At 39.2% G+C, this 120,474-nt stretch overlaps 4 protein-coding genes across 16 annotated transcripts; all 4 read left to right on the top strand.

Annotated features, from left to right (window-relative positions):
- Nucleotides 1-4,424: 4,424 nt before the first annotated feature.
- On the top strand, nt 4,425-38,956 carry LOC116322915 (von Willebrand factor A domain-containing protein 5A-like). Of its 3 annotated transcripts, XM_031743129.2 has the most exons (30): nt 4,426-4,530; nt 11,232-11,279; nt 11,439-11,641; nt 12,830-13,052; nt 14,897-15,081; nt 15,165-15,279; nt 15,411-15,550; nt 15,640-15,728; nt 15,817-15,961; nt 16,713-16,792; nt 16,877-16,991; nt 17,125-17,283; nt 17,354-17,457; nt 17,650-17,870; nt 19,092-19,130; nt 25,014-25,034; nt 25,321-25,335; nt 25,605-25,628; nt 29,792-29,812; nt 30,098-30,112; nt 30,382-30,405; nt 31,623-31,643; nt 31,986-32,000; nt 32,245-32,268; nt 32,939-32,959; nt 34,404-34,433; nt 35,008-35,151; nt 35,546-35,691; nt 38,142-38,265; nt 38,372-38,956. In XM_031743129.2, exons 2-30 carry the CDS (start codon nt 11,237-11,239, stop codon nt 38,449-38,451), a joined length of 2,586 nt encoding a protein of 861 aa, XP_031598989.2. In that variant the 5' UTR covers nt 4,426-4,530; nt 11,232-11,236; the 3' UTR covers nt 38,452-38,956. The 3 variants fall into 3 exon arrangements, with proteins under 3 accessions (XP_031598990.1, XP_031598989.2, XP_039478718.1); XM_031743130.2 differs by lacking the exons at nt 35,546-35,691; nt 38,142-38,265; nt 38,372-38,956 and having other exon boundaries at nt 4,425-4,530; nt 34,623-35,145; XM_039622784.1 differs by lacking the exons at nt 32,939-32,959; nt 34,404-34,433; nt 35,008-35,151; ... (1 more) ...; nt 38,142-38,265; nt 38,372-38,956 and adding an exon at nt 32,425-32,453.
- A 697-nt stretch (nt 38,957-39,653) lies between these two features.
- LOC116322914 (von Willebrand factor A domain-containing protein 5A-like) lies at nt 39,654-90,244 on the top strand. 7 transcript variants are annotated; one of them, XM_039622780.1, is made up of 42 exons: nt 65,455-65,568; nt 65,831-65,886; nt 66,269-66,316; nt 67,358-67,560; nt 68,170-68,404; nt 69,826-69,992; nt 70,076-70,190; nt 70,285-70,460; nt 70,551-70,639; nt 70,738-70,882; nt 71,757-71,836; nt 71,927-72,041; nt 72,184-72,333; nt 72,419-72,522; nt 76,114-76,334; nt 76,551-76,583; nt 76,903-76,923; nt 77,239-77,286; nt 78,256-78,458; nt 78,554-78,776; nt 79,374-79,540; nt 79,615-79,729; nt 79,868-80,016; nt 80,098-80,186; nt 80,284-80,428; nt 81,753-81,832; nt 81,909-82,023; nt 82,132-82,290; nt 82,376-82,479; nt 83,227-83,447; nt 83,759-83,806; nt 84,357-84,386; nt 84,637-84,669; nt 84,746-84,793; nt 85,458-85,496; nt 85,748-85,780; nt 85,856-85,903; nt 86,595-86,633; nt 86,881-86,913; nt 87,833-87,978; nt 88,950-89,073; nt 89,191-90,244. In XM_039622780.1, the coding sequence occupies exons 3-42, from the start codon at nt 66,277-66,279 to the stop codon at nt 89,268-89,270; spliced, it is 4,413 nt and encodes a 1,470-aa protein (XP_039478714.1). In that variant the 5' UTR covers nt 65,455-65,568; nt 65,831-65,886; nt 66,269-66,276; the 3' UTR covers nt 89,271-90,244. The 7 variants fall into 7 exon arrangements, with proteins under 7 accessions (XP_039478716.1, XP_039478715.1, XP_039478713.1 ...); XM_039622782.1 differs by lacking the exons at nt 65,455-65,568; nt 65,831-65,886; nt 66,269-66,316; ... (8 more) ...; nt 71,927-72,041; nt 72,184-72,333 and adding exons at nt 39,654-39,760; nt 41,851-41,898; nt 41,995-42,197; ... (7 more) ...; nt 46,849-46,963; nt 47,106-47,264; XM_039622781.1 differs by lacking the exons at nt 65,455-65,568; nt 65,831-65,886; nt 66,269-66,316; ... (8 more) ...; nt 71,927-72,041; nt 72,184-72,333 and adding exons at nt 39,654-39,760; nt 41,851-41,898; nt 41,995-42,197; ... (7 more) ...; nt 46,831-46,963; nt 47,106-47,264.
- On the top strand, nt 55,151-64,511 carry LOC116322916 (von Willebrand factor A domain-containing protein 5A-like). Of its 3 annotated transcripts, none has more exons than XM_039622789.1 (7): nt 55,151-55,523; nt 58,188-58,217; nt 58,572-58,613; nt 59,616-59,747; nt 60,049-60,299; nt 62,567-62,690; nt 62,777-64,511. In XM_039622789.1, the coding sequence occupies exons 1-7, from the start codon at nt 55,460-55,462 to the stop codon at nt 62,854-62,856; spliced, it is 723 nt and encodes a 240-aa protein (XP_039478723.1). In that variant the 5' UTR covers nt 55,151-55,459; the 3' UTR covers nt 62,857-64,511. The 3 variants fall into 3 exon arrangements, with proteins under 3 accessions (XP_039478723.1, XP_039478722.1, XP_039478724.1); XM_039622788.1 differs by having other exon boundaries at nt 58,167-58,217; XM_039622790.1 differs by lacking the exon at nt 59,616-59,747.
- A 1,545-nt stretch (nt 90,245-91,789) lies between the features above and the next one.
- Nucleotides 91,790-112,933, top strand: LOC120443648 (von Willebrand factor A domain-containing protein 5A-like). Of its 3 annotated transcripts, XM_039622786.1 has the most exons (25): nt 91,790-91,925; nt 92,761-92,893; nt 93,000-93,059; nt 93,566-93,613; nt 95,429-95,631; nt 95,727-95,949; nt 96,670-96,836; nt 96,920-97,034; nt 97,155-97,330; nt 97,420-97,508; nt 97,608-97,752; nt 98,042-98,121; nt 99,861-99,975; nt 100,114-100,272; nt 100,358-100,461; nt 104,762-104,982; nt 107,019-107,057; nt 107,716-107,748; nt 108,282-108,317; nt 108,707-108,751; nt 110,601-110,639; nt 110,746-110,790; nt 111,673-111,818; nt 112,280-112,403; nt 112,509-112,933. In XM_039622786.1, exons 4-25 carry the CDS (start codon nt 93,571-93,573, stop codon nt 112,586-112,588), a joined length of 2,427 nt encoding a protein of 808 aa, XP_039478720.1. In that variant the 5' UTR covers nt 91,790-91,925; nt 92,761-92,893; nt 93,000-93,059; nt 93,566-93,570; the 3' UTR covers nt 112,589-112,933. The 3 variants fall into 3 exon arrangements, with proteins under 3 accessions (XP_039478720.1, XP_039478719.1, XP_039478721.1); XM_039622785.1 differs by lacking the exon at nt 92,761-92,893; XM_039622787.1 differs by lacking the exon at nt 92,761-92,893 and having other exon boundaries at nt 91,822-91,860.
- The last annotated feature ends 7,541 nt before the right edge of the window (nt 112,934-120,474 follow it).

The following is a 120,474-nucleotide window of genomic DNA, read 5'->3' as shown; positions in this document are numbered from 1 at the left end:
TATCACACTCTGTGTTCCTCACAAAACCAAAAAAAAAGCACTTTGCAAAGGCGTTGCAAAGAGGGGAATCAGTTGCTAGACAACTCCAAAGAGGGTGTTGAGCTTGCAGGACTGAACCGTGGTTAAGGTTATAAAGAATACAGGATGTCTCTGCTTTGTGTTTTTGTTGTTGTTTTCTTATGCTGTTTTGTTATACCCTTTTTGGCATTTTAATTATTACAATTAATTATTACAATTGAAAGAGAAACACAAGATGCAACGGTTGTTTTGTTGCTGTGTCTCACTCTCCTGCCCTGGCAAACCAAAACACACCCAAGAGGAAATTTTAGTGTGTTATAGAAAGTGATCAGTGGGAGGCTTTGCCAAGGAGCTGCAGTTCTAATGAAGGACAGGTGCATTGTACATGGTTCCATGAAGGCACTTATAGCAAGAAAGAGGCTAAACAATTCTGCTAACTTTTGCAATTTACCAGAAGAGTGCTGAGGTTGTTGAGGGTAAGGTTACTGTTTCCTGTTCACCTGCAGTAACATAATCTAGTTCACCACACTGACATTTCTGTCTGTCACCTAAAGCAAGTGTTACAAAAGCTTCTTTCTGTACTGAACAGTACAGTTTGTGTCTTATTATTTTTATAATTCATGTAACTGGAGAGTCTTCTTTCCAATAACAGAGTTCCAAAGGGTTCAGTACTAGGACCAATTCTGTTTACATTATACATGCTTCCTTAGGCAGTATCATAAGAAGGCATAGCATACATTTTCATTGCTATGCAGATGACACCCACTTTATCTATCCATGAATCCAGATAACACACACCAATAAGTTAAACTGCAGGAATGTCTTAAAGACATTTTTCAAATTACCTTTGCCTCCAGTAACACTGTGAGGAATCTTGGAGTCATTCTTGACCAGGATATATCCTTCAATGCGCACATTAAACAAATGTGTAGGACTGCTTTCGTCCATTTGCGCAGTATATCCCAAATTAGAAACATCTTGTCTCAGAACTAGTTCATGCATTTATTACTTCCAAGCTGGACTACTGTAATTCATTATCGTCAGGATGTCCTAAAAACTCCCTGAAAAGCCTTCAGTTAATCCGAAATGCTGCAGCAAGAGTACTGACAGGGACTAGAAAGAGAGAGCCTATTTCTCCTATACTGCCTTCCCTTCATTGGCTCCCTATTAAATCCAGAATTCAAAATCCTGCTTCTCACATACAAGGTCTTGAATAATCAGGCCCCATCTTATCTTAATGACCTTATAGTACCATATCACCCAATCAGAGCTCTTCACTCTCAGACTGCAGCTTACTTGCGGTTCCCAGAGTATTTAAAAGCAGAACAGGAGGCAGTCTTCTGTGTAACCAGCTTCCAGTTTGGATTCAGGAGACAGACATTATTTAGTCTTATTTGTGAAAAATCAAAGGCTTTCAGAATTGTTCTAAATGCTCTTTTTTTTTTTTTTTTTTTTTTAGCTTAATTCTAATTGTTTTACTTGTATGTATCTTTCTTTTGGCAGTAATTGAAAAATAAACTCAGTGCTTTGGATGAAATGAGCTCCATTCCTTTAATTATTGACTTTGCATGTCGTCTGTTCATAGTGTCGTGCAAACTATGTAACACATTTATGAACACTCTCTTCTAAATTTAAGAACTGACTACTTTAAAAAATGTTTATATCTCTAACCTAAAGTTTAACAATTTACTCTTTGTTTAGGTCTTGGCAGCCTGATTTCAAGAAAATGAACGATAGCTGTCTACTTTTTTTCATTCCATTTACTTTTTTTCAATAATACTTACAAAATATTACAACAAACTTGCAATTTAATATCTACAGCATCTACCTATACACTCCACTTCAGTACAATTCAGAACTTCTTTCAATTTCTGCTACCTATGCTATTGATATGGCTTAAGCCAATCACCTTGGACATGTGAATGGTTGAATTCAAAAGAGGCAAGTGAACAAAACAAAATAAATTCTGTCATAGAAACTGAGATCCCTACCTCTGAGCATAAAAAGAAGGTTTCTGGAGGGCTTAAACCGCTACATCCTGAAAGATTTTTCCTGGGGTGCAAAACTACATTCATAACATTGTAATCTATGGAGACTCTAAGAGGGCCCATGATCCACACATGAAGGCAGACCTCAAACGCCTCCAGATAAATGCAAAAGAAAACTATCTTCAACCAACCCAGCATTCCATTTCTGATAGATGTGATTTCCAGAGATAGCCTGTGTTCTAAGTTTTTGCCTGACTATACAACAATGATGAGGCATTCTGGGAAATAATACACAGACTGAAATGCAGTGGAATTTAATGGCAGAAGAAAGCTTCAGGGAGACTAAAACCTATCACAAGTATATATATATAATATATATAACATAGAAATAGAATAGATAAAATACAAATAGTAGAAATAAATAAATGAAGACAGAAAAGGAGACAAAATATTGAAGTGTGAACAGAGAGGTGTACAAAAGAGCTATAGCTTAATATCCTGGACGACCTGATGTGCAAAAAATTATTATTACTGTTCAAAAATATGTCAGCTGTTCAAGTGTCTGATGGCAGTGTGGAAGAAGGAGTTGTCGAGTCTGGATGTTCTGGATTTCACACTTCTGAACCTCCTTCCCGAGGGCAGAAGTGTGAACAGTCCGTGTTGCGGGTGTGTGAGGTCTTTGAGGATGGAGGCAGCTCTCCTCTGGACTCTGCGATGGTAGATGCTCTGCAGAGAGGGCAACGGAGTCCTGATGATCTTCTCCGCAGTTGTTATCACTCTCTGCAGGCGTTTGCGGTCCATGACAGTAGTGCTGCCGTACCATGCAGTGATGCAGCTGGTCAGTGCTAGGTTACTGGAAAACCTAGCACTTGTAATTTATGACCCTGGATTACATACCTTCGTTACCACAGATTTCTGACACTGAGAAACTATCCTAGCTCAGCTTCACAAAAACAACATTGAATGCGTAATTGCATTTGTATCCTGCATCCTGTCACCAATTGAAAGAAAATTCTCCATAACTGAAAAGTACAGATTGGCTTGTGTCTGGTGTGTGAAGCAGTGGAGAACCAGTGTATGGGGACCTAGATTTACAGAGATAAAGTTCAGGTAAGCAAACACATGGGAAAGGGAGAGCCTAGTTTCTCGACCACCACTTTGGTCCATCAGCAGACAGGGCCCAAGCACATTCATCCTCACTGACAAGAAACACTGGAAGATAGAAAGACTTTCTCCCTGTTTACAGTGGTCTAAAGGGTCACCGCAGAATGACTTTAAAGAGTGAGCAGGTAACAGAAAGAGAGTCACCTTCCTGTTTGGTGTAAAGATTGTGTGATAAAGTATCCCTCACATGGAGGATTAAAAAAATGTAAATGGTGTAGGTGGGTCTCTTCACTTAAAAATGAAAATAAATGAATAAAAAATGTATCAAGAAAAATAAGGCTAAAGTAAAGTTTTACCTTCATAACTTCAGCTGACTGCATTATATTTTGTTTTTAAACTTTCTATTATTTTGACATAGGCTTAATAAACCTGAGGTGTATTGCGTGAAAGAGATTTTTATCCAGAGTTTGCTGATTCCAAGTTCTTTGCAGAAACACAGACATGCTATTTAGCTGGTAAATAGTACAAGACCTTACACGTGTTCAGCTAAACCATTATGTGAGGAAGGCAAAAGTTAGCATTTATCGCTGCTGCAGATTTTTCATAAGGAGAAAATGTCTTCGGTAATGGAGATGTTGGCCACCAGGCGGCAGGCAAAATGAGTAGTGTGGAGACTTCATATTTATACCGATCTGATAAGGGAGACATGTGAGACACACAGAGAATTGGCAGGTATTATTACTCTCTCTCTCTCCCTATAGATATATATATATATATATATATATATATATATATATATATATATATATATATATATATATATATATATGTGTATATATATATATAGATGTGTATATATCTGTGTGTGTGTGTGTGTGTGTGTGTGTGTGTGTGTGTGTGTGTGCATATATTTATATAGATAGATAGATAGATAGATAGATAGATAGATAGATAGATAGATAGATAGATAGATAGATAGATAGATAGATAGATATTTAACCCAACAATATATTATATATATGTTGTTGGGTTAAAGCGCTGGCTGTTTACAAACTGCGTTTGAAGATGTATTAAGAACGCTGTATAAAAACTCTTTAAGAATTTAATCTTAAATGCAGATGTTTGTATTTCAAAATGCTTGTCTTGTATGGTGCTCTTTGGTCTTCAAATACCAGACCAGACTATTTTAACAACCGTGGTGGAAGCGCTATACATTCCTAGGGTAAGTGTTGTATAGTAGTAATAAAAAAAATTTAAGGTCCACCCACTCGACTCTGACAGGATCTCACTGAAGGGTTCCCACGGATACAGGAAAGTGTTTCAGTTTGGTATAGAAAACTGGCGTGGGGGCATTTAAGCCACATTTCACACACTGAAGAACGAAAGTACTTTGAGGAGACATCTATCTTTCTTTTCAAAGGTAGGCATTTCTCTGAAAACCATTCCTGCACACTGAAGGCGTTGCGTGTTTTGCGGAAACTTCTGTTATTTTTCTTTTCACAAAAAAAGGGCTGTAAAAAAACAAAAAACAAATAAAAACTGAAAAACAGCTTCGATCTGTGATCACCCTGCCTTCACATGACTTATTCTCAAATATTCATCTGCTCTGCTGTTTTGATCAGTCTGAGAGTGTGTGTTTTGATCACGTGGAGCATGAAGACATCATCTTGTCCAAATGATGTTTTTCCAACACATTTAAAAGAAAAAAGATTTTTAAGGTTATCGATACTGACATCTTAAGGATTTTTAACAGCAGTCTTAGTTCAGGTGTTGTGCCAGCCCGTTTCAAACATGCCTATACTTAAAAAAATCACCTCGATTCCTCTGTCCTCTCAAATTTCAGGCCTATTTCAAAGCTTCCTTTCCTGTCAAAATTTTTTGGAAAAGATTTTATTAGTTCAGCTGCAATCTCTTTTTAAATGTAGACGGTGTTCTTGAGAGGTTTCAGTCTGGTTTTAAAGCTCTTGGCAGCACTGAAACTGCAAAGTTTTTAACGATCTTTAGCCACTAACTCAGGAGACTTGGCTGTGCCTTTGGTTTTGGATCTGACAGCTGCCTTTAATACTGTTGACCACAGCATTTTGATCTCACATTGCGGCATTGCAGAATCAAGGGCATTCAATTAGAGTGGTTCAGGTCTGACAGGACTTTCTGTGTGAGCTTTGGAGATTTTATCTCTTCCTCAGCTCCCTGTAACCCACATAATTTCCTTAGGGATTAATAAAGTATTCTGATTCTCATTCTGATTACTTGTGGTGTTGCACAGGGATCTATATTGGGGCCAATTTTATTCTCTATTTATATGCTACCTCGAGGTCTAATTTGTTTTTTTTTTGTTTTTGTTTTTTTTTTTAGAAAATATAACATTTGTTTCCATTCATACGCCGATGACACTCAGATTTATCTAGGACTGAAGACAAGCTGCCCTGCCCCACTGCTATGGATAGTTACCCCACCATTACTTCAGTGTCTTGTGAAGTTAAAGCCTGGATGGCCTCTAACTTCCTTAACTTTAATGAGAACAAAACCAAAGTGACGATTTTTGGACCAAGTGGCAATCCCAGCACCTAGCTCTGATTTTAACCTGCACAGTCTGGAGCCTTTTATTAAATTATTAAGTTATTAATTTGGGGGTTATATTTGACAGCAATTTTAACTTTGAAAAACAGATTAGCTCAGTTGCACAGCGGTCTATTTTCAAACTGAGGCTTTTATCTAAGGTAAAATCATTTTTATCTTTTAAAAACTTTGAACGGGCGAGTCATGCTTTCATTACATCCTAGTTGGACTGCTGTTACTCCTTATACGTTGGAGTTATACATATCTGCTTTGTAAGACTGCAGTTGGTCCAAACTGCCGCAGTCTTCTGAACCAAAAGACGTGAACATATTTCCCTGGTGCTTGCCTCTCTTCACTGGCTCCCTGTTCACTTTGGAGTTGATTTTAAAATTTTATTGTTGACTTATAAAACCCTGAATGGAAAGGCTCCTGGGTATTTGTTTGACTTCTTGCAGCCTTATGCGCCCTCTAGATCTATTAGATCAAATGATCTTCTGCTTTTATCGATACCAAGGTCGAGGCTGGTTCACATGATCGAGCGTTTGGGGTCGTACTGCCTAAACTGTGGAATAATCTACCCCTACACATCAGACAGGCTCCTACTGTGAAACCTTTTAAATCTCATCTTAAAACACACCTGTATTCACTGGCTTTTAATACAGTATGAGAGTTATTTGGTATTTATTTGTTGTTTGGTACTAATATTATAAGTTATTTGGTATTAGTTATTTAGTATTTTTGTACAGCACTTTGGTCAACGTTGTTGTTGTAATTAAACGTGCAGTATATATAAATAAACGATAACGAAACTATTATGGTTTGATCGAGGAGGTGATCAGGGTGTCAGTGGGACAGTTTGAGCACATGAGGGGGTTTGGCGAGGTTCTCTCTTAAACACTACACGGGTATTTTTGAAAACGTACATTTTCCGATTTCGTTTAAAAAAAATCTCGTCCACACAAAAATATCTCCATGTAAACGCAAAAAACGAAGTCAAACCAGAACCCCTAACCCACTAAGAAATGATGGCCAATCAGAAGCCTAGAAACCTGGGCGAGAAAGAGTAAACAGGGTTTTGTGTCCTCACAAAACCTTATAAGTACTTCTGAAAAGTTTTTTTTTTGTTTTTTTTTTTGGGGGGCAGCTTGCGTTACTTTTCAAGTGCCTTCATCATTTTAAATGTTAAGAAATAAGACAGTATTTTCGCTGGTGTCACAACTTAGGAATGAACAAAATGCATACAGCATACATAAGTTTAATTTATTTATTTATTTATTTTTTAATTCAAAACCAACGTTGGGATTTGCGTCTGTGTTGAATGTAGAAACCACGTCCGAAGTTCACTCTGACACCTCTGTCTTTCTAAATGGAGGGCCAGCAACTGCGTGTGTATATGTAAGCGTGTAAAAACTAGAGATGGACCGATCCGATATTACGTATCGGTATCGGTCCGATACTGACCTAAATTACTGGATCGGATATCGGAGAGAAATAAAAAATGTACTCCGATCCATTAAGTATAAAAAAAAACACCTCACAAAACTTGCAACACGGCGTAACTCGGCTCATAACCGTAGCACGTTGCAGCAGTATGCCTCATGTGATAGAGAGGCTGTGTGTATTTGTAGCCTCGCTACCAAACCACCATTTCATCTCCGAGGAAGTTATCCCAGAGAGAATTAAAGCAAGTGTGTAAGTTCATCTCTGAATGTTTGTAAAGCGTTCCCATGTTAAGCTTAACAACCGATATATGGAGCGACTGCCTCTCTCTCTCTCTCCCTCTCCTGTCTCTACTTCAATCGTGAAACTGCTTAACGATCAGCTGATCGGCTTTTCTGTGGCGAGTCCGTCTCTCTTCTTTGTTTTTGGCCCACTTTGCACCAGAAAGAGGAAACCAGCGGCGGAACAACAGCAGCACCTTTAAGCTTGATAAGCTGTTGTTAGAATTTATTTAATATTACTTTCTACACCAGGATCCTTTTCTACGTAGCTGACGGCTGGTAACTGTGCAGGGGCGGATCTAGCAAAGTGCAGCCAGGGGGGCCGACAGGGAATGAACAGGGAAAAGGGGGAACAAAGACATACTTTTCTTTCTTATTCTCATTTAAAATATGTAGCTTTTGATAAATAATTATCTGAATCTTACACCCAAAGTTTTAATCTGATGTAAAATGTATAGAAGTCCATTACTATATATAGTAACTCTTAAGTCTAATATACCCTAGTAAGCTATAGTACTTTTTCCTTTGGGAAGGTACCATCTGTGCAGTCTGCAATTCTGTTGAAGAAAGATGTTGAATCTATTTAATTATTCTTGAAAAATAATTTGTTTCTGTGCATTTTTTTTCACCCTGCATCAAATTAAAGTTGATTACATCGATTAAGCATCATGAGGTGGAGGGTGGGTGGTTCCCTATTTTTTTTTTTTTTTTTTGGGAGTTTGCAACCCTATTAGTTAGGTTGCTTAATATTTCTGCTAAGTACTCTTTAAAATACCAGAATAGGGAGGATGGAGTAGGTTTAAGTTAGGTTTTAAGTTAGGTAAGGTTTATTAGATTGATCAGTGTTGCTGAACTATGAAATATTTTGGGTGCAGTGTATTTTTTACACAGGTATAACAGAATAGCTTTAGTGTTGTTGTTTATTTAAACTTGAGTATGAACTTATACAAAATGCAGCAAGATATTAAAAAAAAACAGTTTTATTGATTAAAAACACACTATATCGGATTCATATCGGTATCGGCAGATATCCAAATTTATGATATCGGTATCGGTATCGGACATAAAAAAGTGGTATCGTGCCATCTCTAGTAAAAACTGCAGATAGTAAGATTAAGAGCAACAGTATCCCCCATTTTAGAAATTCATCTCATGTAAACAATAACGTGGCGCACAGCGTGACGTCAAAAACGGCGCACACCTTTGACGTTGGGTGACAAATAAAAACCTAAACGCAAAAACGGAGGTTTTGAAAATCTCCACACTGGTAGGCGTTTTTAAAAATCTCAGTTTTCAATGATGAAAATTTGGACAAAAGGTGCAAACGCATAGGAAAAGCTGCGTTTTCAAAATTAATAAATAAATAAATAAATATCCGTGTGACTGCGGTCAAGTGAGCCCTCACATGAGAAGTTACAGTCAAGCTAGCCGCACCCCCAGCCGCACCTATAATCTTGTTGCACGTTTCTTATGCATATTGCTCAGTTCTTTGCACTGTGAGGCGGACGGAATAACAGTGAGGGTGACCCAGAGTAAGAGTCCAGTGAAATATTCGCGTCACCTTTAACAATTTTCTTGAAAAAAACAAAACACACACACACTATATCAAAAATACTGTACGGCAATTTTATGTCAATTTTAGGTCAGGTTGAACAGAAATGTACAATACAGTGAGAATACAATGCTTTGGAAATATATTGTCAACTCTTACAGAATATGTTAAAGTGTTTTTTATTTTCAATATATCAACTGAGTGGATTAAGAAGTAAAAAAAAAAATGGAAAAATGCCAGTATACAGAAGACTCGTGTTTCTAAGCCATTTGGCACCCATACCGTAATAGGCGTATAAGTGCAACAAGATTGTAGGTGCGGCTGGGGGTGCGGCTCGCTTGACTGTGACTTCACATGTGAGTGCTCACTTGACCGCGGTGTAAGAGTGGATGTAGCCTTATGCATGTGAGTGTAAAAACCGGGATACAAGTATAAAGCACCATTTACGTTGCAGTGACGATTGCAGTTCGACGTCAAGGGTGAGTAATGGATGGCACCTCCTTGGGCACAACGCCACAGGTGGCCTGTCTTTAGGCATATTAATTTTTTTGTTAAGCTGCTAGAGCAACATAGTGTCAGTGAATCTTGTTCTTTTAATTAGTGTCTGAAAAGTGTTTTAAATTCAGGTCTGGTAGTATTGTAAGTCCTGCCACGTAGTTTGCTGTTTTTTTCCCTGCTGCTCCTTAGTTTCAGTTATTTTATTAATAAAAATCCTTTAATTAGTTTTTCTAGGCCTTTGCCTTGTCAACAACCATATTTCCTGGGGTATAGCTCCACACCCAGGTAGCGTTGTCAGTTCCATGTGTCACGAGTTCAAAATATTGGGGATGGATACAGGAGGAAAACCAAAATAACAACACTGGTCCGGCCGGGTCAAGTCAAACGATGATTTTAATGCACACGTGTGGGAGATGGGACACTGTACGCAGACAGCACCAGATCTCTCTCCGAAAACCACACAACAATAGTTTTTATGAACATCAGGGTATTAGAACGCCCCCTCATGCATAAAGTAGGTACAATACAATCAATGTTGACAACTTTTAACACATTAAAAGAACATCTTCTTCTTCCCGAGGCCAGATCCTTCCCAGTAATCTTCTAACTCTGCTTATCCCCTGGAACAAACAGTCTCTCCTGCAAGCATAATCAAACAGCTACAAGGCCTTGCAAACTATTATTTAAATATTTGAACTCTCCCCTCTACATGAGTTTAACTGCTGCTTGTGTGTGTGCGTGTGTGACTCGACCTCAGCATTCACTCTGTCTATAAGGACAGAGGCCAACTCTGCATGTGTGCAATAACCTAACTGAAACCATACATGTAATCTGTTGAATAAATGTTCTAATCAAATGCCACTACTCAAAGCTTAATAAAAGAATATAAATGAATAAAGGATAATAATGAATAACATGATATATGTGTTTTGTAAGCATGTGCGGCCTTCTACGCTCTACGTCACTTCCCTCAATAGATCCGCCAGACATCCCGCTGACTGTAGCTTTTAACCCTTACTGACATGAGCACAACTCCATAATAAGCACCAAGCGGCAATATGTATAAAGATGATCATGGTTACACCTGTAATGAAAGATTATATGATTATACCAACACCTGTAAATAGAAGATTAACATGAGGTTATAACAATCACTGTAATACAAATGTTAATGTAATGTCAATAGCTTCAATAAATGCTTTAATGCAATGCTTATTATATGATTCTAATGTAATGATAAAATAACAGTAAAATATCTCTTCTCACATGTTTACAGACAGCTGTCTTTATTAAATTTTATTTTTAAACCTATTTTGGCCTAGCTGAAAAAGACTTCATAGTGTTCACCTTATCCAAGAATATGGTTGCTGTCCATGGTGCTGATCAAAAGCTGGAATGATGCTACTGATATTATTATTATTGTAATATATTATTTTTGCACTCAAACACTGTGTGCGTGTGTGTGGTGGTGGTGGGAGGGGGGTAGTGTGTTTAGATATGATGTATATATGATGTATCTGCTGCAGGATGTATTACAGAATCATTGACTTGTTAGTCTGTTTTGTTGTGACACTTGAAACATTAAGGATGTCTCAAACTCATTTCTCTCAAACAAACCATTTTCTGAGCTGGTAGAATAAATGTTTTTCAGTCTGGTGATGTGAAAATTCGCTTTGATTCTGTGCAGAAGAGACAGACTCCAAAAAAAGCTGATAAGTGTAGTATAATGTACTATGTAAACTGAAATGTTTTATTGAGGAAAACTGTCTGTGGTGTTTGTCTCTTATATAGGTACAATGGTGAGATCCTGTGGTCTGCTAACTGCCCAGAAGGAACCAGGTAAAAATCTGATAAACATTAAAATGGATTTTCACTTTATCATCAAAAATAAATAGAGTTGCATGGACAGATGGCTCAGCAGAAAAACAATCTAATTTTGACTTTAAAAAATAAATGCTACTATTAAGTGTGACTGTTAGAATTCTGTTTGTCTGTCAGTTCCTCTGAAGAGCATTGAGGTGGAGCTGGAGGTGAGGGACCATGTGGCTACAGTGGTCTCCACTCTGAACTATAAGAATAAGGAGAACAAGCCATTAGAGGCTGTTTTTGTCTTCCCTCTGCCTGGAGATGCTGCTGTCTGTCATTTCAGTGCTAAGATCGGACAGACACAGATTGTAGCTGAGGTGAAGGAGAAGCAGAAGGTGAGCTGGACAGTAAATATAACCTGATTATAAGTAAGATTGTCTATTCCATAGACAAAAAGCAATGTGTGGTAGGTTATCCATAGCCTTGAGAAAGGCATTTGACACTTTAGATCACGATATACTAACAAGAAAACTGGAACGTTATGGTGTTGCTATTGAAAGAGTCAGTGAACATAAATTTCTGGTGATAATAATAGATGAAAAACGTAACTGGAGAACTCACATAAGATACATTCATTCCAAAGTATCAAGACACATTGCAATCCTAAACAAGGCAAAGCAGGTATTAGATGGGACATCACTTCATATTCTCTACCGTTAACTGGTTTCACCATACTTAAGCTATTGTGCAGAGGCCTAGGGCAATAACTATGGAAGTACATTACATTCATTTTTTACTCTTAAAAAAAGCAGTTTGAATCATCCACAGTGCAGGTTATAGGGATCATACAAACTCACTATTCTTGCAGTCTGAAATATTGAAAATTGCTGATCTAGTGCAATTCCAAACAGGACAAATTCTATTCAAAGCAAAAAATAAGGAACTACCCAGCAATATTCAGAGTATGTTTTTTTTATTCAAAGAAGGAAGTTATGATTTAAGGGGTTTTTCTAACTTCAAAGTTGTGAAGATACGTACTACCAGAAAAAGCTTTTCCGTTTCTGTCCATGGAGTGAAGCTGTGGAGCAGTTTGAATATGGAGTTGCAGCAATGTCCAAACATAAAGCAGTTCAAAATGAGTTATAAAGATATAGTTATAATGATCTTCATGAATTAAAAAGAAAAGGAAAATGTTGAAATTCAGTGAATGTCTCTATTTAGAAAATGTCATGATGTGATGTATATACACTATTATATCTGAAATCTGTTTGCTATTTTTACTGCAGATTATATCAGTAAGAAAGCTGACTAAATATTGACAGTTAGCCTAAGGCAAAGGGATGGGATTAAATAAGTGTGTACTACTTTCCACTCCTTTTTGATATGTAACAGAAACGGAACAGTTGAAGCAATATTGAAATATATTAGCTTTATTTTGTATGGCATTATTTTCTCTTCTTTTCTTTGCTAAATGTACTTGTATATTGTTTACATGATTGAAATAAATTAACAAACAAACAAACAAGATTCAAATTAATAATAAACACAGTGAATGTCACTGACATGAGTCACCTGTCCTTCAGGCTCGTGAGGAGTATGATGATGCTCTGAGCTCCGGTCAGCAGGCCTTCCTATTGGAGGAAAGTGATCAGAGTCCAGATATATTCTCTCTGAGTGTGGGCAGTCTGCCTCCAGGAGAGAGCGCCTCCATCAGGTTGGAGTACGTGACTGAGCTGGCTGTGCAGGCTGATGATGGTCTGAGGTTCTGTCTGCCTGCTGTGCTCAACCCTCGATACCAGCCTCGGGGTAGGAAAAAACGTTGACACTAACAGAAAGCCTCAAACTCACACCTCTGTATAGAAAAAGGTTTCATAACTGCAACTATGGTGGTGGAGGAATTTCCAACCTCTTTCTTTCTCTCCGTCTCTCTTCCTGCATAAATAAAATATTTTTGAATTTGTTATGTACACATAAAAGATAAACTTATAAAGAATTAAGCGTAACATGGAAACATAAACATTGAAAACAACTGTCTTTGTCAACACTTTATTTTCAAGTCCAGAATCTATAACATGATTAGGGGATGGACTTTGGGTTATGGAGTATCTGTGTTGTGTTAGGATATCTCATTCTTTCTTTCTCATTCTGTATTTATTCTGTCTTTCAAACATATGAGATTATTTGATTACCCTTCCACCATTACTGTAACTGCAGTTTCTTTGCTCTTTGTGTCATTTCTAACCAGAATCTAAACACAGGGGTTACTGTGGCTCCTCTGAAAGAGAACACCTCAAATAAGAAGTACTTGACTCCCTGGTGTAACTTGCAAAGGTGCACCTTAAAGCAGATAAAGTAAGCTAGAAAGGAAACGGTGTCTCCCTAATTCAGAATATCATCATTTAGCTTAAAAAATAGTATTTTGCTTTATAAAAAAGCCTTCAGTAAAGAAGGTTACTATTCATCACTGATTGAAGGAAATAAGAGCAACCCGAGCTCTCCCTTCAGCACTGTCGCCAAGCTGACAAAAAGTCAGAGCTCTGCTGAGCCAACCATTCCTTTAATGTTGACTAGTAATGACTTCATGAATTTCTTCACAAATAAAATTTTATCTACTAGAGAAAAACCTCATAATCATCTCACAGACTTAACAATGTGTAGAGTTACTTTCGGCACAATTGATATTTATTTACTCTTTTTCTTCAATTGATCTTTCTGAGTTAACTTTAGTAATTACTTCCTCCAAATGATCAACATGTCTCTTAGACCTACAAGACTGTTCAAAGAAACTCTGCCAATAATTAATATTTCATTTTTAAATATGATCAACCTATTTCTATTAAGCGGCTATGTACCACAGGTCTTCAGACTGGCAGTAGTTCAACTGTTACTTTAAAAGCCATCTCTAGACCCAGCAGTCTTAGCTAATTACAGGCCAGCCTTCCTTTTACCTCAAAAATTAAACAAATGTGTAGGACTGCATGTTAATGACTGTAATTCATTAACATCAGGATGTCTTAAAAACTCCCTGAAAAGATTTCAACTGATATAAAATGCTGCAGCGAGTACTGACAGGGACTGGAGAGAGAATATATCTCTCATATTGGCTTCTTTGTTCAGTCCAGAACTGAATTCAAATTCATGCACAAGGTGTTGAATAATCAGGCCCCATCTTATCTCATTGACCTTATAGTACCATATCACCCCATTAAAGCAGTTTGCTCTCAGCCTGCGGGTTTACTTGTGGATGCTAGAGTATATAAAAGTAGAATGGGAGGGAGAACCTTCAGTTTTCAGGCCTCTCTTCTATGGAACCAGCTTCCAGTTTGGATTCAGGAGACAGACACTATTACTAGTTTTAAGATTAGGCTTAAAACTTTCCTTTTTGTTAAAGCACATAATTAGGACTGGATCAGGTGTCCCTGAAACTTCCCTTAGTTACACTGGTCAAGGTTCCCATGAAGCATTAAGTGTTTTTTCTTCACTCACTTTTTTTCACTCACTATACGTTTACACATACCTCTGCATTTAATTCAAGTTCTCTTCCACTTCATGTCTTTGTCCTGTTTTACTCCTCTCACCCTCAACCGGTCTTGGCAAATGGCTGCCCCTCCCTCAACCTGGTTCTGCTGGATGTTTCTTCCTGTAAATAGGGAGCTTTTCCCTCTCATTGTTGCCAAGGCACTTGCTCATAGGGGGTCTTTCGAGTGCGGGGTTAGTGCCCTACAGTCTGTCTTTTTCTGCCCGAGTGTCCTCTCCTCGTCCAATCTCTAAGGTAGAGTCCAACTGTTCCCTGGACCCTCTCCAGTACCTCAACACTGATCAAACCCAGGCCACGGTAGGTAGAGTGCTGATGTGTCTGCTGTGTGTGGTTGTTACTTATTACTGAGAATTAAATATGCATGTGTTTGTGGTGTGCAGGTTAACTTGGCTGCAGGACACAAGTTTGACAGAGATGTTGAACTGCTGATGTATTACAAAGATGCCCACCAGCCCACTGCTGTGGTGGAGGCAGGACAGGCCTCTGCTGAGCCGGGTGAGTGAAAATGAGTGAAGTAGTTGATTTGCAAATTTAAAAAAAAAAATTATCTACTTCTGCTTGGAAGTTCAATATGTTGACATAAACAAAAAGCAATTTCTCAGATTTTTCTGTCTGTTATTTTTCAGGCTCTCTGGTGGGTGATCCGGTGGTGATGGTGAGTCTGTACCCTGAGTTCCCCCAGTCTGTGATGTCTTCATGTGGAGAGTTTGTGTTCTTAATGGATCGATCTGGAAGTATGAGTAATACTCGCATTCGCAGTGCCAGGGTATCTGTAATATTTTAATCATAAACTCTTTAGTTTCAAATTGTTCCTCTCACACAGAGGCCTCACTATATTTTCCCTGTTCTCTTAAGGATACTCTGCTGCTCCTGTTGAAGAGCTTACCAATGGGCTGCTATTTCAACATTTACAGTTTTGGGTCCAGATATGAACACATCTTCCCGTGAGTCTCTCCCTCATATCAAAGGCCCTGCTGTCTTTGTTAAAATATCCTAATGGGTGTTTTGGTGCATGTGTTTATGTGATGGCAGTAAGAGTGTGGAGTACAGCCAGCAGACCATGAAGGAGTCTCTGAAGAAAGTTGAGCAGATGGAGGCTAATCTTGGAGGAACTGAGATCCTGGAGCCCCTCAAACATATTTACAGCCAGCCCTGCATTCCCAATCAGCCTCGACAGGTAACACACACTCACACGCTCTTCCGGTTTGCTGTCCTCGTGGGGACATCCCAATAACATAATGCTTTCCCTAGCTGCTTACCCTAAGCCTAACCCTTATCCGAAACCGAACCATAAACCAATTGTAACCCTAAAACCACAATTTAAGTGTGAAAAATGCCTTCAACAACGTGGGGACCTGGATTTTGGTCCCCACCAAGATAGTAAGAACGCGTACATGCACACACACACACACACACACACACACACACACACACACACACACACACACACAAACTGCTTTGCATTAATTTCTTGGAAATTTCCTATGAACTTAATCTTACTTTCTGCTTGCCTTGCTTTAGCCTTAGAACAACTTCATCTTAAAATATAATGATTTAGGATATTTTAACTTTTTTTTATATCACCATGAAGATGCTTTATAGGGATGTATCTACATAAAGCAGATTCAATTTCATAAAAACATTGGACAAAACTTGGACCACACACATTATGCTCTACAAATGTTTCTCAGCATTGGCATTAGTGTACAATCTAACTTTTAATATATCACATATTTTAACCCTGTGAATATAATCGTTGTTCATGTAACAGCTTTGTTCTTTAGTTTGGAGTTCATACTAACTGTGCATTGTTCGTTGCACATTACCATAAAAACATTTGTGTTTCTGAACCTTAACTCAGCTCTCAGAACAAGCTGTGTGTTTGTGGGTCTGATGTTATGTCCTTATGTGTCAACTCTCCTCTCTAGCTGTTTGTCTTTACTGATGGAGAGGTGGGGAACACCAAAGAAGTGATAGATCTGGTGAAGAACAACTCAGATTCTCACAGGTGAAACCACAAAAACACAACTATATCTACACAGTTTCCAGAATGTCCAACATGTCCTCTATGTAGAAAACTGCTGTATTGCAGGTGTTTCTCTTTTGGGATTGGGGAAGGGGCCAGCTCTGCTCTCATCAATGGGATGGCCAAAGAAGGAGGAGGTCATGCTCAGTTCATCACAGGGACTGACAGGATGCAACCAAAAGTAAGACATTAAACACAATTAGAAGTCAAGCTAAACATGGCAGCAGATACATATTTGAGATCAGACCTGCAGTGAGTAAAATGTCTGTTCCAGCTGTTTGTGTATATTTAGAGAGTTTTTCATTATTTTTCAGGTGATGCAGTCGCTGCGATTTGCTCTGCAGCCGGCTGTGGTCGACATCTCAGTCACATGGGATTTACCAAAGGAAGTGTCTGTCACTGTCCTCTCTCCACCAATCAAGACACTTTTCCAGGGTCAGAGGTCACTGATTTATGCCCAGCTCACTGGACAGGTAGGAGCAGCACCTTCTCATGTTGTTGTTTAACTATTTCATGACTTCTTACCCTGTGATTCTGTGTCAGTGCTCAGAGGCAGCAGAGGGCTGTGTGACGGTGAAGTACAGCCTGGCAGGTCATCCCTCTGAGAACCAGCTGCACTTCAGTCTCAGACCTGCAGAGGACACTGGGTAAAAAAGGGATTAAGAAACTCAGTACTTTTCATTGGTTCATGACTTTAGATATATTGGGTTGAAAATAGCAGTAGATTATAATGAATATGAACTGAAATATGTTGTGTTCAGATCTGAAATAAAGTATTTAAAAAAAACAAAGAAACAGTTAAGTCACCCATCTCTTGGTGTGTTCCTTCTTATCTGCAGATTAACAGTCCACAGGTTGGGTGCTCGGACTCTGATTCGCTCCCTGGAGATGGAGCAGAGAGAGCACAGAGGACAGCAAGATGGAGGTGTGAAGGAGAAGGTGGTGCATCTCAGTGTCCAATCAGGAGTTAGCAGTTCTTTCACTGCCTTCATTGCTGTCAACAAAGACAACAGCGAAGTGATTCAAGGACCTCTTGTGCGCAGAAATATTCCAACAGCCAGTGAGTTTTTCCCAAAAGCAAAACTAAAAGTCAGCCCCAGATCTCAAGCAAAGATGGTTCAGCACAAATAAAATCAGTAGAATGTTTGGTTTAATAAACAGTCAGACTCAAATGAAAGAAGTACTATATTTTCCACACTATCAGGCGCACTTAACGTCCTTTAATTTTCTCAAAACTCGACAGTGCGCCTCCGGTGTGCCTAATGTATGGATTCTGGTTGTGCTTACTGACCTTGAATGGATTTTATGTTGTGCACGGCGCTCAAAAATCCGTCAAATAATGTTTTAGTACGACTTTGGTAAGCTGCGAAGCCGCACTGCTTGATGGATTGTTGGATCATTACGGCTACTGTAGTCAGGAGCCTCGCAGAATAATATGAGTCCAAACTCAGCTACAGGTTAAACGAACACTGTGGCATCACTGAGAGTTAAAAACTGTCTACATTCTTTCATCTTTCATCTCCAGGCATTCATGAAAACAGAATTTATTAAATTTAATAGAGTTAGAAGTTAGCAGGAAGTTAGCTCGCTAGTTTCCACCTAAACATGATATACCATGTTTTGACAGAGATTTCTGAAAAAATTAAAACATGCAGCTCTGCTATCACTTCCAACATAAATGAAGACAGAAAACTAAACAGTAGTGACTTTTGTAGGGTCACTGAAGTTGGACTACCTGGTATATAATGATGTGCTAAATTATTGCTAGCAACACAGCTATGTTAGCATAACATTAGCACAGTGAAGCTGGAGGATGAACGCTAAGGCTTTTTTCCACTCGATAAAAGTTAACAAGGGTTCCCGATAGTTAGGGACAAATGCAATGGCATGGCAGGATGCTGTAAACAAACCAAACTTAAGTCAGGAGAATAACTGAGATAAACTATCCACAATTCGAGGATATACTGTAACAATATGGGAATAGAGCAGCTGCGAGAGACTTCAACATTAATGAATCAATGGTACGGAAGTAAAGGAAGCAAGAAGAATGAGTTGAGTAAAGTTTGACTTATCTGACTGTTTTGTTTCGCTTAATGCGCCTTATAATCCGGTGCGCCTTATGGTCCAAAAAATACAGTAGAAACAAGGTGGTAATGTATGGTAGAATGTAGGTACTCATAAGACAGCAGTATCAGAGAGAGGGATGCATGTGAGAAAGGTTTTTTTCACTGATTCTCAAATCTTGAACTCATTCTTTTTTCCTTTTTTTTTATCTTTAAAGTGATCCAGAGTCGTCCTGTGGTGAAGAGTGCTCTACGTAGTAAGTAAAAACCTGAATAAGTGTTATTGAAAGAAGCATCTGCAGGATCTTTCAAAATGTTGAAAGATCCTTTAACTACTCATATTAGGGTTTTTCTTTGTGTTTACTCTTTTTGCCTGTGTACAGTGAAAAACACTGAAGAGGTTAGTACTTTGAAATAAGTTAAAAATGACAACGGAAAATATTATTTAGATTTTACATTTAATTAGTTATACATTTGCACAATGAATGCATTATATTCTTCAGCGTGTGTTACTGTGTTACTCGCTTAAATGTCCACTTCATACCTGTAGCTCCTCTCTCACACTCAGAGCTCCCCACCAAATCCCATTCATCCACTTAAGACTATCACTGGATTGGCCGGAATACATACCAATTAAATTAAAGAAAATATTGATACTTCTAACATAAATAAAAAATGCTGACTAAGTAGTACACATTACATCCGTCACTTTTTCAGTTTACTAAAGACAAAAAATTTTTACCATCGATGTGCTAAAATCTAAAGAGGAGCGGATCCGACAGAGACTTACAATGCTTCTAGATAAGAATACTCTTGAAAAAGTGTTTTAATTAAGTGAGAAGGCTCGTCTAGCACAGCATGAAAAGTCTAAAACCAGACAACAAGGGACATTTCACTTTTGCTGTGGGAAACCACAGCAAAATATGGAGAGTGTCCTCAGCCGCCCTGGAGTCCTGCCCGGGGAGGTTGCCCGAGGGCGAGCATCTGGTGGCCGGGCCTAAGTCCATGGGGCCTGGCCAGGCACAGCCCGAAAAAGGGACATGGGCCCATTGTCCTGCAGGCCCAGCACCCACAGGAGGCTCCGTAGCAGTCGGGTGCATTGTGTGCCAGGCGGTGGCCAGGAGCAGTGGGCCTGGTGGACCGATCCACGGCTACCAAGACTGGCAATTGGGACATGGAATGTCACCTCTCTGGTGGGGAAGGAGCCTGAGTTAGTGCATGAGGTTAAGAGGTACCAGCTAGATATAGTCAGGCTCATCTCAACGCACAGCTTGGGCTCTGGAACCAGTCTCTTGGAGAGGAGCTGGACTGTCTCAGTCTGGAGTTGCCCCTGGTGAGAGGCGGGGGGCTAGGGTGGGTATCTTGGTATCCCCTCACCTTGCTGCCTGTATGTTGGGGTTCCTCCCAGTGGACGAGAGGGTTTGTTCCCTTCGCCTCTGCGTCAGGGAACGGGTCCTGACCGTTGTCAGGATTGGGGCTGCAGCTGCAGTGATGCGATGGAGAGGGAGCTGAGTGTAAAAGGGAAGCTCTGAATTTACCGGTCTATCTACGTCCCTACCCTCACCTATGGTCACGAGCTGTGGGTAGTGACCGAAAAACGAGGTCGCGGATACAAGCAGCAGAAATGGGCTTCCTCCGAAGGGTGGCTGGCCTCTCCCTTAGACATAGGTTGAGAAGTTCGGCCATCCGGGAGGGTCTCGCTGCTCCTTCACATCGAAAGGAGCCAGGCATCTGACAAGGATGGGCGCCTCCTGGGTGAGGTGTGTTGAGCATCCGGGAGGAGGCCCCGGGGCAAACCCAGCACATGCTGGAGAGATTATATCTCCTGGGAACGCCTTGGTGTTCCCCCGGACAAACTGGAGGAGGTGGCTGGGGAGAGGGAGGTCTGGACTTCTCTGCTTAGGCTGCTGCCTCTGTGACCCAGCCCCAGATAAGCAGAAGAGGATGGATGGATGGAAGGATGGATGGATGTCCACAGCAGTCAGAAAAGAGATGGATGCCACATCAAGGATTTGTCTGACAGACAACTCACCCAAGTAGAGAAAAACATCCTTGCAAAAGGGTTGACTTTGGTGTGACACCGAGACAAATCCCGCTAGTGAAACTGATCACATCCACAGAAACAGCAATCCGAAACAACAACATTGCAAATGTGGAAGCAGAGCAGCTATGGACAAGAGTTTCGGCCTGTCTCAGCAATGTATGATAACCTTGGTCACCTATAACCTCACAAATTTTCTGGCTTCAATCCTCAACCCGTTGGTAGGCAGGTCCGAACACCACATCTAGAACACCTTGGATTTGGTTGAGAAGGTAAAAGATGTCATTATGAAGGCAGATGAAACAATGGTCTCGTACGATGTCACATCTCTTTTCACTTGTGTTCCAGTCACTGAAGCAGTGGTTAGTAAGAGATTACAGGATAACCCTAACTTCAGCAACAGGACCAATCTCAGCATCTACCAAGTGTGTTTGCTCTGCCCTTCAGCCCTCTGGTTCCCACAATCCTTCTGGGAAAAACACAGAGGCAGCCGTCAGTAAACTCCAGACTGCGTCAAGCACACACTCACTGACTTGCTGGGAAACTAACAGGTAGTCATGCAACGATCCCAAATTGATGGGAGCTCAGCCACTCTATATAGTAGCTCCCTCCAGACGAGGCTGATTAACAGCAGGCGTGTGTCATCATCCACTTCAGGTGTGACCAGCCTCCCGGCGGGATACACCCACCAGGCCTGAGAGTGCCTGTAAGCCAGTTCTCCGGACACACACACACCCACACTCCTATACACACAAACATGGAATCGAGGGACAGGAGTACCAGACAAACACATGGCCCCAGACTAAGACAGAGCAGCACATAAAGACAAGTTCGTAAACTATTTTAGGACCCTGGGTCCTCAGACCCAGATCCCTGACTGATTCCCCAGTTTCACCCATTGTAGCCAACCATGCAAAAGAAGTGGAAAAGAATGCTTTGTTATCCTACCCTGGAACACCACTAAGTCATTGGTTAGGATGTGTAGATGAATGACACCTGGCTGAATTAGTTCACTGGAGCACAAACTTGGTGTCATCTGCAACACAGAGCAAACATCATCCCCACAGATACAGCGGCCAGGCAGAAGAACATCATATCAAGAAGGCCTGCCCTCTAAAAGAATAAATTAATGAACACAGAAGTTCGATTAAGGGAAATGATTTAACCAGTCCTGTTGCAACATTTTAATCAAAAACTTTAATTCAATTCAATTCAATTTTATTTATATAGCGCCAAATCACAACAAAAGTCGCCTCAAGGTGCTTCATAGGTACAGAGAAAAACCCAACAATCATATGACCCCCTATGAGCAAGCACTTTGGCGACAGTGGGAAGGAAAAACTCCCTTTTAACAGGAAGAAACCTCCGGGAGAACCAGGCTTAGGGAGGGGCGGCCATCTGCTGCGACCGGTTGGGGTGAGAGAAGGAAAACAGGATAAAGACATGCTGTGGAAGAGAGACAGAGATTAATAACAGATATGATTCGATGCAGAGAGGTCTATTAACACATACTGAGTGAGAAAGGTGACTGGAAAGGAAAAACTCAATGCATCATGGGAATCCCGGCAGCTCACGTCTATTGCAGCATAACTAAGGGAGGATTCAGGGTCACCTGGTCCAGCCCTAACTATATGCTTTAGCAAAAAGGAAAGTTTTAAGCCTAATCTTGAAAGTAGAGATAGTGTCTGTCTCCCGAATCCAAACTGGAAGCTGGTTCCATAGAAGTGGGCCTGAAAACTGAAGGCTCTCCCTCCCATTCTACTTTTAAATACTCTAGGAACAACAAGTAGGCCTGCAGAGCGAGAGCGAAGTGCTCTAATAGGGTGATATGGTACTGCAAGGTCATCAAGATAAGATGGGGCCTGATTATTTAAGATCTTGTATGTGAGGAGCAGGATTTTGAATTCAATTCTGGATTTAACAGGAAGCCAATGAAGGGAAGCCAAAACAGGAGAAATATGCTCTCTCTTTCTAGTCCCTGTCAGTACCCTTGCTGCAGCATTTTGGATTTTCAGTGAGTTTCTAGGACATCCTGATAATAATGAATTACAGTAGTCCAGCCTGGAAGTAATAAATGCATGAACTAGTTTTTCAGCATCACTCTGAGACAGGATATTTCTAACTTTAGAGATGTTGCGCAAATGGAAGAAAGCAGTCTTACATATTTGTTTAATATGTGCGTTGAAGGACATGTCCTGGTCAAAAATGACTCCAAGGTTCCTCACAGTGTTACTGGAGGCCAAGGTAATGCCATCCAGAGTAAGAATCTGGTTAGATACCATATTTCTAAGATTTTCAGGGCCGAGTACAATAACCTCAGTTTTATCTGAATTAAGAAGCAGAAAGTTAGCGGCCATCCAGGTCTTTATGTCTTTAAGACATTCCTGCAGTTTAACTAATTGGTGTGTGTTACCTGGCTTCATGGATAGATAGAGCTGCGTGTCATCTGCATAGCAGTGAAAATTTATGCTATGTCTTCTAATGATGCTGCCTAGGGGAAGCATGTATAATGTAAACAGAATTGGTCCTAGCACCGAACCCTTTGTAATTCACTTTTATTTTATATAGTCATTGAAGCCATTAAACCCAGTCAAAGAGAGGGTAATATTAATTTTATCTGATAAAAAAGAGAAGCATTCTGGATATTTTGTTTAAAGAGTTTCACTTTACAGGTATAAATGAGGATTTATCTATTAATGAGTTTCTGCGATTTTTACTTTTGTGTTTCTGTTTTTAAGAAGATTTTTGGACATATGGGGAATTTTTTCCCTCTTTTAATCTGTAGTGGTTCAGTTCAGAGCCTATGTGGGTTGTGGCTTAACCAATTAGCCAGTAACACCTCTTTAAATGTTAATTGGTCAGCTTGTTTATTTGTAAATGTATGATTGGTCCACTTGGATTTCTTCTGTCCTTTTTTTATTTAAAGAAAAACTGTTTGATATTTCGTAATGACCCTGATGAAGGCCACAAGCCAAAAAGCATTGGTCACTCAACAGAGTTGTTGTTCAATACTTTAAGTGTTGCTGGAGTCTTGACGTCATCTTACAGTAGTTTTGACCCAGAGGATTCTGCAACTCATGATAATATTGTTGTCAGTGTCAGCCAGCAACTTTTGGTGTGTAAGAGTTATGTTTGAAAGCTGTGTATTATTTAGTTATAAAATCAGTTCAGAGGCCACTGAACCCAAGTGACAATAAAATAAAGAGGCAAAGGTGAGATGGTTAGAATGTGTGCAGAGTAGAGACAGTGGGCTTAGTGGAGAAAAGATGTTTAGGATTGAGCTGAAAGCAGGGAGAAGAGAAATAGGAAAGCAAAAAATTAAAACAAAATGGATGCTAGAATAAAAAATCTCGCCTTAAGGTTCATGTTATATCTCTTTCCATTGTGAATTTTAACTTCCTAGGACCTGGCATCCACATATGTGGACATCACATTTTTGGTTATTTTGACCAAAATACTCAATTTTGCTCTACATGGGCCTGATATCCACTTACGAGGACATTATACTGCTACTGTTCTATCAAAATTTTAAATGAATATCCTCATTTGTGGCTCTCATTTTTCTTAAAAAAAAAAAAATAAAAAAAAAAAAAAATCTGGAAATTCTTTGTTTTTACATTCATCGGGCCCCAATATGCCCAAATATCAAAGAGAAATTAAAAATGCATGTCGTGGAAGAGTTCGGGTCTTAGGAGGTTAAATAATTCTGTAAAAACATTTGCTGACTGACCTGTTTTGGGAGGCTTCTATTTGAATAAGATCTTTGGTTGAATAAGATGGTTGAAAGTTTGGTGTAGAATGTGTTGGGCATACCCTGTTTGAACTCCCTTTGAAGGTTGGAGCTCTTAAGCTATTCGAGTTAGTAGAACTGTTTTAAAAAAATAAATGTTTACATGACTTAATTTAAGTAGTTTGAACATTTGAATTTACAGTGTGTGCACATTTCATCATGTGATAAAGTGTTTTGTGTGTACAAAATTTCATGTTGTGACATTATTCTAAGTACTTTTTGAACCCCTTGATTTGAATCATGATAAGATGTCAAGTTGATACATTTTGCCACTTATATTTAATCTTATTCTTGTCTCCTGTCTCACAGATGGCCGTGCACGCCCACCTGGTAGGTTAAAAGCCGTGTCTCTGTGTTGTATAAATGTAGTAAATGACAACAAACAGTGAACAAACCAGCACATTTCTGTGACACAGCTTCTTTTTAACTACATTTTTCATAGTTATTAACATGGTCCGTTGTCCAAAGCAGCAAGTGAATATGAATATTATTCTGCACAATGTTTCAATTGTTTTTGATGGGTCATGTATGAAGCTTAACAACCAAAAATTTTGTAAATTATGTTTGCTAACATGTTTTCACCTTTTTTCTTTCTTCCTGTTTTTTTCTTTCTCAGCATTCGAGACATATCGTAAGAAAAAAATGTTTTTATTTATATTTTGTGTTTTATAATTATTAACATAGGCTGTTGTCTAGAGCAACAAGTGATGAAGATTGAATTGTTACAACTTCTGTGATATTTCAAAGATTATTGAATAACTTTGTGGACTTTAAACAATGCTTTTAATGCGTAACTAATTATACCAACATCAGAAGCTAATCACTGAATCTGTTTTCTTATTTTGTGTGTGTGTGTGTGTGTGTGTGTTGACCTCATATATCTATTTTATCCCTGACCAGAGTGTCTTCTACCTAAAAGAGAAGGTCAGTTTAAAATATTTCTTTAAAAAAATTTTTTTACATTGTAACATTAAAAAAGAATAAGAAGAGAAAACATATAGAATAGAATAGAATAGAATAGAATAGAATAGAATAGAATAGAATAGAATAGAATAGCTTTTTATTGTCACTGTTACAAGAACAGTGAAAGGCAGTTTGGCATCTCTCCATGTGTGTGAAGTACACAATAGCGTAAGTATTTACACAATGACAAATTTACATTTACACAAGAAAGATATGTACAAGTTATACATACACCTGCAAACATACACGCACATACATACATATATGTATATATACATATTTGCATCCGTACATGCATACACACACATATTTCCACATACACACTTACATCTATATACATACACATACATGCCATCTAACTAGCAGGTGCATTGAGAGGTGCAGTGTGATCAGTGATATTGCACATTGAGTGGGGTGGGGGTGCTGTTGGAACTATACTAAATAATGTTATAATAAATACAGTTTAAAGAGGTAGGGGTGTTGTTTGCATTGAAGTATAAACAGAAATACGATTTATAAATAAGGTGTAATGTCCATGAGTGTTGGCAGTGCAGTTATCCTCCAATCAGGGTGGAGGTAGGGCATGTTTGACAGCCTGTGGGTAAAAACTTCTGTTGAGTCTGTTTGTCTTCGACCTGATGGACCTGTAGCGTTTACCAGAGGAAGGGGGAAAAAAGTGAGTGTCCAGGGTGTGAGGGGTCTTTAATGATGATGCTGGCTTTCTGCTGAAGTCTGCCAGTATAGATGTCTCTGAGGGGAGTTAGTGAGGTGCCGATTGCCCGCTCTGCTGCCCTCACCACCGCTGCAGTTTCCTCTTGTCCTCCGCAGTGCAGCAGTTGAACCAGAGTGTGCAGCAGTAAGTCAGAAGGCTCTCAATGGTGGAGCGGTAGAAGTTTACTAGCAGTCTTTGGGGTAATTGAGCCTGACGTAGTTTCCTGAGGAAGTACAGCCTTTGTTGTGCTTTCCCTACCTGGTGGGAGATGTTTGTGGACCAGGTAAGGTCGGCCGAGATGTGGACTCCGAGAAACTTGAAGCTTTCTACCCTTTCTACCTCCTCCCCATCAATGTAGAGGGTAGAGTGCTCAGATCGCTTTGTTCTTCTGAAGTCGATTACCATCTCCTTGGTCTTGGCTGTGTTCAGATGCAGGTTGTTGTCGTCACACCATTGCTTCAGATGCTGAACCTCCTCTCTGTACGCTGAATCATTGTTGTTGTCGATCAGTCCTATGACAGTGGTGTCATCAGCAAATTTTATAATGGTGTTACTGGTGTGGATAGGTGAACAGTCATGGGTGAAAAGTGAGTATAGGAGGGACTGAGGACACACCCTGTGGGACACCCACATTCAGAATGAGGGTGGAGGAGGTGTGCTCTCCCATTCTTACGTTCTGGGGTCTGTTGCTCAGGAAGTCCAGTATCCAGCTGCACAGTGAGCTGCTGAGTCCTAAGTTGCTTAGTTTATTAACCAGTTTGTGGGGTTGAACTGTATTGAAGGCAGAGCTGAAGTCCACAAACAGCATTCTCACATAGGTGTTACTACAGTCCAGGTGTGTGAGGGCTGTGTGAAGAGCTGTTATTATGGCGTCCTCTGTCGACCTGTTTGACCTGTATGCAAACTGGTGTGGATCGAGGTTTGCAGGGATGGCAGCTTTAATGTGTGACATGATGAGCTGTTCGAAACATTTGGCAATTATGGGTGTTAAAGCAACTGGACGATAGTCATTCAAGCAGCTCACTGTGTTCTTCTTGGGCACTGGAACGATGGTGGCTGACTTAAGGCAGGATGGTACTACAGACTGTAGCAGTGAGAGGTTGAAGATGGTGGTGAAAACCTCTGCTAGTTGGTCTGCACATGCTTTAAGCACTCTACCGGCTACACCGTCAGGACCAGCTGCTTTCCTCGCGTTGACTCTGCGCAGTGTGGCTCTGACCTGGTGCTGCTCCAGCTGGATGGGAGCGTCGTCCCTCTCTGTAATGGCAGGATGGGTGATGGTGTCCCTGTTTTCTTGGTCAAAGCGGGCGAAGAAATGGTTTAGGGTGTCAGGTAAGGTGATGTCTGGGGAGTTGGTTTGTGTGCAACTGTCTTTGTAGCCAGTGAGTGTCTTGATCCCCTGCCACATGTCTCTGGAGTTCTTTGTGTTAAAGTGTTCCTCGATGCGCTGTTTGTATTTGCGCTTGGCTTCTTTTATGCCTTTAACCAGAGATTGGCGTGCCTCTTTGTAGACTTGTTGGTCTCCTGATTTGAAGGCGCTGTCACGTGCTCTTATAAAACAAGAAGTATTCAGACAGCACACACCTCTGTGATGGCAGCTCAGTCTTTACTTAAGACTAAGCTGGGCAGTATTTTTGTGAATAGTGTTATATTTTTTCTTCATTTTATTTTGTGTGTTCTTTTTAAATGTTCTTTAAGATGTTTTTAGTACAGTAAAAACAAGTCCAAAGTACAAGCTCTTGCTATTTGCTCTCCTATAACCCATTTAGACATACTTGACAGAACTTTGAGTATAAAAATTAGTTTTTTAATTGTGGGATTGTAGTATATGTGTGGCATTCATTTTATTGTTTAGTAAAATTCATCTGTGGGGTTAAAAATCTGTTATCTGAGTGTGTTTTACTAGGTAAATAATAGTCTCATAGTCATATTTATTCTGTGCCTTAACACAAGGCCTTCTATCTACGGCGGATTAGTAAGAATAGATGAAGTCTCTTTTACAAATGTATTGTATGTAGGAGGCTTTGACATATTGAATGTCCTCATTATTTTATTTATATTTTTTAAACTCCTTTGTGTGAATCATGGTAAGAGGTCTAACAGATACTGGCTGCTATTTGCTGCTGACTTGTTAAGTTAACTGGTGGAAGTTTCCTGCCTTCCTAATGCGTTTGAAATCATCATTTCTGTTGTGCTCAGGCAAAATGTTTTATACACGCACCAGTTCATTGTGCCCATTTCATAGGACATGCATGCAGAAGTTGCAATAAGCTGCATTACCAGTAGAGGAAGAGATTTAATTTTAAACCAATGTGAAAATAATCACAGGAAAGCCTTTAAAGAGAGATTACTAAGACATTTACTTAAATGCATCATCTCCCTCTGCTGGTACTACAATTTCTGCATGCAGTACTGCAACTTCTGCTGTAATGACTATGAGTGCAGAAAAAAACAGCACATTTCTGTGGCACAACTACTGTTTTCCATTTTGCACATTTTAAAACAGTTTATAGAGTACAAGTTGTTTTATTTTCAGGTTTGCTTTGGTAGTCATTAACACAGACTGTTGACTAAAACACAAAGTGAAGAAGGCTGAATTGCTATAATCTTTGTGATATATTGAGTATTATTGAATAACTTGTACACCTGAAACAGTTTGCAGTGAGTTGTCATGACATTACAAGCCAAACGTTGAGTTTGTCTTTTATTAAGTCTTGCGTGTTGACATTTGGTGTGTAAGAGTTGTGTTTGAAGGGTATGTGTTTTTTTAGTTATAAAATCAGTTCTGAGGCCACTGAACCCAAGTGACAATAAAATAAAGAGGCAAAGGTGAGATGGTTAGAATGTGTGCAGAGTAGAGACAGTGGGCTTGGTGAAGAAAAGATGTTTAGGATTGAGCTAAAAGCAGGGAGAAGAGAAATAGGAAAGCAAAAAATTAAAAAAAATGGATGCTAGAATGAAAAATCTTGCTTTAAGGTTCACGTTATATCTCTTTCTATTGTGAATTTTTTTTAATTTCTGTAAATACATTTGCTGACTGACCTGTTTTGGGAGCCTTTTATTTGAATAAGATCTTTGGTTGAATAAGATGGTTGAAAGTTTGGTGTAGAATGTGTTGGGCATACCCTGTTTGAACCCCCTTTGAAGGTTGGAGCTCTTAAGCTATTCGAGTTAGTAGAACTGTTTTAAAAAAAATAAGTGTTTACATGACTTAATTTAAGTAGTTTGAACATTTGAATTTACAGTGTGTGCACATTTCTTCATGTGATAAAGTGTTTTGTGTGTACAAAATTTCATGTTGTGATATTATTCTAAGTACCTTTTGAACCACTTGATTTGAATCATGATAAGAAGTCCAGTTGATACATTTTGCCACTTATATTTAATCTTATTCTTGTCTCCTGTCTCACAGATGGCCGTGCTCGCCCACCTGGTAGGTTAAAAGCCGTGTCTCTGTGTTGTATAAATGTAGTAAATGACAACAAACAGTGAACAAACCAGCACATTTCTGTGACACAGCTGCTTTTTAACTACATTTTTCATAGTTATTAACATGGTCCGTTGTCCAAAGCAGCAAGTGAATATGAATATTATTCTGCACAATGTTTCAATTGTTTTTGATGGGTCATGTATGAAGCTTAACAACCAAAAATTTTGTAAATTATGTTTGCTAACATGTTTTCACCTTTTTTCTTTCGTCCTTTTTTTTCATTCTCAGCATTCGAGACATATCGTAAGAAAAATGTTTTTTTCATATTTTATGTTTTACAATTATTAACATAGGCTATTGTCTAGAGCAACACATGATGAAGATTGAGTTGTTACAACTTCTGTGATATTTCAAAGATTATTGAATAACTTTGTAGACTTTAAACAATGCTTTTAATGCGTAACTAATTATGCTAATGTCAGAAGCCAATCACTGAATCTGTTTTCTTATTTTTGTGTGTGTGTGTGTGTGTGTGTGTGTTGACCTCATATATCTATTTTATCCCTGACCAGAGCATTATCAACCTCTAAGAAGAGGTCAGTTTAAAACATTTCTTTTTTCTTTTTTGACATTGTAACATTAAAAAAGAATAAGAAGAGAAAACATATAAAACAAGAAGTATTCAGACAGCACACACCTCTGTGATGGCAGCTTAGTCTTAAGTAAAGACTGAGCTGACAGCACAGAAGTGTGAATGGTGTTGTATTTTTTCTTCATTTTATTTTGTGTGTTCTTTTTAAATGTACTTCAAGATGTTTTTAGTACAATAAAAACAAGTCCAAAGTACAAGCTCTTGCCATTTGCTCTCCTATAACCCATTTAGACATACTTGACAGAACTTTGAGTATAAAAATTAGTTTTTTAATTGTGGGATTGTAGTATATGTGTGGCATTCATTTTATTGTTTAGTAAAATTCATCTGTGGGGTTAAAAATCTGTTATCTGAGCAGTGTTGGGCAAGTTACTTTGAAAAAGTAATTAACTAAAGTTACTAACTAAAGTTAACTGAGTTAGTAACTCAGTTAAAAGATTGTGTTACTTAAAAAAAATGTTTAACCCTCTGGGGTCCAGGGTGTAATTGGCGTATTGGTGTATCACTCCTCCTGTTTTCTACCTGGAGACACCGTTTACACTGTAATCTCCCTTTGGTGGCTTTTTGGCAGCACCTGTAATATTCAGCAGTTGCCTTATTGTTCTGACACACAACACAAGACCATCCACTACAGTACACACTAACTACACAAGACAACACACTAACTACACACTCCAAGCACACTAAACGTCACAAATCTCTCACATCTCAAAACTCGCTCTCTCTCACTTTTTTCCGCTCTCTTTCTCTCTCTCTCTCTCTCTCTCTCTCTCTCTCTCTCTCTCTCTTTCTCTCGCAGCCACTCCTAAAACTTCCCCCTCTTCCTAAACCACCAAATATAATTTTTTGATTGGTTGATATTGTACATTTTTCCACCAACACAAAAGGGGTGTTTTTTCTTTTCTTTTCCTTTTTTATTTTTTGGTCATAAGCAGAGAGTGCTTGCTAGCGCTGTCCTTAGACAGTAAACGTGACGTGAGGAAAAAACACCACGTATATATTGTTTATCATAACTCTGGTTTTACCTGGCCTATCAACACAATTTAAAAACTGGTATATATCACCTTACTTTGTCATCTTGAACTGGTCATGTGATTGATTTACCACGACTACTTATTCCTCCTCAGATAATTAATCTTATTCTTATTTTCTGTCTCACAGATGGCTGTGCTCGCCCACCTGGTATGTTAAAAGCTGTGTCTCTGTGTTGTATAAATGTAGTAAATGACAACAAACAGTGAATAAACCAGCACATTTCTGTGACACAGCTGCTGTTTAACTAAATTTCAGCTTTAATGTGAAATACAGTTTGTACAGGAGCTGTTATGTTTGCCTAGGTTTTTTCATAGTTATTAACATAGTCCGTTGTCCAAAGCAGGAAGTGAATATGAATATTATTCTGCACAATGTTTAAATTGTTTGTGATGAGTCACAGTATGAAGTTCAACAACCAAAAAGTTTGTAAATTCTGTTTGCTAACATGTTTTCACCTTTCATCTTTATTTCTTTTTTTTGCTTTCTCAGCAGTCGTGGAATATAGTAAGGAAACTTTTTTTTTTTAGTATTTTTTGTTTTGTAATTATTAACATTGTCTAAAGCAACAAGTGATGAAGACTGAGTTGTTACAACTTGTGTGATATTTCAAAGGTTATTGAATAACTAACAACTTTGTAGACTTAAAAAACTGTTTTTTAATGAGTAACTAATTATAGCAACATCAGAAGCCATCCACTGAGTTTGTTTTCTTAATTATTGAATATCACCTGTTTTTATCCTTGACCAGAGTGTCTTCCATCTGAATGGACAGGTAAGTTTAAAAGTTTTTTTTTTTTTAAATTTTTTTAAATTATAACCTCAAAAAAGAGTAATTAGGAAAACATATAAAATAAAAAGCATTTTTCCATCTTTGCACATTTTAAGACAGTTTGTAGAGATTTTATATTTTATATTTTTATATTTTCAGGTTTGCTTTGGTAGTCATTAAGCAATGACTACATTAGTCATTTGTTGACACAAAGTGAAGAAAGCTGAATTGCTATAACCTTTGTGTTATTTTGAGTATTACTGAATAACTTGTACACTTGAAATAGTTCTCAGTGAGTTGTCACAGTATTACAAGCCAATCATTGAGTTTTTCTTTTATTAAGTCTTGCGTATTGACATCACACTCAAATATTTCCATTTTATCCGAGTCTTCTCTCTAGAGCGGTCAAGTTTGTATATTTTTAAAAAGGTGCACATCAATGGAACAAACGTGTTCATTGTATTTGATTCTCAGAGCCATCATTTAGTCTGAGCTCAGTGTGTTTGTGTGTGCACATTTCTTCATGTGATAAAGTGTTTTGTATGTACAAAATGTCATGTTGTGACATTATTCTAAGGACCTTTTAAACCACTTGTTTTGAATCATGATAAGAAGTCTAGTTAATACATTTTGTTACTGATAATTAATCTTATTCTTATCTTCTGTCACACAGAATGCTATGCAAGCCTCTGTGGTAGGTTAAAAGCTGTGTCTCTGTGTTGTAATTATTAACATTGTCTAAAACAACAAGTGATGAAGATTGAGTTGTTACAACTTGTGTGATATTTCAAAGATTACTGAATAGTAACTAATAACTTTGTCGACTTTAAAAACTGCTTAATGAGTAAATAATTATAGCAACATCAGAAGCCAATCACTGTGTTTGTTTTCTTAATTATTGAAAATCACCTATTTTTATCCTTGACCAGAGGATTTTTATCCTTGACCCTCATTTCCATCCAGAAATGAGGGTAAGTTGAAAAGTTTTTTTTTCCTCCATTGTAACATAAAAGAGTAAGTAAGGATTTTTTTTACATTTTAATTTTTTTTTTGTTTTCCCAGCATTCATGGATTTTGGTTAGGAAAAAAGTTTGTTTTAGCATGTTCTGTTTTGTAACATAGGCTGATGATGATGTTTACTAATTTCTACACACACACACACACACACACACACACACACACACACACACACAGTAAGGAGAAAAAATATGAAATAAGAGGCACTCTGTGTTATGTGAAGGCTGTGTGCAGACAGGAATCGTGGACCCAAAAGTGTAGACGCTCAGAGGCACAAAGTAAACTCAAAAAACAGCTTTAATGCTGAACTCAAAAAAGGTACCAGAACTGAGACTAACGAGACAAAAGAAGCACAACCAGACGCATTTACATGAAACAAGGACTTTCAAAGTAAAACAGGAAACATAACACAGACTGAACTTACAGACACAGACTCACAGGCAGGCGCTACAACAGAGGGAACAGAGACGTGGGACCAGGGCAGACACAGAGACATAAACCATAAGATAGAACTCTAACAAAGAAACCAAAGACTAGAAATGATAAATAATATAATAAACTCAAAACCCTGGGTCAACGACCCAGGCATCCTAACACTCTAGGAGTGAAGAACCTTCATCAGTGCAGCCTACTTTTTGGGCAGTATTTGATTTTATTGTGTTTTTTTTTTCTTCTTTTTTTTAAAATGTACTTAAATTCATCTGTGAGGCTTTCTGGGATTTTTATAAATATAGCAATTGTCTGCAAACACTGAATAAACTAACACATTTCTCTGGCAAAGTTGGTATTTTATCCATTCTAAGCTTTGATGTGAAAGACACTTCATAGAGAAAAAGTTGTTTCATGTTATGTCAATTTTAAGAAAATTAACCATGTCTTTAGTGCTTACTACTATATCACAACAATGACTGCTTAACAACAATCAATCATTACTATAAAGACATGACATAGATGTGTGCGCATCTCTTATGGTCACGTGACCTTCTGTGTTTGACATTTTGAACACTGTTCATTATTTTATGAATTTTTAAAGCACTTGTTGTGAATTATGATTATAAAAAATGGATGATAGTGTTTGTTTAATGATTTTAACATCAGGCTTTTCGCTGTGTGTTGCTTAGCTCAATCGCAGGTCATGCGCTCTGCTGTAGGTGAGTAAAAAGCTAAATGTTGCAGAAACAGTGTGATTATAAATACGTTACATGGCTCTAAGCATGCAACTAAACACCACATTCATTCAGCAGTTGATCTCTAATTTTGCCTTAGAAGCCTTTAACATCTTGCATTTATTGTGTTACCATTCCAATCCAGTGATAGTTGTTCTGCTTCTCGATTCTCAGGTCACCATTTGCTCCGGCAAGAGACAACATATTGCTGCATTGTGATGACTGTTAAAAAAACATATGAACCAGTTCCTGACATATAGCAGTTGAAGAGTTTTCATTGTCCTACATTTAAGAGAGATACCATTGCACTTGTTGCACATTTGCTTAGTCAGGGCTTCCACAGCCAGTAGAATTGGAGCAGCTCGTATTTACTTTGTTTTAGATGACCGTTACTGCACTGGATGGATGTGGATTTCTATTTATCGGGAAGGAATAAACTTAACTCAGTGTTAGTCATATGAAAGTAATGAATTACCAGATCACCCAGTTGGACTGTAGTGTGTGTTTTTTATAATAATGACTTGAGCTTTACTGAGTCTCGGTCTCTCTAATTTCTCAGAACCTGATAGCTATGAACCAACAAACAAGTCTGACAGCAAAAAAGGGCTATTTACTCACATGAAGAAGAAGATACCTGTCTTTTGGAAATCTCGTAAGACGTCTGCCAACTATGATGATGCTCATCCAAAATTTGTGTCAGAAGGTAATGTTGGTTAAAAGTAGACACAGAAGCTTTCAGTTTCCATCATTTACAGAATATCAGGGCACCCAATACATTCTTCATTGTTGTTGCCACATTAGACTCATCTCACCATAACACTGCACTGCAAAAAAAAGAGCAAAATGTACTTTACTATAAATTTACTGTAGAATATTTATCTTTCTATTTTCTCATACACATTTATGTTACACTATCATATTATAGTCCTTCAGCCGAGTAAATGGACTACTATGAATTCTACTATATATATATATTGATAGATAGATAGAAAAATTTTATATATGTATATGTATGCATATATAAAATAGATACATAGCACTAGACTGGACACTTTATGTCCAGTTATTATTTCATCTTTGTTCTTGATCTTTTTCAGCTGCTGTGCAAATGCAGCCAACCAGAGATCCTTTGCTACAGTTAGTCTCCCTCCAGGAGGCGTCTGGCTGCTGGCTGCTTGATCCAGCTCTGGCTACTGCACTGGGAAAGACCAGCAAGGAGGTGGAAAAGTCAAAGCCTGAAAAGGTGGGTTGTTGTCAATTTCAGTCATAACAAAAAGTGATGATATGGGTGTTAATCAAATTTTATAGTACACGTTACAGAGAGAAATTTAAAAAATTAAACTGTAACATAACATAACAGATGAAAATTAATTCAGCTGTAGTAAAAACTAGGGCTGGATATCGTCACTGATTTCTAGAATCGATTCGATTCCGATTCACAAGGTCCCGATTCGATTCGATCCACGATTCAATTCAATTTGATTCGATTTGATTTGAATCAGGGAAATTTTGCCTCAGACAGTCAGAAATATTATAATTCTGATCACTTATCAGTGCATATCCATATTTTTATATCTATAAAAGAAAGCTGACACTAGCATCACAGCAGATGCCTTTGTGTCAAAATAACTGAGGATAAAACACAGAAAAACATGAAGGAGATTTTCTTTGGGTTTTTGTAGCAGATGTTCTTAAAATATATTCTGCAGTAGGTCAAAAACGAAAGAAAACCTTTAATCACCATATGAACATTACCTGATGTTGCTGAAGCTGAAAGTTACAGAGGTTTAATTAGAGACACAGCAAAGGGTTTTGCAATTTTGCATAATTTTAAAAAGTTTACATTTGTTCAGTATTGCACAGAAGAAACGAGGCTTTCTCAGAAGTAAAAAAAAAAAAAAAAAAAAAGCAGCGGGCGACAGCGCTGTAAACAACGGTAAACTGGTGGGACTGGTGGTGCAAGCGAATATTGCAGAAAACAGAGATTTTTCGATGGAAAGCTACTCCTGAGAGAGAGAGAGAGCTGTGCATGAAGTATGATTTTATCGTGGTGGAGGCAAAACAGCAAAAGTAACAGGGAATTCATGACAATGTATATGTGAAGCGTAGTTTGGATCTTCTTTTGCTGCTGCTTCAGAATCTAGCGCAAAAAAAGACGTAAACACAAAGAGCGGACCCGCCGACGCATCAGAATCAGTGAGCGGTCAGCTTTCAGCCTCGACGGCGTGTCCGTGTAGCTACGTGCCATGGGGTGAGAAAATCGACATCTCACTGACTCTGATGCGTCAGCGGGTCCGCGCTTTGTGTTTACGTATTTATGTGGAATCTGTGTACCTGCTGTCACTTACTGTTTTAGCTGTTTGGTGGTTGTCTAAATTTTGTGAGGTTTAACCTCAGATTCTGGCATTTCGGGCAAAATAAATTTATATTTAAAAATCGATTCAGGATTTTAATGAATCGATATCACGTTATCTAAGCTAGAATGGATTTTAATCTATAAATCAAAACCCACCCCTAGTAAAAACTGAGAAAAAGTATTTCCCTCTTACATTATTTATGTTATCACAATTGCAGAAAGTAACATCTGAAACCTTGTGTGGCATTTTATTATGTAATGTAGTTGTGTGCAGAACACTAACTTGTTTTGGTGTACCTACGTTCACATGTGACTGGCTGCCTGTTGCCATTTTAGCTGTAGAGACAGCGAGACAGGAAGCTGGATTTAAATGCAAGCATATCAGGAAAAAGTGAAGAAACGAGCGAAAACGTAAAATGAGCAGCAACTGGCTGCATTTCAATGACATTGGAGACTGCAAAGCAAAGTGCAGAATTTATAAAATTGAGAGCTGTCTAAAGTGATACCTCAGCCATTTTCCATTAAGGGTAAAAGACAAACGTGTCTAGGCCTTAAACCTCATGTGTGTTCTCCCTAGTAGTAGTTGTAAATGCATACAAATAAAGCTTTTATGAAAACACTGAATGAAAAATTGCTTCCTTGAAAAAAACTAAAATGACAGTTCAGTGTTGAATATTACATAAAATAAACTATATACAAAGTGTATTTGAATGACAGAGATGCAGAAATATGTGGATTTCCTCCAGAGCCATGGCTCAGTGTCTTAGACACATTAACCAATAAACAATTAAATGACTGAGAAGTTAGTTTTTCACTTTCAACTATAGAAATTTGGGCTTTTTTGGTGACTAACAAAAACTGGACAGTCTGGACAATGAGCTACAATTTTACACATTTATTTCTTACAATTTAAGTCCAAAGAGTCGTAGTGACAGGTTTCCTTCTTTGTTACAGCAGGTTTTTCTTCATTATGTAGAAAAACAGTTAAATATGTAACAACTTTAGTTTCACTGGTCCGACCCACTAAAGATCAAAGTGGGCTGAATGTGGCCTACAATGTAAAATGAGTTTGACACCTCTGGTCTGAAGAGAGTATCGCAGGAGATGATACTGTATCGGCGGACCCGATACAGGCCGATACTCTATCAAATGCCCTCGGAAATACCTCAGGATAACATCAATAACACTGCAGGAGAGAGAAGCCTCTGCAAAACACACAAAATAAGTGTGCATGGCTTGTTTATTGTACTGAATAAAGTCAGTTGCTCTCAGGCTCGGTGTGTGTATGTGTGTGAGTGTGTGCTCTCTGTTTTATTTGTCTTTGATTGGGGAATTAGGGCAACAATGAAGTGTGGGCCACCGTTCTGGCTCTGATCTGGCTTCATGCTTTCAAGATGGATGCAAAGGACGAGTGGGAGCTTCTGGCTATGAAGGCTGCTTCATGGCTCCGTGCTCAGAATGGTAGTAACACGATAATAACAGAAAATGCTGTATATCCATGACACAAAGTTGAAATCAGCTAGTCTTGCACATTCATTCTTTTAATCCTTGTGTTTTGTGTTTTTAGCACCATGTGTGTCAGAGTGTGTGGAAGCTGGAAATGTCCTGTTGGGTTCCAGCGTGAAGAAAGAAGCTCTGGGACTCTGAGAGTTTTCTCAAAGAGCTAGTCATGCCAAATGCCTTTTGATTCAGTGTTGTGTCTTCTTCATTCACCTTTTTCACTGACTGTGTGTTTATACATCACTCTGCATTTAATCATCAGTTATCATTAATCTCTGGCTCTCTTCCATAGCGTGTCTTTTGTCCTGCTCCCTCCCCTCAGAAATAAGAGAGAAAGCACGCTCATGTACACGCTTAATGTGCCCTACACACTTGTGCCTTGGGAAACGTTTGTCTTTGTGATTAAGATGTGTATATTAGCAAGTAATTTATGTTTCATTTTCTGTACATTTCAGTTAGAAAAACGAGGAGAAGCCTTAAGAAAGGAAAAGGTTTAAAAAGGTCTTCAAAGTCAAGAAAAGCAAGCCTTGTATCTCTTCTATTTTGTTTGCTGGCTGTCTAGCTTCACATTGTTACGCAGCACGAGGCAACTGTTGTTGTGATTTGGAGTTATATAAACAAAACTGAATTAAATTGTACTGAATGATGTCTCCACTGTTATATTTATTGTTAATGTTTCATTTTTATTTTGTTGCAATTGTTCTAAATGCTTTTTGAACTTAATCAAATTATTTTATTTGTTTTTCCATTTGTGCCTTGAACTGAAAATTAAAAATTAAACTTGGTGCTTGGAAGATTAAGAATTTGGTCTTTGGTTTAACTCAGTTCTTCTGAGTAAAGATCTATAGCTTCAGTTCAAGAAAATGAATAATGATATACAGGAGTACAGTATCGAATTACACTGATAACTGAAGAACTACCATGCGGCTTATTCCTTCATTCTTTATTAACGGGAAAACACATGCTCATGGACATCAATATACAAAAAATATAAGATGTAAACTACCAGTCTGCATTTGTAGAAACAGGACAAGTCACATTAAAGCTTTACAATAAAAAGTCACGTAACTAACACAAAACATCAGGGAAAAATAAGTTTATCAAAACATAAGTTCTGATAAGTAAACGTGAGCAAAGGCTGTAAATGTAAAACCTATACTTTAGCATAAAATATAATGCCTAAACATACCATTACAGACATATCTGAAACTGAACTGTAACTCTTAAACTCACTACTATCCGTAAAGCTTTTAATGTGGAAAGATAAAGTTGATAACTTAATTTCCTGTTAGTACATCTGTGAAGGCTCGCTCACTAAACGATCTCATTGGAGGGATGCAGCCTCTGTCGTCACCGGAGTAGAACTGCGTGCGCGTATTGTAGACACATAAGCTTGAACTTCACACACATACTACAGATCGGTGCTTATCGGACCCACAAATCCCTCTTTTCAAAGGTATGCTTTTCTCCAATTCACTTTAACTTTTCTTTAGACGTTTTAACCTGACGCACTTCATAAAAAACGCCGTAAGAAGTGTACTGACAGGAGCTGTATACAGATGCAGTCTGTATTTTCCTTTTTATTTACTGCCAGAATAATATCAAAACTTCTTCTGAGTCTAAAAAAAAAATCTCACCCAGGGCTGCTGCAGTAGGCGGTGAAACGTAACGAGTTTGGGTACCTCAAATTTCAGTGGCGAGAAACACAATTTGTTGTCTTTTCAAGCTAAATCACGATGCTGTGGCCCAGTCAAACACGTTAATGCAACAATACATATCACTTAGTTGCCAGATTTCCGAAACATGGGTAAAAACTAAAGTGTTTCTTTCTAACCGCAACACAGACGTGCCATGACCTTATTTCTTAATCTTGTACAGCCAGAAGCTCTTAGAAAAATGCAGGTAGCCTTATGTTAAAAAAAAAAAAAGAAAGAAAGCACGGTGTGCATACACATTCCTGTTCATAGCAAACAAAGTGAAGGATTCACCGAGATATGCAAGCAGTTTCTTGAGCGTTTCTGTAAAAATAACAATCAATAAATTTTTGCAAATTTATTGATTGTTTTGCAAAAATCTTCTCACCTGTACTTAACCTTTTGTTTTTTTCTAACTCTTCAGCCTGTCAATTAGACATCATCCTGCTATATTTGTTGTTGTTGTCCCTGAAAAAACCTCTTTGTTACCACTATTATTCATTGTGCACTGCTTCTGTTCTGTGGTTTTACAAATGCAATAGTTTGACATCTAATAAAGAAACCATCCCCCTCCAAGCTTTACATCAACTCCAGACGTATCTTTTTCTAAAATATAAAATTCAACTTATTGCAAATGGGGGGAAAAGTCAGAGATGATATAAATAATTAAAGTAAAAAAAAAATAAGCTAGATTAGACATCTACATTATTGGAAATTATCCATCTTGATATTTAGCACTTTTGATGATACGTAGTAACAGAAGTAAATCCTCTCTGATGTCCCAAAACTTCTATTTGTCCAGCATATAAGATGCCACAAAGCTGCTGCCATACACAAGATTTTATTACTGGGAATATAGTTACTCAAAGATGACAAACAGGGTGAAAAAGAGATGGAAGCCCTGACTAAAACAAACAAAGAGGAAGAAGTCCATGAATCAACCACACAATGTGCCATTTGAGCCAGGCTTTTGTTCTGTAAAACTAGAATAACAGAAACCAAAACCAGGAGTACCGGTAACTCTCAACTCAACCTATACTTGATAAACCAAACTATTAAAGGAACAGAAAGATGAAACCGATGCTGATGGAGTTTAGGTAGATGGAGAGAAGGACCGAAACACCAGTTGGCAACCCCCTTGTTGTGCTGTCTTCGGGTTTATATTCGTGCAGCAAGCCATGAGCGCCCACACTCAGCACTAAGAATAAATCAGAGATGTGAGAGAGCAGGTTAATGAAGGTGACAATAAAAACACAACAAGACGATGACCGGACTGATGCCCTCAGGCCGCACATAACAGCGCCCCAAACTTAATGCATGACCTGATGTGTACAATCGTGAAACATTAGGTCTGCTCCTAAACGGGGTGTCATTTCTACCTTTGGACTTTACTTGGATTTGGGCTACAAATTAAGGTCATACAGTCATCCTTACTTTTAATAAAAAATGTGGGAAAAGTAAAAAAATGTTTAAATTACAAGTGAAAGACATGAAATACATGCCTTCATTTTATCAGATTTAAACTACTCTAATTCTGTCTGCTAAAGTCACAGCCAAAAGTTCATCCCCTACTTCCAGTTTATTTAAACTTCAGCTGCCAGATGCTGAAAAAATTTATACAGAAAAGGCTCTTGGATGCTTAATTGTTTTCTTTAAAACTTTGAAAAGCTTTTAAATCCTTATAATACGTAACTATTCCCTAGTTCTGGATTTAGATCTTAACTGTTCCTCAGTCAGATCCTCCTAACTGTCATTGTCATCTGTTAGTTATTTGGCTTCTGGAGCCAAAATGAAAGCAACACTAAATTCTTTTATTTGGAGTAAATCTCTGTGGTGGTTGTCTCTTGCACAGGAACAATGATGAGAGCCTGTGGTCTGCTAACTGCACGTAAGGAACCAGGTAAAATGTTGACGAACATCCAAAATGAGCAGGAGACTAAACTAATTTTGAATTTAATTAAAAAAAATGTGTTGGATGTTTATGTTTTTCTTTTAGTTCCTCTGAAGAGCATTGAGGTGCAGCTGGAGGTGAGGGACCATGTGGCTACAGTGGTCTCCACTCTGAATTACGAGAACAAGGAGGACAAACCATTAGAGGCTGTTTTTGTCTTCCCCCTGCCTGGAGATGCTGCTGTCTGTCATTTCAGTGCTAAGATCGGACAGACACAGATTGTAGCTGAGGTGAAGGAGAAACAGAAGGTGAGCTGGACAGTAAATATAACCTGATTATAAGTGAGATTCAAAATAACAATAATCACAGTGAATGTCACTGACATGTGTCACCTGTCCTCCAGGCTCGTGAGGAGTATGATGATGCCCTGAGCTCCGGTCAGCAGGCCTTCCTATTGGAGGAGAGTGATCAGAGTCCAGATATATTCTCTCTGAGTGTGGGCAGTCTGCCTCCAGGAGAGAGTGCCTCCATCAGGTTGGAGTACGTGACTGAGCTGTCTGTGCAGGCTGATGATGGTCTGAGGTTCTGTCTGCCTGCTGTGCTCAACCCTCGATACCAGCCTCAGGGTAGGAACACTTCAAAATACTTGGACCAGAAATGGTTAAACCATATTAGGTCTTGAACCAAGCTCACAAAAGTGACAAAACACAATATATGTCAGAAAAAGCTTCAAAGTTCAACTTTATTTTCTCGAAGAAAAGATAAGACATAACACTGTGACTGTCAAATATATTTATCAGATTAGAAAAAATGTAAAAGACTTGTGCCAGCCTTGTACCTAATTTCCCTGAAAACTTTAATTGGACCAGATGTTTTTAGAAGCTTTAATATTTAATGCCTTATTGTTCACACCATTTCTAACCTGATGTTGTGTACAGGTAGTGAAGGTGCGGGTATTCAGGTGACTTTTGTTCCAGCCTCTCTGGTGCCCTACAGCCTGTCTTTCTCTGCCCGAGTGTCCTCTCCTCGTCCAATCTCTAAAGTAGAGTCCAACTGTTCCCTGGACCCTCTCCAGTACCTCAACACTGATCAAATCCAGGCCACGGTAGGTAGAGTGCTGATGTGTCTGCTCGGTACTTATTAGAGATGGACCGATCCGATATTACGTATCGGTATCAGTCCGATACTGACCTAAATTACTGGATCGGATATCGGCGAGAAATAAAAAATGTAATCCGATCCATTAAATATCAAAAAAGCATCTCACAAAACTTGTGACACGGCGTAACTCGGCTCATAACCGTAGCACTTTGCAGCAGTATGCCTCATGTGATAGAGCGGCTGTGTGTATTTGTAGCCTTGCTACCAAACCAGCATTTCATCTCCGAGGAAGTTATCCCAGAGAGAAGTAAAGCAAGTGTGTAAGTTCATCTCTGAATGTCTGTAAAGCATTCCCATGTTAAGCTTAACAACCGATATATAGAGCCACTGCCTCTCTCTCTCCCTCTGCTGCTGCTACTTCAATCGTGAAACTGCTTAATGATCAGCTGATCGGCTTTTCTGTCGAGTCATCTCTCTTCTTTGTTTTTGGCCCACTTTGCACCAGAAAGAGGAAACCAGCGGCTGAACAACAGCAGCACGTTTAACCTTGATAAGCTGCTGTTAGAATTTATTTAATATTACTTTCTACACCAGGATCCTTTTCTACGTAGCTGATGGCTGGTAACTGTGCAGGGGCGGATCTAGCAAAGTTTAGCCAGGGGGCCCGATAGGGCATGAACAGGGAAAAGGGGGCACAAAGACATACTTTTCTTTCTTATTCTCATTTAAAATATGTAGCTTTTAATAAATAATTATCTGAATCTTACACCCAAAGTTTTAATCTGATGTAAAATGTATAGAAGTCCATTACTATATATAGTAACTCTTAAGTCTATATACCCTAGTAAGCTATAGTACTTTTTCCTTTGGGAAGGTACCGTCTATGAATTCTGCAATTCTGTTGAAGAAAGATGTTGAATCTATTTAATTATTCTTGAAAAATAATTTGTTTCTGTGCATTTTTTTTCACCCTGCATCAAATTAAAGTTGATTACATCGATTAAGCATCATGAGGTGGAGGGTGGGTGGTTCCCTATTTTTTTTTTTTTTTTTTGCTGGGAGTTTGCAACCCTATTAGTTAGGTTGCTTAATATTTCTGCTAAGTACTCTTTAAAATACCAGAATAGGGAGGATGGAGTAGGTTTAAGTTAGGTTTTAAGTTAGGTAAGGTTTATTAGATTGATCAGTGTTGCTGAACTATGAAATATTTTGGGTGCAGTGTATTTTTTACACACAGGTATAACAGAATAGCTTTAGTGTTGTTGTTTATTTAAACTTGAGTATGAACTTATACAAAATGCAGCAAGATATTAAAAAAAACTGTTTTATTGATTAAAAAACACACAATATCGGATTCATATCGGTATCGGCAGATATCCAAATTTATGATATCGGTATCGGTATCGGACATAAAAAAGTGGTATCGTGCCATCTCTAGTACTTATTACTGAGAACTAAACATGAATGTGTTTTTGGTGTGCAGGTCAAGCTGGCTGCAGAACACAAGTTTGACAGAGATGTTGAACTGCTGATTTATTACAAAGACGCCCACCAGCCCACTGCTGTAGTGGAGGCAGGACAGGCCTCTGCTGAGCCGGGTGAGTGAAAACGAGTGAAGTAGTTGGTTTTCAAGGACAGATTTTTAATATCCCCATTCTTTCACTCAGAAGTTAAATGTGTATGAAAAAAACACTGAAAAGCAAATTTATATAATTCTTTTCTGTCTGTTATTTTTCAGGCTCTCTGATGGGTGATCCAGTGGTGATGGTGAGTCTGTACCCTGAGTTCCCCCAGTCTGTGATGTCTTCATTGGCTTCATGTGGAGAGTTTGTGTTCTTAATGGATCGATCTGGAAGTATGAGTAATACTCGCATCAGCAGTGCCAGGGTATCCATAATATACTTACTCATAAACTCTTTAGTTTTATAGTGTTCCTCTCACACAGTGGGCTCATAATTTCTTCTTTCTTTCCTGAAGGATACTCTGCTGCTCCTGTTGAAGAGCTTACCAATGGGCTGCTATTTCAATATTTACAGTTTTGGGTCCAGATATGAACACATCTTCCCGTGAGTCTCTCTCAGCCCAACAAAGGTCCTTTTGTCCTTGACATGAAATACATACATGCATGTTTGTATTGGTATTTGTGTGATGGCAGTAAGAGTGTGGAGTACAGCCAGCAGACCATGGAGGAAGCTCTAAAGACAGTTGAGCAGATGGAGGCTAATCTTGGAGGAACGGAGATCCTGCAGCCCCTCAAACATATTTACAGCCAGCCCTGCATTCCCAGTCAGCCAAGACAGGTAACACACCAGGTTAGGTTCAAACTTTCAGAGGGAGCTCAGCTCCCAAACATAAATTCATCCATACAGTTTCTTGTGATTAATATTAATGAAATATGCTTTTGCAAATGTCATCAACTGTTTTCAGATTTGCAAACCTCAATTCAGTGTAATAACATTACAATGTTACCTTCAAAAGCAGCCTAACTGGTACGATGATCTATTCAGAGTGAATAAACAGAGATTTCTATCTAATCCACCCGTTGAAGCAAACTGGTAATAGAGTTGTTTTATATTAATTCATACAAACCCTCCCTTTATGATGCAGACTCAGCATTATATACCCCAATTTCACGAGTGGAGAATAGATTTGTATTCCCTTACATGAATGTAATGACAGCCATCCTGTTCACCGTGTTTAGATTGGTATGAATCCTGTAAAATGGACCCTTGTGCACCTCTTCCACCTCCGGCTGGAGCAGCTTCCCCACGTGGCTCCTCCACTCCTCTCGGCTGAGCAGTTTGTGGACACAGTAGTTTCTCCGCAGCACTCCTCCACAGGGAAGATATGAGCGCAGGCACCGCGCTGGGCACTAGCCGCTCCCGCCCGAGGACTGCGGATGGGTGTGGTGGCAGGCTGCATCTTGGCTGGTTGCACCCTGCTGCTTGCCTGCCGCTGGGGAACCTGGTGGGGGTGGCGGTGGTGGCAGTCAGAACTGGATTAGCGCTGCCAGATTCGCAATCCTTTCTGTGCTGCAGTCAATCCAGTACTGGAGTTCTTTCTGCTTACACTTCCTGGGTTTCGGCACCACTGTGGCAAGAATGAGGCATGACGCGACCATGATTCTGCATTCTGAAACATCTTACTTTATTAAACGGTTGCTGTTTGTACAACTCGGCTCAGCTTCCCAGCTGCCAGCCACACGTACACAACAACAATACAACAGGACTTCACACCACTCTTAAGCTGGCCAGGCGTGATTGCGATGACACGCAGATGTGTCCACCTTCGCTGCTGTGGCACCACCAGCCACGCCCTGCCACAGTGCTCTGATGGAAATTTCCTTGAGCAACCCCAAAAAGAGTCCAAACTCAACTATGTAACACACACACACACACACACACACAGTATGTTTGACTTCAGAAGACATTTCACTAACTTGAAAAAACTGAATAATAGTTGAATGATATAAACATGTTGTACCTGTGTCTCTTAGCTCTGTGACATTATCATACTACCCTTCTTCCTTCTTCTTAAGTACCATATTTTGAGTTCATATTAACCATACATTGTTCTTTGCACATTACCATAAAAACATTTGTGTTTCTGAACTCTAACTCAGCTCTCAGAACAAGCTGTGTGTTTGTGGGTCTGATGTTATGTCCTTATGTGCCAACTCTCCTCTCTAGCTGTTTGTCTTTACTGATGGGGAGGTGGGGAACACCAAAGAAGTGATAGATCTGGTGAAGAAGAACTCAGATTCTCACAGGTGAAACCACAAAAACACAAGTACGTCTACACAGTTCGAGAATGCCCAACATGTCCTCTATGTACTTGTAGAAAACTGTTGTATTGCAGGTGTTTCTCTTTTGGGATTGGGGAAGGGGCCAGCTCTGCTCTCATCAATGGGATGGCCAAAGAAGGAGGAGGTCACGCTCAGTTCATCACAGGAACTGAAAGGATGCAACCAAAAGTAAGACATTAAACACAAATAGAAGTCAAGTTAAACATCGCAGCAGCAGCAGCAGATACATATTTGAGATCAGACCTGCAGTGAGTAAAATGTCTGTTCCAGCTGTTTGCGTATATTTGGAGAGTTTTTCATTATTTTTCAGGTGATGCAGTCGCTGCGATTTGCTCTGCAGCCGGCTGTGGTCGACATCTCAGTCACATGGGATTTACCAAAGGAAGTGTCTGTCACTGTCCTCTCTCCACCAATCACAGCACTTTTCCAGGGTCAAAGGTCACTGATTTATGCCCAGCTCACTGGACAGGTAGGAGCAGCAGCCTCTCATGTTGTTGTTTAGATATTGTTAGGGTTCAATATTGAGAGAAGAATCCATAAAAACCACAGATCCAGGCGTGTGCAATTTAGACGGCATTTTAATGAACACATGTGTGAGTTCAACAACCCAATCAGTGTTGAACTGCACTTACAATCATGAGACAAGGTTTTATATGGGTACAATAACAAAGCCCCCTCTTTTACAAAAATAGACAATAGTACAGCTTACGTCAATCCAAACCACAAAATGTTCCCTGACCTTTAACATTGCTCTAAAAACACTGGTGCACTTCCTCTAAGTACGTCGGCACACTTCTGCATTTCTGTGTGTATGTGTCTGCAGTGTATGCTACGCACGTGTCATGACCTCTCACTATTTGTCTGTCTGCAGTGCAGAGTTTGCATCTGCTTTTCTGATCCTTAGTTGACCTCAACTTAAGCAACCAACCAGGCTAAGGCCATCCTGTGTGTAATGATCTTGACTTATATGTGAAATATATAAACAACTGTTTCAATCTACCACAACTGCTTAAGGCTTAATCCGCAATAAATGCATACTAAACACCCTTGCACTTAAACTTCTGGCTTCAGTTTCACTTCTGCAAAACATGCTCTGCAGACGCGTTTTGTTTCCTGTCTCATTTTTGGCACAGAGTATTCTCCTGTCTCTGCCCTCTACAATTAGAGATCATAAAAGCATTAATAACATTTAAATTATAGATTCAACAGAACCATTTAAAATGGTTCTTCTTTGGACCTGTAATAAAGGCTATAACCATATATCTGAACATCTGAATGCATCTAAATGCAACCTCACTATTAATACTGAAATGTTAATGATGATTATAAAAATAGCAGCAACTAATAGCAGGACAATATTTCTATTCCTGACTCTGTTCCCACTCTTGACCTCTTGACCACAAGAGGTCACCATACTGTGTGTTAGGTCACTGCTTGGCCCATTCAGCTGCCCCTGTCCATCCCAGACATCATGGACATTTAGGATCACTGTTCTTAGCTCTGATCACCTCTCTTGGCATCCTGTGACTTAACAAATCAGACAACCTCATGTCATCTAGGTGGTCTTAGTTATAAAATGCCCGCTCCCACTTGAGAACACTTCATGCTTAAGTGGTCTCTGCTCCTCTTCTGGGTCCCACTCTAGTGGAAATCTGGCCACCAGCAGGAAATTCAAAACAGACTCACCAAACACTTTCTCCCTACTGCTGCAAGTTGCTCTTTCACAAGCAAAATCAGTTAGGGCTTATTCTACTGAAAAACCAACCACTTTAATCACGATTGTTCTTGCTTCTAGTTAAACATGAAGTTTTGAATTTATCATTCCTATATAATCTTAAATCATCCTCACTCTTCTAGACTTAACCAACATCTTGGTGTGTCTTATTTTCTGTAGTTTCTGTAACATCATGTCTGATCCTCTGCCAGGCCTCTCATCTAAACTGTCCTTTGTCACCTTTGTATGTCAAGCAAAATCCTTCAGGTCATCAGGTCAAAAATCAGTATAAGGGCTTATTCTATAAAAGGATCAAGAAAGAGCCACAACTCTCAACTAAAGGCCCCAAATGCAAAAAATCATTTCCACTTTAATTAATATGTAAGCACCTAGTTCACCTTCTTACCACTCTATCCTAAATCAAAAAAAATAACTCCAGCACATCCTTATTTTTTGAACTCAACTTCTTTTTTCTGGGTAATCAACCTGTTTGAATATATCAGATTTTTACATTTTCCATTTTAACCTGCTTTTAATGTAATGCCTCCAAACTAACTTAAACTTTATCAGACTTAACCAACATATGGAAAAAAGTCTTTCTCAGAACAGCTCTTCTGTTGGCATTCTGAAAAACTGTTTTTTTGCAGACTGTTCCAGAGCTGCATCTGTTATCTCAATATTTTATATCTCACTCAGTTAAATAGTTATGACTCTTTTAATCATGTGTATTCAGTTAATGGTAACTCTTACATACAATGTTTAAACCTTTTCATCATTTTTATGTGGGCTAACCCAAATCAACACATCAGCATCCCCAGATTTAACTCTTCCAGCTCCATTCAGTCTATTACGTATGTTTGCTGATCTGCAGCCTTCCTTTTTCCATCAGATGCTCCACTCAGAGCAAAATCAGTTCAATCATTTGCTTTTATTAAACTGTCCAGTATTTTTTAACATGGACTCAGGTCTGCTTAGAACATTCTCTGGCCAGGATTTTCAATCTCAAAAATGACACAACCATAACAATTTCACCTGTTAGTGGCAAAGATTGACCCTACAAGCACAAGACAAATTTCATTTGACTTCTCAAATCCGACCTCTTTTCAAACCCTGTAATTAATATAATCAATTCTACCTTTACTATTTCTTCAAACTGCTCTGGAGTTTAAATCATGCACCGAATATTCAAACACCCGCAATACTTGCTTCTCTCACTCCACCTCCTCATGCAACACATCAGGACCTTCACTCACCCTCCACGGACAGGAGCTTAGGTTTGTCTTAAAGCAACAGTCACCCAACAATCTCTTAATAGGTTTCCCAAGTACAACACTTCTGGAAAAAATTTGAACACAAATCACAATAATAACTTATTTTACTACATGCATAATAACAGGCTTGCTGACACACAAAGTCACTCTTATAGTGTCTCTGTTGAACCTCAAACTGCCATTATCTTCACTGATCTTGTAAATCTTTGCAGTGTTCTGAAATCAAATGCTCCACAGGGTGTGTTTTTAATATTACACAGTCTGCCTTCAGCTCACAAATTTAAATGATGATTAAAAATAGACTGAACAACAGTAATCCAGTGACTTCTCACTTGCAATAAAAAAAAGGTTTCAGTCTCTGGTGGATTTATGGCTCACTTCCACCACCTTCTGAATTGACTTGTGCTGAGTTCTGAGCAGCCTGCTTAGAAGGTGTGCAGCTCTCCTTAACACTGTTCTGTGATTTGCAGCCATTCTTCATTTGACCAATGGGGAGAAAGTTCTTAGACAGTGTGAAGCATATGATACTATCCAGTTAATCCCTCCCATGTTCTATTTCTAACCTCTTTTACTTGACCTTGACGATCACGTCAACAGGGTCAGGTGATTAAATAAATAACTTATAAATTCTAATTTTATTTGTTCCATACACAGTACAACATGTAGTGAAATACTTGTGTTCGAGCTGCAGACAGGCTGCAGACGTAGCCGCTCCATTCCCGGGCTTTGTTTTAACATGGAGGTCTAGCCAGGACCCTTATTCGATACCGGGTGACAATGGAACTTAAGACTCCCGCTCCAAAGGTGTGTAGTCTTACCACTACACTATTCAGCTGCATAGCGGAAATGTTAAGGACTTGGGAAAAGAAAAGAGTCTTGTGCTGAGAATTGGAGCAGCCTTACACTCGTCTCTCCTTAACATCATGACATCGGATGTTCGCTGAGTTGGAACTACAATATCCAGAAGATAGCCTAGAAAACAAGCATCTTACTTCACGACAATGTGCTTTGACACCATTGTTTTATAGAGATCATATAAACAGGAACAGACTGTGAAAAATCATCACTTGATTACAAAAGCTGGATTTTTGAAGAGGAAGGCTCAGATTAACAAATGTCTGCACCAGCTGAAAGCCTTGTTTTGACACAAAAAATCTGCTGAAACTGAGGCTCAGTGTCAGTTTTGTGAGTGAAAGTTGTGAAAAACAGTATTTTGCGACTGGCTTCAAAGCATATGCAATTGTAGAAGAATGTTTAAATGAGTCAAGTAAATGTTACCTAAATTACACACAAAATCTAATGCAGAAAAATAGTTTCACATCTGTTGCGGCTGTAATAGTTGGTGCTAGGAGAGTCTATTTTCAGGAGTTATCAGAGCTAGTGTGTAATTGGGACTTTGCATAGATGCTTAAAGCTCTTATTGCAGTGCCAAAACTTTGTCTCTGTCCTAAAACTCTTCCCTCTGTCCTCACGCTGACTGTTTAGAGGTGAACCCCACTTATTGTTCCACTTATTGCTGTGCCATTAGCAAATGTTGTTGCGCAACTGTGTTTATTATGTTTGTTTCCAAGAATGGTTGGATGGTCCTCACAGTGAATTATGTGAGAGCATTTTCTCCTCCCTTTCTGTAAAGGATGGTGTGTATCCTTTGCTCAAAGAAACCATAAAAGAAGCATTGAAGCGCCTTTCCTTAGTATTTAGAGAACTGAGCAGCTCTTAATATGGTCGCTTTGCAGATATTTCAGTCATGTCTCTCAGTTAAGAAGCAAAATTAACTTTTGGAACGTACCTATTGCCTCAGTCTCTTTTTGTCCTTTGTCAGAACATCAGCTCACTTTCCCTTCCTGTCTCCCAGCTCCAGTGCTTCCTACTGTTAGTATTAGTTCCCAGTTTAGATTTCGGTAGTTTATAGCTTTCTGTTTCCTGTTGTACTTTATGTTCCACATTTCATCAGTTTCACCTTCAGCTTAATAAAAGGTTCGCATGTCGAATTTAGGTCCTAATAGAGGCCTCCTGTCCATACACTGCCCAGTGCAACTAGAGGAAAATAATTATATCGCATTATCTCTTTTCACTTGAAATGCCACCATGAGCTTCTGTTTACTCTGTTTCCTCAGCGCTCTGCTGTCTCTGAGATAATGTTTCCTCTTTTTAAATGTGTTAATGTGACCTTACCTTGACTCAACTTATAGGTGTATCTGCAGTTTACTAGACATTACTAGACATGATATTTACGTTTTTTTTTTACTTTGTTAATATTTAATGTGCTTTATGTATATTGTAGGCAACCTTACATTGTGATAATAGAAAATATTAATTTCATATTCAGTTTGTAACAAACACCAAAATTATATGAATATTAAATTATTGTCATGACTGTGAATTATTTTGGCCTAAATATTATGTATATTCTGACAGCCTAAACTCTGATAACAGAAGTATTGGAAAGTTTAAGAAGAAGCAAGTGTTCACCTTTAATGTGAAGACTTGCTCCTAGTGGAAGAGATTTCCACTAGGAGATTTTCTCTTGGTGTGAGCATTTGTCACCATTCATGTTATCACTGTGATTCTTATATAACGTAGTGGGTTTATCTCCATCTATGTTTGACCTTAAAGAGCATACAATATAATAAAAACAGAGAAGTCACCGGTAAACAGCTGTAGTAAAAATATGTCCGTACTTCTTTACAGATTAACAGTCCACAAGTTGGGTGCTCGGACTCTGATTCGTTCCCTGGAGGAGGGAGAAGACAGAGGATGGCAAGACACAAAAGTGAAGGAGAAGGTGGTGCAGCTCAGTGTCCAATCGGGTATAAGCAGTTCACTGACTGCCTTCATTGCTGTCTTCAACAACAATGGCGAGGCGATTCAAGGACCTCTTCTGCACAAAAATATTTCAAAACACGGTGAGTTTTTAAAAGCAAGAACTAAAACTTTCACCCACAACTCTGAAGATCAAAATTACGGTGCATGAATAAAGGGAGTGCAATGATTAAAAATAGTTTTATAAGATGATTTGAAAACAAGCTCATTAAACTAAAAACCAAAATATTAAGGGAAAAAAGCCCATTGGTCAACACTGACAGTGTACCAAATAAAGGATGGTCAGCCAGAGGTCTATATGCTGTGGGGCCCATTCAGGAGGCAGCTGAATGGAATGGAGTGCAGAGAGGGCAGACTGAACAAGGGACTAAATAGATGAATGAAAAACATATAAAACAGCAATGACATCCAAATGTCATTCCGACTGGTGACGTGTAGTCGGATGGTGACAAAGACAGAGAGGGTAGTCAGAACGGACACGATTGGACTGCCAGAAACTACGTTGGAATCTCACAGGCAAATGGGAACCATCAAGAGGCCTCTAGAAGAGACCGAGGGTAAGGCAAGTCCTGAGGAGTATGCTAAATGAGAAGAGCAAGATCTGGGCATCAACACCTGCAAGAAAGCTCCTTATCATGCATGGGGTTTCAGCCCAAGTCCAGCATCCTGAAACTTTTCGCCAAGCGAAAGGAAGCGGGCCAAGGACTGGTGAGTGTCAGAACCACTATCCAGGATAAAATTTTAAAAAAAGAGCCATGAGCATATCAGGAAGATGACCACAACTGATCACGTACTTAGGGAATACTCCAGGCAGCAGAAACCTGAGAAAGAAAAGGAGGAAAAAGAGGCACCATCATGGAAGTATAGGTCAATGCAGGGCAAGCACCACTGACAGATAGAAGAAGTGACTGATATCGAGAAATCCGACCAGTGGCTGGACAAAACTGAACTGAAAGACTAATCATGGCAACAAAAGATCCATAATGGCTGAAGTCTACCACACCAGGCAAGACCCCAGGTGTAGGTTATGCAAAGTTGCCCCTGAGACCTTCCAGCACGTAATTGCAGGGTTCAAGATGCTAGCAGGCGGGGCATACAAGGAAGACCATAACCAAGTTGCCGGCATAGTATAGAGGAATATCTGCACCGAGTATGGCCTGGAAGTTGAGTTCAAAATGGGACACGCCCCATAGGGTGGTTGAGAGAGACCAGACTAAGATCCTGTGGGACCAGATACAGATAGACAAACTCACAGAAATATAAATTAACACAATACTGTCCATGCTATGCAAAAAGAATTTGTCACGATATAAACAGGCAATAGAGCAACAATCCTCAGACACTCTGTGATCCAGGACCTTCTAATTACTCAAATTATAAAATTTTGAAAAACATCAGTTGTTTGATGCTAAATGTTTTACTGACATAATTTTAGTTAATGTATTTTATTTTGCATTACGCATATTTTATGTCAATAGGACATTTATTTTAGAAATTCTCATATAGGAACTATGAGATGCGCGCCCATTTTGAAGCATGAGCATGGCAAGTTGAAGCAGGAGAGGCCAATTTAAGTCTGGGAATGTTAAAGTGTTCTTAAAAGTATCTGTACAGTGCTCATTTCAGCCTCTAAACATGGGTCAGCCCGCGAGGTATATTTTATGTTATATAGATCATTTTATATCTCTATTGTACCTGTTTTACTATCTCATTGAATGTTATGTTTTTTTTTAGTTTGATGGTAGCGTAGTTTGTGATCAAGGTGATGCTGTAACAATATCAACCCAAGATTGTACAACTCATTAAAGTCAAGTTTACTGCCATCAGTAAAAACAACTCTTTATTGACTTTAAGAAGAGGTGATATCCAAACATCCTTAAAAGATCCAATGGACCTGATCTATGAAAATATTAACCACTAACTAGCCTGTAAACACTGAATAAACCAATAATGCTGTTGCAAAGTTAACATGATTACAACTGAAATATGACAACATGTTTTTATACATTGTTTCTATAAATTTTGTGATATTTTAAATATTGTTAAATGGCACTTATTAAATCACGGTGTGAAAAAAGCCCCACTTTGTTGACATTTTAACCAGCTTCATATTATTAGTACATTTTACAACCGATTGTTATGATTGATGGTATGATGTTTAACTATGTGTTTACCGTCCATCTTTAGGATCTAAAAATGCCTTCTTTTCTTGCCACAGATTACATTGATTGCACTCTGAGTCCTTACCAGGATTATGAAGGTAAGCAAGAAGCTAAATACAACAGATATTGTTTCTCTAAATTTTTGATATTTTAAATATTACTGAAGAACTCGTACCTTTGGTTATGAATCTTTGTGCATAAAACACAGTGATTCATAACACTTGGAACATTTTTATAAATCCATTTTAAACTGTTGTCAAGATTAAGTTTTAAATTTCTTTATAATTTCTTTACCTCCCCTCTCCTTTAGATCTCCAAGAGGGTTCCCTTCTTGCCATGGGTTACATGTATGCTGATCAGGAATCTTATGGCAAGCTAAGTTTTGTTTGTTTTTTATTTCTCTAAATGCTGGTAAACACCGAACAAACCAACATTTCTGTGTCACAGTTACTGCTGAACTCATTTGCAACATTAATGAAAAGAATTGTTCCTATATGTTTTTGTGATACTTTAAATCTTACTGAAAGTTGCACCGTTGTAATGAGTTATAAATCACAGTGTGTGAAAAGAAAAACATTTTTGACATTTTGAACATTTTAACAAGCTTATTATTGTAAATACATTTTAAACTGATTGCTGTGATTCATATGAGGCTTAGCGTAATGTCTTTAACTTCTTGCTTTTGGATCTGAAAATGCCTTTCTTAATTGCAACAGATTACGTTGGTTGCACCCTGAATCCTTATCAGAATTGTGAAGGTAAGTAAATGGCTAATTATAGCACAACATTCTTAAATAGATTTTTTTATAAATAGAATAACTGCCTGTAAACACTGACCAAACCAATATTCCTGTGGGACAGTCGGTATTTAACTTGTTTGCAGCTTTATTGTGAAAAGCTGTTCCTCTAAATGACAGTAATATTACTGAAGAACCTGCTGCCTTGTAATGGCATATGAATCACTGTATAAAAAAATGACAAAAATAATCACACTATTTTGACATTTTAATAACCTTTTAATTATAAGAACATGCTAAACTGATCATTGCCATTGGTGGTACAAAATTTAGTTGTAATGTCGTCACTTCTCCCTTTGTTTTGTGCCTGAAAAAACCTTCTTTAGTTACTGCAGATTACAGTCGTTTCATTCTAAAGTGTTCTTGGACTACTTCTACAAGGGAGTCATAGATAGATTGATAGATAACTCATAACATTATTACTACCTGCCTAATATTGTGTTGGTCCCCCATTTCCTTTAAAACAGTCCTGACAGTCCAGTATGGGCAGAAATCTGTGCCATCAGAAACTGAATTTGAATAATTTAAATTTGATTTTATATCACTTCAAACAGAGGTGATCCAGTAATGCTGCACTAATGAATTAGACGAACTATTCACTTTAGCTAAAGTTATTAAGTTCGCTAAAGAGTTGGGATGCTGTGTAAGACATAAATAAAGCTCAAATACAAAGGTTTGGACACCGTTTTGCATGTTTCCCTACTCTAGGGGTCTCTGCAAGCATACAGGGCTCTGACAGGGTACAAGGTGACAACTTAGGATTTCTACTAGACACAGTCGATCATATTTGTTTGTCAAAGCTGAATTCAGGGCAAACGACGCTAAATTAGCGTTTTTAGCTAACAGCTACAATAAGCATAAAAGTTACCTTACAGCTATCATTTGTTAACATGACGCTTGTTCTTATACATGTAATACATTTATTACCAACCTGAGAGTTTATCCGCTGGTCGTTCGACATGACGAATGACTTCTGAAGTCTTAATTCAGCTCAAGACGCTGTAGATTCCCGTCAGTAACACTTTCAGTCCGCTAGCAAAATGTAGTTCTATTAATCTGCGCTTGACCCGGAACCGGATGTAAGTTCCAAAAAACTGAATTGTAGAACTGAAACTGAATGGTGAGAGTGAAACTGAAATTATTCGAGAGCTGAATTTTTAAAGGATAAAATGCAGTTTCAAAGCAAATGAATTCATTTTCAAAATATAAAATTCAATTTCAATTTAGTGATGATCATTTTCAAACCATAAATTCAATTTCAATTTAGACTAATTCAAATTCAGTTTTCAAAAGCATTTATTCAAGTTACAATTCAGATTCAGTCTGAGCAATTCAAATTCAAATTTAAATTATTCAAATTCAGTTTCTGATGGCACAGATTTCTGCCCATAGTCCAGTTCCTGGATGGTATACTGTGGTATCTGGTCTTACATCCCAGTCTAGGGGAACAGAACCACAACATTAGGGTTAACCCCCAAAGTGGAGTTTTTTTGCTTCCAAAACTAACAGTGCTAACTCTGGGGTGAACAAATGCTAAAATAATAAACAAAACAAGCTATTCCAAAAGAAGGTGCTACCTAAACCCTGCATGAAACAAAAGCCAAATAAAAGACAACCACTACCCTAACTCCCTAATTTAATGAACAAGAGAATAGGTAAGGAAAACAATTAGGCAGTTCATCCCTTCTGCTTTAGTGCTTATTTAGTGGAAAAGAGTATTTACAACACTGTATACAAAACTTAACGGTTCTCTGAAGACACGCGCAAAAATTTGTCACAGAGGGTTTGGAGGCCAAGGACAGGTCTATGGCGTTATTTTTGTGCCACTATTCTGAGCACACGTAAAAAAAATTTGCAAGTACAAGTGTTGCATTTTGAGGAGAAATTTATTTTGAGCGAAGAAAAGCTAAATTTGAGCGAACAAAATTCTTCTTCTTTGCTATTATCCATATACACACACAATAACAGCCCCTCTCGTTCGATTTATAAAGACACCACATATTTGCAAAAGTGTTCTAACGTTTTCGGAGATGCCTGTTGCCCACCAGCTGACTGCACAGCTGGACTGGCCATCAGCCGATAGTGATTTTTTGTTTTTATGTTTGTTTGTTTTTGTAACGGTATAAACTATGAAGGAGTTGGATTTGCAAAGTGGTCATGATGGACTCTGGACTCAGGGCTCCATATCCTGCTGAATGAGACTGTAGTCATTGGAATTTCTTTTTTTTTCTTGCCTTGATTGACCTGATCTATTACTTAAAAATAAAAAAAAAATAAAAAGCTGTATGAGAAAGAACAACACATGATTTTCTATAAAAGAAAAAAATAACTGCCTGGAAACACATGAACAAATAAATACTATTTAACTTGTTTGGGACTTTATTGTAAAAAAAAAAACCAACCCAAAAACCCCACTGTTCCTCTACATTTTTGTGATATTTTAAATATTACTGAAGAACATACACACTTGGGATGAGTTATGAACTAGTGTAAAAGCCCCACATTTGACATTTTTAACATTTTTATTATAAATACATTTTAAACTGATTTTCATGATTCATTATTTGTTATGTCTTCCCCTCCCCTCTTTTATATATCTCAAAGAACCTTCCTTTCTTGCCATAGGTTACATGGATGCTGATCAGGAATCTGGTGGTAGGCAAAAACCTAACCTTTTTGTTGATTTGTTTTGGTTTGTTTTTCTTCTCTAAATGCTGGTAAACACTGAACAAACCAACATTTTTTGTGATACAAATACTGTTTAACTCATTTGCAATTTACATGTAAAATGTTGCCCCTATAAACCTTTGTGACACATTAAATCCTGTGGAAAAAGTTGCACTGTTGTAAGGAGTTATAAATTACAGCGTGTTAAAATGATCACATTTTATTTTTACAATTTTGAACATTTAACAAGCTTATTTATTCTAAGTATAAGTTTTAAATGGATTGTTGCGATTCATGGCATGAAGCTTGGCTTAATTTCTTTACCTTCTTTGTTTTCCACAGATTACATGAATTGCGCTCTGCCTCTTGATCAGGATTATGAAGGTGAGCAAAAATTCTAAATAAAACAGAAACACAGATGTGTGTTTATGTTCTATAATTAGAGTGACTGCCTGTAAACATTGAACAAAACATTTCTGTGGCACAGTTACTGTTTAACTTTTTTGCAACTTTAACGTGAAAAGTTAATTCTTTAAGTTTTTGTGATATTTTAAATCCTGCTAAAGAACTTCTGCCTTTGAAAAGAGTCATGAAACAGTGTAAATGTTATTATAGTATAGTATTATAGTTATTAAGTTGAAGTCTTGAAGACACAAAGGATTGTGGCATTATGATGACTGTTTAAAAAAAATAGTTTCAGTTGTTCTAAAATGATATGTTTACCTTGCTTATCTCAATCAGAAGACATGCCCTATGCTAAAGTTAAATTTAAAAGCTAAATGCTATAGAAACAGTGTTTCTTTATGAATACATGGCTGTAAACACTGAAATAACTACCACATTTTTGTGGAACAGTTGACATTTACCTTTTCCTTTGTAGTCATAACAATTTGCCCATGTTAAATAGTACTTACTGTGAATCATTTTATTACCATAGTAAACGTGTGTTTAGTAGTTTCATTTCTCAATTCCCATGTCAGAAACAGTTACTATTTGTTTTAAAACCTTGAAGTGACAAAGTGTTTTTAGTTTTGTGACACATCTTTTAAAAAAGAAAAGAAAAACGGAACAAAGAAAAAAAATAACCTTTCCAAAGAAATTGTCCTACATTACCAAGTTACAAACCATTGCACTGGGTGACAGTTTACTTAGTTAAGGCCCCCACATTAAGTGGAATCATAGGGCTTTTATTTGCCTTGTTTTAGACAGGCATTGTTGCTCATGGTCATGGATGTGGATTTCTGTTTATTGTGGAGGAATAAACTTAATCAAATGTTCATCATATTAAAGGAAGTTCGTATCAAAACACCAAAATTCGATGTAGTATGCATTTAATAACAGTAAATTGATCTATACCAAGGTGTTGTTTATCTGCTCTCTCACCAGCTTGTAACTACAAACCTAGAAATAAGTCTGACAGCAAGACAGGGGTATTTACTCAGATGAAGAAGATACTAAGTGACTTTTGGAAATCTTGTAAGACGGTGGCTGATGGTGCTCTAAAATCTGTGTCTGAAGGTAATGCTAGATATAAGTAGATAAATCCAAAAAACTATCAACTTCCATCATTTGCAGAATGTCAGACATTTGTAGTTGGCTCATCACATGTATGTGTAGTGTGTGCTAGTGGATTAGTAAAAAGAAAATAATAATGTGAAAATATAGTCAACAAAAACTTGAATGAGGCATATAAATATATTACAAATGTTTCAAAGTTTATGGTGGTTTATGGATTGCTTTATATTGTAGACTTTTTATGTCGTCACATGTAGAATAATTATAATCAGGTCCAGCTTTTGTTTCATCTTTGGTTTTTCAGCTGCTGTGCCCGAGCAGCAAACCAGAGATCCTTTGCTGCAAACCAGAGATCCTTTGCTGCAAACCAGAGATCCTTTGCTGCAAACCAGAGATCCTTTGCTGCAAACCAGAGATCCTTTGCTGCAAACCAGAGATCCTTTGCTGCAGTTAGTCTCCCTCCAGGAGGCAACTGGCAAGTGGTTGCTTGATCCAGCTCTGCCTACTGCACTGGGAAAGACCAACGAGGAGGTGGAGAAGTCAAAGCCAGTATTGGTGGGTTGCTGCCAATTTAAATCATTACATAAAGTGCTAATGTCAGATTTCACAGTATGAAACCTAATTAAAAATTTTCATATATAACACAAAGTTTTTGGGTGCCGTCATGGAAGGGACTGTACCTGGAGGCACTGTGAGAGGAGTGATTGGGGGGAATGGCCTGTTTGCTCTAAATCAGAATGATGTTTTGTTATTGGACTTCTGTACTAGGTACAGGTTGGCCAACCAAACAATATGTTTAAGTGTAAGGTTGTTTGTAAGTGTACTTTGTGCCAGAGCAAAAGGTCAGTGGTTGATTTTGTTTTTGTATCTGATCAGAGGCACTATGTCTTGCACACTTTGGTGGAGAGCAATGCTGTCAACTGACCGCCTAATGGTGAGTCGGATTAGATGGCAGGGAGGACTGCTAAATGGGTAAAGAGGGAGGTTTTGGACCTCCCACGGGATGCAAGAGTAGTGAGAGAGGCTGTAAAGGTTAAGGAGTAGGCTTTCTAGACTGGGTTGGCCCAGGGATACTCCCGAAGCAGGTATTGTGGGGCCAAATGGGGTTGTGGCTTCAACAGTTGAACAGAACTTCAAGCAAAAACCTGGGTGTGGGATGAGTTCAGAGAAGCTATGGAGGAGGACTTTTGGCAGGCATCAAAGAAGGTCTGTCAAGCTATCTGGGTACTCAGGAGGGAAAATCTGGGTTTGGCCCAAGCCATGTTTAGTTGGGGAGGAGAACTGCTGTCCCGTGGAGGAAAAGGCATGTTGAGGAACTCTAAAACCCAAGCAAAACGTTCCATATGAAGGAGGGAGAGCCTGAACACTTGGGGTAAGTCTCACCAGTTACACTTGCAGACGGTCACCAGGATTGTTGAGAAGCAGGCAGGAAGGGTTACCTGTATGCGTTTTTAATGTTTCATCTGGGACAGTGCCTGTGGAGTGGCAGTCCAGGGTGGTGGTTCTCATTTTATTATTATTATTATAATAAATTATTGGTGTATTACGCTGCTTAGCCTCACAGGGAAAGCTTAATTCAGGGTATTTTGAAAAGATGTTCCGGCCAATCATCGAACAGGAGGAGGAGCAGGAGGGTTGCCTGTTGTTTTCGATCCTATTCTTAAATTTCAAGAAGGACATCTGCTTTGGGAATCTCAGAATAACATCTGTTTTTTTTGCAAATGACATATATATATATATATATATATATATATATATATATATATATATATATATATATATATATATATATATATATATCAACCAACATAATCTGTTGCGATTAAGTGATATATGTGGTTCTGTATGCTTCACTGGAGCATGACCTTCTGTGTTACATTAGCACAAATCTATTCCATTCAACCACTGATACTTATGACTTCTCATATCCCATGCTTGTTATTTCCTTTTTTTGAATAAAGTAATGATTAGCAACACAATCTGTCTTGTCTTCCCTCTGTCATTTGCCATGGGCCAGCTTGTGACAGTATCCACTGGAGCAATTTGTCACAGTTTGAAATGGTTGGTATGAGAGTCAGCACCTCCAAGTCTGAAGCCATGATTCTTTGTTGGAAAATGGTGGAATGTTTCCTGGATTCTTGTGGTTTAGAGAAATGTGAGCCAAAACATGAATCTTTCAATTATCCAGTCCATTTACATTCCAGCCCTCACCTATGATCATGAAATATGTGTAATGACCATAGAATATGGTCATGACTGCAAGCGGCTGAATTAAGTTTGCTCCGTAGGGCTCAGTCTTATAGATAGGGTGAGAAGCTCTGACATGTAGAAAAATCTTGAAGTAGAACCGCTGCTCCTCCATCTCAGACAAAGCAGGTCGAGGTAATTTAGCCATCTGTTAGGATGCTTCCTGGGTGCCTTCCTTTGTGAATATTTAGAGCATGACCAAAAGGGAAGAGACCCCGGGAATCTGCTGGAGAAATTATATTCCTTGTCTGGTCCTGGAATGCACTTGGATCGCCCAGAAGGAATATGGAAAATATATGGATTAGTCTGGTGCCACTATGGCCTACTTCAGATGAGCATAACATAAAGATGGATGCAACTATAACATAAACAAATTACATTGAAGTCAGCAAATGGAGCAAAAAATATTTATTATCAGTCAAAAAACTCTTATGAAAGTATTTCAGTGCCTTCTTTCAGATTATTTATGTTTTCAAAGTGGTAGAAAACAAGATCATAATCATTGGGTAGCATTTTCCATGTGAAGGATTGTGTTCTGTCTATATCATTTGATTTTGTTTGATTTGGTGAATTAGGCCAACAAGGAAATTTGGGCTACCATTCTGGCTCTGATCTGGCTTCATGGTTTAAAGATGGATTCAAAGAATGAGTGGGATCTTCTGGCTATGAAGGCTGCCTCATGGCTCCGTGCTCAGAATGGTAGTAAAAAGTATGAAAGTGCTAAAGTGCTTTTTAACACTGGTTGATGCTACACTCAGCTGTCTTTCTTTGTTTTGTGTTTTCAGCACCATGGGTGACAGAGTGTGTGGAAGCTGCGAATTTACTGTTGGGTTGCAGCGTGACGAAAGAAGCTCTGGGACTCTGAGGGATTTCTTATAAACCCTTTTCCAGTAGTACCTACTTGGGTTGGGTCGGCACGGCTCAACTCTGTTTTTAGCCTTTTCCATTAGGTGATAGTATCTGGTAGTGGATAGTTTTTTAGTACCTCCTCAGCCGGAGTTCCAAGCGATCCATGCAAGTAGAATGTGACATCAACAGACTGCGTGCCACAAATTGATTGGTCAGTGGTGTCACTTGATGAATCATGAGAGCGTCTACTTAACGACTAACTAACTAAACCGTCATTTTTGAAACCTAGCAACAAGGGAAATGTCTACACTAAAGACAACACCGTGATCACTGACTCTGCCAAAAAGCCACAGACTGAGCAACAGGTATACCACTACCTTTGTTGTGGCGTTCGTGTCACACAAAAATGATATTACAGAACATTTGGCGGAATTGCTATAATAACCCCATGCACATTGGGTCTTATTCGATTTAATGAAAAAGAAGTTGAGCTGAGTCATGCTGCATCGAGTCATGGCGAACCTGAGTAGATGCTACTGGAAAAAGGGCTTTGAAGTGGCTTCACCTTCAAATCTACTTAGAATATACTGCCTTTGATTCAGTGTTGTCCAGTGGCAATGATCACAGTCATGCCTGCTTACTTGATGGACGATTGTTGTTTGCCACTGATTTTAGTATATCACCTTTGTGATTCATTTTAATACTTTGGTTCAAAAATGTTGTGCAGTGAAAGGGACACTCCAAAACAAACAACAAACACATCTCCCACTACTGTCCAAGTTGCAGCATTTTTTTTATTTAGTTAGTCAGTTATTAGTTATCGGTGCAAAATCTCCACGTACTGACAAGTACTGTAATTCTATGAATACATTGAGCAGTTAAACAAGAGAAACTGTATGCAGGTGGATTATGGCAGTTCTGTTTTTACAATAATAAAAATCAATAATCAGCAAGTAAAACCTTGATTTGTGACTTTTGTTTTATTTCATTATTTATTTTTTAAATCCTGTCTGGCAGCTTTGCAATCAGAATTGTGATCTGAATGCATTTTCGCTTTATTTTTTAATAACATTAAACTTTTAGATATATGCTAGGGCCACTGAAGGCAGAAAAATTAAACGGGAAAGCTGTGCGTGTGTGTGTCAGTTATTTCTTGTGCAGTGGTTTTATGCACTGGTTTATCTGGTAGGTATTAAATATTATAAATATTTAAATACACCAAATATTTAATTAATTTGTTTTCTACCTGCTGTACCTAAGAAGCCACCCACAGGCCCTTTGCTGACATTAATCTCCCTCCAGCAGGCGTCTGGCTGCTTTTTGCTTGATGCGCCTCTGGCTACTGCACTGAGTAAGACCAGCAAGGAGGTGGAGAAATCAATGCCTGGAAAGGTGACTTGTTCATCTTAAATAATAACATAAACTGATAATTTGAGATATTGTGAAAATAATAATAATAATGATAATATAGCAAAATTTGAACACAAACACATGATGTATATACATGTATGGAACAACCGGACAACAATATTATGTGTGTGTTATAATTTGTTTTAATTATATAATTAGAATTGTTATATATTTGTATTGTAAATTGGTATTTGACAATTGTGTTTACCATTGTAAACAAATAAACAGATAAATCAGAATTGTTATCATAACATTGAGAAAGTAAAGACTGTAGCAGCTCTTTCAGAAAGACTGTCCCTTTTTTTCTCTCCCACTTTCTGGTGATGAAATTTATACTTTGTTACTTGTTTAACACATAAAGAAATATCAAAGTGATTTTAAGGAAAGAAAAAAATGGCTGCATTTCAGGGCACTTACATAATAAAGATTTATATGGTTTATTGCTCTGGGTTTATCGCAGCTTATAGACAAAAAATGTGAAATTGTATGTGAGACTCCATATAGACAGGTGGATCCATAAAGTGTAGTCGGGGAGCGGCGGATATTGTGGTGGTAAATCTTGCTAGCCCTAGTGCAACCCTAGTTTTCCATATGACAATGTTCTTTATAAAAATAAGTGTCAAAATTACTTTATTTCTTAGTTATAATATAATCTAACCTATAATTGTGCCAGCACATATTTTGAATCAATAAAACGGGCTTTTCAGATTTTAACACAGGTGGTTAATTTAACATAATAAATCATGAAAGATGAAGTTTACATTTCTGGTGAAAAACATCCATTTCTTCATGACAGTGGAGATTTCTGACATTTTGTGTTTTCACGTTTTTATACTTATTGAGGCACATGCTCATTATTATATAGGCTATACAGTACATAAAATCAAAATTCACATTTTTATGTACCTGAAATGTTTAATTATTTGGATATATGCCTGCTGTTGTTGCTGTTGTATTTTAACCAAAGATACATCAACCGTAACGCCTCCATATGTGTAAAGAAATGGCTATGATTTTGCTACCCCATCTAAGTTCAGTGGCACACTAAGAACATTTTCCCATACGCCCCTGTAGCCACCCTACAGTCTTCTGTACCACCACAAGACTTTTAAACGCGAGGTTCAAGTCCTGATGACTGTTCTCAGAGCTAAGGCTGAGAAAAAAAGCTCCACCCACATCACAACAAGTAAGTGAGAATATCAGACAGAGGTGACATATCAGTTGAGTCTGTGCTGTGTGAACACTTTGGCCTTTAATATTTACAAACGGGGACTGCAGTAAAACATCTGACATCTGACACACATGTCGGGCTTTAGAGGTAAGCTCCTACCGTGCATTTATTTAAGCAGCCTGATCACTCACTGCTCAGCAACACATTACTGCACACTGACACGAAAACCTTAAAACTAAGGATAGCAGTCTGAATGCTGTCACATTGAAGTTCTTTATTAATTTTGTTTATATGTTTTTATCGTGATATAAAGAAATGCGGTTGCGCTGCAACAGACAACCGCATTTACAGAGAGACATCTGTCTGTGTGTGTGTGTGTGTGGGGGGGGGTTCCTGATGCAAACAACAGGAAGAACTAAACCGGAAGGTGCTTCAGGCTAGCTGTTACCTGTCATCAGAACAGTGGTATGCGGTGACGATTCCGCCCACCTCACACACCACACACATACACTAAGAAAAACACATTCGTCCACCATGTAACAATTTCACAACATAAATTGGACCAGTTTAAAGCACTATTTGTGCTGCCTGTCTGCTTTCAAACACGGACATTTTAAGCCTAACTAAATATCTACTATATTCACTGTTAGCTGACAATGCTGACAAGTGGTTTTCAAATCATTCCTTTAGGAAAAGAAACAAGAAAACAAAATGAAAACACCTCACTATAAATAAAACTGTATGACTGGAAAACTGTGCATAAGTAATCAAATTAATAATGCAATTAAAATTTAACTAACTACCAAGATGTTCCTATTACCATTAAAATAATGTTCTTGGTTCACAGGTACAAGGATGAACTTCTCCGGTCTGCTAACTCTCCAAAAGGAACGAGGTACTGATACACAGAGACTTCTGTTTTCTCTCTGACCACTTTTGGATTTTGCAATATTTTAATGTAACTGGTTACTGATTATAATGGCACATAATATCTTGCTTCACACATCGTTTGTGATAGAGATAATATCTAATTAAAAACAGTATTTGAAAACAGGGACAAATAGCAGAAATACAGTCCGCAATGTCATACATTTCATGTTTGTTCTTGTGTAGTTCTTTAAAAACTAAAATAAAATTAAAGTATAAAAACTTAGAACTACAAAAATCTAGTCTTTCATGTTAATTCAGTTTAAATAATATTACTGTTGAATAGTCAAATGAAAGTCTGTTTAAATTAAATGTAACTTCCAGAATAAACATTAAAGAAAGTGTCTTATATAGTTAACACAGTCAATGAAAAGTTATGATTCAACTCAAAAGTCCATGAAGGATGAAAGCAGTCTTAACAACATTATACTAGTCCTCATGTTCTGTATTGTAAATAATCTTGGATTGAGTTTATTGATGTCTTTTTCTTCAAAGGGGATCGAAAGATCAGGCAGGACCTAACAACACAAGTATTTCTAATAAAACATTGAAAGCATGCTACTCAAAAAATTAGCCAAAACAGTTGAATGATTTTTAATGTTGATTGTTGGTGTGAGTTTGAATCCATTGTGAGCCTGCATCGCATGCACAGTAGGGTACGGTGCAAAATGTTTGGCATGCAGCATGTCATTGCATTTCTGCCAGACATAAAACACCATTTAAAAGCATATTGTAGAGAATAATATCATGAACATTAAGAACAAACTCAACAAACTTTCAAATGAAAAGGGCACTTTACCACTACAATCATAAGAGTATATTTTAAAACATTTTAAAACAGTAGTTTTGACACTTTGACCTTTGTCACTGTCAGCCAAAACCTTTTTTTAAGTATCAGCTTGGTAAACAGGTAGAATTTCCTTGTAAAAAGAAGAAATAATCCACGAGTCAACTCTTTGTAAAACATGTTTAGTTTATGTATTCATGGTTTATTCTGTATTTCTGTCAGTTCCTCTGAAGAGCATTGAGGTGGAGCTGGAGGTGAGGGACCATGTGGCTACAGTGGTCTCCACTCTGAACTACGAGAACAAGAAGGACAAACCATTAGAGGCTGTTTTTGTCTTCCCTCTGCCTGGAGATGCTGCTGTCTGTCATTTCAGTGCTAAGATCGGACAGACACAGATTGTAGCTGAGGTGAAGGAGAAACAGAAGGTGAGCTGGACAGTAAATATAACCTGATTATAAGTAAGATTCAAAATAACATCATCTGGGGCTCTCCTCAGCTCTTTCCGGGAGAGTGGCACGGTTGCCCCTCCGTTGGTCTTCCTTGGTCTCTTGTGCTCTGAGGGCCTCTGAATGTCTGGAGCCTGGATCTCCTCCATACCTGCTTCATGCCCTGGTGGACAGGGCTATGGCCCACCACACCCTCTAGCAGATCATTACATGAAGGAACCTTTTAAATACAAGCGTGCTCATGCTCACAGGTGTACACACGGGTGCTCACAGACACAAACTACACCCTTTTTGGCTCCTACCTCAAAGCACACTGTGCGCTGTCGATCCTACGTGCTGCACAATAATATTCAATATTTAGTATTTACTGTTATATTCACATAGATCACCGCGATGATGTTGTTCACTATATTGCTCAATTTTTTTGCTCGTTTTCTCTTTTTTCTTTCTCAACAGGGCATCTTTCTTTGCCTTTAGACAATAATTCTGATGGCAAAAGAACCAAACGGCACAAGCGGAGAAAAAAAAAAGATTCAAAATAACAATAAACACAGTGAATGTCTTTGACATGTGTCACCTGTCCTCCAGGCTCATGAGGAGTATGATGATGCTCTGAACTCCGGTCAGCAGGCCTTCCTATTGGAGGAGAGTGATCAGAGTCCAGATATATTCTCTCTGAGTGTGGGCAGTCTGCCTCCAAGAGAGAGCGCCTCCATCAGGTTGGAGTACGTGACTGAGCTGTCTGTGCAGGCTGATGATGGTCTGAGGTTCTGTCTGCCTGCTGTGCTCAACCCTCGATTCAATCCTCAATACAAATATCGGGGTATGAAAAACACTTGACACTAGCAGAAACCCTCAAATTCAAACATGTAAAAGGTTTCATAACTACATATGTGGAAATGAGTAAGATATTACATGGAATTATTTACATGTTAACCAAAAAATAACTACTGTAAGTCATTCCATCTCAAATTGGGCAATTTGTAGAATATTTTCTGCTTGATTGCCACTGATTTGAATAAAAATTTTATGATACAAAATTTGAGCATCTATAATTATTGCAGTCAAAATTTTGTTTTATATCTAAAATACTTTTCAACATACATATTTTTGAAAAATGACCCTTGCACCTACTTTAATGGCATTTTTATTATAAATTGAAACTGCAGCAATGTTTGAACATGAATCTCCAAAGGCTGATTCTGTTCATCTGGTCGTAGCATTTTCAGTGAGAGAAATGTTTTATCACTCATCAAAGTGACTTCTTCAGTCTCACCTGACTGCAGGTTTCCCCAATCTTATTGACAGTACATTTGCATAATGACTGAAACTAGCACCAGTGAAGGAACAATGGGCTGGGAGGTCAGTTTCTTCATCATGATTATGCAAATTCTCATGACCATTGATCAACAGCTGAAGTCTGAAGAAGTCGCTTTGATGAGTGATGAAACGTTTCTCTCACTGAAAATGCTACGACCAGATGAACAGAATCAACCTTCTGAGATTTACTTACCTGGATGACTGAGAATGCATCAAGATGTATAAACGTGAATATCTAAAAGATGTTTAAAAATAAAAGCCTTATGTGTGTACTGATCTTTGTTACTATCAAAACAAATCAGGATCTATACTCTTGGACAAATACAAACATGTACTAGCTAAAAGAAAAAAAAGAAAAAAAAATTCTGTCTAAACAGATTTAGCTGAAATTTTTATGATATAAAGTTGGAATATATATAATGAATCTTATAAAATTATTGTAAATTGTTTAAATGTATGAAATGCTCTGTCAACCCACTTCCAGGCACATGGTTCTTTTTGCCTTTTGAAATCAGGGGAAAAGTTTAAACATGAATACCTCAATGAAGGAGTTTCTACATAAATTATGGTTACAGATGAGCATATTTTTCATTTTCTCGACCTGGATCACTTTTCTATTCTGTTATACCTATTCTGCTTATAACTGAGAATATATCTTAGTGTTAGCCTGAATTAACTCTCTTTGGAATCACATGACTGCCAATCTTTCATTTGAAATATGGAATTTATAAAGTGATTGGAGGATGGACATGCCATTCTGTATTCGTGCTGTCCTTTAAGAGTATTGAAAGAAAACATTTGACTGACCCTCATCATACCTGCAGTTCCCTTTCTGCTCTCTTTTGGTGTCATTTGAAGTTACAGCTGTGAAAAAAAAAAGAAGAGAAAAAATGGTTACTTCTAATCGGTCACATTTGTTTACAGGTAGGAAATCTAAATCTTTAGAGGTGGTTTATGTTCCAGCCTCTTGGGTGCCCTACACTCTGTCTTTCTCTGCCCGAGTGTCCTCTCCTCGTCCAATCTCTAAAGTAGAGTCCAACTGTTCCCTGGACCCTCTCCAGTACCTCAACACTGATCAAACCCAGGCCACGGTAGGTAGAGTGCTGATGCGTCTGTTGTGTGTGTTTGTTACTTATTACTGAGAATTAAACATGAATGTGTTTTTGGTGTGCAGGTCAAGCTGGCTGCAGGACACAAGTTTGACAGAGATGTTGAACTGCTGATTTATTACAAAGATGCCCACCAGCCCACTGCTGTGGTGGAGGCAGGACAGGCCTCTGCTGAGCCGGGTGAGTGAAAACGAGTGAAGTTGTTTGCTGCAATTTGTTAGAATAAACAGTAAAAACTCTTTTCTGTCATTTTTCTGTCCCTTTTATTTTTCAGGCACTCTGATGGGTGATCCAGTGGTGATGGTGAGTCTATACCCTGAGTTCCCAGAGACTGTGATGTCTTCAGGGACTTCTTGTGGAGAGTTTGTGTTCTTAATGGATCGATCTGGAAGTATGGACTGTGCTATCAGTAAGAGTGAGCAGGAGGAAGCTCGTATGAGCTCTGCCAGGGTATCCTTAATAAGTTATTACAGTCATAACATCTTTAGTAGTGTCCCTACCAGCCAGTGACTGTTACCATCTTTTCCCGCTTCTCTTAAGGATGCTGTGCTGCTCCTGTTGAAGAACTTACCAATGGGCTGTTATTTCAACATCTACAGTTTTGGGTCCAGTTATGAACACATCTTCCCGTGAGTCTGTCTCCCTCGTATCAGTCAGCCCAACAAAAGACTTTCTGTTTTTGGTATGAAGTGCATGTAATTGTGTACTGATATTTATGTGATGGCAGTAAGAGTGTGGAGTATAGCCAAGAGACCATGGAGGAGGCGCTGAAGAATGTTGATCAAATGGAGGCTGATTTGGGAGGATCGGGGATGCTGGAGCCCCTCAAACATATTTACAACCAGCCTTGCATTCCCAGTCACCCTAGACAGGTAACATGCACAGTGGTTCTAATTAATTTTCTGGGGACTTCTTGTAATCATAACCTTACTGCTTGCCTAACTCTTACCTTAACCTCCTAAGACCCGAGCTCTTTCATGGCATGCATTTTTAATTTCTCTTTGCTATTTGGGCTGATTGGATGTAAAAACTGATGAATGTAAAAACAAAGAATTATCTTTTTACCTGATTTTGCTCTACAAGGGCCTGATAGTCACATACGAGGACATTCGTTTTAGCAGTTAGGGCAGTATAATGTCCTCGTAACTGGTATCAGGCCCTTGTAGAGCAAAATTGTGTATTGTGGTCTAGACAACCCAAAATGTCATGTCCACATATGTGGATGCCAAGTCCTAGGAAGTTAAAACAACCATTTGCCTTGGAATGTAATTACTTATGTCATTGCATACATGTCTTTCTTTACATCTCCATAACAGGACTGTATAAACAGACTTAATTTCTACAACATGAGTAAAACTTACATCAAACACAAATGTACCAAGAACGAGTTGATGGTGGATTTTGCAATTTGTACCATAGTTGCATCTACTAAACATATCAGACACGTTTGAATCTCAGTGACCTCAACTTCAAGATGGAGGTCAGAGGTCAGGTTTTCAGAAAAATACTTAAGATTTGCACATCTTTGTGGCCTATTTCACCTATCATGTAGTATAGGCGCATCTACTAGGAGGCTAAGAGGACTGGCAACTCCCTGTATTTTGTTATTTTGTTTTTGTTGGAGATACTAACTGTGCATTGTTCTTTGCACTTTACAATACAAACATTTGTGCTTCTGAAACCACAGCTCTCAGAACAAGCTGTGTGTTTCTAGATGTAATGTTATCTGCCAACTCTCCTGTCTAGCTGTTTGTCTTTACTGATGGAGAGGTGTGGGACACCAAAGAAGTGATAGATCTGGTGAAGAAGAACTCAGATTCTCACAGGTGAAACCACAAAAACACAACTATATCTACACAATTCCCAGAATGTCCAAAATGTCCTCTATTTACTCAAAGAAAACTGCTGTATTGCAGGTGTTTCTCTTTTGGGATTGGGGAAGGGGCCAGCTCTGCTCTCATCAATGGGATGGCCAAAGAAGGAGGAGGTCACGCTCAGTTCATCACAGGGACTGACAGGATGCAAGCAAAAGTAAGACATTAAACACAATTAGAAGTCAAGTTAAGCATTGCAGCAGCAGCAGCAGATACATATTTGAGATCAGACCTGCAGTGAGTAAAATGTGCGTTCCAGCTGGTTGTGCATATTTGGAGAGATTTTCATTATTTTTCAGGTGATGCAGTCGCTGCGATTTGCTCTGCACCATATTGTCACAGTCATATGGGATTTACCAAAGGAAGTGTCTGTCACTGTCCTCTCTCCACCAATCACAATACTTCTCAAGGGTCAGAGATTACTGATTTATGCCCAGCTCACTGGACAGGTAAGAGCAGCACCTTCTCATGTTGTTGTTTAGGTATTTGATGATAGTAATCAATGTGACTTCTAACCCTGTGATTCTGTGTCAGAGTTCAGAGGCAGCAGAGGGCTGTGTGACGCTGAAGTACAGCCTGGCAGGTCATCCCTGTGAAAACCAGCTGCACTTCAGTCTCAGACCTGCAGAGGACACTGGGTAAAACAGTTTAATAACAACAGCACCCTTAATGACAGCACTGTGAGAAAGGCTACACTATTTAGTAAAATTTAGTTTGCCAATTACAAAATACCAATGTGTGCTAGTACTGATTATAAATATGATATAAACAAAAGACAGCAGAATCTCACTTCCAGCACAGGTGCAGTCATTGTTTGATTCGTCCAGCTCATCTTGGTTCTCTTTCCTTTCAGCAACACCTGTACTTGCAGCCTGATCTCATCTAACACTTTATGATGAAACAAAACTGACATCATGCACTTTATTTTTCTGCAGATATTTCTTTCACACTAAACAAGTGACTCATTTCTCACAATAAACCAACCACAATAAACAGACTAAAACATTCACACACATGTGGTCAGGCTCCTGAGTGAAGTCATAGGTGTTTTAACTGTTTGTGGTTTGCTGACTGAGTGACTGCAGTTTAGGTAACTTTATTTAAGATGCACAAAGTGCACATATCACTGACGTCTTTTAAAAGCTGGCTTAACCAAGTACTTCTTTTACTCTTTGCCTCGTGTTTACGGTTTTTACATTTTACATTATGATGACAGTATTTACTGATTTAATGTTCCAGCTTTAGCCACCATCAACCAACTGGTTCATGTTTCCCTTAGCTCAAACTTCATGATTCACAAAACACAGGAATAATTAAATTATTTTAATTAAAAAATTAAAAGAAAAAGAAAAAAAATAGTTTGCAGTCTGCTATCTTTGACATCCTGCAGCTATAAGAGGCATTTCTGAAGGAACTGACAGAATCTTCCATTTATCCTACAGTATATTTCTCATTGTAAAGTATTTTACGTCTTAATGCTGTAAAAATTATATTTATCTCTGCTGATGAGTAAGAAAAATGTATGTCACCCGGTGACTTTGAGGAAAACACAGCAGTTACACTCCTGTGTTTAAAGATCAACCCTAATCATTGACAGTCAGAATTCTCTGCAAAGGTAAACTCTGCAGCTTATTATTTCAAACTGTTGACTTGCAGTTATGCATGGGGGTGCTGTCTGTGATATCCTGCAGCTATGAAGGCCATCTCTGAAGAAATGTTATGTCTGTGGTTTGTTGGTTTTGAAAGTGCTGCGGCATCAGTTGTAATAGGTTGATAGAGAGGAGCAGCTACACTCCTGTGTTTAAAGATCAACCCTAATCTGACCATCATTCACTGTAACATTGACAGTTAGAAACTTAGGTCTGCAATGCTGTAAAACGCATTAAAGAACCAAGTCATTTTATTGAGTCGTAAACACAGAATGTCTGCTGCTGATCTCAGTAAATGTAACAGGGAACCTCAATCTCTCTGTGCAAATATATAGGTGTGGGTAAACGAGGGTGGTTTGCTATAGATGACACTCTGCTTGAAAGTAGAAAAAAACTGTCGTCAAAGCAGATTCTTTTTAGGACCCTGTTTTAGTAGAATATTTACTACTTCTTTCTTTAAGCATTTTGTGGTGTTGAATTTAGAATGTATTTCATATTGAATATTGAAATGGCACAGCTGGCCAAAAACTGTAATTGGAAGAGGAATGTAACTCTCTTAAACCATTTGTATTGTTGTGTTTGATTATGAGTGCCTAAAGAGGAAATCATCAGGTAGGAATATAGCTCATATTAATTTTATTTAAAAAAAATTTGTTTAAAACTTTAAGAACTGAAGTTGGATAATTAAAGTTCATAAACACATGCATATATTGTACTGTATGTCTGTATCCATATATAGATTGGGTTGGACTATTATTTTGAAAGGAATAGGAATTTCTATTTCTGTTCCATCTATTCTTCCATTTATTTTCTATTGGTGAGTTGGATAGTGAGCTATCAGTTCAGATAATCTCTTTATGCAAGTGTCCAGAATATATGGCTGCAGATCCAATGATGAGATTACAAAATTGATCATCAACTGAAAACCTAGGATGTCCTGGTGACACATGCACTTATCGCCATTCTCATGTTGAAATATGGTGGTCATTATGGACAAACTCTGTTTTGTCACTCATCAAAGGGACTTCTTCAGTCTCAGCTGACTGCAGGTTTCCCCAATCTTATTGACAGTACATTTGCATAATGACTGAAACTAGCACCAGTGAAGGAACAATGGGCTGGGAGGTCAGTTCCTTGATCATTAATATGCAAATTCTCATGACCATTGATCAACAACCACTGATCAAAGCTTATTGATCAAAGACCGCTGATCAGTCGCCATGAGTACCACTCACAGAGATTTGGGGAATGGCTGCAATCACAGCATTGCAAGATGGCGAAAGATGTACCCTCAGGCCCCCTCCTCGACTCAGATATAGTCTTTCCCTTTTCACGTAAATGGCAAGTTTGAAAAGAATTTACAGCAGGTGTTCACTTGTCTGTTGGATTTAGACCCCTTGTAGGCAGTGTTAGTCAAGTTACTTGAAAAAAGTAATCAGTAACTAATTACTGATTACTTCCCCCAAAAAGTAATCCCGTTACTTTACTGATTACTTATTTTCAAAAGTAATTAATTACTTAGTTACTTAGTTACTTTTTAAAAACACAATTTACAACCTGAATAGGTAATAAAGTGATAGATCTTTCAGTCCAATTCTACTTTTTCTGCATAATCCATCATACAAAATGTAATCAAATGGAAAAGTCTCTTTTTAAAACTTGTTTTATTAGTTTTAATCTTTTAACTTTATGCATCAAGCAAAAATTAAATTATATGCAACATTCTCTGACTGGAAGAAATTTGTTTAACATTTAAACCTATTTTCTGCACATTCCAGCACATAAAATAAAATATTTTTTTGTGTTTACACTCAGTCTTTCAAATAGATACAAGTGAAACACAGCAGAAAATAAATAGTCAAAGGCTAGTTGCTCTATTTTCACCTGTAAAGCAGGACTGGGGTAGGCGGAGGTTTACCCTGGTGCAGGTGTGCCGCAGCGGTCAGTGGAAGACTCCGCGAGTTTCTCTATGAATTTCCCATTACAGTCGTAGCGCACTCGGCGGTTGCTTGGAAGTTTAGGGGGGTTTTTTCGCTGTAAAAAGAAGTTTTCTTCCCACGCACAACGGACACTGATGTTTTTGTCACTTTTTATGGAATCAAACTCAAAATAAGGTCAGTACTTCCACGCTTTAAACGCTGCACGCTCATACTCTCTCCCGCACTCGATATATTATCCATTGTTGATCTGCAGACAGCTGTTGTCACCAACGTCGCACTCGCTTACGTCACTGTCATGAGACATTCTCGCAAAAAACTCACGGTTTTAGTAACGCAGTAACGCAGCGTTCCTACGGGAAAGTAACGGTAATCTAATTGCTGTTTTTGCAATGGTAATCCCTTACATTACTCGTTACTTGAAAAAAGTAATCGGATTACAGTAACGCGTTACAAGTAACGCGTTACTGCCCATCTCTGCTTGTAGGGAGCATTTACCTCCAAACATTTTATTAATGTGATGGTGGATTAGACTCTGTGTATGAAACTAAAGAGGATACAATGGTATAAAACAGACACTAATGAATGAATGTGGTAAAATGATAAACATTACAACTGCAGTTGTTTTCCTTCTTGTCTGCAGACTAACAGTCCACAGGTTGGGGGCTCGGAGTCTGATTCGCTCCCTGGAGGTAGAGGACAGAGAGCACAAAGAACATGAAGATGGAGGAGTGAAGGAGAAGCTGGTGCAGCTCAGTGTCCAGTCAGGAGTGAGCAGCTCTTTCACTGCCTTCATTCCTGTCAACAAAGACAACGGAGACACAATTCAAGGACGTTTTCTGCTCAGAAATATTCCAAAACCCTGTGAGTTTACCAGCAGAAACTTTACTGGCAGATATAGCAGACAGTTTGTGAAATGACATAACAACCAGACTTAACAAACAAATTAGAAGTTTTAAATGATATTTAAAGTATTTATATATTTTTTTCAAAAATATTGCGAAAAAGTGTTTATTTGTTCTTTTTAACTGCTTTTTGTAAAATTGCTGACTTCATGTTTTTCATCTGGACTTCATGTAGTTGAAATGGAGAGAGATCGTCCATGGCGTGTATGTAAGTAAAAGCTTCATATTTATGCATTTCTAAAAATAAATTTAAACAAAACCATCTAATTTTTGTTTTAACTTATTTGAAACATTAAATGTAAAAAAAACAAAAAAAACAAAAAACAGACTGTAATAAACATAGACTGTCTCCTAAAGCAGCGATTAAAGAAGTTTAAAGGAGTTTTTTTTATAAATAGTACTATTGGTAGTATTTAGTGAATCACTATAATAACCGCATTTGATATTTCCTGTAATGCCTTAACCTCATAATAACCTATTTCCCTTTTCCTTTTTTCCTGTTATGGTTATCAATAACTACTCTGCAGCAAGACCTGCAAGGAGCTGGAGTAAGTAAAAAGCTGACTGAAAGCTCCAGAAATATTTAGCCTTTTCTATTCAAATGTTTCAAATAGTGCTGCCAGAGTTAATCTCGTTAAAATGACATTAACGCCATAACCTCATTAAGGTGGCAAATCTCCGTTAGCGCGGTGGGGCTGCATGGCGCTAACGCGTTGACTGGGAATTCAACGGGAATTTCTGGGCTTCTCTGCTGAGGCTGCTGCCCTCAGGACCCGGCCCCAGATAAGCAGAAGAAGATGGATGAATGGATAAAAGGATATACTTATTTTTAATACAAGTCCTCAAATATTCTTGGTTCACAGGTACGCGGATGAACTGCTCTGGTCTGTTAAATCTACAAAAGGAACCAGGTACTGATACAAAGAGACTTTTTTCTCTGACCGACTGTCATTTATTTAATCCTTAAATGTAAGGACTCGCTGCTTGGCATGTAATATTTTACTTCACATACTTTTTGTGATAGAGAGGATACTTGTAAATAAATAAATAAAAAAAAATTTTAAAACTGGGGAAAATAGTACAAATACGTGTACGAGCAGTCCACATGTGGTTGTTGTGGATGTTCTTTCAACATCAAATTTATATTATTTTAGATATCATTTTTATACTGCTTCTGTAGGCTCTTTAGTAACATGTTTCCAGAGGGTGGAGGACATATAATGAAATAAATAACCAGTTAAAAAAAATCCCCCCCAAAACCCCACATGTACTGAACAAATACATAGGCTAATAAATTTTGTCTTTTTATAAATAGTTTGTATTCATATGTATCATGTTCATAACAACGATCTTGATATTTCTAAACAAAAAAATATTACATTTATTAATCATGTAAATTTCCTGCACCTCTCATAGACGTCCATGTGATGTCCAGAAAAATTAGCTAGTCCAAAGTTAAAATGTTGAACGTCATATTAACGTCTAACTTGGATCATTGTTGGATGTCCAGATTGTGGGCCTAGTTTGGACGTTGCATAGATGTCCAGAATTGGTAATGAACTGATGGACCCAATATAGACATGATCTGCATGTTTATGTTTTGCGAGTACAGTTCCTACAAAAAAATTTAAATAATAAGAAAGTTATTAAAAAAATAGAGTGGGTAAGTTAAATATAAATATTAACAATATCACACCAGCTTTTTCTTCTTTTTTTGTTTTAAGTTGACACTTTGTTGGACAGAACCATGTTTAAGTATCAACTTGGTTAACAAGTAGTATTTTCTTTTGCTGAAATGTAACACTTGTAAAAAGAAGAAACAAAGAGCCATTTTCAAAACATCTGATTTATGTTTTTTGGTAATTCTGTTTGAATGTCAGTTCCTCTGAAGAGCATTGAGGTGCAGCTGGAGGTGAGGGACCATGTGGCTACAGTGGTCTCCACTCTGAACTACGAGAATAAGGAGGACAAACCATTAGAGGCTGTTTTTGTCTTCCCTCTGCCTGGAGATGCTGCTGTCTGTCATTTCAGTGCTAAGATCGGACAGACACAGATTGTAGCTGAGGTGAAGGAGAAACAGGAGGTGAGCTGGAGAGAAAATATAACCTGATTATAAGTAAGATTCAAAATAACAATTAACACAGTGAATGTCACTGACATGTGTCTCCTGTCCTTCAGGCTCGTAAGGAGTATGATGATGCTCTGAGCTCTGGTCAGCAGGCCTTCCTATTGGAGGAGAGTGATCAGAGTCCAGATATATTCTCTCTGAGTGTGGGCAGTCTGCTTCCAGGAGAGAGCGCCTCCATCAGGTTGGAGTACGTGACTGAGCTGGCTGTGCAGGCTGATGATGGTCTGAGGTTCTGTCTGCCTGCTGTGCTCAACCCTCGATACCAGCCTCAGGGTAGGAAAAGCAGATGACATTTTAAATGTCAAATGTGGAAATGATTTAGATGCAACCTGGATTTATCTGCATGTTTACTGGAAAATAAAATTTTTCTCATAATTTTGTTATCGGCTATATAATACATAAAAACTTAAAGCTGCAACAAGGCTGAGTGGTGTCTAAAAAGAATGTGGGCTTTATAGATTTATTTATAAATATATTATTTATTATAAACCCCAAAAAGTCACGCCTCTCCTGTAGAAGCAGCTTTTGAACCAGCTTCTGATTTGGGAGACAGACACTGTCTCTACGTTTAAGATTAAGCTTAAAACTTTCCTTTTTGCTAGTCTTTTGTCCTGTCTTATTCCCCTCACACCAACCGGTCATGGCAGATGGCTGCCCCTTCCTGAGCCTGGTTCTGCTTGATGTTTCTTCCTGTTAAAAGGGAGTTTTTCCTTGCCACTGTTGCCAAAGCTTTTTCTTTTAGGTACTGTAGGTCTGCCTTACAGTATAAAGTGCCTTGAGGCAACTGCTGTTATGAGTTGGTGCTGTATAAATACAACTGAATTGAATTGAATACAGGGCTTATTTATAATCAGTGTCATTTGTGTATAGATTTTGAAGGTGCAGGTGTCCAGGTGACTTCTGTTCCAGCCTCTCTGTTGTTCTACAGCCTGTCTTTCTCTGCCCGAGTGTCCTCTCCTCGTCCAATCTCTACAGTAGAGTCCAACTGTTCCCTGGACCCTCTCCAGTACCTCAACACTGATCAAACCCAGGCCACGGTAGGTAGAGTGCTGATGTTACTGCTCTGTACTTATTACTGAGAACTAAACATGAATGTGTTTGTGGTGTGCAGGTTAACTTGGCTGCAGGACACAAGTTTGACAGAGATGTTGAACTGCTGATTTATTACAAAGACGCCCACCAGCCCACTGCTGTGGTGGAGGCAGGACAGGCCTCTGCTGAGCCGGGTGAGTGAAAATGAGATTTGTTGTTAGTTTTGAAATAAATTTTAAAAAATCATTATCCGTCTTCTTTAACTCAGTAGTTAAAGATGTTGGAGTACACAGCAAAAATGTTTGGTCATTTTTCTGTCTGTTATTTTTCAGGCTGTCTGATGGGTGATTCAATGGTGATGGTGAGTCTGTACCCTGAGTTCCCCCAGTCTGTGATGTCTTCAATGGCTTCATGTGGAGAGTTTGTGTTCTTAATGGATCGATCTGGAAGTATGAGTAATACTCGGATCCGCAGTGCCAAGGTATTTGATCTTACAATCATAAATTTTTCACAGTGTTCCTCTCACACAGAGGACTCACCATATTTTCCCTGTTCTCTTAAGGATACTCTGCTGCTCCTGTTGAAGAGCTTACCAATGGGCTGCTATTTTAACATCTATGGTTTTGGGTCCAGATATGAACACATCTTCCCGTAAGGCTCAGATCTGTCAGCCCAACAAAAGTATTCATTTCATGTTTTTGTGTCTTTTGTGTTAAATATGTGTGTATTGGTGTCTGTGTGATGGCAGTAAGAGTGTGGAGTACACTCAGCAGACCATGGAAGAGGCCCTGAAGAGCGTTGAGCAGATGCAGGCTGATCTTGGAGGAACAGAGATCCTGGAGCCCCTCAAACATATTTACAGTCAGCCGTGCATTCCCAGTCAGCCTCGACAGGTAACACACACACTGGCTTGGATTAGTTTCCTCAAGACTTCCTTGAAACTTAACCTTACTTACCGCTTGCCTAACTCTGACCTTAAATGTACAATCATTATCTCAATTAGGTGATTTAAGAGAAAAAAGGATATTATACTCATAAATAAAAGTACATAAATAAATTTACATACAGTACTCTGTAATCACATCTTCCAACAAACTGATGCATTCTCATTAATTTATTATTAATATCTTAGAAATAAATAGAATTGAGTGTGTGATTTACGGTTTGTGGAAGCTGCTATGTTCCCCCATCATATTTAAGTACAATGGCCAGGAAGGACTTCTCTAACTAATGGCATTTTGCCTATGTGATTAGAGACTGACCAGAGTACATTAAAGGTGGAGTAAGAAACTTATAGGTTTTCGCATACCGTGAAGGGACATTTAAATTTGTGTCTACACCTTCAGACTAAATTTCGTGTTTCATGTTTTCATGTTTAATTGTCAGAGTGGCATCCCATTCACCAAAGAAATGAAAACTCGAAAGAAATAGACAATGCCACCAGCATTTTAATAAAATGTCACCCACTTTCCTCTTGCCTCAAGCCTCATCTACTGCACTGATGTCAGGGCTCTTAACACAGTGTATCCAGTATCCTAAAAATCACACTTTGCCTGTGATAAACAGTTTTATAACATTCTTACATTGTATGAGAGTTTATTCAAAGTCCACTAAAGTTACATCCACTTCAAAGAGGCTACAGCAGTTAAGAGAGGCTAACAGCAACTAAAAGCAGCTAACAACAGTGCTTAAGGACAGTTCAGTATATCCTCAACAACTCAACTTATTTATGGCTGTCATAAGTCAGATGCAAGCTTCTCTGACTCTTTGACTCATATCAGATTCCTTTCATGAAGTTTTACAGCCTCGTCCAGAATAAAGAACAGCTGAGGTAAACAGTGGCCTGACAGCCTTCCACAAATGGGAGAAAACTCCAGTCCAGTTTAAACAGTACGTAGTAGAAACATACTGGCTGGCAGGGGCCATTTTGGGGTACAATCTAAATTTAATGTTTTTCATCTCTGTTGGATGACTAAAAATGTTTGTCCTATAGCAGCACCAAAGCTAGGATTCTGAGGCGTAAGAAAAGAGAAATCAGTTGATTGTAATCTGTAATTTACTATCAATTTACTACAATCTGCATCTAATTATGAATCATTTTACACATTCTAACTAAAAATGAAGTATTGTGTTTCTGAAACCTAACCCTGCTCTCAGAACAAGCTGTGTGTTTGTGGGTCTGATGTTTTGTCCTTATGTGCCAACTCTCCTCTCTAGCTGTTTGTCTTTACTGATGGAGAGGTGGGAAACACCAAAGAAGTGATAGATCTGGTAAAGAAGAACTCAGATTCTCACAGGTGAAACCACAAACCCACAACTATATCTACACAATACATGTCCTCTGTGTACTTAAAGAAAACTGCTGTATTGCAGGTGTTTCTCTTTTGGGATTGGGGAAGGGGCCAGCTCTGCTCTCATCAATGGGATGGCCAAAGAAGGAGGAGGTCACGCTCAGTTCATCACAGGGACAGACAGGATGCAAGCAAAAGTAAGACATTAAACACAATTAGAAGTCACATTAAACATCACAGCAGCAGCAGATACATATTTGTTATATGTATAGGATGTGCATTTGGAGTTTTTCATTATTTTTCAGGTGATGCAGTCGCTGCGATTTGCTCTGCAGCCGACTGTGGTCGACATCTCAGGCACATGGGATTTACCAAAGGAAGTGTCTGTCACTGTCCTCTCTCCACCAATCAAGACACTTTTCCAGGGTCAGAGGTCACTGATTTATGCCCAGCTCACTGGACAGGTAGGAGCAGCACCTTCTCATGTTGTTGTTTAGGTATTTGATGACAGTAAATAATGTGACTTCTAACCCTGTGATTCTGTGTCAGAGTTCAGAGGCAGCAGAGGGCTGTGTGACGGTGAAGTACAGCCTGGCAGGTCATCCCTCTGAGAACCAGCTGCACTTCAGTCTCAGACCTGCAGAGGACACTGGGTAAAACAGTCTAATAACAACAGCACCCTTTTGGTTTGGTTTACTTTATTTAAGATGCACAAACATATTACTGTGCATATCTTTGATATTTTTATGACCTGGTTTTACCACATCCTTTTTTCATCATTAGAGACAATGAGGAATTACAGTGTATTTCTATGTTTGATATTCTGACAATAGCGTTTACTCATTTAATATTCCAGTTGCAGCCATTATCTGCCCAAAACCAACTGGCTTCATTTCTCTTAGTTCAAATTTCATGATTCAGAAAACACAGGAATAAATGAAGCTATTTTAACCAAAAATTTAAAGGGGAATTTAACTCTAACATCTTAAACCTTAATATTGCTGAGCTTGATGATGAGTGTCTAAAAAGTAAACATAAGAATGGGCATACGTCATTTCATTAAAATAAAAATGGTAACATTATACATTAAACAATTTTCTACAATATACAGTAAACACTTTATAATGTTTACGAACTAAACTTGATTAACTAAAGTTCATGAATGCATGCATGCATTTCAATGCATGTATGTTTGTATCCATGTATATATTGGATCACTCTACTGTCTTCAGATAAACTTGATATGTTATCATTGTGATTCTTTCCCAAAGTGGTGGATTAAATTTCACCTCTGTAGGACCCTGAAGAGGATGCAGTGGTATAGACAAAGTTACTGATAAGTTAATCTGGTAAAATAATAGACATTAGAACAGAAGATGTTTTTTTTGTCATGTCTGCAGATTAACAGTCCACAGGTTGGGTGCTCGTACTCTGATTCGCTCACTGGAGATGGAGGAGAGAGAAAGTAGAGGACAGCAAGATGGAGAAGTGAAGAAAAAGTTAGTGCGGCTCAGTGTCCAATCAGGAGTGAGCAGTTCTTTCACTGCCTTCATTGCTGTCAACAAAGACAACAGCAGGGTGATCCAAGGACCTCTTGTGCGCAGAAATATTCCGACACCCAGTGAGTTTATTTTAAATCCCCAAACTAAAACTCTGTGAGCCACAGCTCTGAAGATAAAGATGGCCGAACTTCAATGAGGTGAATGTAATGACAGCTTTAACTGCAGAATATTAGAGTTAATTCTAAATCCTAAAAAATTTAACTTAAAAACAAACCACTTAGGTAGTAGTTGCTTGTTTTCCAAAGTGATCTCCACAGATCAGAAATTAGCAAGAAGTAAAAATCTGAATGAAAGTACAACAAACAATTTTTGCATTTCTTCCTGTCCTATCCAGACCTCATACCCCCACTCTTTTCTTTTAATCTTAAAGTGACACCAAGATATGGATCAGCATTGCGTGCTACTCCTATAAGAGGAAGTAAGTACAAAACAGAGTCATTGGCGTTGGAAGGTACGTGTGTGCATGGACATTTGCTGCATCCCTGAGATTTAACACATGTATACCTGCAGCTGAGTGAAGAGGAATTATACATTTGTTACTACAAAGCAAAAACTAATTGTCACACACAACCTGAAGACAAAGGCGGATCAACATGAATAAAAGTACTTCAATGATAACTTAGAGCAGAACATTAGAACCAGTTTGGGGTTCCTGAAGTCAGAATCCAAAAACATGCCAGTTAAAGCAAAATGTGGCTTGTTTTCTTCAAAGGGTTTGTTACAAGGAATCAAAATACTGATAGGAAGAAACTAAACACAGAAGAACAATGAAAATTAAACAATCTGAAAATCAAGCATGGTGATCAAGCTTTATAAATACTGCAGGGACCTTGGAGGTAGGTGAGGAAGCATCCGGACTGACCACATGAAGATCCCAAACATTTAATAGTGTTTAAATCAATGACATGAAAAAAAGCCTTTGAAAAAATTCGCATAAAATATTTTAATCTCATTTTTTAACATCCTAGGTTGCTCCTCCCTGCCAATACCAGATACGTGTAAGTAAAAGCTGAATGTCAGTGTAACACACATGTGCACATCAGTGCATTTCTAAAAATAAATGTTTTCTGTTTTACTCTGTTTAACTTGAAAATTTTAAATATGAAATGCTCTATGGACAGCATCAGCAGTATTTGCTATCATAGTCATTGTATTGGGCTGTATATAATGTCTGTACTTTATTTGTTCTCTTTCATTTACTATTATGAAATTGCTGACTCCATGTTTTTCATCTTGATTTCATGGTAGATTCAAAGAAGAGACGTAATCTGTGTCGTGGGGGTAAGTAAAGAGTGAATGGCAGAACACCACACATCTGCGCAGTAAAATCACAATCCACAATTTTTTTATCTTAAAGTGCCACCAAGATTTGGATCAGCACTGCCTGCTCCTCCTATAAGAAGAAGTAAGTACAAAGCAGAGTTATTGGCGTTGGAAGGTACGTGTGTGCATGGACATTTGCTGCATCCCTGAGATTTAACACATTTATACCTGCAGCTGAGTGAATGAAAGCAGGGCAGTGATAATGTTAAGAGCAGAGAGACACGGCAGTATCCCAGTATTTTAAAAATTAGCAATCAGAAGATTTTAGTTTTATTTTGAGTATGAAGAGTATTAGAGGAATTATGCATTTGTTACTACAAAAGCAAAAACTAATTGTCACACACAACCTGAAGACAAAGGCGGATCAACATGAATAAAAGTACTTCAATGATAACTTAGAGCAGAACATTAGAACCAGTTTAGAGGTTCCTGAAGTCAGAATCCAAAAACATGCCAGTTAAAGCAAAATGTGGCTTGTTTTCTTCAAAGGGTTTGTTACAAGGAATCAAAATACTGATAGGAAGAAACTAAAGACAGAAGAACAATGAAAATTAAACAATCTGAAAATCAAGCATGGTGATCAAGCTTTGTAAATACTGCAGGGACCTTGGAGGTAGGTGAGGAAGCATCCAGACTGACCACATGAAGATCCCAAACATTTAATAGTGTTTAAATCAATGACATGAAAAAAAAGCCTTTGAAAAAATTTGCATAAAATATTTTAATCTCATTTTTTAACATCCTAGGTTGCTCCCCCCCGGCAATGTGTTCAATACCAGATACGAGTAAGTAAAAGCTGAATGTCAGTGTAACGCACATCTGCACATCAGTGCATTTCTAAAAATAAATGTTTTCTGTTTTACTCTGTTTAACTTGGAAAATTTTAAATATGAAATGCTCTGTGAACAGCATCAGCAGTATTTGCTATCATAGTCATTGTATTGGGCTGTATATAATGTCTGTACTTTATTTGTTCTCTTTCATTTACTATTATGAAATTGCTGACTCCATGTTTTTCATCTTGATTTCATGGTAGATTTAAAGAAGATGCGTAATCTGTGTCGTGGGGGTAAGTAAAGAGTGAATGGCAGAACACACACATCTGCGCAGTAAAATCACAATCCACAATTTTTTAATGTTAAAGTGCCACCAAGATTTGGATCAGCATTGCCTGCTCCTCCTATAAGAAGAAGTAAGTACAAAGCAGAGTTATTGGCGTTGGAAGGTACGTGTGTGCATGGACGTTTGCTACATCCCTGAGATTTAACACATTTATACCTGCAGCTGAGTGAATGAAAGCAGGGCAGTGATAATGTTAAGAGCAGAGAGACACGGCAGTATCCCAGTATTTTAAAAATTAGCAATCAGAAGATTTTAGTTTTATTTTGAGTATGAAGAGTATTAGAGGAATTATGCATTTGTTACTACAAAGCAAAAACTAATTGTCACACACAACCTGAAGACAAAGGCGGATCAACATGAACAAAAGTACTTCAATGATAACTTAGAGCAGAACATTAGAACCAGTTTAGAGGTTCCTGAAGTCAGAATCCAAAAACATGCCAGTTAAAGCAAAAATGTGGCTTGTTTTCTTCAAAGGGTTTGTTACAAGGAATCAAAATACTCATAGGAAGAAACTAAAGACAGAAGAACAATGAAAATTAAACAATCTGAAAATCAAGCATGGTGATCAAGCTTTGTAAATACTGCAGGGACCTTGGAGGTAGGTGAGGAAGCATCCGGACTGACCACATGAAGATCCCAAACATTTAATCAGTGTTTAAATCAATGACATGAAAACACACCCTTTGAAAAAAGTCTTATAAAATATTTTATTTTTTTTATTATTTATTATTTATTTTTCCCATTTTTTTACATCCTAGTTGGCTCCCCCATGGCAATGTGTTCAATATCAGATACGAGTAAGTAAAAGCTGAATGTCAGTGTAACGCACATGTGCACATCAGTGCATTTCTAAAAATAAATGTTTTCTGTTTTACTCTGTTTAACTTGAAAATTTTAAATATGAAATGCTCTATGGACAGCATCAGCAGTATTTGCTATCATAGTCATTGTATTGGGCTGTATATAATGTCTGTACTTTATTTGTTCTTTTTCATTTACTATTATGAAGTTGCTGACTCCATGTTTTTCATCTTGACTTCACAGCAGATAGTTTTTGCGGTGGTTTCCTGGATGACTGTAAGTACAAGCTGAATGGAAGTTTAAGACAAGCTATCTATGCAGTTCTAAAATGAAATGTGGGATGGGTAACTGGTCAAAACAAGTTAAAGCATTTGAAATGTCTCATTTTTATCTACATTTTAATACCAAGTTCAACGTCCGTCTGATTCCACCTGTGTGAAAGTCATTTTCTTATTTAGTCAGATTTTAAATGTTAAATATAAGATTGTGTTAAAACTGTGATTTCAAATCTAAAACTTGTATTTCCAGCTGCCATGTCTTTGTGGGATTTAGAAAAGATTTAGATCATATGTGTACACGTGGGGGGTAGGAGGTGTTAATGTGTCACTTTATAGTTTGGAACTTTTCAGTTTTTTCTGTGGAAAAGAGTAAAAACTATGAAAGTCCCTTTAAGTCCCATTAATGACAAATTCTTCAGCAAATGTCTTGACCCAATTTTTAAACAATATTTGAACAAATTCAAATATAATATTTTAAATATACTGTTTTTATACAAACATCATGGTGATGAACGCCTACCTTGCAGTAAAATCTATGTTGGGTACGAAAAAAGCTGACTGTAAGCTCAAAAAATATTTGTTCTATAAATATGGCTCATATAATAACCACAGGGGAAATTATATGATCCACAGTATGTGTGTGTGTCATCTCAAATCTTCTTGCTGTTTACATTCAGAAGCTATTGTTTGATAAAAACATTAAAAATATCAACCTATACACATTGAAAAAAATAAAGCTATCTTTTTTTTCTTTCCAGTTTTAGTCTTTCTTCAGTTTCTGTTGAAAACTCTTAATTTGCTGTGTGGAAACCTTATGTACACTGTTACATTTTTGCTATCCTCTGTCATGTAGAATTGTGTTTTCTTATCTATCACCATATTGAGGTCTGGTTTTTGTTTAATCTTTGATTTTCCAGTTGCGTTACCCAAGCAACCACCCAGAGACCCTTTCATGCACTTAGTCTCCCTCCAGAAGGCGTCTGGCTCCTGGCTGCTTGATCCTGGTCTGGCTACTGCACTGGGAAAGACCAGTCAGCAGGTGGAAAAGATCAAACCCAGAACGGTGGGCTGAATTGTCATTTTTGTCATAATTTTCATCAATAACCTTTGTGAGGGAAAAACAAAACACAATAAAAACGAACGCAGGAAGACAGAAACTTGAAATGTATTGACAGTTTCACTAACGAATAAAAACGAGATGAAAATTTTCTAGAGAGACGAAATCCAATCAGAACTAATTAAGTTGTGTAGGAAGGTGAGGCGAATTTGGACGTGATAAAATCAGAAGGGATCTCCTTGTTAGATTAGTTAGACACCCACAATTTGATCTGCCACCGACAAGCAGGGGGAAACTCCCATGCTCCCTGTTTATCATGAAAACATTGAAAAGAAGAACAGGAAAAGAAGACCTGGACAGATTTTGCATGTGATATTAAAGAAAATAAGATGCTTTGTAAACCATTTGGAGCATCTCTTACCAGCAAAAACACAACAAACCTTTACACTATACATTAGATTTTAATCAGCTGAATAAACTATATCTACTATAATCTTATAATATTTAGCTGACCAAATCTAAATTTAGACGCCTAAATTATAAATAAAAATAAATGTTTAGTAAAACAACTGACTAAAACTAAAACTAAATCAACATTTTCAGTTAACACTGGCTGTCAATTTAAGTAATAACACAAAATGATAATATGAGATTTAAAATAAAATTGATTGGATAATTTGAACAACAAAACATAGGATGCAATTAAAAACATGGAAGTACAATATAACAAATATAACAAAAAGAAGTAAACTAAATGTAGCCCCTGCCTTGGCGCATGAAAACAAATCTGTAAATATCACAGGATAAAATATTGGTTGTAATGACTCTCCTAAGTATCCACAGAGCTGCACTGCAGAAAGTGTTTTCTCATCAGTCAGAACTTCTACTGAACACATTTCAGTGCCTTATTTTACTTTATGTTAGCACAGTTGTAGAAAGTGAGATCATGATTTTCATGTGTTCATTTGATGAATTAGGCCAACAGTGAAGTGTGGGCCACCATTCTGGCTCTGGTCTGGCTTCATGCTTTCAAGATGGATGCAAAGGATGAGTGGGAGTTTCTGGCTTTGAAGGCTGCCTCATGGCTCCGTGCTCAAAATGGTAGAAACAATGATAATATCAAATAAAGTATTCTTTTAAACACTGTTTGAAACCACAAAAAAAAAAAAAAAATCAGCCCTCTCCTTATTCGTATAATAACTTACGTTTTCATTTTAGCGCCATGTGTGTCAGAGTGTGTGGAATCTGGAAATGTCCTGTTGGGTTGCAGCATAAAGAAAGAAGCTCTGGGACTCTAGGTTTTCTCGAAGTGGATTCACCTTCAGGATTGGCGAATCATGCCATATGGCTTTTAATTCATTTTTGTGCTATTTACCCTATTGTAATTGTTATATAATCAGAATCGTTTCAAAAAACAAGCAGTTATTATGGCAACTCATTTAAATTGTATGTTTTTATTCCTGTTTTCCATCACCATATGGCGATGTTGGTCATAATTTGTTACTTTTTACTTGTTTTTATACATTCCACTTCATGTTGTTCTTCTGAGAAAGGTTCTAATTCAAAATGCTTGTGTTACAGTCCCAAATCAAAGTTAACTTTTTATGCCTACTTCTAGACAAAGTCCTAATTTTATCTTATAGCGCTGTTTATATGGTCACATTGAAATTAAACAATATTGATGACATTTTGTTTCTCTTGCAGATTTTTCCTTTTTATCCACAAAATGCTAACATTGAGTCGATATATGCTAATTTGTCAGTTAGGATGATGGAACAACCAGTGGTTTGGTTTTTTTATCTGAAGCAAAGGAAAAAAATATATAGCCAACCCACAGGGCCTGGCTCAAGTCAGCAATTACAAAAGACAGCATTTTTATTATTTGGGGGAAAATGGCACCAGCAGTGTTAGTGGCTAGGTGTGGTTAGGTAAGAAAGAGCCAGTGGGCCCATCACTGAGGCTGTGGGGATCATGGCTTACAATAGGAAAGAGTGCAATGCATGTCATATCAGGTGTGCTGCAGTATCGCCTGTGTGCCTAACTATTCATTTACCAGCACAGCAAATTGAATGATTATGTGAACATAATATTTTGCTTTTTTTCCCTTTTAAGTTGCAAATACTTTTGAAAACTCTGAAGAAAGCTGAAAACGGAGTGAATGTTTTATTTACAGGTTTAGTCATATTTTGTAATCAGGTTTATCTGTCTGCTTAATGTTTAGATAGAAATGCTATGAAATCTAATGCAACTCAATAAACATATATTTCCATAATCTGACAGACTACTAAATGTTTGGGAAAAATTGTGTATGTTGAATAATAAAAGGTATGCACATTAACATTTTAGCACTTAAGCCATATTGTATAGTACAGGCAATATACCCAATTGCCCAGGTCCTCATCTACAAGGAACTAGCACAGTCAGTCTGTGATTCATAGTGTAAACACTGTTACAAGAACAGGGACCTGCAGTAAAACTGTCCAGATAATCTTTCTGGCCCTGCAGGCCAAAAGCACAGAATCTTTTCAGTAAAGTTTTAATAAATGGAGCAACTGATTAGGCTAATGTTTGCCATGGGTCCTAAGATAAAGTGTCACATAGTATTGGGTGGGTGCACAGTCACTATGTTACAAGAAGAAATACTGTGAAAAAAAAATTATAGTAAAGTTTGAACATATGCAATGTTTGCAGTGAAACTTTAGTTTTCAATAAACGCGCACACACACACACACACACTATTTCATTGCACATTCACATTTGCAGCAATGTTTGAACACGAATAGCTAAAAGACCAGATAATAGCCACACATTTTCAATGTTCTTTCTTACAAGCCAAATGAGCCTCACTTGTGAGTTTGTGAGTGGTTGTTTTATTTTCTTATCTAACTTCAGCAATAAAGCCACTTTTGATTTTTACATCTTGTTTTCAAAGTGGCTTAACCTTCAGGGCTAGTCAACAGGAGCAGATCTAATTACACCATACTGCCTTCAATTCGCTGTTGTATTATATACCCTGTTATGAGTGCTATATAATCAGAATTTCTTGGAATTTTCTTTTGAACAATTTCTACATCTGTGAGCCAACTAAATGTTTAGGTGGGTATTTATGCTGATTAATGAAAGATATGTACAGTAAAAATTAATTCTCTTTTTTTGATTGCCGATTGACTTTATTATCTTTTTGATGTTGGTGTTCTGCATTGGATTCATTACTATTATTGTATATTTATTTTTAGTATTTATATTCATAAGTAAGAAAAGGGATCAGTGATGATTCATCAGTGTACACGGGAGAAATAGTTTCAATACTGTTCAATGGATTGACGATGCAAGACCACTAAGATCAGTGATATGCTCAGACTCAATTTCATCATTGGTAAGTTTGCAAGACAGTCACTCAGATTGCAGACCTCACATTCTGATAGAGACTCAGCAAACATTATATAGAATTACTATGATGGGGCTTATGGTCACCCTCATATGGGTACCAGCGCATCATAGAGTTAAGGGAAATGATTATGGCAGACAGAACAGCAAAGGAAGCTACAAAGAGACCATTATGGACATGGAAATCAGTGTTAGTAGGACAGCAATCAAGAGTAGAAAATGGCACAAAATAAAAGAAAGGTGGCAAAAGCAATGGGAGGAAGAAAGGAAAGGGCGATGGTTTTATAAAATACAAAGGGAAATAGAAAAAATGAGAAGGACAGAGAGGAACAGGAGAGAGGAGACAGTTACATCTCGATACTCCACACCAGTTGGTGGCGATAATGCACCATTTTGCTGTTTGCCAGCCGCCACTAAACAGTATAAAGAGGAAGAAAAAGAAAATGAAACCTGTCAGGATACACACGTCTGTTTTCTACAGTCACTGGTCTGTCCATAGAAGTAAGCTTCTATTGCACATCATTCTTCACTAGCGGTCTCCAGCGCCACATTTTCATATCTCACAGGTTTGTTTTAACCATTCCGTTCTTTATGAGTTAGTTCATTCCTAATGTCACATCATCGGGTTTTATTTCCGGATTCATTATTGTCTTTTTTAAAAAATGTTTTCGGATAACAGTCAAAAACATGCAGTATAACCTATGCAGTTTCACAAAACGGAACGATTGAAGTGTCACAAATTATCGGGTGGGTGCACAGTCACACTGTACAAAGAGATGCCATTCATCGTCGGGACAGGAAAGTCCTCTGACTTGAAGTTAGCAGAGGGTCGGAGAAGTCCCCGGTGCTGCCGCTTAACTGATTTTCGTGTTTTCTGGTGGCGTTTTCCAACGTGTATAATAATCCGTGGCAACATAATACAGATGCTTCTGGTCGCAGAGTCGCCATATTAATGCGCATCTTTGTAGAAGAGAAGACTCGATTTTAGTAGACGTGTGCCAAGTCATTAAAATTATGTTTAGACGATTTAAATGGTTAATAAGACGTCAAGTTAGGAGTAAACAGCAGCACTGAGAGCGCACTCAGCGTTAAAATGGTGAATGACATTGCAAATTTTCTGCAGCAAGAAATGTTTTCTTATTTCCAACGGTGCTCTTTTTACTATGATATACTGTTTGTTATAGATTTTTAATTATCGTTTTATCATCATCACCTGATGAAGTCTGACTGGATTGCGCTGTACGCGTAAGGAACGTCACGTGACTAGTTAAACGCCGTTTCTATCGCGAGTGCTCGCAGACCCTCCTGCAGAAAGACCGACTTAAAAAAAAGTTAATAGCTACATTCATGATACCTGTTATCTCCAGCGAGGGTTTTAGATTTTTTTTTTTTCTTGTCCAGCTTGTGCACAGAAAGCAGTGTTGTGTCGAACTTCGTATCTGGTCCTGGAGACACAACGCACGACACAGACCACAACAAACCAAAACTAAAGGCCGAGTTACCATTAACTAAAACAATGCACCGTGTTTGTCAGGTGAACGTCTAACTACACGAGATTCGCTTTTTTCAGATGTGTGAAACCTGCACTTCCAAAGTGTTATTTTTGTTGTCATGTGACTTACTCTGTCATTGGATTACAGGGTTCTGAGCAGCTAGTTTGCGCTGTTCCTGATCATTCTTGAAACGAACTGGCTGGTTGTGTGAGTATTTCACTTGTTTACTAATGGCATCAAAATGTCCCTAAATGAGTTTGTCATGAACACAACATAAATAATGTGTACTGATATATTTTGATTACCTAAAAAGTCTGTATAGCTGCAACGAACAGTTGCATTCATTCTGAGTTATTTGTGCTGTTTTTAATGTCAGTAAGGCTGATCACAAGAAAAAGATAACTAGAGAATGGAAGTAATGGTTAGTCTTAACTTGGATGTTGACGAGAGATCCTGCTGCCACTGGTTATTAGCTTTGTCAGAGGAAAACTAGGTGAACATTTTAACTCTCGAACATTAACTATAAAAACAATTACACTACTGCAAGTCAGCTCATCAGTTTGTTATTATTCATTGATTTAATCATAACTACAACATTATATGACCAGATTAATCTGGAAATATTTTATAATATCTACATAGCTAAGGAATGCCTGGAATGCACAGCCACTATAAATTTTATTTCACAGTCCTTAAATGTTTTTGTTTCACAGATACGATGATAAACCGCTGTGGTCTGCTAACTCTCCAGAAGGAACCAGGTAATGACGGAAAATAAAGAGTCTTCTGTTTTCTCTGCAGCCTCTTTTCATTCATCTAATATTCAAATGTAAAGACTTCTATCATTTGTATTATTATATACATTTATTATTAACTAATTCCACACTTGCCTCGTGGACAGTCTTTATCCTTCAACCTTGGGTCCTCTACCAAAGGCCTGGGAGCTTGAGGGTCCTGTGCAATATCTTTGCAGTTCCCAGGACTGCACACTTCTGGACAGATGTTGTTTTCTGGGATCTGCTGGAGCCACTCGCCCAGCTTGGGGATCACTGCATTGTGTGCTCCAATTACCACTGGGACCACTGTTGCCTTCATCCTCCACATCTTCTCAAGCTCTTCTCTGAGCCCTTGGTACTTCACCAGCTTCTTGTGTTCCTTCTTCCTGATGTTGCTGTCAGTCAGTATAGCTACATCTATAACTGTGTCTGTCTTGTGCTTGTCCACCACTACTATGTCCTGTTGGTTAGCCATCAGTCTGTCTGTGTCTGGAAATCCCACAGGATTGGTCATTCTCAACCATCCTAGTGGGCATCTCCCATTTTGACCTCGGGACTTCCAGGTCACACTCTGCACAGACGTTTCTGTATACTATGCCGAACACTTTGTTATGGCGTTCCATGTATGCCTTGCCTGCTAGTAATTTGCACCCTGCTGTTATGTGCTGGATTTTTTTCAGGGGCATATTTACACAGCCTGCACCTGGGGTCATGACTGGTGTGACAGACCCCTGCTTTCATGGATCTTGTACTTAGAACTTGTTCCTGTGCTGCCATGATTCGTGCCTCTGTGTTCTCTTCCAGTCCAGCTTTGTCAAGCCACTGGTAGGATGTCTGGATGTCAGCTACTTCTACCTGACGGTGGTAAATACTGTGCAGAGGCCTGTCCTTCCATGATGGTTCTTCTCTTTGCTCCTCTTCTTTCTCAGGTTTCTGCTGCCTGGGGTATCTAGTGAAACGATGTCTTGCTCACTCCTAGGATACAGCTTCATGTTATCCATGTAGAGGAGATGGCTGATGATTGGTCCATTCCATAGTATGTATCTGTAGCCAGTCTTGTTAATGATCTCACGGGGGGGGGTTCAGGCCTATGCAGCAGTGGGGACAGAGCAAATTCTTGGTAAATCCCACACTTGATGGTGACTTGTGCAGTTGGTTGAAGTTGACCTCTAGTGTTGTTTGCCACATCCTCATGGAATTCCTGTTGATCGGTGGGGATCAGGACTGTCTGGTCAGCTAGCCATTCTGGGGGTCTCTCATCCATTAGCAGCTGGTTTATTTGTGCTGAGAGACGCTCATTGAGTACAGTCAGTTTTTTAAGCTTTTTAAAGATCCTATTCAGGGAGGTTGTTGTGGTCTGTAGTTACTGAGCATTGTCGTTATGAGTTGCTTCCTTCTCCCAGATCCTCTTCCAGTTTTGCTCTGTATCTGGCCTTGGTGGGGCAGTTCTCATTTTGTTCAGCTGCCACTGAGAGTACACCTTGGATGGTTCTGTGGAGAACAGCTGGTTTATTCTCCTGCCTTCTGTTTCTCTGGTATACCTCTTCAAGGCTATGAGTCTTTGCTTGACAGTTTCAATGGCCTCAGCCTAATCACCAACATGCTCACTATCATATACATATTCCAATGACTTGACACACTTAATACAAAAATCCACAAAGTATGAAACAGAGGTTAACAATATTATCCCATTCCTTCTTCTGAATTTCAAAGAAATTACAGATATAAATCCAACATGTGTGAAACAACCATTTGTAAAGCATATATGGTTTATGTATAACCTGATTCTGTTTCTTTTAGTTCCTCTGAAGAGCATTGAGGTGGAGCTGGAGGTGAGGGACCATGTGGCTACAGTGGTCTCCACTCTGAACTATGAAAATAAGGAGGACAAACCATTAGAGGCTGTTTTTGTCTTCCCTCTGCCTGGAGATGCTGCTGTCTGTCATTTCAGTGCTAAGATTGGACAGACACAGATTGTAGCTGAGGTGAAGGAGAAACAGAAGGTGAGCTGGGCAGTAAATATAACCTGATTGTAAGTAAGATTCAAAACAACAATAAACACAGTGAATGTCACTGACATGTGTCACCTGTCCTTCAGGCTCGTGAGGAGTATGATGATGCTCTGAGCTCCGGTCAGCAGGCCTTCCTATTGGAGGAGAGTGATCAGAGTCCAGATATATTCTCTCTGAGTGTGGGCAGTCTGCCTCCAGGAGAGAGCGCCTCCATCAGGTTGGAGTACGTGACTGAGCTGGCTGTGCAGGCTGATGATGGTCTGAGGTTCTGTCTGCCTGCTGTGCTCAACCCTCGATATCAGCCTCAGGGTAGGAACACTTCAAAATACTTGGACCAGAAATGGTTAAACCATATTAGGTCTTGAACCAACCTCACAATACAGACAGAACACAATATATGGCAGAAACAGTCAAGCTTCTAATTCATTTTCTAGCAGAAAAAGTGATTTTTCTTTCAAATATATTTGTCAGAATATAAACATTTTTTTAGAAAGCAGAGGAAGATGCATTGAGTAAACAGACGGTCACTGTGTAGAATTTCTATCAGCTTTAAAGGTTGTAACTGAAATGAGAATATGTAAAATTTTTAATGGATATTTAATTATTTTACCAACATTGTTATAAATTAAGACTGGAGCATGTCCCAGTTTGCAGTGGTGTCTGTTTACATTCATCAAATATGTAAATCATTTGCAGAACACACGGATAAGCACCTTGTTGTTGTGATTTGGTGCTATATAAATAACATTGTATTGAATGGAATTAAACTAAATTGTCAGTAACTTAAGCTTTGATGTTCTGTTTATTCATGAACAGCTTGACAGCTTTAAACTAGTGTACATAGTTTATGTAAAACATGGGAATTTTTAGTGAAACAAAAACACTTTTACTTTTACTTTGAAACAAAAATAAATATGGCATCTAAGAACAGGTTTACATTATTTTTGTATGTAAAAAAAAAAAAAAAAAAAAATCTTGCTAATTAAAGCCTTATTATTTAGAGCATTTCTAACCTGATGTTGTGTACAGGTAGTGAAGGTGCAGGAGTCCAGGTGACTTCTGTTCCAGCCTCTCTGGTGCCCTACAGCCTGTCTTTCTCTGCCCGAGTGTCCTCTCCTCGTCCAATCTCTAAAGTAGAGTCCAACTGTTCCTTGGACCCTCTCCAGTACCTCAACACTGATCAAACCCAGGCCACGGTAGGTAGAGTGCTGATGTTTCTGTTGTGTGTGGTTGTTACTTATTACTGAGAACTAAATATGACTGTGTTTGTGGTGTGCAGGTCAATTTGGCTGCAGGACACAAGTTTGACAGAGATGTTGAACTGCTGATTTATTACAAAGATGCCCACCAGCCCACTGCTGTGGTGGAGGCAGGACAGGCCTCTGCTGAGCCGGGTGAGTGAAAATGAGTGAAGTAGTTGGTCTGCAAATAAAAAGTTAATTATCTTTACTCTTCAAGTCAGGAGTTTGAATAAACATTGAAATGTTTTAAATTGTTTCTGTCTTACTTCTCAGGCTCTCTGATGGGTGATCCAGTAGTGATGGTGAGTCTGTACCCTGAATTCCCCCAGTCTGTGATGTCTTCAATGGCTTCATGTGGGGAGTTTGTGTTTTTAATGGATCGGTCCGGAAGTATGGACGATTATGTCACAAACAGCAAGCAGCAGGAAACTTGCATCAGCAGTGCCAGGGTATCTTTATTAAGTTATTACAGTCAGAAAGTCTTTCCTAGTGTTCCTCTCACACAGTGGGCTCATCATCTTGTCCATGTTCTCTTAAGGATACTCTGCTGCTCCTGTTGAAGAGCTTACCAATGGGCTGCTATTTTAACATTTACAGTTTTGGGTCTGGATATGAACACATCTTCCCGTGAGTCTCTCCCTTATATCAGTCAGCCCAAGAAAAGTCCTGCTGTCTTTGTTAAGTATCTGAATGGATGTTTTGGTGCATGTGTTTCTGTGATGGCAGTAAGAGTGTGGAGTACAGCCAGCAGACCATGGAGGAGGCTCTGAAGACAGTTGAGCAGATGGAGGCTAATCTTGGAGGAACTGAGATCCTGCAGCCCCTCAAACATATTTACAGCCAGCCCTGCATTCCCAATCAGCCTCGACAGGTAACACAAACACATTTACATTAATTTCCTGGGAACTTTAGAAAACTTAAGCTGGATATACAGCACTTAGATTTGGAAAAAGTGCTTGTATTCACTGATTTTGTTTTTTTCTTTCTTTGTGAATGATTGAATGATACATATTGTATAAAGAGGTTTGAGTGCCCAAGCAAAGTAAGAAAGTGCTATATAAGAAACATTTACCATTTCTGAAACCTAACTCAGCTCTCAGAACAAGCTGTGTGTTTGTGGGTCTGATGTTATGTCTTTATGTGCCAACTCTCCTCTCTAGCTGTTTGTCTTTACTGATGGAGAGGTGGGGAACACCAAAGAAGTGATAGATCTGGTGAAGAAGAATTCAGGTTCTCACAGGTGAAACCACAAAACAACAACTACAGGGTGGGCCATTTATATGGATACACCGTAATAACATGGGAATGGTTGGTGATATTAAAGTCCTGTTTGTGGCACATTAGTATATGTGAGGGGGCAAACTCCTCAAGATGGGTGGTGACCATGGTGGCCATTTAGAAGTCGGCCATCTTGGATACAACTTTTGTTTTTTCAATAGGAAGAGGGCCACGTGACACATCAAACTTATTGGTAATGTCACAAGAAAAACAATGGTGTGCTTGGTTGCAACGTAACTTTATTCTTTCATGAGTTATTTACAAGTTTCTCTTTGTTCACAGCCATTGACATGTCGAAGAGGTTAACACGTGAGGAGTGGATCGAAATCATATTGATAAATGGTGAACTCAGTAACCGGCTCATTGCAGCAGATTTCAATGCAAGACACCCTGCGAGACCACCCATCTCCCATGCTACAGTTAGCAAACTGCTTGATAAGTTTTGTGAAACTGGTTCAGTGTTGGATTTGCCAAAATGTGGACGCAAGAAAACTGTCACTAATGAAGAAACATCAGTGGCTGTCCTAGCTTCATTCAGCAAGAGCCCACAGCGTAGCACTCGCCGCATGTCACTGGAGAGTGGCATTAGTCGAACATCCCTTTGGCGGATATTAGCTACTCACAAATGGCACCCTTACAAACTCCAGCTACTGCAGCATCTCAATGAGGATGACCCAGATCGGCGCACAGAATTTGCAGAATGGGCAAAACAAAAATTGGAACAGGACCCTCAGTTCACACAGAAGATTTTGTTCAGTGATGAGGCAAACTTTTATGTGAAGGGTGAAGTTAACAAACAAAACCACCGCTATTGGTCTGACACTAACCCACATTGGATGGATCCCTCCAAGACTGTTGGAACAACAAAAGTGATGGTTTGGTGTGGTATATGGGGTACAACGATAGTGGGTCCATTCTTCATCAATGGAAACCTCAAGGCCACTGGATATTGGAAATTGCTACATGATGATGTGTTTCCTCTTTATGCACTGAAGCTGGCACGTGCCCCTGAGTTTTTCCAGCAAGATGGTGCACCACCACATTATGGGTGCCAGGTCCGAGCATTCCTAGATGAACAGTTTCCTGGAAAGTGGATTGGTCATCGTGGGCCAGTTGAATGGCCCCCAAGGTCTCCCGATCTGACCCCCTTAGACTTTTATCTTTGGGGCCATCTGAAGGCAATTGTCTATGGTGTGAAGATACGAGATGTGCAGCACCTGAAACTACGGATACTGGATGCCTGTGCTGGCATTTCTCCTGCGGTGTTGCTATCAGTGTGTGAAGAGTGGGAGAAGAGGGTTGCATTGACAATCCAACACAATGGGCAGCACACTGAACACATTTTATAAGTGGTCAGAAACTTGTAAATAACTCATGAAAGAATAAAGTTACGTTGCAACCAAGCACACCATTGTTTTTCTTGTGACATTACCAATAAGTTTGATGTGTCACATGGCCCTCTTCCTATTGAAAAAAACAAAAGTTGTATCCAAGATGGCCGACTTCTAAATGGCCACCATGGTCACCACCCATCTTCAGGAGTTTGACCCCTCACATATACTAATGTGGCACAGACAGGACTTTAATATCACCAACCATTCCCATGTTATTACGGTGTATCCATATAAATGGCCCACCCTGTATATCTACACAATATCCAGGATGTCTAACATGTACTTAAAGAAAACTGCTGTATTGCAGGTGTTTCTCTTTTGGGATTGGGGAAGGGGCCAGCTCTGCTCTCATCAATGGGATGGCAAAGGAAGGAGGAGGTCACGCTCAGTTCATCACAGGGACTGACAGGATGCAAGCAAAAGTAAGACATTAAACACAAAAAGAAAACAAGTTAAGCATAGCAGCAGCAGCAGATACATTTTGAGATCAGACCTGCAGTGAGTAAAATCTCTGTTCCAGCTGTTTGCGTATATTTGGAGAGTTTTTCATTATTTTTCAGGTGATGCAGTCGCTGCGATTTGCTCTGCAGCCGGCTATGGTCGACATCTCAGTCACATGGGATTTACCAAAGGAAGTGTCTGTCACTGTCCTCTCTCCACCAGTCACAGCACTTTTCCAGGGTCAAAGGTCACTGATTTATGCCCAGCTCACTGGACAGGTAGGAGCAGCAGCCTCTCATGTTGTTGTTTAGATATTTGATGACAGTAATCAACGTGACTTCTAACCCTGTGATTCTGTGTCAGAGGTCAGAGGCAGCAGAGGGCTGTGTGATGGTGAAGTACAGCCTGGCAGGTCATCCCTCTGAGAACCAGCTGCACTTCAGTCTCAGACCTGCAGAGGACACTGGGTAAAACAGCTTAACACAAACAGCACACTGACTCTATGTACTAGAAAACGGTTAATAATGCACAGACCTAATGCTATTTGTCTGCTTTTAAACATGTTTCACTTCCTCCTAATATTATTTTCTTGGACTATGGGGTAATATAATATCCAACTTTATGTAATTAATCATCACAAAGATTGAGACACAACAGAGTAATCTCAGTCTGCAGTTTGTGTGAAATCAAAGAGCCATTGTTTCAAGTCCAGAAACTATTGTGCAATAATCTGCCGCTTTTACTGTAAAATTCATGAAGAACAAACAGCTTGACGCACACAGATGTACCTCACCAACAACAACTAATTTGTGTCCCCATTACATGTTTTGGTAAAGCATGACAGAATTGTCTGTGCATTCAACACTGTCACAGTGTTGTATTCATTCGGAGAAGAAAACAGCCTGTCTGGGCTTTAGTTGCAAATCGTTCAGCATCAGTAAGGAATCTGTGCAACATACTGTCAGGACTACTTAACTGGGGTTAAGCAGAGACCGGTACAGCATATCTGTGTGACTATAGGTCACCATCCTCTGTCAGTGTGAGTGATAGAAGTGTAACATGAAGGTAACTGATAACTTTATTTGGTTCATTTTTAAATCTTGGAAATGCAATTGCTAGAAATGATGAATTATTTTCTAAAAATACTTTTGGACTTCACAGTCAAAACACCTGCCTTTTACAGGAAGTTCAGTTCACTGTTATCTATGATTACCAGATTTTCTTTAAAAATCTTTACATTTCTAGTTGCCTTCTTAACTATGTCTCCATGAAGCCCTACTTTTTTTTTGAAGAAGTAACTAGTAACTATAAATAATTACTTTTTCAAAGTAACTTGAACTCAGATTTTTTTGCCCCTAAATTGTGAAAAAACAGAGGTTATTGTACTGGGTCTTAAAATTTTAGAAACATTGTGCCTAACCAGATACATGTTGGATTTACTTTGAATAGCTAAAAATATGTGCATTTAATAATTTTAAGAAAGAAAAATGTTTATTTATGTGGCACCTTTTAAGATATTGATCACAAAGTACAGAAGAAAACAAAAAACATCAAACATCAGTACATCAAAATAGTTGCAAAACTAAAAGCAGTTGCAGTTACCCATCTGATTCAAAGGCAGAGAGTCCTTTCCCACAACAAAACACCAACGTTAGACTTTACTGTTTTAAAAACACCAGTGAATTACAGTCTTTGTACATTTTAAATTCTGATAATGTTGTTTATCCACTACTTTTAGGAGTGTGTTTCTGGAAATTTATCATGATTCTTCCAGAAGGAAATTTGTTAGGTCAGACATTGATTGGGTTGCTTTCAATATACTCTGTGCACGCCATCCAAGTTCTTCCACACCAAACTTTCTCATCCATGTTTTCATGGACCTTTCTTTGTGCACTAGTGCACAAAATTAGGAAAAGGAAAGGACCATCCTCAAACTGTTCCCACAAAGTTGGGAACAGAAAACTGTACAAAGCACAAAACTATCTAAAATGTCCAAGGGACAACCCCTGAACTCCTGAAAAACAACCCCACACCATAATCCTCCCTCTATCAAACTTTGCAGTGAGACAAGAATCTGGATCTGGCAACCAGCAAATCCTTGTCCATCAGATTCCCAGATGGAGAAATGTGATTGTTTTAAAGCCACACAGATGCAGTGTTTTTTGCGCCACGGACTGGTTTAATGTCAGGCAATATTTTCACAGACTGGCCTTTAAGGTGTTGTGGATAAATACAACACAATAAAATGATACAAGCAAGACAAAAACTGTGGTATTTTGTAAATATAATAATAAACATGAATTCACTGTCTAGTTTTGTAACTTTATTAGCAGCGTCCTCCTGAAATGTGCCAAGAACATTGAGAGTAACATCCTCCTCTCTCCCCCTTAATGGTCTCCTGTCGCTATGGTAACACATAAATATTTCTTTTTAAAAATAAGATACACAACTACAACACGGGAAAAGAACCAGGGAAACAGAGTTAACGATAAAAACCCCGAAAACCATAAATTTCACAACCGAGCCTCAACTCTTGCAGCCCGGTACCAAACGACTCACGGGCCGGTACCGACACAGCACAGAAGAGCTAACTCATCGGGCCAGGACTGAGTGACAAAATGTTTCTCCCACTGAAAACACTACGTCCAGATTAATAGAATCAACTTTTTAGGATTTCCTTATCTGGGTGATTGAGCAAGTATGCAGACATTAATTGCAGGATATTTTATTAAAGTAATTAAGCAGGAGTGTGGTCGCAAATATTAAACCAATACGATAACCTTATCATGCCAATGATGTGTAGGTCCAGCTTTTCAGAATCCAATTAAAATCAGATCACTCAAAAAGATCCTCTGGAAAAGAGTAGCATTCTTGGAACAGAGTGTAATACACAGAATCATATGAACAGCAAAATCATACATTTTACAGCAAAACTGACTTTTCCACATATACTACCAGTCAAAAGTTTTAGAACACACCAATTTTTCCAGGTACTTATTGCAATCCAAGTCATTCAAGTTCAATGAATAGCTTGAAATGGTACAAAGGTAAGTGGTGAACTGCCAGAGGTATTAAAAAAAAAGGTAAGGTTACCCAGAACTGAAAATTAATGTAGATTTCAGAATTATACTAAAAAGCCTTTTTCAGAGAACACAAACTAGGTTAAGAATTTAACGCTCTTCTGCAGCAATGGAGGTTGATCAAGCCTTGAAAGTTGGTGCTACTAATTCCTACAGGTGGTCCAACTTTTTGGGATTCCTTACAACCCAGTGTGTTGGAACACAGTGTGGTTTACCATTCCAGTGTGGAATGGTATTGCACTGTAGAAAGAAGTGTGTTGCTACAAAAATGGCAAATAAAGGGCAACTAACAATGGAAGAGAGATGGACCATGATGACATTTAAAAATGTACATCTTTCCTACAAAGAGGTTCAGTGAGTACAGTTTCTTTCACCATCAAAGGGCACTCAGAAACTGGGGCAAACTCTGACAGGAAGAGGTCTACAGACCCAAAGCCATAACTGAGTCAGAGGACAAGTTTCTGAGAGTTAACAGCTTGTGTGATAAGCGGCTCACAGGATAAAGGCTTCAAGCACAGCTTAATAGTGGTTGTAGTAAGCAAGTTTCAGTTTCAACTCTGAAGAGAAGACTTCAAGCTGCATGTTTGACGGGACGAGCCCAACATGCGAGAACTACCTCAGGAAAAAAGAACAAGGTGGTAAGCTTAAAAACATGGAGTGGCCAGCACAGCCTTCAGACTTAAATCCCATCGGGTTGTTTTGGGATGAACTGGACAGAGGAGTGAAAACAAAGGTACCTGCAATGCCACACATTTATGGGAACTTCTGCAACAGATATGGGAAGAACTTTCTGAATACATTTGATTTCTATTGTAGAAAGAATGCTATGGGTGTGTTCAGCTGTTATATCTGCCAAAGGTGGCTACTTTGAACAGTCAAAAGTTTAGATTACATTTTGGTCTATAAATTGATTCCATGATTTCTTTTTAAACTCCACTTGCTTATTTATACTACGCTTTCATTTCAGAGTGCAATGAGACAAACTGTGTATCAATAAAACAATACAAAAGTTGGGGTTTTCTAAAACGTTTGACCTTTAGTGTATGTCATTTAATACAGAGTGTAGAATTAAACTTCAAAACAGTTTCATTACATTTTTTTCTTTTCAGTTATTGTAAAAAGAGCAAATTCCACCACATTTGAACATTCAGTCACATATTTAAACATATAATTTTAACATGACCCACTTTCTAAATCAAACAGAGTGATATTTTGTTTCGAAAGAGATAAGTTGATTCTCCCAAAAAGAGAGAATCTAGCTAAAATCAGCTGCTAGTTGAGACTCAGATAAAGAAGGAACATTCAAGGAAGTAAGTCTATTTTGGGGATGCAAAATGATTAAAAAAACAATTTGTATTTTTCTTATGAATCTTATTCTGAATAAGCAGAACACTTTAACACTTTGTTCTAGGTTGCAAGTATTTAATTTAACCAAAGAACTTTCTCATTTTAGGAAAGGGACTGATCAAAAATGTTAACTTAGGGAATTATTATAGTTTTGTGGAAGAGCATTAAGAAGTATATTTTTATGCATTTTCCTTTCTGTTGGGGATGCCAGAGTCTATACAGTGGTATTTGAAATAAATACAAGTTACTGATAAACAAATGAAAGAAAAATGCAAAACATGATAAAATGTAGTAAAATGATAACCATTAGAACTGCAGTTGTTTTCCTTCTTGTCTGCAGACTAACAGTCCACAGGTTGGGTGCTCGGACTCTGATTCGCTCCCTGGAGATGGATGAGAGAGAGAGCAGAGGACAGCAAGATGGAGGAGTGAAGGAGGTGGTGGTGAAGCTCAGTGTCCAATCAGGAGTGAGCAGTTCTTTCACTGCCTTCATTGCTGTCAATAAAGACAACAGCAAAGTGATTCAGGGACCTCTTGTGCGCAGAAATATTCCAACGCCCTGTGAGTTTATTTCAAAAGAAAAAACTAAAACTCTGTCGGTCAGTTTGAAGGTAAAGATAGCTGAATGTGAATGAAAGGAGTACAATTATAAGTTAATGAACAGACTATTAGAGTCAGTTCACTAGGCTGGATGACCTATCCTAACCAAGCGAGGTAAATATGAAACCATACCAGCTCAGACGTTGCCTGGCTTAACAAGGTCCGTGTCGGATATTGACGAAGCTGATGAGAAGTGGGCTACCAGAACAAGATGACATTGGTGGGTAAGAGACAGAAAATAGGTGGCTGTTGGAATGCTGCTACACAAATAACCCCAGCGGAAGGGGTTACATGAATGGGATGAGGGACTTATGGAATATTTGATACCCAGCATCCACATTGACAGCAGAACTTATGTAGGCTGAAGAAGATGTAGAGGGTGGAGTTAACAGCGGTCCCAGTGGTAATCGGAGCACTAGGTGCAGTGACTCCCAGGCTAGGCTAGCGGCTCCAGCAGATCCAGGAACAACATCCGAGATCTCTGTCCAGAAGAGCGCAGTCCTAGGAATAGCTGAGCATTGCCGTTATGAGTTGTGTCCTCCTCCCAAATGCTCTTCAATTATTGCTCTGTCTCCAGCCTCAGTGGTGCTGTTCTCATATTCTTCCCCTGCCAGTGAGAGTACACCTTGGCTGGTTTATTCTCCTGCCTTCTATCTCTCTGGCGTACCTCTTCAAGCAGCTGCCCAAGGGTGTGAGTGGTTGCTTGGCAGTTTCTAAAGCCTCAGGTATGGACAGCTTGCTATACTTCTTGGGCACGTCTTCATTGCACTTTTCTGCAACTCTGATAGTTGGCTAACTTCCCTCCATGCTACCTTGATCTTGACCAGTAGTCCCCTTCTCCATGAAGGGTACTGCTCCTTGCAGCTGTTCTTCTTGTAGCCAAGCATCTCACTGATCACTTGTGCTGTGGTCTAGATCAGCTGATCAGTCACAGTGATGGTTGCAGTAGGAATTGCCCATAGTGCTGCATTCAGATCATCCTGTAGATCTTCAGAGGGTATTTCATGTAATCTTGGTAACTGGCTACAGAGGGTCCAGGTTTCAAGCTTTGCCATGATCCTATCACTCAGGTCAGTTCTTCTTGCACTCTACTCTCCTTCTATCGTGCTCATGGCTTAGTAATGATGATACTCCCCCGCTGACCTGTTGTCCTGGCTCCCCCCCAGCTGTATCATTTGTGTTGTACCTCATCAATCTGTAGCTGTGAGAACAGTTCCTCCTTCCGAATGTTGAAACACTGAGCGATTGTTATTTTCACCATCAGTCTTGATGCTGAGTATCAAAGAGTCCACAGGTCCCGCATCTTATTAGTGTAATCACTTCTGCTGGGGTTTCTCGCATAGTAGCAATCCAACAGCTGTGTTCTCATGTCTTGCCCACTTGTGCCTTCTCGTTCCATTCGCCCACTTCTCATTAGTGTGTCCTAGTTCCTCAACATCTGACGCAGATCTTGTTAGTCCGGGTGACGTTCAAGACAAAATGGCTTCAGTTTTCTGTCTCTTGGTCATATCTGAGGTGGGCTTGGTTAGCACAGACCTGAAGTTCCAAAGGCTTGTCATCTTACCACCAGGAGAAAAAAAATTAGAAATACCAGAGAACAACAAATACTACAAACAGTAGTTGTTTGTTGGGTTTTTTTTCTATATCACCCTAATAATGTTCTTTCCAAGAAATAAAATGTCTGGACATTTTAGTTTTGTTTACGTAATAGTGTGTAAATCCATTCCAATGTGTGCTCGAGCAGCCCTGAGTAATTAAAAGCAGGCAGTCTGGCATGTAAAGGACAATGAAGGAGTGAGTGGAGAAAGATGGTTAAGTTAGGTAACTTTACTGGCACACATCAGGGAGGTGAGAGTAGTAAGTTCTGAAATGGCAGAGGAGTTAACACATGAATAGTTAGGACATGATATGATAGCTTGTAGTGTTTATGTTGTATGTCTACATCACTAAAATGATATCAAGTTCTATTTTCTTTCTTCTTTTTTTTTGCATTCTAGTTGCTCCCTTGAGGGCAGGTGGTTCACCAACATATAAGAGTAAGTAAAAGCTGAATATCAGTATATCACACTTCTGCACATCTATGATTTTCTTTTTTTAAATATTTGTATTTTTATTGATTGTCTTGCACAAAGAATTTACTTTAAGAGCAGAACAACATTCCTGGAAACAGAAACCTGACATTTATATGAACAGATTTTAATAGTAGGCAAAGAGACAACCAACCACCAACACCAAAAAACCCCAAAACAATACAACACCCCCCATTACAAACAATAGTTTGTACCATTTGTGTTGTATATCAGCCTATTAATGTTAAAAGTAAGAAATCAAATGTCTGGACAGTTTTGTCTTGACACATAATAGTGTGTAAATCCATTCCAATGTGTGCTCGAGCAGCCACGAGTAATAAAAGCAGGCAGTCTGGAATGTAAAGGATAATGAAGGAGAGCTAAAAATACTGCAGCTACCAATAAGAGAGGAGGAAGCAGGTGAGTGGAAAAGAGGGTCATGTGAGGAAACTTTACTGGCAGACACATCAGGGAGGTGAGAGTAATAAGTTCTGAAATGGCAGAGGAGTTAACACATGAATAGTTAGGACATGCTATGATAGCTGTCTGCATCACTAAAATGATATCAAGTTCTTTTTTTCTTCTTTTTTTTTTTTTTTTTTTTTTTCTTTTTTTTGCATTCTAGTTGCTCGCTTGAGGGGAGGTGGTTCACCAATGTGTAAGTAAAAGCTGAATATCAGTATATCACACTTCTGCACATCTATGATTTTCTTTTTTTAAATATTTGTAGTTTTTATTGATTGTCTTGCACAAAGAATTTACATTAGGGGCAGTATAACATTCCTGGAAACAGAAACCTGACATTTATATGCATAGATACAATCTATATGTCTATATATAATTTTGCTAGACATTGGAGATCAACATGTATGACAAACAATTTCAATTCCTCAGAATAGTAGCAAAATGGTAAGTGGTAGCTCCCAGTTGTATTTAATAAATTAAATAATAATTTATTATTATTATTATTTTTAGAATGTTTATTTGGAATATATGTCTGGTCGATATTTTAATAGCAGGCAAAGAGAAAAGCAGACAAATAAACAACACCAACAAAAAAACAAAACAAAACAACCCCCTCTCTATATTATAAACAATAGTTTGTACTATTTGTGTTGTATATCAGCCTATAAATGATAAAAACTAAGAAATTAAATGTCTGGACATTTTGTGTTTTTGTTCATGTAATAGTGGTAAATGGGCTAATGGGTTGTCCACCTCCCATGAGTAAGTAAAAACTGAATGACAGCACATACACACATATACACATGTACTATTTAATCCCGCACAGTAGATGTGGAGCACCCACAATTTTATTGTACATATACAGTGAAAGGTGTAGTTTATTCTATAGGTCTGTGGATTTCTGAAAAAAATAAATGGAAATAAACCAACACATTTCTATTTAAACTTTTTTTGAAATGGTAAATGTGCAATACTGTATTTGTGTTGATAGTAAACAGCTGTATCCTTAGACAGAAGGTGATTACTTTTACCTTTATTTACACATTTTAAAGCTGGAGGTTGTGGTGTTGCTCATTTTATTTTTTTTCTAACATGTTCAGCCTGTTGTAAACATGCAACCTGCATTTCTTTTTTTCTTTTTTTTAACATAGTGCGTGTGTCAAGCCCTGTTGTGTTTGGTGCTTCATCAGGACTTAGTAAGTAAAAGCTGTGTGGCATCACACATCTACACACCCATGCATGTCTGTAAATAAAAGAAGAGAAACCAACACATTTGTGTTCCAACTTGCAATCAAGTGTTTTATAGTTACTGTAATCGGCTGTATTCTTAGTCACAAAGTGAAGTTGTTCGAGTTTTTATTTATAATACTATTTATGTCAAGTTGCAAGTCACAATAATGACCCAGAAGCCATAAACTTACTGATCTAAACAGCAAATGAAATGTCAAATTTTTCCAACATTTTCATATCAGCATCAAAATCTAGCTGCGATTCCTTTTATGTGAAACCATTTTTTTTGATTTAGTAAATAATTAGAAATTCAAAATATTAAATATGCAATCATATTAAAAAATTTGAGCGATAGCAAGTCTTAGTGAGATTCAGAGAAGGACGTATGTGTATGTGTTGCTCCTTTGATAGAGCACTGAGCAGGAGGAGCTGGTACTGTGTTATTTCATCATTTTTATCCTTTCGGTTTTCTTCTACACTGCACAAAAGAGTAAAAACAAAAGTAACATGACGAAACTCTGTTCGGACAGTGAATGAACTGATTCTTTGGACACTTTTCTGCTCTCGCGGAGTACTCAAAGTGATCTATACAACACATTCACCCAATCACTTTCTCTAAACTGACTGCTTCCTAACTACATTCATACTTCAATGGATGCATCAGAGAGCAGCTTTGGGTTAATATCTTGCCCAACGATATTTGACATGCAGACTGGAGGAGCCAGGAATCGAACCACTAACCTTCCAATCTGTAGGTGACCTACAACCACCCAGTGGTAAACATGAGTAAACCCTCACTAGGTTTTGGATAAAGTGCACACTCACAAATCTGTCAAACCTGCCAACCTTGAAACGTTGGCTACCACAGCAGTATAGTATTGCAACATGGCATTTGGGTCTTCTAACTAAAATAGAAAAATAGGAACATAAATAGTGCCATCATTGCCAGACCTGGCCCATATCTGGTTGACATACACTCTGCCATGACACCAGTCAGTCAGAAGTGCCAGCTTGATGCCAGATCTGGGCCAGACCTGTTTTCTATGAGTCTGGGCCACATAAACCAAACCACAATCGAGCCAGATATGGCATGCCATCGCATAAACAGTGGCATCTATAGAAGGCCTGGCCCATATCTGGATGACATATCACTTACCATGCCAGAAGACAGCCAGCATTGTTTGCTTGACACCAGATCCAGACCAGACCTGCATGATATGTGGGAGCATGCTCTAATCTCTCTAATAAGATATAATATGGTCGATAGTATCGAAAGCTGCACTAAGGTCTAGTAGGACAAGCAGAGATGAGTCCACTGTCAGAGGCCATAAGATGATCATTTATAACTTTCACTAAAACTGTTTCTGTGCTGTGCTGAGCTCTGAAACCTGACTGAAACTCTTCAAATAAGCCATTCCTCTGCAGATGATCTGTTAGCTGTTTGACAACTACTCTTCCAAGAATTTATGATATGAAAGGAAGGTTAGAGATTGACCTATAATTAATTAAGACCGCCGGGTCTAGAGATGGCAGATAAATATGAATCAAAGAGTAACTAAGATAACTAAGAGCAGACTGTCTGAGTCAGTTCAGAGGATCCAAAAGTACCACTCCCAAATAATGACAGTTACAGCAATAAGGTGACATTGACATTAAAATAATTGTTACAGGGAATCAAGATCCTGATAGAAAAGATGAAGATGTTATACATTTAAATACTTTTATTCTGTATTTGTTCAAAACATAAAAAGTCAGTTCTTCTTTTTAACAACTTCTTATGAAATGTATTGACTCTGTTCTTTTTTTACATCATGGTGTTGGACTCTGTGCTGATGGCTGCTCCAATGGGCATGAGTAAGTTTTGGAATATGACCATCTTTGAAGTCCATGCAGTCAGATAATTTCCTAAGGAATGGTCTGTAATTAACCTCAAAAACTTTTTTTGTGTTTACCAATTCAGGTGCAGAAGCAAAGAGAAGGAAAAAAGAGGGCAGATTCAGTAAAGGTAAGTAAAAAAACAAAATGAGAGCATGTATTTAGTTTTAATTAACAGGTGTTTTGTCAACTGATAGAAATTCTTATTTTCTTAATGTGTCTAAAACCATCATTTAGAATTTACTGGGTTCGAATAAAATAGTACATGCTTATTTTTTTTTTTTTTTATCTTTTTCTTATCTTGGTAGACATGAAGGGAAATTAAAGCTAAGTAGAAGTGACTGTACAATGTTTAGTTCAGTTGCTTAGATAATGAAATCCAGTTTTCTCCTGTTGAATAATCTAGTATATAATAGGGGCGATTGTGGCTTAGGAGTTAGCAGTTCTCGGTCGTTGTGTCCTTGGGCAAGACACTTCACCCGTTGCCTACTGGTGGTGGTCAGAGGGCCCGGTGGCGCCAGTGTCTGGCAGCCTCGCCCCTGTCAGTGCGCCCCAGGGCGGCTGTGGCTACAATGTAGCTTGCCATCAGCAGTGTGTGAATGTTTGTGTGAATGGGTGGATGACTGAATGTGTAAAGCGCTTTGGGGTCCTTAGGGACTAAGTAAAGCGCTATACATTTACCATTTTACCATAATCTATTTCATCTCATCAGGTTGATTACTTTCAGATGTTATTCATTAAAATCTCAATAACTGATGGTGTGTTATTGTCAGCTTTTATTTTTCTTTAATACGTTTACACTGTTATAAACATTTGATTTGTGCAGTGGATCACTTATGTTGTTATTACAATTTTGTTATTGCAATTGTATGAATGAAATACATTTTTGTTTTCTTCAATTTTTCTTAGTTTACAATGTGGTAGTTAATGCACTGATTTATCATATAGACTTCTGTCTTCTCATTTAGCACCATAATCAGGTCCAGTTGTTATTTCATCTTTGTTTTTTCAGCTGCTGCACCCGAGCAGCCACCCAGAGACCCTTTGCTGCACTTAGTCTCCCTGCAGGAGGCGTCTGGCTGCTGGCTGCTTGATCCAGCTCTGGCTACTGCACTGGGAAAGACCAACAAGAAGGTGGAAAAGTCAAAGCCTGAAAAGGTGGACTTTTTTCAGTTTGAATAATGACACACTAAATGATAATGTGAGATATTGTACAACAGATTTGATTGTATGAGCTGAACAAAAAAAACAGGATAAAACAAATGAAAATGAAGTCAAACTAAATGTAGGCTTGCCTCACAGCATGAAAGTAAACATCTGTATATCAGAAGATAAAACACAGTAACCACACACGGCAACAATTATTTTCTCATCATCAGTTCTTATAAAAGTATTTCAGCACATTATTTTAGAGCATTTCCATGATCACAGTTTGGGATTACATCAGGAACAGTATCCAGTGTAATAATCTGCCAAATCAAATATGCAGAGCTACACATCTTGGTGACCTTGTGACAAAGAAGCAGCCAAAAATATTTAATACTACTGGTTGTAGAAAGTAAAATCATGTAGGGTGTTTTTATGTGTTTTATTTTATTGTCTTTGATTTGGTGAATTAGGCCAACAGTGAAGTGTGGGCCACCATTCTGGCTCTGATCTGGCTTCATGCCTTCAAGATGGATGCAAAGGACGAGTGGGAGCTTCTGGCTATGAAGGCTGCCTCATGGCTCCGTGCTCAGAATGGTAGTAACATGATAATAAAAGAATAAAATGTTTTAAAAATTGTTTCATGCTACAGTCAGCTTTTCTCCCACATTAATTATTTTAATATCTGTGTTGTGTTTTCAGCGCCGTGTGTGACAGAGTGTGTGGATGCTGGAAATGTCCTGTTGGGTTGCAGCGTGAGGAAAGAAGCTCTGGGCCTCTGAGGGGTTTCTTATTGCGGCTTCACCTTCAGTGTGATCAGAAGCAGATCTGCGTACACCACACTGCCTTTGATTGAGTGCTGTTACATATTATGTACCCTGCTGCTAGTTCTTAGTGAATTGGAGTGAATGGAGCTAAATAGCTAAAATGCCTGTTAAGAGACTTTACTCCAAAAAGTCCAAAGTTTATGTTCACTTCTACAAAAGAAAAGTAAGTATATTATGGTCAAATTAAGTGAACTCATACAGAACATCATTGTTTCTCTCACAGGGGTTTTCCATAAAATGCTATCAGTTTGGTGGATGTAGTGTTTTTGTGAACACCAAAATAAAAATGTTATTTTACAAGTGTGAGGTTTACAATACCGAATATTCAGTAAAATAAGTTATATAGAAAATGTTGATAATCAAATTTAGTGTGTGTGCCTGAATTTAAAAACTGCTGTGTGTATTGTGTGAATCACTCCCTGTAAACCAGTGTGGGGAACTCCAGGCCTCTGGAGAATTTCAAGACAAGTTGAGGATGTAATTTAGCCAACCTGCAGGACACCGGGCCTGGAGGCCTGGAGTTGCCCACCCCTGCTGTAAACCAATGCACCTTTTGTGCAGCGGAGTTTGTACACACTTCTTGTGACAGAGAGGACAGAAGAGCCAGAAAAGTGCGCCCAGTCTGTGACATCAAAGAAATTGGCTGTGAATCAAAATTTTTATTCCTACTTTTCTACCGCTGTTCTGCCTCTGATCTGACTATGCTATATAATCAGAATTTCTTTGAATTCTTTTTGCACCATTTCTATAATCTGTGAGCCAACTAAATGGAGAAATGTATTTCTGCTGATTAATGAAAGTAAAATTGGAACTCACAGAAGGTATTCTTTAAAAAACAAAAAGAAAAATAGCAAACCAAAATAAAAATTGTTTTGCAGTTTGAAGCTCTGCCCACTCAGTACATACCGGTGGGTGAAGCCTTGCAAGGAATTGAGACGTACCCAGTAGAGTTTTTGTTTTTTTAATTTAATTTAATTTTAATTTATTTATTTATTTTTACAAATTCTGCTGTGTGTGGTGTAAACAAAGCTACAAGAACAGATAACTGTACAAAATTCTTCAGGATACACCAGCCTGTCCATAGAGGTAAGCTTCTATTGGGCATCATTCTTCACTGGCGACCATATTTTCATATCTCATGGGTTGATTTTAACCATTCCAGTTTTATGAGTTTGTCGGTCAGTTCATTGTCACATCATTGGTTGCTATTTCAGTTTTCATTACTACCTTTTAAAAATGTTTTTGGGTCCCAGACAAAACAGTTTCACAACTATTCAGTGGCACAAAACTGCATAATTTTGTGTGTAGTGAAAAAGAACTATTACCTTGGATTCTGAAAGTGTCACATACTAGCAGGTAGGTGCACAGTCACTCTGTCACAATAACAAAGAGATGCCATTAATTGTCTGCACAGAGGGTTACTGACCTGGTAGCCTGGCTTCCCCTGGGTGGGTCCGGGATGGGCGTGAGGTTCTGGGGGCGCTCCGTCTCTGGGCTGGGGCCCTGGCCGGGCCTCAGGGGCTTGGGTCCTGGTTGGTGTGTTGCCGAGGTTGTGGGTGGGTGGGTGTATGGGGGCCCGGCCCTGGCGCAGGGTGCCGCCGGTGCATCGAGCCACCTGGGGGGCTCTTCAACTGGTGGGGGAGGTTGTCACATCTTGCAGGAGCTCTCCTCTCTTCAGCAACTCTCTCTGCAGGAGGGGGAGATACAGGAGAGGTGTAGGAAGATCTCAGCCTGGGCGTCTATTGTCTTGTGTAGTCTGGAAGATGAGTGGATGATGGGGTGGGTGCAGTTTTCTCTGTGGTGGGGTCAGGTGGACTGTCCGGGCTCTGTGGGGCAGGCGGCGCTGCTGTACTGGGCCCCGGTCCGGATGGGCCTGGGCCCCCTTTCCTGGCGGGTTGCAGAGCATGGGGTGCCTACTGGGGTCAGCGGGGAGCTGGCCCCAGGGAGGGGTCACTGCCCCTCCCTTCCTTCCCTCCCCATCTCCAGCGGCCTCCCTCTTCCCGCTCCACCACAATCACCCACACATGCAGGGCCTTGGGGTAGGGGTGTGTCACCAGGGTGCAGAAGAGGCATCCCCCCGTCCCGTTCTGGCTGCCTCTGCCTCAATTTTATCCCACAACTTAGACATTCACATTACTCACACTCTCATTACACATACATATAGGATCTTGGGGTGGGCACGCTACACGGATTCCAAATTACCATCAGGGTGTACACCTCACCCCTGGCGCCGTTGCCCACCTCTCAATTTTAAATACACGTAGACATTGAGGGCTAGCAGGAGGGGCTATACGCTTACCTGCTGCTCTGGCAGGTGGCTCCATGCCCTCCTGGGTTTTAAATGCACCTTAGAACACACATACATCAACACTACATATGAGGGAGGTTTGGAGTCTTCCTACACCCCCGTTCTCTGCGGCCTGCTGGAGCGGGGGGGCTAGGAGGAGGAGTTGGCCGTCCGACTGGGGTCTGGTATGTGGGGCCTCCCTGCTGCTGCGGAGTTGGGGCGGTCTGCTTCTCCCCACCGCAGGGAAAAGGGTAACACCACCTGGGTCTGGGTGCAGTTTCCCCCTCCAGGGGCAAGGGTACCTAGACCCGGGGCTTAGAGTACGCTTGGGGAGTGTGATTGTGTGTACAGTGTCTCTCTATGTCTGTCTCCACGTTGGGTGAGTGTTGAGAGCATGAGGGTGGGAATAGATGTTTGTATCTGTGTGTGCCTGTTTGTCTGTGTCTATATGTCAGATTGGGTATCAGACGCCACGCCTCTGGGGACATCTCAGGCCCTCCAAGGTTTGAGGCCCATCTCCCCACCACTTCCCCTGCCGGTGGCAGACGCCTCAGACATCGGTGCGTTGGTGGTTCTCTGTGTCCGGGTGGGCGCCCAGGTACCCACCGGCTCACTCCTTGGCGGCTGCTTATTGGGGCCTGGAGCCTGGGGCTCGCTCGGGCCACTGGGATGGGGTGCCTCGGCCTCTCGGCCCGGGCTCGCCACTCAGGCACAGCTGGCTGCCGGCGGAGCTCACGGGCACGTCACTGCAACCCCCTGGCTTCTGCTCCGCGGCTGCTGAGTGACCCCTCATCTGGGACTCTCCTCAGCTCTTTCTGGGATAGCGCTGCTGCCCTCTGTTGGTCTTCCTTGGTCTCTTGTGTTCTGGGGGCCTCTGGATGTCTGGAGTTTTGATCTCCTCCATACCTGCTTCATGCCCTGGTGGACGGGGCTATGGCCCCCCACACCCTCTAGCAGATCATTACATGAAGGAAACCTTTTAAAAACAAGCGCGTTCATGCTCACAGGTGTACACATGGGTGATCACACACACAAACTACACCCTTTTTGGCTCCTACCTCAAAGCACACTGTGCGCTGTCAACCTCACGTGCTGCACAATAATGTTTAATATTTAGTATTTACTGTCATATTCCCATATATCATTGTGATCTTGTTTATTACTCTCGTTTTCTTCTGCTTGCTTTCTTTTTTCTTTCTCAACAGGTGATCCAGGTGATCGATATATGTATTTTTGTCTGCTTATTCTGTTGGTTTTGTTTTTTTTTGCCCTTTTTCCCCGTCCCTCTTCTCAGCTGTTTTCTTTCCCTCTTCTTTTCTCCCCTTTCTTTCCTCCAGTCAAGTCTGTCCCGTATTCAACAAGTGAAAATAAAATAAACAATAAAAAGTTGAATCAAATGGACCATTACAGCAAGGCTGGGATGGTCCATTTGGTAAAGTAAATCCGTTGGGCATCTTTCTTTGCCTTTAGACAATAATTCTGATGGCAAAAGAACCAAACGGGACAGGTTAAAAAAAAAAAAAAAATTGTCTGCACAGAAAACGGCTCCGACTGGAAGTTATTAGAGCGTGGAAGAAGTCCCCGGTGTTCCTGTTTAACTGGTTTTCATGTTTTCTGTTGGCGTTTTCCAACATTTCACTGCGTGGTAACATAATCCAGATGTTTCTGGTGGCAGATCACATTAATGTGAATCTTTGTAGAAGCCAAGATTCAATTTTAGCGAGACGTGTGTCGAGTCATTAAAATTATGTTTAGATGATTTAAAGGATGAATGATATTTTTCTTTTTTAAGTGACTTAAACGGGTTCAAATTGCTGACCAAAACAAGTTTAGCCTGCGAGCTGCCCTGCATGATGAGTCACAGGCACTACCCTGTGCTGACAACTACAAGGGGTATTCATTGTTATTTGTGTGCGGATTATTGCTCTACCTGCACTGTGTATAATGCTGGCGGAGCGCTGCTGACGTCGACTGAGAAAATGGTCAGGTGGTGGAAGGAATACTTCGAGGACCTCCTTAATCCCACTGACACGTCTTCCGAGGAGGAAGCAGAGTCTGGGGATGAGGGGAATGACCCGCCAATTTCCGGGGGCGAGGTCACTGAGGCAGTTAAACAACTCCTTGGTGGCAGAGCCCCTGGTGTTGGTGAGGTCTGCCCTGAGTTCCTGAAGGCTCTGGACGTTGTAGGGCTGTCCTGGTTGACACGCCTCTACAATGTTGCATGGAGATCAGGGGCAGTACCCACTGGACTGGCAGACCGGGGTGGTGGTCCCCATCTTTAAGAAGGAAGACCGGAGGGTGTGTTCCAACTACAGGGGGATCACACTCCTCAGCCTCCCTGGGAAAGTCTATGCCAGGGTGCTGGAAAGAAAGGAGAGTTCGTCCGCTAGTCGATTCCTCGGATACAGGAGGAACAATGCGGTTTTCGTCCTGGTCGCGGAACACTGGACCAGCTCTTTATCCTCTCAAGGATAATTGAGGGTGCATGGGAGTTTGCCCAACCAGTCTACATGTGTTTTGTGGACTTGGAGAAGCCATTCAACTGTGTCCCTCGGGGTGTCCTGTGGGAGGTGTTGCGGGAGTATGGGGTGTCTGGCCCATTGCTACGGGCCATTAATTCCCTATACAACCGTTGCAAGAGCTTGGTTCGCATTGCCGGCAATAAGTCGGACTCCTTCCCGGTGGGTGATGGGCTCTGCCAGGGCTGCCCTTTGTCACCGGTTCTGTTCATAGTTTTTATGGACAGGATTTCTAGGCGCAGCCAAGTGGCGGAGGGCTTTCACTTTGGTGGCCTCAGAATCTCATGTCTGCTTTTTGCGGATGATGTGGTTCTGTTGGCTTCATCGGGTGAAGGCCTCCAGCTCGCACTGGAACGGTTCGCAGCCGAGTGTGAAGCAGCGGGAATGAGGATCAGCACCTCCAAATCTGAGGCCATGGTTCTCAGCCGGAAAAGGGTGGAGTGCTCAGTCCGGGTCGGGGATGAGTTCCTGCCCCAAGTGGAGGAGTTCAAGTATCTCGGGGTCTTGTTCGCGAGTGATGGGAGAAGGGAGCCAGAGATCGACAGACGGATTGGTGCTGCGGCTGCAGTGATGCGGACGCTGCACCAGTCCGTCGTGGTGAAGAGGGAGCTGAGTGTGAAAGTGAAGCTCTCAATTTACCGGTCGATCTACGTCCCTACCCTCATCTATGGCCACGAGCTGTGGGTAGTGACCGAAAGAACGAGATCGCGGATACAAGCGGCAGAAATGAGCTTCCTCCGAAGGGTGGCTGGCCTCTCCCTTAGAGATAGGGTAAGAAGTTCGGCCATCCGGGAGGGGCTCAGAGTAGAGCCGCTGCTCCTCCACATCGAAAGGAGCCAGCTGAGGTGGTTCGGGCATCTGACAAGGATGCCTCCTGGGCGCCTCCTGGGTGAGGTGCTCCGGGCATGTCCCACTGGGAGGAGGCCCTGGGGCAGACTCAGGACACGCTGGAGAGATTATATCTCTCAGCTGGCCTGGGAACGCCTTGGTGTTCCCCAAGGTGGTGTGAAATCCTCCTTGGTGTGGGGTGAGGAGGGGGGTGTTGTAGGTGAAGTGTTTGATGGTGGTGATGGCTCTATGGAGGGGGGAGAGGCGGGGGAATGAGTGTCCAAAGTGTTTCTATTGTTGGGGCCGTTGGAGGTGTGAAGGCTGCTTGATGGCTGTCAAAACGGCAGTAAAAGTCGTTAAGGGTGTTGGCCAAGAGCAAGTCATCAGTGGAGTGGGGGGTTTTAGGCTTGTAGTTGGTGATGTTCCTAAAACTTTTCCACACAGAGGCCGAGTCATTCTCTGAGATCTGCTGCTGCATCTTCTCAGAGTGCTGATGTTTAGCAATGTCCACTTCTTTAGTGAACCTGTACTTGGCCTCACTGTAGCAGTCCCTGTCTCCGCTTCTGAACGCCTTTCTCTTTTCCAGCCACAGCTTTTTGAGTTTAGGAGTAAACCAGGGTTTGTCATTGTTATAACTCACCCTGATGCGTGATGGCACAATGCTGTCCTCACAGAAGTGGTTATAGGAGGTGACAGTGTCTGTAAACTCATCCAAGCTGTTAGAAGCAGCCTTCATTGTGTCCCAGTCTGTAGACTCCAAACACGTGCAAAGCTCCTCCACAGCCTCGTTGCTCCACAGTTTTTTAGTCTTCACGACAGGTTTGGAGAGCTTCAGCCTCTGTCTGTACGCGGGGATCAGGTGGATCATGACGTGATCAGAAAGGCCGAGTGAAGCGCGGGGCACCGCTCGATAGGCCCCGCTGATCGTGCTGTAACAGTGGTCCAATATCCTCTCCTCTCTGGTCGGGCATTTAATATACTGCTTGTATTTGGGAAGCTCTTGGCTCAGATTGGCTTTGTTAAAGTCCCCAAGAGCAATAATGAGAGAGTCCGGGAATGTCCGCTCCATGTGCAGTATCTGCTCCACGAGGGCGCACTGAGCTGCCTGCACATCCGCATCTGGCGGGATGTAAACAGCGGCCAAGATGAATGAAGCAAACTCCCGTGGAGAATAAAACGGTTTGCAGTGAATAAAAAGGTATTCCAGAGAGGAAGAGCAGTGCTGAGCAATCACTGTTACATCTGTGCACCAGCCACTATTAATGTAGAAGCAGACACCTCCACCTGTGGTCTTACCAGAGAGAGAGGCCTGCCAGTCCGCGCGCAGCAGATGAAAACCCTCCAGTTTGAGCGCGCAGTCTGGGATGTCCTCACAGAGCCACGACTCCGTAAAACATAAGACACAGGAGGAGGCAAAGTCTCTGTTCATGCTTCTCATCAGGGCCAGCTCGTCCATCTTGGACGAGCTGCCGGTGCCCTGCAGGTTTTAGATCTCACCCTGGGTCACCACACCTGAATCAAATGATTAGTTCATTATCAGGCCTCTGGAGAACTTCAAGACATTTTGAGGAGCTAATTTAACCATTTAAATCAGCTGTGTTGGATCAAGGACACATCTAAAACCTGCAGGACACCGGCTCTCGAGGCCTGGAGTTCCCTACCCCTGCTCTAGCAGATCGTTACATGGAGAAACCTTTTGAACACAAGCGCGCCCATCCACACAGGTGTTCACACAAACTACACCTATCTTGGCTGCTACCTCAAAGCACAATGTGCGCTGTCGGTCCTGTGTGTTATTCAATATTTAGTATTTACTGTTACTTACACTTAGCTAGACTAAAGCAATGGTGTTGTGTTTATTATGTTGGTCTCTCTCCCTTTTTTTTTTTTTGCTTGTTTTCTCTTTTCTTTTCTTTTTTTTTCTCAACAGGTGATCCGGGTGATTTTTTTTTTCCTTTTTAAGTGCCCTTTCTCACTGTCCCTCTTCCCCTCTGTTTTTCTTTTCCTTCCTCTCTTTCTTTCTCCCTTTCCTGTCCCCAGTCATGTCTGTCCCATCTGTAACAACTGAAAATAAAATAAATAATAAAAACAAAGGTTGATCAAATGGACCAATACTGCAAGGCTGTGATGATTCACTTGGATAAATCCGTTGGGCATCTTCGTTTGCCTTTAGACAACAATTCTGATAGCTAAAGAAAAAAACGGGA

This window comes from Oreochromis aureus, linkage group 14 (assembly GCF_013358895.1).
Source record: "Oreochromis aureus strain Israel breed Guangdong linkage group 14, ZZ_aureus, whole genome shotgun sequence".
NCBI lineage: Eukaryota > Metazoa > Chordata > Actinopteri > Cichliformes > Cichlidae > Oreochromis > Oreochromis aureus.
This window is presented reverse-complemented; position numbering and strand designations above follow the sequence as displayed.

Coding starts and splice junctions, on each gene's coding strand:
- LOC116322915 (XM_031743129.2), top strand. CDS start 11,237: ATGGTGAGATCCTGTGGTCTGCTAACTGCCCAGAAGGAACCAG. Junction 11,642..12,829: donor AGGTGAAGGAGAAGCAGAAG/GTGAGCTGGACA, acceptor CCTGTCCTTCAG/GCTCGTGAGGAGTATGATGA. Junction 15,729..15,816: donor AGATATGAACACATCTTCCC/GTGAGTCTCTCC, acceptor ATGTGATGGCAG/TAAGAGTGTGGAGTACAGCC.
- LOC116322916 (XM_039622788.1), top strand. CDS start 55,460: ATGCCTTTCTTAATTGCAACAGATTACGTTGGTTGCACCCTGAATCCT. Junction 58,614..59,615: donor TCTTGATCAGGATTATGAAG/GTGAGCAAAAAT, acceptor CTCTCTCACCAG/CTTGTAACTACAAACCTAGA. Junction 59,748..60,048: donor TCTAAAATCTGTGTCTGAAG/GTAATGCTAGAT, acceptor TTGGTTTTTCAG/CTGCTGTGCCCGAGCAGCAA.
- LOC116322914 (XM_039622776.1), top strand. Junction 70,883..71,756: donor TTCCCAGTCACCCTAGACAG/GTAACATGCACA, acceptor TCTCCTGTCTAG/CTGTTTGTCTTTACTGATGG. Junction 86,914..87,832: donor CGGTGGTTTCCTGGATGACT/GTAAGTACAAGC, acceptor TTGATTTTCCAG/TTGCGTTACCCAAGCAACCA.
- LOC120443648 (XM_039622785.1), top strand. CDS start 93,571: ATGATAAACCGCTGTGGTCTGCTAACTCTCCAGAAGGAACCAG. Junction 95,632..95,726: donor AGGTGAAGGAGAAACAGAAG/GTGAGCTGGGCA, acceptor CCTGTCCTTCAG/GCTCGTGAGGAGTATGATGA. Junction 107,058..107,715: donor TGGTTCACCAACATATAAGA/GTAAGTAAAAGC, acceptor TTTGCATTCTAG/TTGCTCGCTTGAGGGGAGGT.